The sequence below is a fragment of the Photinus pyralis genome, unplaced genomic scaffold (genome assembly GCF_008802855.1).
Source record: "Photinus pyralis isolate 1611_PpyrPB1 unplaced genomic scaffold, Ppyr1.3 Ppyr1.4_LG1, whole genome shotgun sequence".
Lineage (NCBI taxonomy): Eukaryota > Metazoa > Arthropoda > Insecta > Coleoptera > Lampyridae > Photinus > Photinus pyralis.
In genome coordinates, this window is record NW_022170249.1 from 27,188,064 (window position 1) to 27,290,169 (window position 102,106).

General features: G+C 36.4%; 7 protein-coding genes and 2 long non-coding RNA genes across 16 annotated transcripts; 4 read left to right on the top strand and 5 right to left on the bottom strand.

Annotated features, from left to right (window-relative positions):
* The first annotated feature begins 2,542 nt into the window (after positions 1-2,542).
* LOC116159356 lies at positions 2,543-58,714 on the top strand. Its single transcript, XM_031472320.1, has 3 exons — positions 2,543-3,059; positions 55,607-55,717; positions 55,765-58,714. Exons 1-3 carry the CDS (start codon positions 2,892-2,894, stop codon positions 58,624-58,626), a joined length of 3,141 nt encoding a protein of 1,046 aa, XP_031328180.1. The 5' UTR covers positions 2,543-2,891; the 3' UTR covers positions 58,627-58,714.
* Positions 23,262-24,130, top strand: LOC116159362. Its single transcript, XR_004142967.1, has 3 exons — positions 23,262-23,712; positions 23,771-23,984; positions 24,040-24,130. It is a non-coding gene; the product is annotated as an uncharacterized LOC116159362 (long non-coding RNA).
* LOC116159358 lies at positions 33,615-36,938 on the bottom strand. Of its 3 annotated transcripts, none has more exons than XR_004142965.1 (7): positions 36,838-36,930; positions 36,448-36,761; positions 36,278-36,389; positions 35,827-36,052; positions 34,420-35,776; positions 33,927-34,370; positions 33,615-33,872 (listed from the first exon to the last, which is right to left on the bottom strand). XR_004142965.1 is itself a non-coding variant. In XM_031472321.1 (7 exons), the coding sequence occupies exons 5-7, from the start codon at positions 34,928-34,930 to the stop codon at positions 33,622-33,624; spliced, it is 1,206 nt and encodes a 401-aa protein (XP_031328181.1). In that variant the 5' UTR covers positions 34,931-35,776; positions 35,827-36,052; positions 36,278-36,389; positions 36,448-36,761; positions 36,838-36,919; the 3' UTR covers positions 33,615-33,621. The 3 variants fall into 3 exon arrangements, 1 of the variants encoding a protein (XP_031328181.1); XM_031472321.1 differs by having other exon boundaries at positions 36,838-36,919; XR_004142966.1 differs by having other exon boundaries at positions 36,448-36,938.
* On the top strand, positions 37,967-39,572 carry LOC116159361. Its single transcript, XM_031472326.1, has 2 exons — positions 37,967-38,133; positions 38,255-39,572. Exons 1-2 carry the CDS (start codon positions 38,058-38,060, stop codon positions 39,097-39,099), a joined length of 921 nt encoding a protein of 306 aa, XP_031328186.1. The 5' UTR covers positions 37,967-38,057; the 3' UTR covers positions 39,100-39,572.
* On the bottom strand, positions 44,954-51,036 carry LOC116159359. 3 transcript variants are annotated; one of them, XM_031472322.1, is made up of 10 exons: positions 50,895-51,036; positions 50,747-50,833; positions 50,629-50,685; positions 46,332-46,563; positions 46,227-46,280; positions 45,967-46,104; positions 45,783-45,911; positions 45,491-45,723; positions 45,277-45,436; positions 44,954-45,216 (listed from the first exon to the last, which is right to left on the bottom strand). In XM_031472322.1, exons 4-10 carry the CDS (start codon positions 46,543-46,545, stop codon positions 45,110-45,112), a joined length of 1,035 nt encoding a protein of 344 aa, XP_031328182.1. In that variant the 5' UTR covers positions 46,546-46,563; positions 50,629-50,685; positions 50,747-50,833; positions 50,895-51,036; the 3' UTR covers positions 44,954-45,109. The 3 variants fall into 3 exon arrangements, with proteins under 3 accessions (XP_031328182.1, XP_031328185.1, XP_031328183.1); XM_031472325.1 differs by lacking the exon at positions 50,629-50,685 and having other exon boundaries at positions 50,777-50,833; XM_031472323.1 differs by lacking the exons at positions 50,629-50,685; positions 50,747-50,833; positions 50,895-51,036 and having other exon boundaries at positions 46,332-47,719.
* A 2,675-nt stretch (positions 58,715-61,389) lies between the features above and the next one.
* On the bottom strand, positions 61,390-62,545 carry LOC116159435. 2 transcript variants are annotated; one of them, XR_004142987.1, is made up of 4 exons: positions 62,412-62,545; positions 62,133-62,352; positions 61,924-62,083; positions 61,390-61,875 (listed from the first exon to the last, which is right to left on the bottom strand). It is a non-coding gene; the product is annotated as an uncharacterized LOC116159435 (long non-coding RNA). The 2 variants fall into 2 exon arrangements; XR_004142986.1 differs by having other exon boundaries at positions 61,391-61,860.
* A 546-nt stretch (positions 62,546-63,091) lies between these two features.
* On the bottom strand, positions 63,092-69,335 carry LOC116159213. The gene is made up of 7 exons (XM_031472165.1): positions 69,315-69,335; positions 65,095-65,317; positions 64,600-65,040; positions 64,345-64,547; positions 64,026-64,206; positions 63,432-63,534; positions 63,092-63,201 (listed from the first exon to the last, which is right to left on the bottom strand). Exons 1-7 carry the CDS (start codon positions 69,333-69,335, stop codon positions 63,147-63,149), a joined length of 1,227 nt encoding a protein of 408 aa, XP_031328025.1. The 3' UTR covers positions 63,092-63,146.
* A 4,111-nt stretch (positions 69,336-73,446) lies between these two features.
* On the bottom strand, positions 73,447-74,447 carry LOC116159402. Of its 2 annotated transcripts, XM_031472370.1 has the most exons (6): positions 74,304-74,447; positions 74,036-74,247; positions 73,838-73,978; positions 73,722-73,794; positions 73,601-73,665; positions 73,447-73,545 (listed from the first exon to the last, which is right to left on the bottom strand). In XM_031472370.1, the coding sequence occupies exons 2-6, from the start codon at positions 74,235-74,237 to the stop codon at positions 73,475-73,477; spliced, it is 552 nt and encodes a 183-aa protein (XP_031328230.1). In that variant the 5' UTR covers positions 74,238-74,247; positions 74,304-74,447; the 3' UTR covers positions 73,447-73,474. The 2 variants fall into 2 exon arrangements, 1 of the variants encoding a protein (XP_031328230.1); XR_004142978.1 differs by having other exon boundaries at positions 73,722-73,784; positions 74,036-74,447.
* A 6,538-nt stretch (positions 74,448-80,985) lies between these two features.
* Positions 80,986-85,576, top strand: LOC116181142. Of its 2 annotated transcripts, XM_031501429.1 has the most exons (12): positions 80,986-81,163; positions 81,337-81,419; positions 83,702-83,912; positions 83,960-84,208; positions 84,260-84,325; positions 84,372-84,455; positions 84,507-84,638; positions 84,692-84,742; positions 84,795-85,018; positions 85,070-85,229; positions 85,280-85,409; positions 85,459-85,576. In XM_031501429.1, exons 3-12 carry the CDS (start codon positions 83,843-83,845, stop codon positions 85,481-85,483), a joined length of 1,191 nt encoding a protein of 396 aa, XP_031357289.1. In that variant the 5' UTR covers positions 80,986-81,163; positions 81,337-81,419; positions 83,702-83,842; the 3' UTR covers positions 85,484-85,576. The 2 variants fall into 2 exon arrangements, with proteins under 2 accessions (XP_031357289.1, XP_031357282.1); XM_031501422.1 differs by lacking the exon at positions 81,337-81,419.
* Positions 85,577-102,106: the final 16,530 nt, after the last annotated feature.

Here is a 102,106-nt window from a genome sequence, read left to right on the forward strand (position 1 = left end):
TTTAATATAATCATTGATTACAAATCTAAATATACATGTGCGTTCCAGTAGTATAATTAAGGCCAGTTTACTATAACCACTACAACTTGACAACTCCCATTAAATTCACTGTGTTGATCAATAGCTACAATTGACTGGTTGGTCTCAGGTTCATTACAACGGCAGAGAGATTCAATAATAATTTATTGTTTATTGGTCTCAAAATGTATCCGCACTCGTAATAGCTATTAACATACCAAGGTATGTTATGCTTATGACTATCATAACAGCCGCAGATGTCAGGTTAAAATCCGAGCGTAGCGAGGATTTTAAGATATCTAAGGCTGTTATGATTGCCATAACATCAGCGGTTTGTTCAATAGTTTATCGGTTGCAGGCGCACAATTCCCTACTTTTAGACAATTTCGTAAATTTGATAACCAAACAATTTTATCGTAATCATCAAAGTTGCCGTACATGTCTGTTGCTATGTTAAAATTTGGTTGTTATGGTTGCGAGTGTTGCTAATCAACAGAACCTATTTTTACATTTGGTTAATTAGAAAATGAGTAGGTAGATATACAGGGTGTCCCTAAAAGGTCTGTACAACGCTCTACCAGGGTTTCTTGGTATCAAAATAGGACGATTTAACCCAACTTACCTCTATCCAAAAGTGCCTCGGTAAGGCGCTATCTACCGCCAAAGATTAAAAAAAAAATCGATATTTTTATTTTATCGGAAAATGGTTTTGCCGATTAAAATGAAATTCGGGATGTGAATGTCTAATGTAAAAAGGGTTTTTGTGATATCATCGTTTTGATCGTAGTTGCTATGTAGGTGGTAAAATACTGACCATACACATCTGAAGAGGTCTAAAACTTTTTAACTACTATTTTGACGGTTCTGAATTTTTAGACACTGATAGACAGTTTACTTGCAAGCATTTTTTGTCTCTAGATGAATATCGCTATCTGTGATGGTTTACGAAAAAAAAAATTTAGGCATGATGAATGGCATGCACCATACATGCTAATAGTCCCATAGCCCCCCCCCCCTAAATCCGGCACTGAATTCAATGATCCACCACAATCAACATCTTCATTGTCATTAATTATGACTCGTTTTCTCATCTGTGGTTCGTTGAAGGCGTATCGTAAATGATTACTGTTTCTTCTTACGATGTTGCCTCTATCATTTTGTACCAAATACGATCGTGGGGCTACATGTTTGTCGATAATCTTTCCTGGTTTCCATTGGGCGCGTTCGTAAGACTCAACGGTTACTGGTTCGCTGCTTTGTCGCCAACCGGGAACGGTTGTGGGTTTTATGACACGACCGCTACTTTGTATGGGATTAAACATGCGCTGTATTGATTCGTTATTTCGTGGTTACCATTTTGAAAATATAAACAAACGCTAAACAAGGCGTGTTGGCGGTGTGTTGCACATGTTTTCTGCGAGAGGACAATTATAGCTGTTTTTTAGCGAGCGATTGGTTTGAAACAGTAATTCGAACCGATTTCACTGTGACGTCATTGGTTTAAGTGATCGCTAAAATGGATGTTTTTAAACCATTTTAAATGTAAACATAACCTATATTTCCACACATAAGTGAAATGATCAAAATCAACTTTTACATTACATTACTGAATTCGAGACCGAATCAATGATGTTGCTATTAAGGGTAATACAACATTCAAACGATAATAATGACCATTCATTTATTTCTGCATTATTAATGCTACAAAATGAACAGCATTTGAGAATTAAAGGATTTTACGAGGGACTGGATGTGTATTTGGATTCGGATTTTTTTAATTTATTCCGTATGAGTAAAATCGCATTTAACAACCTTTTTGAAAAAGTAAATTGTATGGAGTTAAACAAGCCCTACACTGGAGGAGAACATCAAATTCCTGCTCGGAAACAGCTCTTGTTAACAATTTGGTGGTTAGGCAAGGGAGAGACCTTAATTTCTGTGGCAGACAGATTTGATGTCAGTTTGAGCACAGTATATCATTGCACAAATTTTTTACTTTCAAAGTTACTATCTTTACAATCAAGATATATTACATGGCCTGATCTTGCAGAAGTGTCGAGAGTTGAACTAGATTTTCGTGAGCGATGTGGATTTCCAGGTAAATTCCTTAGAAAATATGCTCTGTCATAATAAAATAATGTTACAGGAGTTGTTGGAGCGATAGATGTTTGCAATATATGTTTTAAACCGCCCGTGGAACACCAAGAAAGCTACATAGATCGCAAAATGCAGCACTCTATTAAACTTCAAGCGATTGTAACATCACAAAAAACATTTACTAATGTAAAAAGAATACACCTATAATTCACTCAACGGTAGTAGTATTTATTTATTACTCTTTGCTACGCATTTGTTTGTCTAAAATTGCAGTTTCAATATAGCGCCCTCTAGTAATAGCTAAATAAAACAAACAATCGAATTGCCACCTGTCATTTTTAGTACGGAAACAGAACACTATCGTAATAGTCTGTACTGTAGTGTACTTTATAGAACAGATACCTTAGTAAATTGTTGTATAAAATGTTAAGATGTCGCTGTGGTGTTTTGGTGAAGCGTCGGCTTTACCTCGTAATGTTTTTCCAATCACAATGCTAAATGCAGCTTTTAATTTTTAAAAAAATAGTTGTGTGTATATAGTGATATTTAAATGGTCATATTATTTAACAAGCTTCTTTTTTAACTGCATCGCGTGAATTTTTTAGTTTGATACAAAATTTAACCTTCAATTTTATTCGTATCATCAACCTCTGTGGGTACATTGGGACAAGGCGTGTATTAAATCTTACATTCATCACTTGGAAAGATAGAAGTGAACTTTTTTATACATTTATTTGGTGTAATTTATCTCCAGGTTTGTGTGTAAAACATAAACCATGAGTAACGCTATTTATGTTGCTAAAAGTGAAACAGTGCCCAGTATACCGAATGTATGCAGATTATGCAGTGCTGAAGACGAAGAGAATCTTATTGATCTTTTCAATCCGCAAACTCCAGTGCTTAATTTCTTCCGAAGCGTAATTCTGTACGGAACTGGTCTCGAGGTAAATATTTTTAGTTTGTAGCTTGTAATTAACTGCATATCCATAAGTATTTCAAAATTGTAGAGTCTGATGTGTAAATTGTGGATATCGGTGCATATGTTCACTTTCTTCCCATTATTTCATTTTACCAATACGTGAAGAGATTAATGAAATTGGATTGGTAAGATTGTCAGTGTTATAAACAAATGAAGAATCATTGCATTAATGTTGATCGAACTTTAGCCAACTGGTCGGTACTGACGTTATGCAGAGAAATGTTGCATAAAGAGTATAGCAACAATTTGAAGCATCTAGACAACTAACCATACACTAAGGTATTACACATGTACTTGGTGACACAAGGTGACGAATTTCAATCTGTTCAGTTTCGTTTCCTTTCTTTCCATCCGGTGTATTTGGCTAAAACATGGCGAATCTCCTAACTACCCATAGAAAATAACACCACCGTATGACCGCACTGTCTCTATAGAGTCGCTGTAGGTTCACTGATAACAGATGAATCAAATGTAATCAATGGGCATGTTGTGTTCACGACAACTTTGTTCACTTTGTCCCTCGCTTTGTCCCCATCACTGTTTCCGTTAATTAGCAGTATATCTCATGTGACATCAAATAAAAGCTTTTGAAAAATCGCATTTAATTTGTGTAAATAAATGACGTTTAGGTCGGTCTAGATGTACTGATATGAAGGCACAAGACAAAATTGTAATTATTAAGTCGGAAAATAACTAAAGTAAGAGACGATAAAAAAAATCGTGTGAAAATACATTTAAATTTTATGATATTATTATTTATATTTATTATATTAAGGTAAATGCACCAATAATGGGTCGCATAAGGACGTTAACTCATATTTCTCTTGAAGTAGGACAATGACAATGACGGCAAGCCGGATTCTACTACTATCAACTTTTGTCTACAATAATCAATGGATGTAACGTTAACATGCACCTTCTAAAGTACCATTAGATAATTCCAAACATTCTCGGGAGCATGTACCAATAATGAACACCCCTCATATGTGTAGATCTAATAATGGACCCCCCAAAATTGAGCCAACATTGGAATGACTTTATATACTGTTTAAACCTGGATTTAGACAAGAAATGTTACGAACTCATGAGAATATTAAATTAGTATTTTAATAAATGGTAGATTTTACAAAAAACACAGTCATGAAAAAAGTATTATAATACAAAAAAAATATAAAATATTACATTTCATTGACGGCAACTTTTTTTTTGAAAACATACGTCAACCTTCTATCAACCATTGCAACTTCGGGTTGGCTGACTACACCTAGGACTTGATTAATGGAAATGAAAGAAATGTCATTCTCAACTATAACAAATTTCATTTTTTCTGTATCTACTGATTTTAGTCCTTGTACTTTAATCCCTTCAGTACCTACCACGAGGGGTTGATCACTCCAAAAACATAGGTTCCACTTGTGCAATATTGCACACATTGCACGATTATTGCAGACATTGCACGATTATTGCACACATTGCGCGATTATTGCACACATTGCACGATTATTGCACACATTGCACGATTATTGCACAATTGCACCATTATTGCACACATTTCACAAACATTGCGCCCATTGCACAAATATTGCACACGTTGCACCACTATTGCGCGTATTACACAATTATAATTGACTGCTTAAGCGTAACTATGTATTGTGGTGCTATTACAATATTGCAGACATTTCACGTAATCCGGGTACCTACATTACGTGTTTTATCTTCCTTTAAGTTGCATGTCTTAGGACCATTTTCATAATTACGCTAAAGTCTCCTTTAGCTAAAGTCGACTTTAAGGCAAATTAATGTTCTTTCTGAAGATAAACATATTCATAACTATATTCAACTACTCCCTAACTAATGTCCCTGTGGACCTTAAAAATTAAAATATGGTTAAAGTTCTCGTTAAAAGCTATCAAGCAATGTTTTAAAGCACCATGGCATGGCCGCAAAAACGAAATTTAAACAAGAAAACCACCTTTTCGTAATATTTACGAATATACATATATACATTTATTTTGTCGATTTTAGCAAACACTATATTTTGACAAATCCTCAGAAAACGTGTGCCGCATTCGAGTGTCAATACACGGTTCACTTAATTTTAAAACAATGTCTTGGTTTGAAACATCCGCCACATCGTCAGTTGCAGGGAACGTAAAAAAATTTCCGTGTCTTCTAAAAAATTTCACTTCATATACTTCCTCATTACGATTATCGGAATCATTTAGTCGTTTACTTAACACTAAGCCAATGTAATGTTTGTGGCTTTTCTTTGTTGCAAACTGAACTAAAACATAGTTTCCAATTGGAAGTGTTTCCAATTGAAAGTGTAGGCTCGATTGTATCCGTCTCAGGCGATGTTATAAAAATCAAATTTTTCTAGACCTAATGCTTATATAAAATTTTGGAGGGAGTTGTAATGCCCCCCCCCCCTCTCATGAGTGCGTCCCTGATTTTTTTAAACATCTGATGTAATTATTTTCATTGTTTTGTTGCCTCGAATAGATTTTGTTTTGTTTTTTTTAAATCATCACAGCCTACTTAATTAAAATATAAAAACCGTTGATATAACTGGTATCTTATTTTCAATCTTATGTTATGATGGCTCGTTGAAAAGAGAATTAAAAAATCTATCAGTAATCTAAAAATCCCATATGGCGCCTATTTAACTTTAGGAAGTTGTTAAATGTTCCTCAAAAGTAGCCATCTTGAATTTTTTTTGACCTCAATTCTAAATTAAGCATATCAAAGACAGTCACTTTTATATAAAACTTTTTTTTATATCTCTTATACTTTCGATGATATAAGACATTCAAGGAAATGACCAATGTTAGTTTTTTTGAATTTACGTCGAACCCTCGGTCGAACCTATGCGACATTTTGAATTTCCAAAAGGAAATTTTAAATAAGCATCTAAAACTGCAAAACATTGCCCATTTAACCAATTCTCTATCCTTAATAATAACAAAGTTACCCATGCAATCCCACCCGATCTGGGACACACTGTATACCGCGATCTATAACACTTCGCACTCAACACCGCACAGCGCAGTTATAAATATTACTCACTCGAAAGACAAAAACCATCGTTGCATTTGTTTCATACTTCGTTTTATACCGGTTAGGTTCCTAATTGTGGGCGCCGAGGCGGCTGCATATTGCGCCTACTCCGAGAAGTAAAGCTCATATTGTATTTTACGAGGTATTATTATACGTATTGCACAAATATTGCACGCATTGCACAAATATTGCACGCATTGCACAAATATTGCACACATTGCACAAGTATTGCACGCATTGCATAAACATTGCACACATTGCACAAATATTGCACGCATTGCACACATTGCACAAACATTGCATTACTACCCGCCCACCTATTGCACACAGTGATTAACCCCTCGACCTACCATGTTCTTGAACTATACACAAATACGTGTATTTTGTAGACTTTCTGTTACCACCCATGAATTCTACCCAAACGTAGTTCCCTGTTTTAACTTCCTTCGTTTGTACGGCAGGTTCTGTCTTCACTTCCATCAGTTTCTACATCCCATGGTGAATCGGATGACTCCTGTAGTGGTGGTTCCAAATCACTAGCAGATGATTCTGATTCATCGTGTAATCCTTTTTTCTTTTTTTCTGCTGCAATCCTTTTTTTTTCTTCTGTGGTTCTTTTCTTTTCTTCTCGTTTCATTTTTCTTTCTTCTTTTTCTTCTTCTTTTTTTTGCTTTAATTCCTCTTTCTTCTTATAGTAAGTGAGCATACTTGGAGACGTACACACAACGGGAATTTTTTCCTTCGCTCTCTTTTTTGGGCCAGCTGTTTGAACCGGCCATAAAAACGCCCTTTTAAATGGTGACGGCGAGGGTGACGGAATCATAGGCAAGTCTGACCTAGATTCTGCTGCTCCCGAGGCTGCCACCGTATTTGACAACTCGCCCGTATCAACATCTGTTGGTGTTTTTGGGGCTGCATATGACGTTCCCGGTTGTTGTGTTACTGGTGTAACATCAAGAATAACATTTTGTGGAGTTGAGGCTAAAGATTCTGAAGGAGTGCTAACCGTTGGTTGTTTTGCGTCCACAAATGCCACCTTTTGATCATAAAAAATGCTAATAAAGTTAATACTATTTATTGAAGCACCTACCTGCACCTCCAAATCTAATTGGTTTGTAGTTTTTTTCCATATAGCATATAAATCACTATCTTCTACTGACCCTGTCCACTCACCCTGACATGTTTTAAACTTGTTCAATTTTACTTCACCTATTTCATGTTGAAACATTCTTAAAAAAATTTCCAAGTCTTTATTTTTAGTTGATCTGTCAGTTTTGCTCACATCAGGTTCGGTACTTCCCTTTTGAATCTTAACCTTTTTGGGATCCCATGGCATAAGACCACATGCTTTAAATCCATTGCTGATTGTCTTATCTGACAATTCATCTAGAACGGACTTCAGCACAGGAGCGAAATCATGCTTGAGAATTTGTTTCCCATCATTGGCCATTCTCCATTCCGATACTTTTTGCTTCCAAGTTGCTTTTAATGTATGGAATACGGCCACGTCCATTGGTTGTAAAAGGTGAGTTGCATTCGGAAAAAGTGCCACTAGTTCTATTTCATGCTTTAAACAAAAATTAGTCAATGGTAGAGACATGTGACGTGTGACCATCCATGAAAAAAACGACTGGTCTGGCTATATTGTTCAATGTTAACCACGGTTCGAATATATTCGCCATATATTCGTAAAACGTTTCTTGCGTCATCCAGCCATTTTCTGACCTTCCCATTGCCCATCCAGGTGGTACCGAATGAGCTATGTTGGCGGGAATTCTTGCGTACCTGTAAAGTTTCCACTATTGGCAAATGCAAGTGCTTAGAAGGACTGTGAATATGAATCAAAAAAGAATAATAAATAGGTACCGTAAGACGGGGCTACTTTGGACAGTTTTTGAGGTTTTTTCTTTTTTTTTACCTTATTTTATTTCGAATAGAACCAGGTTTTTTTTCGTAGGTTACTACACCGTTCCGCTATGACTTGCTGAAAAAAATAGTTTTTTTTTCACTGGTAGGTATATATATTTTTTTTAAATTTTGAAGTGTCCGAATTTACCTACATATGTGGGGTAATTTCGGACATATATTTAAAAATGCATAAAATTGAAGTTCTACGAGTTAAAAAGTAACTTCGGGCACAAATATAAGTTTTTTAAAAAAAAAGGTTGTTTTCACATAGAAACAAAAAATACAAAAATTCTTCAAATTATTTAACGTGCTTTATTTAAAAAAAAACATTACTATCAAAATATCAGTCAAAAACTTATTTATATAAATTTATATAACAAGTATGAAACTAAAAATCATTTTCTTACAATAAACAAAAATAAAAAACTCTTGATATATCACAAGTCATCACTCGTTTTTGGTTCAATAATAACGTCTTACTGTAGAACAATCTTTGGCGCGTTAGAAAATTTATATCGTTCCCTTCTTAAAGGCACTGGATTGAGGATCTCAAAAATATCATGACCCTCAATATAGCTCTGGTCAGGAACATCCGGAAAGTGAAAGTAGGTATCTTTCTCAGTCTTTTTTTTTTTTAAAAATCCGCCGTCCTGGATTTTTATCATGAGTCCCTTTAACTTTGTCACCAATTGTCGATTTTGGAATCCCATAAAATTCCGACGCCTCTCTTATGCTCTTTTTGTTAGATTTAACATCTGCTACTGCTGCTCTTAACACTTCTACCGAATAATTCTGGTAGGGGCGGCTCCCCAGTTGCCTTTTGTAACTTCGCACCATTGTCCGAAGTTACCCTTCAAAAGGTGATTTTTTTGGTTAGGACGATCTGAACAAAAACAATGGACTAATCAAAATCTACAAATTACACGAAACATTCCTAACATACAAGCTTTCCAAAAAGTGGAAAAACTACGACTCTATCATTAATAGGTTTCGGTGTACGCAAGTTACTTTTTCCACTTTTAAAAAAGTCAAAAAATTGCTTACTTACGGAAACCGACGTAAAAAATCGTTGGGTGCGAAAAAAACATCCATACTCACCAAACGTTCAAGGGCAACTGTTTCAAACAGTAAACACTCTCTTCTCATCAGGTGACCCCGTGAATAATTTCACTGCCCCCCCATAATTTTTACATGTTAAACGGTCCCGTTGTCCGAATTTACCCGACCTGTCCAAAGTAGCCCCGTCTTACGGTACCTATACTATACCCAATCATCGGTGGTGCAAGCTGACCTGCAGCATTTGCAGTAATCAAAACCAGGGGTCTTTCACTGCTTATTATTTGTACATTATTTCCGAAATACCCGTATTTCCAAATATATTTCCACTATTTCTTATATTTCCATTTATTTCCATTCTATTTCTACTATTTCCATCTATTTCGATTATTTCCGTTTATGACCGAAGTCGTATTTCTGTACCACGTTCTGAAATTTCAAGCGATATTTATGCATATTCAGGTTAATCGGACTGGGAAAACTAAGAACTGATATTGAAATAGTCAACTTGTAGATGGAATTTTACTCAAGAATTTCAAAAAAACCTCGAAAAAAACAATATTTAGATCTCGATTTGGATTAACATATTTTATTTTATAACAATAACAAAAAATTTCATTCTGAGACAAGTAAAAAAATAAAGTAAAATACATTCATTTAATTAATAACTATATATAAAAACTGGTATGTAATGACGAGGCTTTTACGGTTGTTTGCATTACATCCTTTTCTCAAATATATCAATATTATTTACGAATGATATATTTAAATTTCTCCCCGCCATCGTAAAAGTTGGGTCAGGTAATTTTCCAACTATGTTTTTACGTTCCACCACAGATATGTCATTGTCTATATATTTGAATGTTTTTGCATCTTCCTGACTTTGTAGACAATGAACCTCTACTTCGTCGCTATTAATTATTTGTGTTACTGCGGCAACATATTTATACTTCGTGCAAGTAGCTCGCCTGCCTGGTAATTTAGTTGCTGTAAACTCCACAAGCACAAAGTTCCCTGATTTTAGGTCATCAATTGAGTAGAGCTCCGTCATTTCCCCACTATCTCCTACATCGACATCATCCAGACTATCTCCACTTTCTATCCAGTCTTCGTTGGATGACGAGCTAGTTTTAGAATGATTGTCAGATACTTCATCTGGCTCACTATTCGTGTTTTGTTTTTTCCCATGAGCTTTAGTTCGCTTTTCAACAATTTTGGATCTGTTTTTTAAATTATTTTTTAAACAATTTCTTTTCAATTCAGTCTGACCCCGAACACGAAGAAGCCTGTCACCAGAGTTGGACTGGGTCAAGCATAGAGTGACCCAGTTAGTTTACTGACCCGGTGACCCAGCTTGACCCGGTGACCCAGCTTGATCCAGCCTGATCCGGTGACCCAACTTGACCCAGTTTGACCCAGTGACCCAGCTTGACCCGGTGACCCAGTTTGACCCGGTGACCCAGTGACCCATCTTGACCCAGCTTTACTCAGTGACCCGTCTTGACCCTGTGGCCCAGTAATTAAATTATTGTTAGGTATCATCCAAAACAATTTCAAGTAACTTTTAATTAAAAAAAAACTTCCTCAATAATATTCGGCAACAAGCACGTAGCCCAATTTCATTCAAGAGAACTAATACCTAAAAAAATCAAATGCATTTGTTTATAGTTTGCAGTCAAGTAGTCAATGAAAGTATTTAGAGAAAAGATTTATTTGGATTAAGCTAACTAGTAGAAAAAAATTAAATGTGAATGAACACCACTGTAAGCAAACGGGTAAGCCCTGAAGCAAAGAAATAACATTATTCTAATACAATTCGGGACATGGAAAGTTTTTTACGGCAGTATTAAAGCAAACATCACAGAAATGGCAGTTGTCAAGCAATCGAGTATTATTTTCAACAAACCAGCATTAAGCATTTATGTCATAATCTGTACACTTGAACCGAGGGCACTGACTTAACTGCGTTATTCGATCAAACTAGGTGATTGGGTCGAATTGGGTCCCCGGGTGAAATTGGGTCAAACTGGGTCACTGGGTCTAACTGAAAAGAGTATGACGTGACCCAGCGACTCAGTGACCCAGTTTAATTTAGTGACCCAGGTGACCCAGTTGACCCAGTGACCCAGTCCAACTCTGCCTGTCACTACTGAGCTGTCCATTTTTGTCAAAAAAATACCATATCAAAGATGATTTACGCACCTTCATAACTTTTCCATTTATGTTTAATGCAAGAAAGGACTGTGTATCATTTTTAGATTTTGAATAATCTTTTAAATCTAGGGTGTGCAATGATTTAAAAGACGTCAACCTGGAATTTAGTATAGTAGCATCTTTGATCATATTTTGATTATACTCGCTATCGGAAAGTGCATCATCTTCTATCACATTTTCGGTTTCTTTTTGTAGCCTTAGGACTTGAGAATAGACTTCTTTATTGGCATTTTTAATACTGCTAACTTCGAAAACCTTACAATAGTCGTTTATATGCTGGTCAGCAATTCCTAAATCAGCCCAACATTTCACGGCGTCTTTTTGCGCCGCGAACAGAATATGATTTATTACAAATTCTGTAGGCATTTCCTTGTTTTGATCGTAATAACCAGTTCCAAGCTTAATATGCTCCTCTCTTGGAAATCGAAATTGTGAACCTGCAATTGCTAATTTAATACAGAGAAATATTAGACATTAAATACCTAAATCTGTACTAATTTCGTTAATACACTGTATTCGATTAATTCTTCTAAGAATATCAAGCATCCCAAAGTTTACCATCGTTGAAAAGGTGGACGTCATGGAGCGAGTTTCACGAAATAGTTTCTCACTAGGTGGTGCACCAATTGTTTGAATTGTTTTACGTTTTTCACATTTCGAATGTCAAGAGGAAGTTTGTTGAACATTTTAATGCACGCGTAGTAGCACCCTTTTTCAGTCATTGACAATTTATGCCCTGGATAGTTATATAATGCCGCATTTTTACGAGTATCGTAATTGTGACTTATTTTGTTTAAATTGAAGATATTTTTATTTTTGAATATAAACAAGCAGATTTCGTAGATGTAGAGTCCGAATGAAGTTAGAATGGGGTCATCCCGCCTTCATTTTTTATTTCTGATCCACAAAGTACATTAAAAATAAAAAGACCCGTGTGTCCTCAATTTTTATTTGCGAGTAAAATAAACCCAAAATAAATTATTGAAAAGCTGTGTTTTTAGTCCGAATTTGAAACGCTTCAGTCTAAATACGTCATAAACCTACAACCAATCACGTAGAAGTGAGCTGGCAACCTTACGCGAGGGTCTGACGTTTGTCACATTTGACGTTTTGAGAGGGATGTTTAACTGCATCTAGCACGAAAGTGACAAGTGCCTGTGACAGATGACGCAAGTTATAAATGCCATTCTCCTGCAATATTGCCAAGTCGTTATGTCATCTGAATGGTTCTAGGAGCTGATTGGTCGGGCTTATTACGTCACAGAGCCCGCCATAATCATATCGTTTTGAATAAACCTTTAAAACCGCACATGTTCATTATTTTTTTGCTAATCAGCCTCTTTAAATAAACTTTTACTGTCCAAAAAAAGGTTTTATGGTTTCAGGTACACGCTTATTAAATTAGAACTGCGGAATTCAACTATACTGTAAACCCCCATGATTTCTGAACACTCCCCTATACGATTCACGATATTTCAACCTGTACATCGTTCTAATGACATTTTTTTGTATCTTAAAAACCTTATTATGATCAACGCCTTGTCCCCAAAACGTAATGCCAAATCTAAGTCTACTCTCAAAGTTAGCATGATACACAATTTTATGTTTAACTTCAGAAACAGTCATGTTGGGTATATCTTTTTTACCGCATTACAAAAAAAATTGAAAAAAATACTCTGTTTTCTGTCTGTCTTTATTGTAGTGCGTATTAGTAGAAGACCGACACTCCCCCCACCACTTTCTGTGACGTCACGGAGACCTTGGGTTTTTCCCAAGGTCGTGGCCTTGGGTTTTTCCCTGACCTTGGGTTTTTCCCAAGGTCGTGGCTTTGGGTTTTTCCCAAGGTCGTGTCTTTGGGTTTTTCCCAAGGTCGTGGCTTTGGGTTTTCCCAAGGTCGTGGCTTTGGGTTTTCCCAAGGTCGTGGCCTTGGGTTTTCCCAAGATCATGGTTTTGAGGTTTTTCCAAGATCGTGACTTTGGTACAGGATCATGGTCTTGGATCCTGGGGCAGGGTTGTGATTATGGATTCTGGATCAAGGTCGTGGTCTTGGATGCTGAGTTGAGATTGTGTGATTTGGATTCTGGGATTTGAGTTGGACTAAAATTGTGCTCTGGGATTTTCCTAGCGAATTTAAAAGAGAGAAGTGTAGAGAAAAATAAGAGATGCTGTATTACAAACCTAATCTAAGTACATACTCTTAGAAAATGGTAATCCATACATTTCAAATTTTACAAAGAAGAAGAAGAGGAAAAAGCAAAGCGAGAAGCAAGCAAAACAAGAAAATATTTGTGTACTTACTTTTTCTTAGTTTTTGTTTGAAAATCCTTGTTTTTCCAAGTTTATCCACACACACACACACCCCTAACACATAAGAAAGAGAGAGATGCACAGATTAGCACTGTATAATTACGTAAACTGCAGTAGATTATGCGAGTCTAATAAAACTTGTAACAATACGTTAGGTGATGTTAATGAGTCGGTAGTCAAATACTAACTGAAATTAGAGCGTACATTTCTTATTTGGGTATTTCCCGAGGCCATTGCAATGGGTTTCCTCAAGTCATGGCCTTGGACTATGAACTTGTCGTAGCATTGGGTTTTTCCCAAGGTCATGGTCTTGGACTTTGACCTCCCCAAGGTCATGGTCTTGGACTTTGACCTCGAGTTTTTCCAAGGTCGTGGTCTATTTTATTCAGTTTGTTTGCATACTTCGACGAATTTACAATGGAGAATAAGATTTATCACCCCTTTAGTGCAATCGTAAGTGGACCAAGCGGATCTGGAAAGAGTTATTTTGTTGTAAATTTTCTTAAAAATGTAGGAAACATCTGCAACGTAGTGTTTGAAAGAATAGTATGGCATTACGCTGAATGGCAGGAATTGTACGACGATTTAAAGGGTATTGAGTTTCATCAGGGACTATCTGACATGTCTAATTTCGATGGTTTAAAACCAACACTGGTGATCATAGATGATCTAATGCGTGAATCAAATGGGTCCATGGTAGACATTTTTACAAAAGGTTGTCATCACCGAAATCTTAGTGTATTTTTCTTAACCCAAAACATATTCCATCAAGGAAAAGGCCAGAGAGATATTTCTTTAAACACTCATTACATAATTCTATTTAAAAATCCTCGTGATCGTGCACAAATTAAGCATTTAACTCGACAAATTTTACCTGAAAATTCAAAGTTTTTAGAGGAAGCATATAATGATGCCACATCTAAACCACATGGGTATTTATTATTCGATTTAAAACAAAGTACACCGGATGTATTCCGATACAGAACGTCGATTTTCGAAGAAGACGGCGCGTGTGTAGTATATACCCCAAAAAAGGGTATTAAAGGTTTAAATCTTGATAAATTAGGCATTATTAATTTATAATGTCTGCAAAGCTGACTAAACACGCAGAGTTGCTGCGTGCTCTCGCAAAATTGGGGCCTAAGGAGCGTCAAGCCTTAATAAAATGTTTGGATGATGATCAAATTCATTGCATATGTGAATGCATTTACAATACTTTAAAAGGTAAAGCTGAACTGACTGATAATCAGAAACGAAGTCTCAGTCGTCATAAGACTATCTTGAGACGTATGGTAAAGCCTCACGAAACAATAAGAAAGAAAAAACAGATCTTGGTGCAAAGCGGAGGAGCGTTCCTGCCATTTATATTAGGACCATTACTTGGTGGTATACTCGGAAGTTTGTTTAAATAATAATAATTATGGAGCACGGAAAGAAAATGTTACTCGTGCCTCAAGAAGTTATACAGCGGCTTAAAGCAAATGAGAATAGGAAAGAAGATGTTTTATCACGGATAGATGATGAAATGATGCAAATCTTAAAGTCGAATTTGTCTGATCATGATAAGTGGCAGCAGTATAATCAAGTTCTACAGAAATATTTACATTTTGCTGACCAGATGCGGAAGCCAGTAAGCATCTCAATTGATTCAAGGCCAGAGGGTATATCGGAGGTTGACATATTAACCACAATACCGCAAACTTTTAAGAAGAAAGCCGAAGGATTTTTACGGATGCTCACGGCCTCAAGTAACATCGGCTGGGATAACAAAGGAATTGTCACAATAAAAGGTGAGGTTATTCCTTCGTCGAATATTATCGATCTGGTCCATGATACAATAAGACCGAGGAAGACATCAAACCCCGAAGGTTGGGAGAAGTTTGCGGCTTATGTTAAAGAAATCAATGTACCTCAAGAATTCGTGGGCAACGTGAGAAGACGGAATACCCCGCCTCACCGTACCAGCACGGTAAAACTTAATATAAATCGAGATAGAAGCTTTACCGATTACGATGCCGATTCCGAATTAATTTTACCACAACAACAACCACCCCAAAAACGCCGAAAAAGAACTAAACCTCTCAATATCTCTGAATCTCTGTGGGAAGCATTTGAACTTTAAGGATGGATATCATATATTACGATCCGGCCCATCCCGCAGGTTTCGCTGGAGCATCGTCCTTGCTAGCAGAAATAAAGAACAAATACCCCGCTGAAGATATCAAGACATGGCTGCAGAAACAAGAGGCTTACACTATGCACAAACCTGTTAAAAAGAAATTTGCCCGAAACAAGTACATTGTCAATAATATGTTTGAGCTCTTTCAAGCCGACCTATGTGATATGAGAACTTTAACTAAGTTTAATGACGGTTACAATTACATATTAACAGTCATAGACGTATTCAGTAAAAAAGCGTGGGCAAGACCCCTCAAGCAGAAAACAGCATCTTCCATAATTGAAGCATTTGCATCAATCTTTAACGAGTGTGGTAATACACCTGATAATATACAAACCGATAAAGGGAAAGAGTTTATTGCCGGTGATGTTCAAAAATTCTTTAGAAAGCATGAAATAAATTACTATGTAACTCATAATCCTGATGTAAAAGCGGCCGTCGTTGAGAGATGGAATCGGAGTTTAAAGTCCAGAATGTGGCGATGGTTTACATATAGTAATACGTATAGATATGTGGACGTTCTACAAGATCTTGTGTCTGCGTATAACAAGAGTTATCATTCTGCAATCAAGATGGCACCGATTGAGGTGACAGATGAAAACATTTTAATCGTTTGGCAGAATCTGTATGCGAAGGGATTTGGTAAAGAGGCTCAACCTAAATATAAGGTGGGACAACACGTGAGAATAGCCAGAAGCAAGCATCATTTTGAGAAGGGCTATGAGAGCAATTTCAGTCAAGAAGTGTTTAAAATCGTCAAAGTTATAAATCGTCGACCTCCAGTTTATAGAATAGTAGATTTGAATGGTGAAGATATAGAGGGAACTTTTTACGAAGAAGAGCTGCAAGTTGTTACACTTGATGAGAATACAGTGTTTAAAATTGATAAAATCTTAGAAGAGAAAGGTCGTGGGAAAAACAAAAAGAATTTGGTCAAGTGGAAAGGATATAGTGAAAAATTCAATTCTTGGATATCTGCATCAGAACTAAAAAAGATATGACGGAGGAATTTTATGCAACCTTATTGAGCAATAGTTCCATGGAATACTTCCCCAGCAATACGACGTCAAACTTTGTAACACAGCTACCAAAACGTACCTATAAGATTAAATGGGCGGTGGTGCGTTGGTGTTTCGGAAATTCAGTACCCGTGTTCGTTCGCGTCAATAAGTGAGATCGATAATTTAATATATTATAGAGTAACACCTCCGGAAGATTTATCTGCAAAAAGAGTGTTAAAAAACGCGGCGGACTTTTTTCGTGATGACTCCGAGCAAATAACGTATCACGCTAACGGCTGGCATGTAATTCGTTTTGCATCAGGGAACTACGATACTGTCGAGGATGTAGTTAGAGAAATGAATAAGCATGAGATTATAGGAAGATTGGTGACTTTAGAGTATTACACTCTTACTAAACGTGTATCAGTTCAAATTAAGACAGAAACACTCTCGATACTGGGTTTTTCAGAGCGTCTTGCTTTACAACTGGGATTTCGTCCCGAACAAAACATTGTTCAAGATCCAGTGCCACCCCATCCCGCCAGCATTTGGATCGGATTGCCCTCACAAATGTTCATCTATTGCGATATTGTAGAACCACAAATCGTGGGGAACGTTGTATCTCCACTAATGCGAATAGTTAATATAACTGCTGAAAATTACAATTACGGCTGTCATAAGGATGTTGTGTTCTCCCCAACGCACTATATACCTGTGATGATAAAAGAATTTGAAAATATTGAAATAAACATAAGGACTGATACTGGACAATCAATGCCATTCGAGTTTGGAACATTGAGCTTGAAGCTACATTTTAAGAAATGGGGTGTCCATACCAACAGTACTACGTAAATCAAGCCGGTACTGGCATTGGTACGATTTATAGGGGGTCACCGTATCAAAGAGGTCATGGGATAGGGAGCTGGTTAGGTGGAGTGTTTCGTAGTATTTTACCATTGTTTAAATCCGGAATGCGTGCAGTTGGGAAAGAAGCTTTACGAACCGGTACGAATGTACTAGGCGATATAATCGAGGATAAGCCTATCAAGGAAGCGTTTCAAGATCGAATTCACGAAGCAGGGAGAAATCTAAAACGCAAAGCCGATGAAAAAATTGATACATTGATGCAAGGATCTGGTTATAAAACACCTCACATACCCAAACTTGATCAGTTTAAAATTGCAAGTCGTAAGAAAACTACATCAAGAATTAAAAAACCTACAAAGCCCAAATTTAGTGACATATTTTCAAAGCAATAAACATGGCATTCCTTCACGCGCAGTCTTGTGAGTGCATAAAATCAGAGCTGGATTTGTTCGCACTGCCAGCTACTCAAACAAGTATTGAAAGTGGCGAATGGGTTTTTTACAAACCTTTATCCTCGTTAACCGATGATGCTCCGATAGAATTCGTAATCCCCGGAAGCGGGAATGATTATTTGGATTTAAGTCACACTATGCTCTATATCACGGCAAGAATTGTAAAACAAGATGATTCAATATTGGGTGTTGGAGATGTTGTAGGTCCAGCCAACAATTGGTTACACACGCTGTATAGCCAGGTGGAGATATGTTTAAATCAGAAATTGGTGTCGCCACCTAATAACACATATGCGTATCGTGCATATATTGAAACTTTGCTAAATTATGGTTTGGAAGCCAAAACATCACATCTGGGGTGTTCATTGTGGCACAACGATACACCAAAAAAAATGGACACATTAACAGCAGATAACGTAGGTTTCACTATACGTCAAGCCGCAGCAGCCGAGAGTAACATGATAGAGATGATTGGACATGTCCATGCCGATTTGTTTAACCAAGAAAAATTTCTCATAAACGGTGTTGAAATGAAAGTTAAATTTGTGAGATCCAGAGATTCGTTTAACTTAATGGCTGGTGCAGGTGCAACTTATAAAGTAAAAATTGTCGATGCCAATTTGCTGGTACGAAGAATGAAGATAAATCCTACAATTCTTCTCGCTCACACTAAAGCATTAGAAACGTCCGCCGCAAAATATCCTATTACTCGAACCGATGTAAAAGTGTTAACAATACCAACCGGAATACAGCGTAAATCTTTAGATAACGTCTTCCTTGGACAGTTGCCAAAACGTTGCATAATCGGTTTTGTATCCAATAAAGCGTTTAATGGCGATTACGCGTCTAACCCTTTCAATTTCCAAAACTACAAGATTAATTACATGTCCCTGTACATCGACGGACAGCAAATTCCTTCAAAGCCGTTGCAACCTGATTTCACACGGGCAGGATTATACGTACGGGCATATCATACTTTATTTTCGGGGACGGGTATTCATTTTTTGAATGAAGGAAATAACATATCGCGTTTAGATTACCCTCACGGCTACTGTTTAACTACCTTTGACCTGACACCTGATTTATCCGCTAACGCCACAACACATTGGAATTTAGTTAGGAATGGTTCATTGCGCATCGAAGTTGGATTTCAAGATGCGTTAACTGAAACAGTAAACTGCTTGGTATATGCGGAGTTCGACAATGTCATTGAAATCGATAAACACCGAAATGTTAACGCAGATTTCAACAGTTAAAAGAGAAATCTCAAAATTGCGTACATTGCATAGTCTTACGCACATCAATAAGTTCGAAAAGCAGAAAAATAAATTAAGCTGATATCCTACGTATGATTTCACTAATAATAATAAATAAAAGATCAGTTTATACGAGTCCTTAGCCAGTTTAAATGTTTTCTGCAATGGATGCATACGTCGATATGCAAGGTTTCCGAGGTGCTCTTAATGAGTTTATACCCAAAGAAATTTCGATTGTTTCCTCGGAGGGTCCGAAATGCACAACTCTGTTAATAAAACCCCCTCAAAATTATAGTATTACTGCAACTATGAAAAAAGAGATTCGATATTTAGAGGATTATTATCATGGCTTAAAGTGGACCTCCGGTCACATTCGATATGAAAATTTTGAAGAGGAACTACGTACCCTGCTACAGCCATTTAGCAAGATCTATGTTAAAGGACTAGAGAAGCAGTACATTCTAAATTTCCTAAACAAACCTATAATAAATGCAGAGGATTGCGGATGCCCTTCTTTAAAGAAGCTGAAGAAAGAATTTGGAGGCATTAGGTGCTTGAATCATAACAGTGAAACTTTAATGTGCTCGCAAGAAAACGCTTTAATGCTATACGAATGGACCCAAATTAGCTCCACCGATGAATTCCCTAGAACTTCAACGAGCCCTGAATCACATACAGGATTCTGTAAGGCCTGGTGTTTTTGCAGCTGATAAATTACCAAAATTTATTCGTCGTCCATATGGACTTATAGTCAATACAGATGTTTCCACCAGACCTGGTCAACATTGGAACGCTATCTACATCGATAAAGATGGAATTGGCGAATTCTTTGATTCCTTCGGAAGGTCTCCATGTGGCCTTCATTTAAAATTTTTGAAAGCCAACTCTAGACGTTTTACATGTAACTATAAAATGTTACAACATCCCCTTTCGACTTTTTGTGGCCAATATTGCTTGATGTACTTAGTTTTTAAAATGAATAATGTTGCCACTAGCGATTTTGTAAACATGTTTAATGATAACTTAAAGTCTAACGACGACATCATCCGTTTATTGTATACTGCTACGTTTTGTAATATAAATTTGTTTACATTTAAGGGTTGATACTAATAAAGACAAGTTAAAATCGTTTAAAGATCGGTTGATTTTTTATAAAAAAGCATCCCTTTTGAGTGAGGTTCATAAATATGGTTTAAAGCATAGCGGTCGACTACGTGACCACGACCCTGGAAAAACTCGATGTCAAAGTCCAAGACCACGACCTTGGAAAAACTCGAGGTCAAAGTCCAAGACCATGACCTTGGGGAGGTCAAAGTCCAAGACCATGACCTTGGGAAAAACCCAATGCTACGACAAGTTCATAGTCCAAGGCCATCACTTGAGGAAACCCATTGCAATGGCCTCGGGAAATACCCAAATAAGAAATGTACGCTCTAATTTCAGTTAGTATTTGACTACCGACTCGTTAACATCACCTAACGTATTGTTACAAGTTTTATTAGCCTCGCATAATCTACTGCAGTTTACGTAATTATACAGTGCTAATCTGTGCATCTCTCTCTTTCTTATGTGTTAGGGAGGGTGTGTGTGTGTGTGTGGATAAACTTGGAAAAAACAAGGATTTTCAAACAAAAACTAAGAAAAAAGTAAGTACACAAATATTTTCTTGTTTTGCTTGCTTCTCGCTTTGCTTTTTCCTCTTCTTCTTCTTTGTAAAATTTGAAATGTATGGATTACCATTTTCTAAGAGTATGTACTTAGATTAGGTTTGTAATACAACATCTCTTATTTTTCTCTACATCTCTCTCTTTTAAATTCGCTAGGAAAATCCCAGAGCACAATTTTAGTCCAACTCAAATCCCAGAATCCAAATCACACAATCTCAACTCAGCATCCAAGACCACGACCTTGATCCAGAATCCATAATCACAACCCTGCCCCAGGATCCAAGACCATGATCCTGTACCAAAGTCACGATCTTGGAAAAACCTCAAAACCATGATCTTGGGAAAAACCCCCAAGACCACGACCTTGGGAAAACCCAAAGCCACGACCTTGGGGAAAACCCAAGGCCACGACCTTGGGGAAAACCCAAAGCCACGACCTTGGGAAAAACCCAAAGCCACGACCTTGGGAAAAACCCTAAGCCACGACCTTGGGAAAACCCCAAGGCCACGACCTTGGGAAAACCCAAGGTCAGGGAAAAACCCAAGGCCACGACCTTGGGAAAAACCCAAGGTCTCCGTGACGTCACAGAAAGTGGTGGGGGGGAGTGTCGGTCTTCTACTCGTATTGTTTATCAGCTACATGGATCACGAGATGGATCATATAGTTATCAAACGAAAGCTTATATATTATAAGAGGTGAACCCAGTGAAATTCAGCCTAAATTCAATAAATGAAAACTCTAGATCTTGATTATTCTTTCGCAACAATCTTGCGACGAACTTCCCCCTTAGCTCGTGCACAAACGGTAGCTTAAATGATGAAAGCACAATTATTTCAAGTTCATTTAATGGATGACTAATAATATAATTGTACAATTCAATTTATCACACCGTAGACGGTCGGTCGGTCACTTGGGCGCCACCAAGACTTATCTGCACCCCTCGCTGCACCCCCTAAGTCTTGGGAAAGGGGCGGTCTTCTCGGACGGGGTGGAAAGCCTCCGGGTATCCTCTAGTGGCGAACGGAATATACCAGGGATCAGTCAGAGTTCACCACAAAATGGCGGCGGTCACTTCCGGATTATCTAAAACAAAATAAGGCCGACGGCCCTGGCGGTAAATTTCCTAAAGGGAATAAAGCAATAAAGCACAAAGCGGTGTCTAGGAGAAAGAAAAGCGGAAAATCAAGGAGAACAGAATATAATGAAGTTTAGCGGAACGGTGGCAAAAGGTTACGGTTGTGCAAACAAGGGAAACTCAAAACGGTAGTGAAAAGGAAAGGACAACGGCATGACTTACGGTCGCTAAAAAGGGAAAACGGTAATACAAAAGGGTTTCGGTGAATTCGGAATGATACGGTTTCGCAAATTAGAAAAATCAAAAGGCGTACTTACAACTCGAAAGTATGAAGCAGAAAAGATCCTTCCCAAATTAAGCATTTTCCTCTTAAAGGAAACCAATTTTGGTAGAAGTGGAACATGGAATTTCCAAAGCCCGCAGTGCTCGCACCGAGCGATGTAGAAAATAATTCGGTTTTTAATTAATTGCAGCTCCTGTGATTATCTTAAAAATCTGGGGCAACTTGCAAACAACTAGAAAAATTACAGCGCCTCTGTGGACACCTCTCTCGACGGTTTTTGACAAGGTTTACTACAACTGCCCATTAACATGGCATTAATTAACAGCGCTTACCTAATCAAGCGTAATCAAACCTAAGTACTTATCAATCCAATCTGCAACTAGCTCCCTTGGACTTCTTCTTCCCAAACGGCGCTATCGCTTTAACACTCTTATCGCAACATGCAGGCATACGGACGGGACTGCAAAACTTGTAAACAACTCGATTTGAACTCGTTCTATCCTTGATTTTACTTATTATGGGAATCTAAAACACCTTATAAATAATTAACGGCATTGAAATCAAAGAATATTAATTGCCCCTCATCTTCGCCAGGACAACATCCTTCGGTGGTTACAAAAATATCGCGGTCGTGGTCTTTGTAAACGGCAAACTAAATGGAGAAATTCCGGGTGCTTCGTTACAATCTTTCTAACAACTTATTCCTTTCTTCTTGAATGTCATTGCTTTTCTGCAAACTCTGTTTTAACTCTTTAATGTGTCATTAGCATAAGATTTCTGTAAGGCTACGATTTCGTCAATCCAAGGTGAATTATTACGCCTCCTTTTTTTGCATCTGGGATTGCTACTTCCTGTAGGTGTAGAGCATATTTGAGCGTTATCTTCAACAGGTGTGGTATCCATGTCGCTACGGACCGAAGCCGTTGAAAAGTTTCTTTTTTGTGTATTGGAGGATGTACCTGTTGAGCATCCTCCCATATCTCCCTTATGTATGGGGGTGGCACATGAAATAATGTTTAATGCGGAGATTGCATTTATTGACATATCGTTTTCAAATATTTCATCAAACTTGTCATAATTACTGCTTTCCTTTTGCCTGAAAGAGGAGCTCTAAGCTGTACCGCGCACGAAGCCTCGTGTTCCTTTTAAAAATTGCTTCGAGCTCGGACGCGCCCGAAATTGGATTTCCCTTGTCCCCTCATGCACCACCTATTTTCTAGGGGCGCGAAACACTTTTGAGGTTATATACCTACTTGTCCAAAATGAACAACTTCCAAAAAGAATTTGTTTTAAAGGTAGGTTTCTCTTATATGCTGGTATATACTTAACATATTAAAATAAATTTGAACACAGACGTTATTTGATAATGCAGCTCAAAAGCTGATGGATTTTGATACAAGCAGTAGTAGCAGTTCCGATTTTTCATTTGTTGAACAGGATAACTGCAAGAAGCGAAAGATTTGCCTGCGTGTTAAGAACTATGTGGAGAATATAGTACGTGAATATACAGAAGTTGAGTTTAAAGCAGATTTTCGCATGTCGAGGAGTACTGCGTATAAAATTATTAGTAAGTAGTAAGGTATATAAAATTAGAACATTTGTGTGATTGTCTCCTTTCATAGATATGTTCGAAGAAACAAGCGTTATACCACAACATACAGCTGGCAGGGAAAAAATTACTGCGGAGAAAGCTTTTCTCCTTAGTGTCTGGTATTTGAGCAACCAAGAATCATTTAGACAAGTTTCTAGTCGTTTTGATGTGACATACAGTTCAGCTCATAGGTGCCTCATTAGAACAGTTAATTTCCTATTGTCAATAAAATCAGATGTTATACGATGGCCGAGCCTAGAAGAAATGGAAACTATTAGCGCAAACTTTGAAAAAATAGGAGGTATAAAGAAAGTTATAGGATGCATAGATGGAACGCATATTGAAATAAATAAACCTAGACTAAATCAAGACTCTTACATTAATCGTAAAGGATACCACAGTTTATTAATGCAAGGTGTTGTTAATAATAAAAAAAAATTTATAGATGTATTTTGTGGCGAGCCTGGCTCAATGCACGATGCTAGACTTCTCCGAAAGTCTGGAATTTATAGAACAATACTGAACAATGCTAATGTTATGAAGAACTATATAATATTGGGAGATTCTGCATATCCAAATTTAGACTGGCTTGTTACACCATTTAAGGATAACGGGAAACTTTCAGTTCGACAAAAAGAATTCAATAAGAAAATTTCAGCAACCAGAGTTATAGTTGAAAATAGTTTCGGTCTTCTGAAATGTAGATTTCGACGCCTAAAAAAATGGAAAACATCAATGTAAAACTGTTCCAAGTTAATTATGGCTGCAGCTATCTTACATAACATATGCATAGACGAAGATGACTACATCGAGTTGAATCTCGCGGATAATACTGATCCTGAGGAAGTTCCATATCATTCTATCGCAGAACCGACCAATACTTCTCGGCAACAACAAATCTTTTGTGAAATGTATACAAATAACCCAATGTGATATGCAATAAAATAAAACTTTTATTTCTTACAAGGTACAAAATATGTAACCAAAAAAACATGTACAAATTAATAAAACCGATCACAAATAATGGCGGTTCATTCTCGTGGAAGTCAATTATCTCTTGTTGCATTTTTAATCTTTCTTCATGTCGTTGCTTCTTCGCCTTACATTCTTCCCTTTTTAATTTAATATATTCTACGAGAGATGTTTTAGCCGATGCTTTTGTTTTCTTCTCGCTTTCACTGGCAACGTGTTCATCAGTTTCAGCTACAATAGGCTGTTCAGTAGATTCACTATTTGTAAGGTCCGTAAGGGGAGCGTTATTAGAATTAATTGAATGTTGGCAATTGTTTGTGGGTTTATCTCCTAAAACATCATCCATCAAGTCGAAAAATAAAAAGCGAGCTGGAGCCTGTCCGGTACGATTGCGATTATCTTTAGCTTTTGAGTAACTACGGCACAGACTTTTCCATTTGTTTCTTGCCATTACTTCTGTAATATTATGGCCGGAACTTAACATATCGTTACAAATATGCTCATACACATGTTTACGCTTTAATGGATGATTGAGATCATCCTTATGTACATTCATTGCATGAATGAGATCTACTGTAGCTTGATATGACCACACATTTCCTCCTTTTGAAACATTTCCCTCATCGAATTGATTTTCTTCGGTTCTTTGTGTAGTTACATACTCACAGTTTGCATTTGTTTTGGCATGAAATAAAAGGCTGCCAAGAAACTTCTCATCTGTAATGCAAAATAGAACAAGAGGTCATGTAATCTGCAAAGCTTACCATTTTGTGCCCTTACGTAATCATCATGATTTACAATAACATTATAATGTTTATTTGTTTGTGGGTCTATTAACTCTAAGTTGTACTCATCCACAGATTGCAAATTCATCTTATATAAAAAATCAAAATACACATAACCTCAAAAAGGAAAACAAACCAAATTATTTCCCTGTTCCATTTGAATACGGTGGCAACTACAACTAGAGCTACTCCGAACGAACTGCACCAGAGCTTCACGCACTTAAATGGAAAGCGACTAATATATCCAATTTGTGCGACCCCTTCCAGTTTTTCCGTTATTATCCTTCAATTTAACATATTTGTTTCAGATTTCGAAATTGTTTGTGTAACTCAGTCGCATTAGCATTATAACTCATTTCGTTAAATTGCCCTCCAGAATGACTCTTTCTTTATGGTTCTATCACGTCATTTAGCTCTATTTTCATGAAGTAATAGTAACAACACAGCTTACTTACTATCCAGCTGCACAACTCTCTTGGCGGGAGCGGTTTGCGCCGATCTACGCGCGCAGCGCTTATGCCCCGCCTCTTGGGGTAAAAGACTGCATTGCCTGTTTGGCGTGCAATCAAGCCCAGTGTTGCCACGTTGGCCATTGTCCCGAATTCAATTCAATTAGGCAATAAAATGTATTAAACTCCTAACCCTAGTTTCATTGCAATATTACGTAATATTGTACAGCAAATTCTAAACGTTCACATTACAATACAGCTCAAAAATCACCTACTACGGTACTGTGAAACGACCGCGCGATGAAAATTCGTTTAATCCGGCTCCGACTTTTACCCCAAGCGCGAGAAAGAGGGCACCATTCCATCTCGCTTGGTTGTAGACCGCCAGATCAAAGGCGCCGCTCGAGAGTTGCGGAGCTGGATAGTAAGTAAGCTGTGGTAACAATATGGTATCATGATCGAAGGTCAATTTATTATGCAGCAATCGAGGCACCGATGCACATTGTGGGTTCTAAGGTAAATTGCTTTCAGTACTAGCAGTAGTTTCATCAGATTCAGTAAGCCATAGTAACTATCCATCTGAAATAAAAGCAAAGTAAGAGTTAAAATGTCACAATTAAATTACATTTAAGGCATCACCTATAAATAATTATTTTACAGGGCCCGGAAGTGAAATGTGACGTTTTTCGCTACACTGTAGTGATTAGAAATTTTGGTATAAAAAAAAGTAAATATCTGAAAAATAATACGCATTGAATGCAGTTTTTAAAAAATTACGTCTATGTAAGCTAGAAGGTATTTCTTTTTAATTAAATAAACAAAAAATCGTTAACACTGATTTAATAATTAAATTTACCCTATGTTCACTTTATTTTACTGAATTCATTTAATTACCGCGTACCTACCTACCTATCCATGTTTCGTGAATTAAAATACATTTCCAATATCACCTGACCAATTCAAACGTTTCAAACTCTCCCATTTACTTTCAATAACGAGCATCTGTGCCAACACATTTAACACCGAGATGTACTTTACACTGTAAGTAGAACACCGCTTATCCGCAATAAGTCACATTTTAACATACCAGTCTACGTCTACCCCGAATTTAAAATGGGTCCAGTGTGACTGTAAGGAATGAATAAATCTATTTATAATACACATTTTTTTAACATACAAGATCATCAAGGATTTAAAGTGTACCCATTGCGCTTTCCTCACCAAGCATAAATCCAGTCTTCAAAGCATCTAACATTTGTCAAGACATGGATCCTGCCAAGGATTTAAAATGTAACCGGTGTGATTTTGTCCCTTAAAACACATTCAATTTTAAAACACATTTGTTAATACACAAGACCAGTAATAATTTCAAATGCGCCTGATATTAAATACAACCCCTTAAATCCCGTTACTTTTTAAGGAAATACCTAATCACGCGCCAGTGAAATGCCGGGAATGTCAACTCAGTTCGCACATGATCGGTATTCTACACTTGCACCTCTGCTCTGTTGCACCGTGACTCCCTTCGGTGGCCACCGCACTGCAACCGAAAGCGCGCTAGAATTTGAATTTGCATTGAACTGTATTATAAGGGAAAGGGGTAAATCTACGAGTAAAAAAATATACTCGTGGACCCACTTAGATTGCACCGTTTCGTAATAGTTATTTATGCATCAAGGGCATTAAGGCGATATTTATGCCGAGGGCGACAGAGCCCGAGGGCCTCTGGCCCAAGAGATTGTAAGTCGCCCGAGGGTTAAATATTGAGTAATGCCTGAGGTGCATACAACATTTTATTTTTCATCGTTCCAAGGAATGCATTTCCAATATACAAATGTCATGATTATTGTTTGCCCAACATTAAAGTGCTTCATACGAATCAAGTTGCATCTTTTTTATGACATAATGTAACTCCGTCAATCAATTTGACGGGCCGTTTGAGGGCATAACGAGGGGCATAATGAGAGGACAATCCATTATGCCCTCCCATTATGGCCTTGGGCGTAATAGACTGCTTCATATATCACATATGACAGATATAATTGACATACAGGGTGATTCCTATAGTACCTGCCACCGTTTGGGAGCGTGTAGGTGGTGCGTAGGGGAGTATTTTGATATAGGATACTTGGGGTCGGAAATCTAAAATAAGGGTGCCAGAGCCAAATTTACCTTCTGGAATTTCGCGCCTGTAGGTAGGCAACCCAGTGAACTTATACTGGGACCACTGGTTCCAGCACGATGGGTGCCCTGCTCACTACGGGCGGCAGGTGAGGGAACACTTGGACCAAACCTATCCGGACAGATGGATCGGCCGTGGAGGTGCGGTGGAGTGACCTGCCCGCTCGCCCGACATCACCCCATTAGATTTTTACTTGTGGGGTGTGATGGAAGCGCACGTCTACGAGACTCCCGTCGAATCCGAAGAGGACTTAATTGCGCGCGTCGTCATGGCCGGAGAGGCTGTTCGCCAGGACGTAGGAGTCTTCACGCGAGTTCGAGGGGAGTGGTTGGCTAGATGTAGGAAGTGCATTGAGAACAACGGTGGCCACGTTGAACACTTTTAAACGTTATTGCTTTTGACTGTCGTTTTCCCTCCTTCCCTCCCATGTCGCTTCCTCGCGCTAACTCGCTCTGCATCGCTCCGCGCGAAACGTCGGTCGGTTGGGGTGCCTACATACAGGCGTGAAATTCCAGAAGATAAATTTGGTTCTGGCGCCCTTATTTTAGATTTCCGACCCCAAGTGTCCTATATGAAAAGACTTCCCCTAGGCACCCCCTATACGCTCCCAAACGGTGGCAGGTACTATAGGAATCACCCTGTATAATAGACAAATGAAAAATAAAATTTTTTTCGTGTAGTCAGCAGGAAACGTGGAAATAAACAAAACAAACGCTTGCACGTTGACGCGTTAAAGCAAATTCAAATTCAAGCGCTTGCGGTTGGGCGTTGTTGAGGGAGTAATTTTAAATCTAAGTGTATAGGATAAAAAATATTGTGTGCACCACGGCACGAAAGTGGCAAGGAAGTGGCCAGCCTCGGCTTCGCCTCGCCTGGTCATATCTTCCTTCGCCCCGGAAAACGACCACTTTCCCGCCTTGGTACACAAAGTACTATTTTAAAAATTATAGATTTTAAATGTCCACCATTAAACTATACATTTTTCATTTTCTCGGCCGTGGTTCATAACTTTGTCAGATTTTAAGTGAAGAAAATCATTATGAGAGACCTAGCACAGCATATGAGGCTACAGATCTCTACATACAATTAAGGAATGACATTTTTAAGTATGTTATAAACTTTATTTGTCGAAAATCCATTTCCTTAAAGTTTAGTACCCGCAACAGATACGTTAACGTATATCTGTATTATTACTTACCTACTTTCTTTTCATGATTAAAATTCAAAATATTTTGTGTATACCAATAAAATAAAGAATATAAGTTTGTGTTTTTAGAACAAAACTGCCTACTTGTTTACAAGACAAAATTACTTAATCAACTAGCAAACGTCCTGTGCAATTGCTAATATTTGTTCTTTAATTTCTTCTCCCCGAGGAACATCGAAATATTCTTTGGCCGTAAATAAGTTTGCAAGTGTGTCTCGTTCCTTTATGCTCATTTGAGTATAATTCTCAATGGCCTTTCGTAAAATCATGCTTTCATATGGATTAAGATACAAATAAAGATCTTGCAGTAAGATGTCACTGGTAACTTCAAGTTCAGGATCTGCTAACATGAAAAGAGTAGTTCTTGAAATTTTGGATGGTAATGATCCAGTACTTAAAAGCATATGTTGTAATGCTCTGCCTATATACACATAGTTTCCCTTCTCTTTTTTCTATTAAGGGGTACGAAAGGAACGATGCAGTTTTCACCGCGAAAATACAACCGGTCAATTTTTTCAAAGAATATGTTGAAAACTTCCTTCGTTAAACCGCCCCCATCGATTCCTTCTTCTTCGATAAACTTTACCGACAACTGCTTTTCTGATGCTGACTTATCCTTATAGAATTCAATCATTATCTGTACACACTCTGATCTCTTCACATTTAGACACACTACTGGTGCATCTGGTGGCAATGAGGGTATATTCAGAGCAATTGGAATATTTGTGATTGAGCCGGTCTCGTTTAAAGCAATGGGATCTATTGTACCGGTAAGGATAATCTCTGGGGTATCATTAAGGTCAGAGAAAACAGGGTCTGTCAGGAGGTCAGTTATGCACTGATACGGAGACCAAGTCAAAGGCGGATTTAAATTCAAATTATCGCAGTCAAAAGGCTGTATCCATTGCTGCTTGAGGCTTGCCTTGTCGTCTTAGGGCCTCCCGGATAAAAACCCCGCCACCAGGGTAAGCTTTTTCCATAATGGATGAGGGGTCCTATCAGGCGAAAGAAGTAATTTAGATGTAGGATGTAACATAATGGAATATTTACACAGTGACATATAGAGCGGAAACCAAACTTGAGTAGGCCAAAAGGGGACTACCACAATTCCCTCGGCATTATCATTCTTAATTTTTTGTAAAACTCTTAAGATAATAGAAAAAGGAGGAAAAGCGTAAAATTTTAAGGCGTTCCACGGGATCGTAAGCGCATCAACTTTCCAAGAGCTTGGGTCCCTAAACCATGAGCAATATTTATCACACTTAGCATTGAGCCTAGATGCAAATAAGTCGATATCAGGAGTTCCGAATTTTCTGGAGATTTCTAAAAATGAATCATTGCATAATTCGTACTCCGTTTCTCCATCAAACACGCGAGCCGCTCTATCAGCTTCGAAATTTTGCCTAGACGCGAACCCAAAAATTGACTGTTGAAGGCTTTAATTTGCTTTTCTTATAATTAATAAGGAAACCCAAACTTAAAAGAGTTTCTTCTGTAACTTTTATATTTTTAAGGCAGTTTTCATATGAATTTCCAAGAAGTAAAAAATCGTCTAAGTGCACTACAGAGACCAATCCCTGGCCTCTCAAAAACGCCACAGCAGGCTTCATTAATTTCGTAAAAATATATGGGGCTGTACAGAGGTTTTTTAAATTTAAAATAAGACATCTGGTTTAGGTACCAAGAAAATTGACGAGACATACTGTCCTTTAACAGAATTACATTTAGAAATTACCCCACTAGCCAAAAAATTTTGTAGTATGACAGAAATTCCCATTACTCCCCATAACTTTTCCTTAGGCAAACGTTGTTGATAAATTTTTGTAATAAAAGGAATCCTGTAACCTTTTAAAACGTTTAAAAGTGATGGGTCTTTTGTGAATAATTCCCATCTTGGCCTAAAATGTTTTAATCTTCCTCCAAATTTACTTACATTTAGTTTCGCCTGGTGGCGGAGGATTTCCAGCTCCAGCTGGAGCTCTTGGGTCTTTGTGTACTTTTTGCCCCTCGTTGGTTCTGATGGTGAGGGGTCTTGTGGTACTGGGACTTCTGTAAAGGGCGATACTGTTGACTTTTTGGTCTGCTCTGACGATAGTCCCTCGAATTTTGTCGAGGCAGACCTTTCCAGTTTAAAGGTTTACTACATGTAGAAGGTGGCTTAAGATCTGCACCCGACTTCTGAAGTGCTTTTTACAAAATAAATAATGTGACTAATATACTAACATTCTAATATAAATACCTGCCGACTCTTCATTTAATAAATTTTTAGAAAGCTCTAACGAGATATTTATTGGAGGTGGTGCAGGAAGTGTATTGAGTGACCCTTCTTCATCACTGCTTTCATAGCACAACCGTTTTGGAGGATGAATAGCCCTCTTACTTAAACACGAATCCTCATCGGCATCTGATTGAACATCAGACTGTAATTCGGCTCTCTTTAGTTTTGACCTTGCTTTCGAGTAATCATCTAAAAAAAATGCATTATGAATAACTAGAATTATAATAATGGACAAAAATACACACCGTTTCGAAGAAGCACCTAGAAACAGGATAAATTTTCCAGTTTGCTTCATTTGGTGTCTCTCCCGTTTTTAATGCTTTTTCGTACACAGATTGAGTTTTGTAGGGTGGCCAGAAGGCATTTTTTTTCTTGGCGTTAACCAGTTTCTGTTAATTATAGCTAAACCGCCCCCACAAGACGCAGAAAACTCCACACCTAAAAACTCCATCTTTTTTATTATGTATGTAACGGAGGACGCTAAGGCTACGTTTCCATGCATACGAAAACCTAATACGCATCCGTGCAATTCTCTGTACAATATCAATAGACCATTTTCATGTACACGTATTTCGTATGCGAAAACTCTACATTCTGACAGATTCTGTCAATTAACATAACCTAAAAAAGGTAAATCAAAACATTTCGTTCTTCACATCAAATTTTACACAACGCCGTGACTCGGGGCCATATATATATATCTCTTATATATATGCTCGGGGCACGTTGCCGGAATTTTTCGACAAACGGGGCACGTTAAATGCGCGCGTTCATACAAATAAAAACATTGAACAGCTGATCATTTTAAAATAAAACCTAACCTAACCATCAAGCTCCCTTTCGTTATCTGAATAAGTTCTCATTTCATATGGTGGGTTAACAACTAATTATCATTATTTAGTAATTACTAATTAGTCACTAACAATCAGAATTTTGCTTTGTTCTTAATATTTCTTTTCATAGTTAAATAAATGCACATGTGCATTATGATCGATTGCCTGATGCTCCTGTATCAATGAAAATGATGAATCCGAAAAGGAAATAAGGAAATGTGTACTTAGGTACTTCCGAAAATAGTTACTATTTCTATTTATACTGATTTTACGTTTTTTAACAATCAGTTCTTAGGGATAGTACGGATATCAAATGATAGGATTCATTGTCTTCTACAATATTGTATTCAAATTTTTTACATCAGATCTGCTAAAACAATATAAGGTAAATGTTTAGATTATAGGGCCATGAACGGATTGCTATAAAACATTTATCCACACTACTAGGTTGTATAAATAATAAAGTTATGAATACATTTATTGGCACATTATAACTTTTAGCACTGGATTCTAGTACTTGGAAAGTGTAGATATGTTTTAGTATTAAATTTCAATACTTCACTTTAGAACATTTTCCGTTAATGAACAGAACTACTACAACTACACTACTAGTACAAATATCTGAATTTTAGTAACTTTTATTAGTTATTTGCTCCAAGAAACGCTCGCATTTTGATAATCAACAATTAGCTACATAACTATGTACGTATTTAAACTTCGAAATCTACCTCAGCCTTACAGTACAGCCAGAGGTTTTCTTGTATTATTTTTTTGTTAAAATGTCATTGGCAATAGTTATTAATTAGATCTGCCTTGAAATTAAACTGTAGAAATTAATATCTTGCTTGGATATCACCTTGACTTCATTTGTTATAAACATTTCATAAAATACCATTAAAAAAAACGATCATAATTTATTGTAACAATATATACAAAACCAGGTTTTGATTCTTGGCAGTTTAGTTAGTGCAGAGCATTCCAAGTGAAACCAAAATAGACAGGATTCACAAACTATTGATGGACGATTTCCTAGTTGCATTGCACATGATCTGCATGTCCAATCTTCCTTGCTTTTCTTATCATTTAACATAAAAGAAAAGTACTCCCAAGCATCAGTGACAAAGTACCTCTTCAGCCGAGCCAAATTGACAGAATCATCTGCAAACATATGGTGTCAAAATAATTTGTATTGTATAGATGTACATCCATTACCTAACACACAATCTGGAATTTCATTCTTTAAATCTTCTACCACCACTTCAAATGACGGATTCAGTAATGTTTCCTCTGTAACTTCAATATCATCATTTATAACATGCCTAAGAATATAACAGTCCTGTGATTCACTTATTTTCAAAGCAAACTTTAATGGAACAATCTTATTCCTTTTTTTCTTCAGACCTATCACAGTTGTGTCATGACCCCGTGGTCTACCACGCTTCTTTATTTTTAAAGGCAGTTCAATATTTATATTTTCTGACAAATTTTCTTTTTCATTCTCCAAAGTAACTTTCCGCTCTTCATATGTGGTTTGCGGTTCAATAGTTATGTTTGGTAAATGACTCTCCCGAGCACTCTCATCTCCCTGTGAATTTACTTCAGTATCCACTGACATAACCAGTTTTTCATTTTCTTCTTCATCAATAAGCGTTTTTCCTGAAATAGTAGCTTTATAATTTGTTCTGTTTACTAGCTAATGGCTTACCTATTTGTGAATCTGAATTAGGAATATCTATGTTTATTTCCTTCCCCGATTTCCAAGCATCATCAATCCTCTTTAGAAAGTTTAACTTATGATTGAATTCGCTGCCACTAGCCATACTAAGCGTGTTTACTAGGGAATTCGCAACAAGAGTGGCAGACTTTCTCTTCTCCGTTATTGTCAATGTTTTCATTTTAGGTTCAGAACGATATACATGATGGTCACCAACTTGTATTGATTCTTGATTGGCAATCCTTTGTTTTGTTAAATAGAAGGAAGTTTTCCAGCGTTCATGAACTAACGATTCTGAATACAATGGCATGTTTTGCTTCACCCTTACTGCAAAAATATATCGGCAAGGTAACATCATAGATAAAAAATCTGAACAAGGACAATATTCATGAGTAACTGATAAGTTGCCTTTCGATGAAGCTATTGTGAATGTTCCTGTCGGTCCTTCAATTCCAACCTTTACATTATCAATGAAATTGATTTGCTCTTGTATAAATTTCATGCTGTAACGGGTAACAACATTTGAGTAACAAAGAATGTCTTTTGAATACCTACTTAGAAATTGCGAACAGTGGTTTCTTTAAAATATGAGTGGCTGCTTTAAAATCCCTTTCTTGTTGATTAGAATTTATAAAAATAAAGAAGTTCTTGACGAACTGCATCAGTGTCGAATTCTTATGCACCACTTGCTTAATTTTTTGATTTATAGATTCCATTCTGTTGTTTGTAGTGTTATTAAAATTACATTGCTTCATATTGAAAATAATCCATTCATTTCTTATCCTGTGCCAATTTTTTTCAAAATATGCTATCACAGATTGTGGAACACACTCTTTGAATTGAGAATATAATAAATCATATTCTGATTCATTTTTACTATATACAAGTTTTTGTACATAATTTAACGATAAATCACGCTCTTCTCTGGAAATATTCATTTTGTCACAAGTCACTTCTCTTCTAAACGTCTTTAGTGTATGGAAGATACAAAGATAAAATGGAGTGTTTGGGAAAAGATCTTTAACAACTTGACGTTCTACTAAATCTTTATCGCCCATGAAAGATTTCACCTTTGTAAAATCAAAATGTTTTTTAAATTGTTCAAATATCCAGTGGTAGGTCTTTTTATCTTCGGTAGAAATAAGTGAGACATTAGCAATTTCTGACTGTCCATTAGAATCTACTACCAGACATAAAAATACAGTGCAACCTATATCAATCAATTTATATGTTCCATCGATACTTATAAATTCTGGCCAAGCATTTAAAGCATTTCTCATATCTTGTGTTGTAAACTGCATTGCTTTGAATTTTTCATCCTCATCACAGAAAATATCAACCATACATCCTATAATCATATATTAAATTTATAAATATTTTTGCATAAAAAATAAATACCATAAGATTTTGTCAACAAAGAAACAACTTCATCTAGATCATTCTTCTCTATCTTTCTTCTATAATTGATATTTTGCAAGTCCTTTAATGTCGTTTTCTTCCCAGTGTCTGCCAGCACTTTACTCTGAATTTTCTTTTTATTTGCATCCAAAGATAAAAAAGTTTGCACAGATTTGAGCTCGTCTTCATTCAATGCGCGAGTCTGAGGTAGATGATCATACACCTTCTGAATAACAAAAATAAAAAATTTAAGCATATCTTCAAGAAATGTGTTCTTAATAATATAATTTGAAGGGCTCTAATATAGTTTTGTAAAATGAATGATTGTGGAATTCAAATTAGTGCTTTTATTTATGAGCCTAAAAGGTAGTTAAAGTGACCAACTAAGTAGTAAGTAGCCATATTTTGAAGGCTACATGAGACTAATAAAATAGGATAAGTAAGTACATACCTGTGACAGTTCATGTTTTGTATGCATCGTGTTAATGCTACATATTTGTAAAGAATGTCCCTCAGATGAAACACGAAGCTTAAAGTTTGCTTCACATCCTTGGCGCAAAGTGCTGTAAGAAAAAATATTTACATGAAAATTGTTATAAAATATGAAAAAGGATAACTCACCTAGTTTTTTTTATTCCATTACCTCTTTTTGCAAGTCTTTTTCCATGAATGCATGCATATTCAATCTCATAATAGACGAGAGATTGTTTAAGTTTTCTCTTAAGAGAATTAGATGCACTGGTGATTGTTCGGCTCCTTATTTTATAAAACTTTTGTTTATTGATAGTTTCATAACTCTTCACACACATTTCTAACTCCTCATAAGTATCAAATCGACGCCCTTTGTATAATGTGTCTTCCTCTGCAGACATGGCAAGTGGTTCGTCGATATAAGAATAATTTACTTATGTTGGGAATAGTTTCGGTTTTCAACTCTGTTTTCAAAAATATTTGTATTGTATTGTAACTACCCATGCACTATTAACAGTATTAACTATAATAGGTACTAACCCACACCACTATAGTTGAATCAGAGGAAACACCAAGATTTTATTTCTATAACCTCACTTGACAAATCTCAAGTAGAGAAATCAGCTGATTGCAAACGTCAAACGTGCCTCGTTCGTCAAAAAATTCCGGCACGTTAACGTGCCCCGAGTCACGGCGTTTACAGAATGGATTTTGTACAAAAAGAAAGAGCATTGCTTGTTGTAATGTGTAAATTAATTCGCATGAGAAATCCAAATGTGAATAAAATACGGAATCTGTATAAATTGTATGTATTATTTCGACAATATAATAACGCAAACACCTGTAAAAGAGTGCATAGATTTTGGACTAGGTCAATTTTTTCTGAGGTGCAACGTTTGTCACAGGGCGCTAGTAACAATTTGCTAAGAGAGTTAGAAGAATTACATCCTGACAAATATTTTAATTACTTAAGGATGTCCGTGGCTCAGTTTTATGAACTATTAAATCTTGTAATTCAAAAGCAACATTTAGTAAGACTTCCCATTCCACCGCACATCAGGTTACAAATTACACTTAGATATCTGGCTAGTGGGGATAGAATGGTGTCCCTTTCTTATTCATTTCGAGTGGGACTTACTACTGTCTCGGATATTATTGAGGAGACTTGCTCTGCAATATGGAAGTGCTTGAAGCCACTGTATTTACAAGTTCCTGATACCAATGCGTGGAAAACAATCGCCGAAAAGTTTAATACTGTATGCCATTTTCCGCATTGTATTGGTGCAATCGATGGCAAACATGTCATTATAGAAGTATGAAAACAAATACACTAAATTTTTGTTACTAATTCCTAATGTTTCAGGCACCAAAACAGAGTGGTTCAACTTACTATAATTGAAGCGTTAAGTGGATAAAGGTGTTATGTCACATTTTCACAAAAACTCATTTTTTTTAATGAAACGCTCTAATATATTGCAACTTAAATTTTGACCGAACTACAAAAGTTCTGTGCCCTTTATTTATTGAAATAAATGTGGATAAAAGTGTTATGTGCACACATTTTTTTAAACCAGTGAGTGGATAAAGGTGTTAAAGTAACATGACACCTTTATTCACTCAATGGTTTATTGTGATTCTTTCTTAACAGGAAACATGACACCTACTTGACTCAAATTTTAAGGTTAAGGTTAGTGAATGTTGATTGCTACAGAAAGCAGTTTGTGTTGAATGTGCGGTATTTGTTCCAATATTTGTACAAAATGGGATCCCGAGGAAAGTTGATGTTACAACTTTTAAAGGAAAGGGCGGAGAAAAGTCAAAGTTTTTCTAATGAAGGTAAGTAATGCTATATACTGAGTTTGGTTATACAATTTGCTTGAAAGTACACCAAGTTGCTATTATTATTAGTTAAATTAGCAATATTTGTTTGTTTTCATCATATTTTTCATTTGTTAAGGAGAACGCCAAGAAGAAGTATTGGATACTGAGATTGTAGATACTATCAATTCGATTGTTAGTATAGATGATAAAATCAGTGGAAAAGTCAGAGACACCAGCCCCCCTTCATTTGGTGTTGATACAGAAGCCATGCGTGATGATGACCCACCCTATAATGCCTTTTCTGAAAATGGATCCAGTGATGAATATATTCCAAACGAAGACGAACTTAGTGAAACAGATTGTAGTGGTGAAAGTGATTCTGACGTTAGTGTATCAAGGTCAGAGGAAGTAGCAGTACTTCATGTCACAGCTGAAAACTCACAGCAAAAGAGCCCTGTTGTAAACGCAGCACCTTCAGAGAAAATACAAAAGGCGAAGAGAAAAATATTTGAGTCCAGGGAAAAGATTTCTAGAAAGAGAACAAGAATACCAGAAAAATGGAAAAAAAATAAAGCGGCCATCGCTAGAGCAAAAGGCGAAAGTTATTTATCGCAAAATGGAAAGATAATGCCACAGAAACAAATAGAACAGGGTACATTGTGCAAAGAAAAGTGCAGACTAAATTGCAATGATAAATTTACTTTAGAAGCTCGATATGCTATTTTGAAGAAGTATTATAGCTTGGATATTAATGCAAAAAACGCCCTTTTATTTAAAAGTATTGTCATTGAAAATGTTCAACGACACAGAGCAAATACTACGAATCCGAAGAAATTTACTTTTAAATATTCAATAACATACGACCAAAAAGTGATTCCTGTTTGTCGAGACGCATTATGTGGTCTTTTTCAATTTAGCAGAAAGAAAATTGAAAATATTCAAAGGAAACTAAAGAATGGTGAGTGTGCTCCCACCCCCTGATAAAAGGGGTCATCATTCAAATAGGCCTCATAAACTTAAAGATGATGTTGTTGAGTGCATCATTAACCATATTAAAAAGTTTCCTGCCGAAGAATCGCATTATTCGAGAAATCACAATCCCCACAGAATGTATTTGGCGCCAGTTCTAAATATAACCATTATGCACAAACTCTATCTCGAACATTGTGTTGAAAATAAGTTACCAGATTATTTTAAGTGCACACGAAGTTCCTACAGTAAGATTTTTTCAACTAAATTTAATTTAGGGTTTGGCCATCCCAAAAGCGATACATGCTCCACGTGCGATTCTGGTGAGGGTACTAACGAACATAAACAAAAGTACAAATTAGCTTTTGACAAACAACGTGTAGATCGCCAGTTAGCAAGTACAAAACCTAATATTTGCTATATGACGATGGACTTGCAGCAAACGATGCCGCTCCCGAAATTATCGACATCTAAAGCTTTCTACCTACGCCAGATGTGGTTGTATAATTTTGGGATTCACACCATAACATCTGCAGGACATCAATCGTACTTTTTTACGTGGACGGAAGATCAAGCTAATAGAGGAAGCATAGAAATAGGTAGCTGCTTGATGAGATTCGCTGAACTGTTCAAAGATGCACATGGCGAGCAATTCACCCACCTTATCATTTGGTCGGACTCATGTGCCGGACAAAATAAAAATTTTAACATCATTACTTTGTACCAGTACTTAGTGATGAAAGGCATATTCCAAGTTATAGACCACAAGTTTCCAGAGGTGGGGCATTCGTATTTGGACTCTGATAGAGATTTTGGGCGCATTGAACGAAAAATGAGACTAGTGGAGAACATCTATGTTCCAGATCAATACCGCGAAATTATACTAAAGGCAAGTGCTAAAACCTCTATCTGTATTGATATGAAACCATACTTTTTGGATCTTGAAATACTGGTGCAACGTCTGCATTTAACTAACAAAAAGAAGAACACTTTAGAACAACAAGTTAAATTTAGAGATCAAGTTAAATGGATAAGAGTGAATGAATATGGATCATATTTTTATAAAGAGACTCTGGATGAAGAAGAACCTTTTCAAAAGGTTAACATTTTGAAAGCGGCCCACAAACTTGTTGAACCACAACATGTAAATTTAACAAGGGTTCAAGGAAATAGAGGAAGCCTTTCAAACGAAAAGATAGGGAACTTAAAAGAGCAAGTAAAGTTTGTTAAGGAAGAGTATCGCTGGTACTATGAAAAAATTTTTGACAAACACGAGAAATCCCATACCACGGAAAAATCTAAGAAAAAGGCCAGAAAGACAAACTAATCTATATATTTAATCTTAACTTTTATTGTTTTCTTTAAAAATTGGCAGAATAAAATTTTTCGTTTACACAATATATGTATTACTTTTCTCCATGTCTAAATAAGTGTGACTAATATTGGATAAAGGTGTCATGTACAAAATTACCCTTTAAAATAGAAATAAATAAAAAAAATTCATATTTGATTGAAGCCTAAAAGATATATTCCTGAATGCGACACGTATTGAGGTAAGCCGGATTTTGTCTTGCAATCATAAAAAAGTACCAAGTTAAAAACTTTAACTTTAATTTTCTCAACTTTATCTCAATGTTACATGACACCTTTATCCACTTAACGCTTCAATTATAAGGGTAGCCATAGTATTAATTTACTTGGAGTGGCCGATGCAGACCTATGTTTTATACTTGTGGACATAGGTTCTCCCGGAAGACAAAGTGACGGTGGAGTTTTTCGAAGTAGTGAAATTGGAAGAGCCCTTGACAACAGTTCTCTAAATATTCCATGTGCGGAACCTCTGCCATCAAATAGTAGTAACATTACCCCATATGTGTTTGTGGGCGATGAAGCATTTGCCTTGACGACTACAATGATGAGGCCTTTCCCACGCAAAAGTAGCTTAAATTTAAGGAAAAAAATCTTTAATTATCGTCCGAGTGTTGCAAGGAGAACTGTGGAGTGCGCATTTGGACTTTTGAGAGGGCGTTGGAGACTATTGGCCAGACCCATTAATACAAGTATACAAACAACGGTAAAAATTGTGCAAGCAGTAGTATGCTTACATAATTTTATTATTAAAAAAGAAATGACGTTGTCCTCTGCAGAACGTAGATACTCTGTACAGGATGGTTTAGAAAGTACATCAACAGGCCTAATCGACATGTAACGAACCGGTAGCAATATGCACAGTCGAAATGCTGGAAACATAGGGAAGTATTTGCAAATTATTTTGAGGGCGAAGGTGCCGTACCATGGCAATTGGAGAAAGCTGAACGAAATGAATTTTAATTTTCTACTGTGCTTAATACAATTCATGTTTGATTTTATGCAATAAAATAGTATGAACAATAATCATTTATTTATATTTGTTTCTTCTGTATGAAGGAGTTGCAGAATTTCCAGCTCTATCCGTGTGCGATTTACGTAAGGGAGACGGCGTAAGCGTTCCCCAACCATCAACAAAAAACCATCAACCCCATCTAAAGGTTGAGTCTTTTCATTTAAGGAATTCAACAAAGCTTGATTCAGCGGCTCATCTAATTGCCCTTTATGTTGACGTTCCTTGGTCCCTGCAAATATCATTGTAGGCCATGAAGATGTACCAATATACTTATCAACATACTAGCTCTCTTTGCAGATGGAGTGTGAAGTGGTTCAGTTTCAGACTGTGATAGTGTTGGTGATGGACGATGAGAAGCCATTTGTGTTGATGCTTCCGATGAACACTCTCTACATTTGATTGTGTCCTATAAGTACTTTAATGCTAGATAAAGCTAGCAATGTTACTACATACCTAGTCTCCTCTAACATTGTATCATCTAAAAAACGCATCAAGTCATAATACTTGAATGTTGTCTTGGGTGGTCGATCATCAGCAGCTGACCCACTAGCCACATATTGTTTTTGCTTACGTTTGCTACGGACAAACTCGTCTCGTAATTGACGCCACCTTTTCTTTAGAAGATCGACTGAATATTTTCCTTTAAATTAATATTGTACATTTTTTCTTCTATACATTCTTAAACCTACTTTTAAGTGCCACACAATCTTCTTCCCATAGACATTTGATCTTGTATGGACCACGTTCGGAAACTGGGCATTTAAAATCCCATAGGGGACGACGTATGCATACTTCACTAATTAAAAGTTCTTCAAAGACCTCCTCCCTTATGGCCTCAGCAGGTATCGTAGCATTTTGGGACTGCATACCCGTACTATTTACATCTAAAATGAAAATGAAATGATTGTGTGCAATACGTTGTCTGTGTACTTACTGTGAACAGTCATAACATTGTCTTTTATTATAAATTGTGCCTCTTCAATGTTATTGGACGTAATTTGGTTCAAAAAGCACTTGTGATTGATGTAATCATCACAGAATGCATCTATCAGCCACCCACAATATCCACATTTATAATGAATTTGATTGCGATCAGCACACATAGTCACTAAACAAATTGTCTACTACCGAGCACTTTAACCAACAAAATTCAAAATAAAAACAAACGAAACGGATGTCAACACTCAACAAAGTCACTACACATGCGCGGAGTACGACGGGATCCGTAAAAGTTGAAACTTGGGCAACTTCAAACAGCTGATCGAAGCTACGGATCCGTAGTTGACATAGCCTTCCCCTATTGGTCTAAACTATTTACGGATGCGGCTTTCGTATGCATGGAAACGTAGCCTGGTTCACGTTGCGCATGATAGCTGACAAAAAACGAACATAACCCGCAATTGTAACGTCAGGTACCGAAGATAAAAGGCGGTAAAAAAGAATATCGTAATTCCCATATTCAGTGATTGTGCACTGGGCGGCTTTATTAAACACACCTATACTATAAATTTTTTCTACAATCGATATCCAAAGTAGGCATTTGCGCTCGTATTTGACAACGCAAACGTCATCTTTTTCGAGGAATGTCACTTTGTCGCTTATAATAAGCGACAAAATAGAAAAAACGCTCGCTCTCCCAATTATTAACTATAAATCAAATATGCATTGCTCAGAGTATCCAATGACAACGAGTAAATGACATCTTTCATTTGGGCATAAGATTAAAATGATTTGAGTGAAAAATTTAAATTTTTGGAAATATGTGAACTGCTCGATTGTAGAAAAAACCTTGTGTGTAATTCGAGCGCAAATTGATTGTCGATTTCAAGAGATTGCCGCGCTCCTTCGTCGCGCGTCAACTGTCTCTTTCAATCGACAATATATCATTTTGCGCTCTTAATACACAAATAGCTATATTGATATATTAAATTAAGCATATCCAATAAAATAGTCATAATAATGACGTGTTTATCACGTCCCATTTTCGTATTTGTATGACGTCATTCATTAGGCATTTGTACCACGTACCATTCTTGTCACATCACGTCATGGTGGTAGACATCACTGGTTTTTGACGTGATTATCACGGCATCTTGTTTCCTGGGGAAGTCAAAATTCTTAATGAGCATGAAGCACATCAAGATATGGACAGTAGTAAGTTTGGCTAGTGCAGATCAACACCGGCGTGAAAAGAGCGGCCAAAATTTCCGAACATACCCGACCGAAATTAGACCTTGCCACAGAATTTTGTTGCTCTTATTCATTTTCTCTAAATACTGGAACAATTTTATTTACAATTAAATAGAAAACCCTCTCATCAAGCAGAATTACGAATCAATAAGGGTTGAACAAGCCACCCTCTTATCATATCCCAAAAACAGCACATACTGTCACGATCAAATTTTCGTGGATGGTTAATGATAGTTCGAGAATAAATAATCATCAAAAATACCCAGGTGCACTGCCGTCGAAGGGGTTAAAATAGCCACCCTCTTATCATATCTTTAAAACCGCACATACTATCAAGATCAAGTTTTCGTGGATGGTTAATGATAGATCGGGAATAGGTAAATAATCAACAAAAATACCCAGGTATTTAATATTGTAATTTTTTAATTACATTTCATTCAAAAAGAATATCACCACTTTGAACATCTGAATTTTAATTACAGAAACAAATAGAACCATAGGTTATATCAGAATGAAAAGTATTAAAATTTTTTTCACTAGAAAATAGGTTCCCGGATGTTCAATATTTATTTATTATCCCTCTCTGGTTCTGGGCCCTCAACAGGCTTGCGCCCAATTACAGAGTGACCCGCATAATGCTTTTTAGAGGTACCTCTGCAGAAGGTCTTAAGTTGGTCTATACTGCTCCTGTATTTACCTTCCCAGATAGCACAAGGACATACAGTGGACGTCCAAGAGACGTCTGTATTGATCACTTTTCCGTCCATAGCCTGTCCACAATTGGTCCAGTTATGAGATTTTTTTGGTCCAAAATTAGTCTTTTTGTCAACAAATTGGACGTCCACATTACATACATTTTGTACGTACATAATACATTATATTAGGTCATACCATGTACGTACAATGTATATTCAGTATGGACCGAAGCTGGAGGTCATGTTTGATTGCTGCTGCCGACTGATCTATGGTCAGTATACTAAAGCGGTTGCCTCAGTGAAAGCAGTTTGTAAATGCCTGGCGTAATTCCAAATGTAAAAAAATGAATCGCATAGTTATTAGCTGATTTGTGTGTTGTATGTCAAATTGATTAGCTAATATGATATGGGTTTAATTTTTTTTACATTCAGAGCTACGTCACATTTCTATAAACTTCTGCGAATGAGGCAACCGTTTTAGTAAACAGACCGTGTGCTGTCTGGCGTTTTCCCTCAAAACTGAAGAGTCGAATGCTGAAGCATTATGCTTCCCATTGTTTGTTGAATATAGAAATTATTGTTTTTAGTTAACTTGATATGGAACAAGAAATTAAGAAATTTTATTTTAACTGTTACATACAAATTCAAAATAAATCTTATATAGATGTAGTGTTGGGTGAAAACTAAAAACAATATATTTTAAATATGAATTAATTTATTTTAAAAGTTAGGTCGAAAGAAGATAAAAGTAGACTTATTCTTTTTCATTTTTTGCCCTCTCTGCAGCTCTTTTAAGCCATTTCGAGATCTCCACCTCTACATCCTTGACAGTAGCTTGTTTATGAAGATGCATAGCAGATTCTACAAGAAATGTTATATAGTATAATTAGGTATTTATACCTTATGCAGCACAAAATGTACCTATCAACAAATTATTCATCTTAAGAATTTTAAAAGATTCTTTCTGTCGCTTTCCCAAGTAGCTGAACTTTGATGCGAAGCTATTTGTAATTAATGTTCTCCCAGCCCTATAAATAAAGTCATACAAATGCTTCCCTCCTAATTGAGATACTTCATGAACCTACAATTAATAATGCAATGTATATAAATTTGCAGCAATTCAAGAACTACTCACTGCTTTTTTAAATGCTTTCTCATTTTCAATGAAGTAAGCTTCAAATTCTTTTAGCTTCTCGACACCATCAATGGGTAGGTTAAATTTAAGGGAAATGGATTCCGCATCTCCTGTTTCTACGTCAACCTGATGGTTTCTCAATAATACAGTCTCCATTTTAATTAAACTTTCCTTTATGTCCGTTACTACCAGCTGTAATAACTCTTGCTTTCTTGTGAGCCTTAACAATAGGTCTGCAATAGTAATCATAAACCAGTGGAGTACAAAAGAAAAAACTTATTTTAGCACTTACTATAAACATCTTTAACTCCAATTTCTTTTTGATTTGGTGTTTCTAGTGTATGGACAACGGTTTTGTCACAATTTTTGTCAAGCATAGGCTGTTGTACTTCGATATAAGTAGGTTGTTGATCATTGCGCACTTGAAAAGTGTTTGCATTTATTTTTTTAAATTATAGGATATATTATAGGAATACCTTTTTGAGTTTTTCTACAAATTGGAGATGGAGCCATAAATTTTGAGGAAGATCCGTTAGGATTTATATCTTGATACGAATCAGAATCAATTGCACCTTGAAGTGAAGACGAATCTTCTACATTGTTAATCAATTTCTCTGTAAAAGCAAATTGCAGTTAAAAATCCTGATAACAATAAAAAAGATTTCAAATTTTTATTGATTATAGTTTTATTACACAAATATATATACCTTGCAATCATAACATGAACATTACTTACGGATGAATGCTGGCTCAGGTGGTGGATCTGGGAGTGATACAGCTTCATAATCATCTAAAAAAGAATTTTCGTTTATTAGTAATACAAAATTATAACACAATATACCATAAATATTGTTACGAAAAGGTATAATGGTAAATTCTTGCCATGTTTCACTAGGCATTTCACTTTTCTCAATGGCCTCTATTAACTTTTTGCTGTTTGGTGGGTATGGAGGCCATTTACATTTATTACCCACTAACCATCTAGATGGTACTGCCTCAACCGCATCATTGTCCTCGGGAAATTTTATTACGGACCATGTTACTTTTGCAGACATGATCTCTATGATGAATTACTGTAAATAAATGCCAAAACAAGTATTTTTCCACAAATAACAAAGTGTACTTATAAGCGACAAAAACAAAAACAATGCTCACAGCTAATAAAACAATAACTAAAAAAAAATTTTTCAACAAAAGATTCAAACTTATAAAAAACTAATGTAAAAATGGAAACACAGCAATTTTATCATTTACAATAACCTTAACAAGTTTATTCGAAATGTTCTTAATATTCCATATATTAAGGGATCCTTCCCCACTTACAAAATATATTCCCAAGGATGAAGATTTGCAAGGTTTTAGATACACATCACTTCTTTCCATGTACTTGAACCCGATAATAAATAACTCGTCATCCTTTGAAACAAAGTTTTTAATACATATAACGTTACCATCATTCAGACAGCAACAATTATCACCCATTGAAAGCTTCAAGGTGTAATTTTGAAATTGAATTTGCTTATATTGTGTCAATACGCCGTTACCAATTAAAGGTCCATTATTGTGTTCCATACTGGGTATAGGATAGCCACAGCAGAAAGAATTTTCTACAATTACACAAGAGTCTTGCTCAAACTTTCTTTTAATAATTTGGGATAAGGGTTTGTCACCTTTTCTAATAATCCTTTTGAATGACTGGAGATAATTTTCTAAGGGAAAACTGCAAAAGTTTTGCAAAACTCCAAATTGTTTGCTATCTGCAAAAATGTGAAGTAAATTATGTATATTGTGTGATACATTTTGTTCGCCATAGATAAGTATAAATGTTTTTACAAAATATTTAAGTAATGAATCACTATAATCTCCGAAGTGCGATAACAGCTTTGTGTTGGATAAAATTAAAGTAGCTATATGCAGGCTTAAAAAATTTGTGTACATATCTAGCGATAATATTGAACGCAGAATAACTGGGCCTGTATATAATAAAAACTGCCGATATTCTGTTGCTTTAAATCGATTTACTTCAGATAAAGATCGCGGTTTACGAGCAAATTCACAAGGTGAAAATGGTCTTTGTTTAATTAATGCTTGTGATATATTTTGAACTTTTATGTGCTGCAATTTTGTCGGTGGTTTTCCAGTAACCCACATTAACAAAAGCTTTCTCATCACACCTAAACAAATGAGGTGCATATAATCCAATGGAAAAGCAGCTATCATATTAAGACCAGGAATTTCTCTACCTTGTTTCGGAATTCTTGGTTTGTTCGATGTTTAAGGTTTGCTATTTGGGGAAAACACACACGATTTTCTACAAAATTACCTACTGTGTAACATTTTGTACAGGAACTGTAACCAGCGTGACCTTTCGTCTTTTTTATAAACGCCTTTGCTGGAGCGTCACAAACAAATGCTGCTATTTCAAATGGAAATATTTTACCATTAAAAGTAAAGCCGTTGTTTGTTAAGAAAATTGCTTCTTGAACAAAATCATTTAAAAATATATTTGGTTCTTTAGGTTTGTCAAAACCTTGATAAACACCAATTAATTCGACATTGTTAACATTACCTTGTAAATTACACAAAATTAGCCAGAGCTGATTGCTGCTACTTTTTTCAATAGGCAGACCATCGATATTAACACATATCTTAATTCCACTGGCAGGTGTTAAATGGGCTAAATTATTCTTAGCCAACAATTTTGTAACTGCTTTAATAATTCCAATGTGGAAGTACTGACCTGGTTCAATTGTTTTGATATGCAACTGTCGAGGTGTGTCAAGTAATGTTCGTGCATTGCTTGGGAGTGTAGCATCAAAAAACATTTTTAGCAATAGAAGTAATGCATTTAATGCGACATGAGGTATATTAAATTTAATGGCCCAGCAAGCTAAATGAGACTGAAAATTTTCACTGGCATGATCATTAGTAGTGGTAGGGAAATTAAACGTGGATGACTCTGGAGACGAATCACGAACGTTATTATTAGATTCAGTATCGGAACTAAATAACGAAAATTCATCACTATGCACTTCCACGTCAATACTGTCATCAACTACAGAATGTAAGGGTTCTACATTGCTAATATCATCAATAATAGCTAACGAATTGGGTACATCAAGATCGGAATTGGGTATATTATCAGCCACTTGCGGGACATCATAAGAAATCATTTCGTCGGCCAGATCGGTTCGTGTTCTCGCAATTCGATACTGGCTCCGAGATGCACAAACAGAATTTCTCTTTCGGGTACGTTACGCTAACAAGCTCCCCAGGTATGATCATGAAATTGATAGAAATGGATAGAGGACACTTTAATAACACGTTTAGAATAAAAAAATTTGCGGAAGAGGGCCTAAATTTTCCACAATCTTAATTAAAAGTTCACCTCATTTTCTGGAAATCTGGTGTTATTTTACGTATATTTTGTAATTCTTAAGTTGGCGAAACTGAAAAATTTTATGTGACAACTCTTTTTCCACTAATAAACACAGGTGACAGTAAATTTGTGTAGGGGGTTATGTTAACTTCTTCGTCTACTAAAATGAAATGTGCTGGATTTAACGTGTATATTAATAGAATGTAATAAAAGTAGTACAACAGGTATAATATACAATACAATTTTAGGTTTTGTTCGACTTAAACACCAAATAAGCGACACTTCCATGTGACTGACATTTTAATAACACCACTTTTTGAAACTTATACAATCTAAACTTGAATGCATCAGGGAAGAAGGATGTCGTAGAGAAGGTTGCATGTGGCAAAAATCGATTTCTTGGTATCGCTCACCGAGAGGGGAAACCCGGGCACTTCCTGCATGTTTCATATGAATCGCTGCTTAGCATCCACCGCCTAATACGTTCGAGAGGGGAAGGAACATCTCTCGCATTTCCCATGGATCGCAGCTACGTTAGCGATCGCCGCTTAACTTGGAACGCCTTTTTCGTATCCATCGCCGCTTAACTTGGAACGCCTTTTTCGTATCGATCGCCGCTTAGCATCCACCGCCTAATACGGTCGAGAGGGGAAGGAACATCTCTCGCATTTTCCATGGATCGCAGCTATGTTAGCGATCGCCGCTTAACTTGGAACGCCTTTTTCGTATCGATCGCCGCTTAACTTGGAACGCCTTTTTCGTATCGATCGCCGCTTAGCATCCACCGCCTAATACGGTCGAGAGGGGAAGGAACATCTCTCGCATTTCCCATGGATCGCAGCTACGTTAGCGATCGCCGCTTAACTTGGAACGCCTTTTTCGTATCCATCGCCGCTTAACTTGGAACGCCTTTTTCGTATCGATCGCCGCTTAGCATCCACCGCCTAATACGGTCGAGAGGGGAAGGAACATCTCTCGCATTTTCCATGGATCGCAGCTATGTTAGCGATCGCCGCTTAACTTGGAACGCCTTTTTCGTATCGATCGCCGCTTAACTTGGAACGCCTTTTCCGTATCGATCGCCGCTTAACTTGGAACGCCTTTTTCGTATCGATCGCCGCTTAACTTGGAACGCCTTTTTCGTATCGATCCCCGCTTAACTTGGAACGCCTTTTTCGTATCGATCGCCGCTTAGCATCCACCGCCTAATACGGTCGAGAGGGGAAGGAACATCTCTCGCATTTCCCATGGATCGCAGCTACGTTAGCGATCGCCGCTTAACTTGGAACGCCTTTTTCGTATCCATCGCCGCTTAGCATCCATCGCCTAATACGGTCGAGAGGGGAAGGAACAAAACATGTAGGGAACTGCTTACTACTATTATGATATAATTAAAAACACATGTAGAATACTTGTACATCATTATTTAATGTTTATTATATCGTGAAAAAATAACATAACCTCTTAAGAAATTAAAGTTGGCACCGAGGAATTTTAAGAACACTATAACCAACTTAAAATCAACAATGTAATTTGAATAATATAACCTCACTTACGACGAAATGAAGTGAACTTTGAATGAAGATTGTGGAAAAAGTAAGGCTTCTTCCGCAAATTTTTTAACTGATAACGTGTAATTAAGGTGTCCTCTATCCATTTCTATCAATTTCATGATCATACCTGGGGAGCTTGTTAGCGCAACGTAACCTCTCTTTCTTTTAGAAGCCATTATAAAAAGAAATCGTACTTATGCACTTACCGCCAACAAATTTGAGGTTACGTACAAAATACACCGCAAAAATACTTCATACAGCGCCTGCAACAAATTATTTAAATTAATTCCTCATTTTAACTACTTGCAATTATTATTTATTTACCTGTACAAGTGTTGTAATCCTGAAAATTACCGCCAACAAATTTGAGGTTACGTACAAAATAAACCGCGAAAATACTTCATACAACGCCTACAACAAATTATTTAAATTCATTCCTCATTTTAACTACTTGCAATTATTATTTGTTTACCTGTAAAAGTGTAATCCATAAAATAACTACACTACAACAAAACAAAGCATTAAACAAATGGAACCTGTAAAACACGTAACGGGACGAGTGTCGAGTTCTACCAACTACGAAAAAATTAGCCGCCGCTACCAACAGTGTAAACTGTAAACGCGAATAGTAACACAAACCGAAGATATGGCCATTGAATTTATAACTATCAGAAGCGCAGGTTAAATGGCAGGATATGTGACTGTTTTCAATAGTTTAAATTACAAGACGTAGATGTCTCTACCATCGAGAAAGATGAATAATAATGTCAGTTTTTTTACCTTTGTTAATTATTATACAGGAATCTGTAATGAACCCACTATCTCGATTTGTAATTGTTGTATACAGAATTCTAGATACCCAAGAAACGTACCTACTTATAAGGCATTTATGTGGCACACAGGATGTTGAATGACGTAAGATAAACATTCTTCCTTTCATGAATCGTGACCTTACTTAACATTCCTTAAGGAAGATTGAATTACATTTGAACAGGAAAGCAAAAAATACGCAGGCATCCTTGATCACTGTAACAGAAATTAAATGTACCTACCTATCTATTCTTAATTTTTGTGTGTGTCGGTTAAACCGTTGCCACCGGTTAAACTACCTAGGACAGGGGTCGGCAACCTATTGAAACGGAAGAGCTAAAAATTACAATTTACAAAATTTCCCAATTCTTAAAGAGCCACAAATAATTTTTGATTCAATATTATAGTTTTTGGCTATATACAGGGTCCTGCAACAGTCCGTCGGTTTTTCCTACATAGCTGATAGATACCTGGTAAAAATATTGGTGGTTGCGGATATACAGAAATTATTTTTGAATGTACAGGGTGTTCCATTTTTACGATGTCAATTAATAACTGATCTTTTTAGATAGAACATCCTGAATATTTGGTTGTTTCAATGCCGTTTGTTCAAAGTGCTATAACTATTCTTTTTCAAATGGAACTACCACTATTTTATTTCGCTATTCGCTTTTGTCTTCTCTTAAATGTTTATAAGGGGTGCCCTGTGCTTAAACTCCGCAGTGTTTAGGTTATTCAATATTTTTCACAAGAGTACCTACTCATTAATTAATTACGTGTTTATACATCGGAGTAGGCTGGCTATAATAAAAAAAACAAAAGAATACCAGAAAGTAAACAAGTGTAAAAAATTAGATAATTATTTGCTGCAAGTATACTTTTGATACAAAATAAGATTAATTAAAAAGGCGAATTTCGAACAAATGAACTAATTTCTTTAGATAAATACGGAGAGCCGCAACTTTATAGGTATCAAAAGAGCCGCAGGTTGCCGACCCCTGATCTAGGATCACACGTCACACCTGGCAATTTTGATACAAAATAAAAAGGTCGTTAACCTCTTTTCTTTTAAATTCTGACGTTTGAAATTTGTTCTCAATGGTTAATCGATAACTTATAGATAATTATCGATTAATAGATAGTGAATCGATAAATTTAAAAAAAATGGTCGACCGGTCAACAAAAAAAGAATTTTTTGCGCATGGGATTTACACAATATATATTCTGACTATAATAAGCAAAAATAAATAAAAAGTGCGATTAAGACATCGAAAATATTTGCTTTTACAAAAGTTACAGCGATTTGATTGAAAGCTTTCAGGGGCGAAAATTAAAGCTGGAATCTTTGTTTTCCCTAAAAAAAAAAGAAAAATGGAGGGTGATATTTTTCCGCGGTTACTTAGCAAAGAGGAAAAAAAAATCCTGGAACAGTTTTAAGGCAATAGTCCATGGTTTCCCGTTCAGTGTTTCCTGGGAAACCATAGAGCTGAAAATTATGACGAGCTGACAGGATTTGGTTTTGTATCATGGGGTATAGAATGTCTCTAAAGAATAAAGATGCACAGGTTACATTCTCATTTAGATCAATTTAAGGATAATATGGGAGCTTATTTGGAATAAGGACAACACTTTCTCGAGACAATGGAACTTAGGCACCTTCCCAAGGCCAGGAAGTTGGAAGCATGATGGAAGATCAGATTCAGTTGAACATGACAAAAACAGCAAAACTGTTCCATTTTTAAACATTTAGACTCTAAGATAAACAAATTATAAATGTAGAAACGTTACCATTTAATAAATCATGCCTATGTAAGTAGGATTCTATAGGTATTTTTTTTTTTTGGTTTTTTGCATTTTTTTCACACAAAAACAAATACATAACCATTTTTTGTTCTAATTCTTATTTGTGGCTATAGAAGCAATAAAAATAAGGTATATATGTCCCATGCTCCCGATGCGATAAACCTATAATTACCGATAATCTATCGATTAATCTGTAGATGTAATTTATCGAAAATGTTAAAGGATTGGTCGATAAACCTATAATTTCCGATAATCTATCGATTAATCTCACAACTAAACTATTAAGATAGATAATTATCGAGAGAATTTTTAACGACATAAACTTTTCAATGTTTAGGTATACCAGTTTACTTCCAACAAAAGCGATGTAAGAGCATTATTGAGTTGCCATATGATCACAATTCACAACCTACTGCTGTACTCATTTTTGAGGATTATCGTCCACTTGATCACCTTTGATTTCAGACAACTTGAGCATCAAAAGATCCTGTTTTATTTAAATTATCTCTCGCAATATCAATACCAAAAAAACAAAAATGTTTGCGAGTGTACGCATGGATGATGTAATATATCGATTGAGAATATATATCGATGAGATTTATGAAAAAGTATCGATAGTTTTCTCTTGATAATTTCCGCTACTTATTTATTAATCGATAAATATCAGAGATAGACAATTTTCGTGGCAATAATAATCGATTATTATCAGCAGCTAACAATCATTATTAATTATTTTCAAAAGTTATCGATAATTATAAAAAGTTATCGATAATTATCAAACGTTATCGATCATTATCGAAAATTAGCCTTACGATTTATCGATAATTGTCGATTATTATCGAAAGTTAACGATAAGTGATTAAAGTTATCGATAATTATCGATAGTTATCAATTAATGATTAATCGATAATTATCAGACTGAACAGACTTATCGATAAATCGATAACAATTTCATTTATCGCTCAGCTCTAGTAGGTATACGAATTCACGTAAACTGGGACCGATTTATTTGTGCACAATGCTGCATGGTTATAAAAAAAGCTGATTCGAGAAATTTAGTTATCAAATGTGAATGTGGAAATGATGTAGCTGCCTGCTTGCAACGGACAATATTTTGCCTTCAAATTTTTTTTGATCGTTTTTTAATAACAAAATCTCCCGCTTTCAGTAAAAATGTGGAACCTGCCTATTTTACTGCCTGTGAATAGAATGTATGAAATTGCATTCCTTCAAGGACAAGGACTGCAAGCTTCGTTCGTCTAAATGTATTATTATTTACATTACAAATTTACGCAATGCTTCTTAAGGGATCTATTTTTAGAACATTCCAATCCTATTTATAAAACCATTCCAATGATAACACAAAAAACATCCGGAGTTCCTGACATCTGACGATTAAAAAGGAAAATATTCGAATGGTCAAAATAAATGGTTTGTAATGCTGCCATCTAATGTCAATGTAACGCTCCACTTTCGATCGCCCACGGACTTTCAAACGATCGAACTGCTCCTAGCGGCGGCCAGTTGGCACATGGTCACAAACTGTTATATGGGATCCGCGCTTCTGATAGTTATAAATTCAATGATATGGCGTACACTGAACGAACGGTGTTGTACCAACATATAGGACGTCTTAACACGTACGTACGATGGATGTACAAATTTGGTCATAAGTCTTACGCAACAACAATAACTCATAAATGGACGTACACGGTACATACGTGTACCTTACGTACATGGAACGTGTGCTGTTGTACGTATGATGGAAGTACATATTTAGTCCAAGGACGTATGTACTAATAACAGCTTAATAACGGACGTACATAAAACGAACTGTGCTATCTGGGTTACGAATTAGGAAAACCTAATTCGGAGTAGCCGGCAGAATGCTCGAAACTGGTCTAAGGTAATTTCCATCTCTACCACAGATGAAAAATTCACCTCAACCCAGGTTCGAACACCCGACCTCCGGATTTATAACTTAACGCTCTACCATTGAGCCATAATGCCGGCCCCACTCGAGAGATATCGATACGATTATACTCCTTCTGTATGAATTGTTTAATGTTTATATCAACGTTTGATACACCATCTATCAGGAGGTGGAACACCGTACTTTGTTTGAAATGCACACTGAACAACTGTCGTCAATAATAAATTATTAACTTTTTGAGAGTAAATACTTTTTTTTATTAAACCACAAGATTAATTTTTAAGGGTGGAAATATTCTGAAAGAATGTGCCTAAGCCTCTAACAATCATTACTCATCTCATCTGAACCAAACTTTACTCACTTTAAGCTTTAATATGTAGTTTTATGGGTTCTGGAAAAAAGGAATAGGTTTCACCCCTAAAAATGAAGAGCGCCCATCGGCATAATATAGATTTTGAAGTGGAGGGTAAGTTGAACGTAATTCCAAATTTCCATGCAAATCGATGGATTTTGAAAAAATTGCCAGGTTTTATACTTATTTTAAGCTTCGTTTCATGTACTAATTACAATACCTATTCTTAAATTCTGAGAGTCTATAAAGGAAACTAAATATATTTTTGTTTTTCATTCTTTTGCAGATTAAAGAAGATGACATTGTCTCGAAGATGGTTTGCCAAAGATGTTGCGAAATTGCAGTTAAACTGCATAGGTACCGTTCCAATGCTCTTAATAATGACAAATTGCTAAAGGTAATAACTTAATTTACAATGTTTAGATGTCACATGTTTTCTTGTAGGCACAATATGGAATACCACAACAGTCACCGACCGAGGCATCGACTGAAAGTCCTTTCAGTTTGTCTAATGGGCACACCAAAATGGAAGATGAAACTGATTCCTCCTTGCAGAGCATTATCAATGAGAAATGTGAAATGAAAGGCGTTCAGCAAGAACCCGCGAAAATATGCAAAGATGTAGCACCAGAACCAAAACCTCCACGTGTAATTTACAAGCATCCCTCGGTGCAGAAATTATATAAATCGTACCCTAATCTCATTGTTTCACAGAAAATCTTTTCTGACGACTTATCACCTGTGATATCATTAGATGAATCTGAAGTATCAGATTGGTACGAGAGCCAATTGGAAAAAATGAAAAAGAGATTGTCGCATATTACGATTAAGAAAGTTGCTAATGATGATGGCTCTATGGGAAAGTGCAATGGCTCTTCTCACGATATAGTCTCACCAATACCTGCTGTTATAAACAATAACAGTGTGTTAGATAGGCGACCTAGCACAACTTCTACATGTAGTAAAAATGACACATTGTCAAGTAATGATGGAATTAAGTCGGTACAATCCAAAGCATCGGATAATCTAAAATCTAAAAAACCGACTGCTAGAAAAAGTACTACAACAATCGAGGTGAATGTACCCCAAGAAAATCGGAAAAGGAGTTTATCTAGTTGTAGCGGTTGGTCCATGGATGACCACTTTGATGATGCTCTCAGTACTTCTAACCTGTCAATCCATTCGAAAGAGAGCGATAGTGATCAACCTAAGAAAAGGCCTTCCTTGTCATCATCACTTCCTGAAAAAAAAGATATGAGCAGGACATCTTTCGATTCTAAGTTTGATTTCCTTGATGATGTCTTTACAGATGTCAAACCGCATGAAAAACTTTTGTTAAAGACTGAACCTAATTCATCATCCCATTTTAAAATCGATTTAGCAAATGATTTGCCCACTTTTAAAATCAGTTCAGCAATGAATTTGCCTAATTTTTCATCCAATTCTAAAATTGGTTTACCAAATAATTTGCCCACAGAAAAAATCAATTTACTAGACAGGTGGAAGTCGCCTGACGAGAGTTCGTCATCCCAAAAACAGACCCCTGTCATTTTTCAAAGGGCTAGAAAAAGAACTGCTGCACGTGTAGGATCTTCAGCTACAAATAAAATCAGCAAAACTGATAAAGTTGTTAAAAAGAAAAATAAACGATATTTTAATAAGGACATGCTGACTGATTTTAAGGAGCTCGATTCAACGAATCGCAACCACATTGAAAGTAGTTTTGATAGCGATACCGTTTCAACAATCGGTGTGGTGGCTGGCAGATCAACATCGGATCAAGATAGTTTATTTGTATTAACATCCGGAAAGACTTTGGCCGTTTTTATTTGTGCTGTGTGTAGTTTGGTTTGTGATACTAAAAGGCAACTCGTCGACCATGAGAAAACACATCTTACATGCAAATTTTGCAAAGTGAGGATAAAGAATTTGCAACTGCTGATAGAACATCTTAACGACACTTGCATTATTAATGTAAAGAAACATGATGCGCGCATACAATTGCTGCGAGTGGATGATAATCCGGCAATGGTCGAGAAGTATAAAGAAGCTTTTCAGGCTGACACTGCCTTGTATGAAGATCGAGACGAAGATACTAAAGATGAAGGCATAAATCATGATGATACATTTAGTAATGATGATTTTGTTCCTGACCTAAAGGAAGAATGTGATATGAGTTTGATCAAACATGAAGAAGTAAAAATTGAAGATACTAATGAAAATGATATTAATGATATTATTTGCCTGTCTGACAACGAGGAAGAGGATGGTGTTGAATATTCAGTCATTCAAAGGCACACTATCGTACCCGAAGAAGAAGAGGAAATACACATCGACGACGAACTCAAAATAATAAATCGTACCGATGATAACGATATCTTTTTGTTTGATGCAATGCAAAGACATCATTCTAGCGAAACAGAAATGATTAAAACCCTATTCAAAAAATATTATCACGGATTAATCAAATTTGACAAACGTTGTCAGACATTCAGAAACACAAATAGATGTGTGAGACGTACATCGAATAATTTAATTCTTCTGGAACGCATGCTCTCCGAGTTAACCGTTTACATTGTAGCAGTCAGTGTGGAAAGCCGACCCAACATAACTGCGCGCTTCAATACTCCCCAGCCGCCGGCTACACGTCCGTTAGAGTACTGGGGACACAAAAAAACCACATGCATAGTCAAACCGATTAAAAGCAAACCCAGTCCCGTTAAATCCAGTGTTGCCGAATCTAAATTGCATGCAAAGCGACCACTTATTGAAACAAAACACATATTAGCAAATATGTCGATAGAAGAAAAAATTATTCCATCACAAATTTCTACTACACAAGCCAAGCCAATTTTGACTTCTAGCTCTAGCATACCCACTTCACTTCAAGTAGTCAATCCATTACCATCCAATTCTTCAACTTCAAGCCCTTTCCAACAAGTATTCATTACTTCTAGCAACATTTCATCAAATACAATAGTCAGTAGCGTTCCTATCTCATTAGTTCCAACTCCTACTGTACAATTACTTCCTAGTGCAAACGTAAATCTTATAAGCACAGTTACCAAAGCTTTAGTTCCGGTTTCTTCCACCATTTCAACGTCGATCGTCTCCAATTTGATTCAACCTTCAAACCCATCGACGTCGGGAATTGAAAATAACAGTGTAATAACTAATAATGTTACACAAAAGAATAAATTTGTGCCGATCGCACCGAAACCTGACAAAAACCACCTTAACTCATCTATATCTGATGCTACAAATACTGCCAACAAGGTGCAAAAAATTGAAGAAGTGAACCTCTAAAATAGGACAAAGTGTGTATTATTTATGTTTACAATTTTAGTACCTAGTATAGAATTATAATTTATGTTATTAAACTTATGCCATTCTGCGTAGATTTTAATTTTGTTAATCATTTATACCAAACACATACTTTCTCATCACATTTAATATACAGAAAGACACTCGCAAACAATATTTTATTTTACCATACACCATCTGACGTCAGAAATTTAGGTAGACCTATTATTAATAGTGTTAATTATAATTGGGAAATTTTAATTATTTTTTATATCTATAATTTACTGGTACAATTCCTCACATTAATATCGCGCCACGTGGACGTGTTCCTGGCCGGCAATCGATTGTTTCATGGGTAAACAATTTTAGGGAACTGGTGATGTGAAGAAAAAAAAAATTAAAATGAGTACGGAATGCACATTGCGTGGCTATGACTGAGCGACCATTAGAAAAGTATGCCTCGACGCCGAACGCGCGTTCCGCCTTCGTCCACTCCATGATGGTGACTACACCACGCGGCGGAAAAACTTTATATGCCCTTCTCTCAAATATACCTATTCCCACTTTCGTCAGAGCAACCGTCGCCTAAGGGCGCCGAATACAAATCGGGAAGTTCCTCTGCCCCACCCTGTATATGTTTCCTAATTAAGTTCATAAGTAATTTTTCGGTAAAACGATTATATAGGTAGGTAGAACAATTTCTTTGATGGTGCACAATTTTTTAATATAATTTTAAAGTGAAAAGAAGAAAATTAAGTAATCTATCAACTAAAAAGCTGAATGAAGCATGTTTATGGTGTGTACAGTGATACGAATCAATAGTTACCCAGCTTCTCTTAGTGCTAGTATTTTGATGGTAAACCTCTGTATCCTGTATCTAAACATGGTCCATTTCTTGAGACAACAGTAAGTACATTAACTTCTTTTTTAAAAGTAAATTTTATTGACAGATTTTTTGAATGTAGCCAAGCAACAAAGTACAGAGAACAAATTATGGTATCAAAGGTAGAAAAACATAAGGTAAGTTCATAGCTCTCCGTTCATACGTTTCCGTTTGTCCGTTAGCCAATCAGAAGACAGCAAATTTTTAAATCGTACGTCGTCCGTTTATGACGGAAAAGTTGGTTGAAGTTGAACATTTACGTTTCCGTTGGTCCGTTTTTAACAAGAGTGAGGTTATGTTTGGTACGTTAACAGTGTTCGCCTATTCGTTCTTCACGGTAATAATCAGATAGCAACGTGTTCTTACTTTCGTACCATTTTTACATACTGAAAATCACGGAGGGTACAGTACAAAATAAAATTTAGGTTATGGTTATACGTTGCAAATGTACAATGTGGACGGATTGCTATGAACCTTAACAAAATGTATTATCCGCTTGACGGACCAACGCAATGGATAGCTATGAACCCACCTTTACACGTAACAAATCCAAACTGTAGGAAAATCAAGTCAGATCTTTTAAATCAGTTTCAGGTCGGCTGAAAAGGGAGTATTGCCAAAGAATACTTAAAAATTACCCACTATTCTCCCATCTTCTTGTTTACAGAAGCTTTGTTAATTTAAACAAATTGTTAATCCTTCAAATCGTTTTGATTAAAACTTACCAAGTAATCTAAAGTACTAGCTCCAACAAACCTCGCTACATAACAGTTTTATAAATGCAATATAAATGTGTTACTTTATTAGTAACATGTTATATAACAAGCAGATAACATGTAAGTTGCTAGTAAATTGTAATTTCCCACTCAGCACAACATAACCAATATATAACAGATAAATCACATGTGATAAAACATCAACATTGTTGCAATGTAACGGGTTTATAACTGTTACTTTGTTGCAATGTAACAGGTTTATAACTGTTTGTACCAATACATTGCAACTGTATAACTTCTATGTAACAAGCACATAGCATTATACAGTCGCATTTGCTATACAGGGTAACCCATATTTTCCACTACTCAAATAATCTGTAAAAAATTGTATTAATAAAAACTTGCAGTAAACGGTATTTATTTCAAAATAAACAAACCAAAATCGAAAGATAAGTACAATTTGAATACATGTTTATATTATCTAATTAAAAAAATGTTCCTAAATTCTAAGTATAAGCTATACAGTATGGCCCATTAGTGCGTGGTTGGAGGATTGTGGGTTTCTTAAAGGACACATTTGAAATTCATTGTTGGAGCATGATGATGGACTTTTACGGCTACAAACTAAAAATATTTTCAACAAAATTGCAATTATTATACAGGGTGAGTTATATCAAAGTTGCAAATGTACTAACCAACGCCGAACGGTCGAAGTTAAACTTTTTTGTGTGTTAACAGGAATCGCTCAGCCAATTTTCAAAATTTGAGTCAAAGGTAACTTGGTTTTTTCAAACGGAACTACCAAGTTTGTTTTATTGCATAAGGTGTAGGATTTGAGTACCTTTCTAACAGTATGAGCATGTCGGTATTCAGCCTTTTACATATGTCTTGTAATTCATCAGTTTCTAATAATCCACAGTGCTTTTCCATTTGCAAAGCCTCTCGATAATTAATAGGCCGTTAAAAATTATAAACACCAATTCAAATTATAAAAACATTTACCCCAAACAAAACAAAATAAAAACTCAAAAACCAAAATAAAACGTCTAAATAAAAAAAAACATTATCTTGAAATGCACTTAATATTACAATAAAACATGTAAAAGATAAATACCAACATGCTTATATCGTTAGAAAAGTAATCAAATTCTACTCTTTATGCAATAAAAAAAAGGGTAGTTCTTTTTGAAAAAATCACGAATTGCGGTTAAACAACTGATTTTAGATATCCTGTGTGAAACATAAAGTCACACTAAAATTGACCAAGGAATTGAAATTTTGTAATAATAGGTATGGGTTCTATTTTAAAAAAATGCAATTGTGATATAAATCACCCTGTATACCTAACAGTTGCAATTTTGTTAAAAATATTTTTACGTTGTAGCCTTAAGAGTCCTTCAACATGCCCCGACAATGAAATATGTGCGTAAATAAACCCATAATCTTCCACCCACGTACTAATGGGCCACCCTGTATAATCATTAATCCACTATTTAAAAATAAAATTCTATAAAACGACCATATCTTAATTATTTCTCGCTGCTGCGCCTTTGGTTTCTCTGGTGAATCTTTGTTTGGCGAAACGAAGCCATTCTCCGCAAAACGTTTCAAACTCTTGTTCTTTCAGTTGCGGAAATGCTAATAGAACAACAGCTAATAACCAAATGCACAAGTTCGGTTCATAAGACAAATATAACTTACCATTTACAATGCTCATGATGGTTAATTTGGAAACTCCAAAATTATTCCGATGCCCCATCCACGAACACTTCATTGCGCATTCATTTGTGAATATTTTCCGTAATAGTCGCACAACATTGTCCTTTGGGCAATTCCCACCAGTGTTTGAAATATATTTCCTCTAAAACAACACAGTACAATATAGTATATATAACTACCATAAAAATTACATTTTCCGTACAAATAAAATTGCTGCTTCTCTGTTGGTCTTTACTAAATTTTCAAAAGAGTTGATTTCCTCAATTGTCCTTAATGGCAAATTGTCTTGAATAACCGTATCTTCTTCATTCAAGGCGGGAGCATTTTTTTCTAATTTTTCCAGTCTGGAGTTAATGTTTTTTAAATTTAAATTGATCGAACCAAACATTCTCTCAATTTTTTGGCAATGCTCTACAGTAAATTATAATATACCATTACAATTATTATATACCATATATTCAAAATATTACCTTTAATAATGCTTTCCAAGACTATTTTGTCAGCTCTCGTGTCGACAGTACTAGACAGTGTAGTGTTATCTGCTATTACGACTGGAGTGTTTTCTATATCAAATTGGCTACAAAAATTCTGATTAGTTCTGGGCCGATTGATACATATAAGCAAACTACCTTAATGGTACTATTTCCCAAGTAGCACAAAATTGTATTTAATATATATTAAATATGTGTGAAAAGATGTATAAAATAGATCTTTAAAATATTCCTAGTAAACTTTTTTCTCATATTAATATAATATTTTTCTTGTATTAAAAAGATATTTAATTCATTCAAAATATCTACAAAATACAAGTTTAAAAAGTATAAAATATATGTTTTTTGTGATTAAAGATATGTTTAATAGATATTAAATACCTCAGAATAATGTATAAAGTATATATTAAATACATTCCTAACATGTGCAAAACATGTATTGAAATAGTATAAAATATCTCTTTTCGTATGATTAAATAGATATTATATATGATATCGAATATATAAAGTACAAATTAAAAACATTTAAAATATGTATAAAACATTTATTAATAAAATATAAAATACCTACATTTTAAGGTATAATTTATATACCTACAGAAAAATATGCAAATAACAAAGAACTTAAAATCGAAATATATAATAAACATAAAAAATAAATGTAAAGGCAAAAAAATTCCAATAGCTAAAAAAAACAAAATATATATATACAATTTATGGATCTTGATCCTCTTGCATTTCTCCAGCACCCGAAGTCGACACACTCGATCTAAACAAATACATCCACATTTAATTCTACGATAATATAAACAAACATATCTAATTCAATTTTCACACACAGGGTCTTCTCTCCATATGCGTGATTAACTTCATTTAAAAAAAATATCCACAAAAATTTACTTGGAAACTTTTTCTCACAATCAAAATGCTCAATGACTTTTGAGGAAATAAAAGACCACATGTAGGAAAAAATCATTATTAAAATGGAATAAAAATTACCTTTTTAAATACAAAGAACCTTGTTGGGCAAGGAAAGATGCTAAGGTGGTTTCAATTTTTTTCCTTAGGTCAGTTTCGTTCTTCCAAACCATCTTCACACATTCTGAAATAACAAGAAACAATTAATATGTACTCTATATTTATTTAGTTATGTTATGTATTACTCAATACAGAGGATTTTTTAACATAGCAATTTATTATTATTATCAAAGATTAAGAAAATCGGATCTCAAAGCCTTCCCCATACATTTATTGTTGTACTATTAAAACACGACTATAGTTTCGGCGATAATCGCCATCATCAGGTGAAGTTAATTATTATTGATGGAAGAAATTGAAGACAGGTTGAAAATGAAAAGAATAGAAGGTGCTGAAGTTACATTTTTGAAAATGTTGGCATATTGGAGATTGCTAAGTGTTGAAACTTAATAGAATTTGAAAATAAATATACTATTGGAGTAGGTATTTACATTAAATTGAAGTGTTTCACTATTAAAAGTTCACATCAAACAATTTCCTACAAGAACAGTGATATGTCAGAATGTCTAGCAAAGACCCAATATAAAAAATATAAACTAGAAAAGAAAAACTTACTGTAAATTAATTCGCACGTGCGCAGCTTGGAGAAACATTCCTTCGGTTCAGCCTGATCCTTTCTCTGTTGGCCTTTCCAACTAAATTTTTGATATAGTGAATGATCCAACAATTGCTTTAAAGCACTTCTAGCACTTTTAGATATATTTGTTTTCTCAATCTTCTGTACCAAAACTTTTGCCTGAAATCAAAAAGACATTCTTAGAAATACTAAAATTACATATAACATTTATATGTATCAACTACTGTACGATAAATAAGAAAATATGGGAAAAGATTACAAATTCACTTATACACCAAAGTGTGATGAATTACTTACAATTGTTGTAGAAAATTCTTTTTCTTTCAACTTTTCCTCAAACGCCTGAAGCTCATCTATGGTTTTCAGCGGCAAACTAAATATCGGCTCCTCGATATCTTCTCCAGGATCCTCAACATTTAGAGCTGGGTCGTTTGCAGGCATTTTACTTGCGATCTCCATACGAATATCTTTTAATTTATTTTGAAAATTATGTACAGTCTCTGAAAATAAAATATATGATTGGTTGTGCATTCACTACAATGCAATGCTTACTTGATAAGTGGCAAAGGCCCAGTGCCAATGATTCCAATGTAATCTTTCCCGATGATACACAAAAGTGTGACTTTTTTGGTATGTCACACTTTTTTTCTGGCACCTGAACCTGTACCTCACGCTCTGGTACTACTAGTTTGGATGTTGAGGGCTCTGCCTGCCGCGGAACCTGATGTTCTGGTAACGCTACTGGTATAGATGGTAGAGTGTTATACAAATTTCTTTTAAATTCTTGGTTCCTTGGAGATTTCCGGGGCGATTTTTTACCCATTTTAGGAGGGGGCGGATATCCCCTATGGCCACCTTCTTCCGATGAAGATGACCGCTTCCGTGAGCGAGCTACCCGTCGACCGGCTCCTCTTTCTTCCGTTTCCGACGCACTAAGACACCGGGCACCTTTCTCTAAACGGATCACATCCATCATGCTACGCTCAAAGTTCTCTAAAATGTATAATAATTAATACAACAATTAGCATCATTTTTTAAATAACTCACCGTAATTTTCTTTATAAATCTCTATGCGAACATGCATCCAATCCTTTTGAGGAGTAGCACAATTTCTTGCCAATTTTGTTACGGTTGCTGCGCCTTTATCAGGGTACAGCGCTGAAGAAGGTGATATGATCCAATTACTCGGGATGGTGTCAAATTCTTCGTCATTATCCCCAATAATTTTTTTAATCACCGTCCACGATATCTGTAAATCCAATAACAAATTCTTAAATACACACCTCAATCAAATACTTAAATATGAAAACTTTTAGTTAAAAAATGTGCTCAACAGTCAACACACTATCGTTAATAAGTACTTTCAAAGTAGGAAGGATACACCCAACGATAACAATTTACTTACTAAATCAATCCATCTTCAATATCCACAAGCGACAAGAAAGGAAGAATAGTATATACAAGTGTAAATGGATTAAAGGTATATAGGTATGTCTAATTATGTTTTTTTTTAATGTTTAAACGCATGTTTATATTGCAAGGCAAAAATGAATAATTTATCGATAATTTATCAGTTGGTGTGAAGTAACGGAAAAACTACATATTCCTCCTCAAATGGTAATCGAACAAATTTAAAAACAATATCTGTCACTCTCCATATTTCTCGATGTGACAAATTATTTACTTTAAATATGTTGAGGTTGGAGCTGGGACATAGTGGTTCAGAGTACAAGTTGCTCTTTTCTAAGTACCTTCTGCCTATTATAACTTCAGATGATAATTCATCTGAAAAAGCAATATTTTCCACGACAATCACATCTCCATTCTGTACACAACAACAATCATCTGCACTGTCAATAGATATTTTAAAAGAATTGAAAATAATCGTTTTAAATTGGGCCTCACGACAAAATGGAAGTAAAGGGCCATTGTGATGTGGGGTTTTAAAACGAGGAAAAGAAATTGGTGGTGACTGTTGATACATATTCTTCAAATGGCTGGACGAAAATAATTCCATTATTCTGCGAGCAATCTGGTGCAAAGGTTTTGCTTTTCCCCTTACTAATTTTTTAAAAATTTGCAGAAAATTTTCAAAAGGGAAGCTCGAAATGTCATTAAGGCTAAAATTATGAATAAATTGACTAAAATGGTCAGCATCATCCACTAAATGTATTAGATTATGAAAATTGTGCGTTATCAATTTAGGGCTGTATAAATTTGATGTTAATTGAACGAAGTGAATTAACAATTCTCTAGCATACTGGCGCATAGTGTGAGATGAACAGAATGATGGACTTAATAACACAGTCATGGCGATATGAAGGCTTATAAAGTGTACATATTGATCTGTTGGCAAAAAAGATTGTTTTAAAACAACTGGAGCATAGTACAAAAGGAAAGAATGCAATTCGGTTGCTTTCCATCTAGGTAATACTTTCATCTCTCTTGGTTTTCGAACAAATTCTGAAGGTACATAATTTTTAAGACTTAACAGGACATCTGACATTTTAATTCTTATTTGGATAGCCAACAAAAATGGTCTGGGACCAAACGTCCACAATGACAAAAGTGTTCTTACAACTCCCAAACAAACGAGATGCATATAGTCTAGGACAAAAGATTTAACAAAATCTAATTGTGGAAGTGCAACAAGGGGTGTAGTACGATCCTCAGGTTGAAAATGTGTGTCAATTCTATCCCTAAAGCCTGCATCGGTTCGCAAAGGACAGTCTAACTGTGTAAATATTCGACGATTTTCAAACGTTTCGCCCTCCACGGTACAACGAGTGCAACTAAAAAATCCTGTATGTGTAATAGTACCTAGAATATAAGCCTTAGCTGGGGCATCGCAGCAAAATCCTAATAGGTTCACATTAATAGTATTGTTATGGAAATACACCCCATTATTCAAAACATCGATTAACTCTTCTAAGAATTGAGTTAGATACAAATTTAAATCATGCGGTTTTCCATCCCCAAAATAAATCCCAATTGGAAATACCTTCTTTTTTAACTCTGGTATCGACAGAACCTCCATCAAAATGGGCCACAGCTCACCTTTGCCACTTTTGAACAATGGCAAACCATCAACATTAAACAATATGTATAGATTGCTGATTGGTTGCGACAATACACTTAATGCAAGATTTAACTGAAATTTTAACCCAAGATGGAAATATTCACCAGGTGGACAAACGATTATGTTTAGGTCATTTCTAGGGGTTTTCAATATTGTCCTGGCATCTGTAGGTAAATTAGAAAAACATTGCGGATGAACTGTTTTTAAACCTTTGCACAATTTTGATAAAGATGAAAGAGATATATTCTCTTCCAAAGCCCAGTGTCTAAGAAACGTGATGGCTGCCGATGGTTTTGTTGGATTACCATCTTCGCTCTCGGATTCATCAGTTGATGTATTTACGTCATCAAATATAACATTAATTTGAGGGATTTCGTGTGCATCCTCAGTATCATCATTTGAATCACTATTGTACAAAACAGGTGAATTGAAATCAAAAATTTCATTTACTACTGTTTCATTACAGTCTCCAGTGGGGTCTGTATTTGAACTACTTTGTGTTTCTTGTGTTAGCGAAACAAAATCAGGATCAATAGGTGAAGATGAGCATAAGGTAGTTGGGTAACAAGATGTGCCTGAACGTGAAGATGGTCCCGGTTCATCACAAAATGACGACGCTTCTGTTGAATCTTCACTTTCATTTAATCGTTTCCATTTGCCAGTTTTGGACAGAAGGTGATATGATTTTCTATGCCGTTTTTTGTCCATAATGAGAAATCATATTAATATTCCTGAAAGTGAAAGTAAAGTCAATTTTGATTCGACCTTAATTTGGGTATAAGCCAACCCCACATCCACATGTAACATACATTTAATACTCGCTTTAAGAGACATTTTATGCAAAGGGTATAATTTATTTTCAACGTAGATGATTCTTATATGTTTATGTGCGAGTTGTGGTGGCATAGTGCAGAAGCAAGCAACTACTGATTTTCATTTGGGATGTGATTTATTACGGCTCGCAACCTCACAAGCTTTCTCATAATTTAGGTGTCGCCAGACAGGCGATGTAGCACTGTATCTAGTAATTCATTATAACCAACTTTATAGTTATTGAGGCAGCGGTTTAGCCAAATTACCTAAATTATAATTATATTCTCGATTTGATTTCTTTCTATGCTGCTCGTGTGGGTACTAAATAGAATCAATTCATTTCATTATGAAAAAATGAGCTCAAAATTCGTCCAATATTGCCACTAATTACATAAGTTCAATTAAACTTCAATATAGAGGAAGTTTCAAATATAAATAGGTATTTGAATATTTTGCCTGCTCTCTGAATATGGTAAATTTGTCAAATTTGTCAGGTAGCATAGCTTTGATCCAATTTCAACATTATCGCAGTGGCAATATGCAGAATTCAACGCATACCTTCGACTACCAACCATACCCACCACCAACTTAAAACTTCCATCAAAGTTCAACATTATCAAACAAGAGTTCAGTTGTAAATCCCCAAGATTTCTAGCGTTGCCCCCAGCATTTCCTTAAATTTCCCCAAATATACTTCCCTATACAAACTTTTTATTTCCATAAAATTTCCTCTTACATTCTTATACGAGGGACAAAAATTTCCCTCGTGATCAACCCATCTAAGTTCTCTACTACATTCTTTAGCAATGGATCAGTCCTAAATTATTTTACAGTCGATACTCTCGCTAACTCACGAGACTACGATTTTTCTGAGTTACGTATAATTCCACTTGGGCATAGTTCGAATTATAGCGGTCTTTCTACTTTCTAAATTAAATTCGACTTACACATGATGCAACAGTGAGATGCTGAACCGGATATGATTCACAGGCACCTTGCGGCCTGTACACTGAGGTTCGTTGAGAAAACTTCAAGATGTAAAGGTAAATACTTCGACTATTATTGAGGTAAAAGGCATATTGATTTCGAATTATCAACTGAACCACAGACCATCAAGGGCACTGAAGGTAGAGGTTATTTATGTTTCTTTTGACTATAGGTAAAATGATAACCATATTATTTCGAGTATGGTTATTTTTTCAACTTAAGACAGGTTTTTCCAAAGGGATTGAAAATAAATTGAGATATTGAGTGATCCATGTTCGAGTTAACGACAGTTGACTGTATTTGTTTAGTTTGAGGTTATGTGCTTAGCGCCTTAAAAATATGACCAAAGTTGCAGCATTTTCAATTAAAAATTATGAATGGTACTTACGTGCTTCAGCTCACCGTCCATCTTTGAAATCACTCAAGTCCTATGTACAAATCACTAAACGTAAAACACTAATTTACGAGCTAATTTATATACAACAATAAAGCAAATACAAGAAGCAAAGTGTAAACTAGTAACATGAAGCCGTGACAATTACAGGTGACACTGTCAAAACAGTATAATTAATAATTATAGCACGGAGTGCACCGCGTCGTTTTGAAGGCTTTCTATTGGCCAGTTTGGAATTTAGCTCCAATATGGCGACCGGAACCAACGACCAATCAAAAACGAGATACCCTGTTGTCGCCACTGTCTCTATAAAGTCACTGTAAACAATACAATAGGGGGTTTGTTGTCGAGTTCGGGAGTTGGGATGGAATGCAAGGTCGTGTTTTGCCAGAAATTCTTATGCAAATTTGTAGGTAATGACTTACGGACAACCCAAACCGCTTTCACTTAAATTACCTACAGCTACACAAAACACTAAACAGTACACAGTACAAAGGAAAGGAACTATAAATGAATCACATAACATCTAGCGTTGAAAATATTTTCCTGGTTTTCACTTATTATTATTATTAGGGAATTCAAAGGTTTAAAATAGGCACTTTAAATATATTAAATAGAACTTTTATTAAAGATTTATATGAAGTTTTATAACGTATTAAATATAACTTTTAAAGGTATTAAACACATTCACCAACTTCTATTAAACACATATCCAAAAATTTAAAAAAAACATGTATTTGTAGGTGATTGTAGAACACCCTGTACAGATTGATTGTGAAGTTAGCAATGTATGAAAAGGACGGAAAAATAGACGTTGTGAAAATAAGTAGTGAATTTATTTAAAATCGACGGCATCCTACAATTTCAGAAGTGGAATTCGTGTTATCCTCGTCCAGTTATTGCTTGGGATATTAACTTATGTTTTAGATATACGTTTTATGTTAGAACGTGGAAGCAGCGTGGAATTAAGGTTACGTTATTCACGTGCATCCAGCTTTATGTTATTACATCCCATACATTATGGCCAATACTGATAGTGAGACCGGCAGTCCAACGCAGGGGATTACTGGCGAAGGTGAACTGAGTAATCAAATGTCAACGATGACGATGGAAGAGGTGATTACGGCTACTGTCCGAACAATGCAATTATCCCCAACACGACAGCAACTTAAGTATTCCAATAAGGAGATAGCGGCTTTGTTACCAACCTTTTCTGGCAAGGACGGTGAAGATGTGGCTAATTGGTTAACCAGAGTCGAAGCGGTGCAGAGAGTATACGCGGTAGCGGATGAGATTATGCAAGTAATTATGGTGACAAAATTGCTTGGAGCAGCATTGGAATGGTATTATTCCAAGGTTGATTATGTTACGATGTCCTTAAGTAGTTTTAAAGTGGAATTACGTTCAATGTTCGCTAGCAGACCAAGTCGTATTGCATTGATGAAGTCCATGGAGGCACGTCGTTGGAGAAAAGATGAGAAGTTCTCCACTTATTTCAATGACAAGGTGGTGCTTGCAAATAAAGTAAACCTGGACCGAGCAGATGTGATCGAGTATGTTATTGATGGTTTCGACAACAGTGTGTTGCAAAGTCAGGCAAGGATGAAGGGGTTCAGTACACTTGCAGAGTTGCAGCAAACAATGAATAACATCACTGGTGCGGACAGAGGTTCAGCTAGGGTGAGCAGTGAAAAACCAGTTGTAGAAAGTAGTGGCTCCGTAACGAGAAGTTCCCAATCAAATTCGAGGACAGCGTTGAGATGCTTTAACTGTAATGGCTTAAATCACCGATCAAGTGAATGTTCGAAGCCGAGAAGGGAAAAGGGGTCATGCTACCAGCCGACATCAGCGACGAGAGTGTCCGAAGCTACGACGTCCAAATCCTGCTCCACAACCGGACTCTACAAACAATGCGCTTCTGGTTTCTGAGATGTCACCGATCGAAGAAGTGATAGAAAAACCGAAGATTATTCCGGCATACGTGGTGAATGTACATCTGGAGAAGGCTACAGATCCGTTAAAAGCAGTAGTAGATACTGGTAGTCCGATTTCACTAATCAATGTTAGCAAGATTTCTATGGCAGCGATCACGCAGTACGAGACGAAAAATCAAAACTACGCAGGTATTAATGGCTCGCCTTTAGTTATTTTAGGATTGTTTCACAATGTAGTTAAGGTTGAAGATTTTAATGTTACCATAAATTTCCATGTTGTGCCTGAAGGTACTATGCAGTATGATTGTGTTTTGGGCAGAGATTTTGTGTCTTGTCCCGATTTTAAAATTACTTTCAACGACAAAATTCATTTTGAGCCCACAAACTTGAAAAATCATGAACTTGAAAATGAATTGTTATTAATTAATGATATTACTGATAATGTTATACCACCATTAGATATCGAGTCTAGTTTAACAAATGCGGAGAAACTGCAGTTAGAAATTGTATATAATGATCATTATGTTAGTCCTGTTAGGAAAGCTAAACCAGCTTTAGATTATGAAATGAACATAGTCGTTAAGCCAAATAATTCATTATTTCACTTTAGACCGAGACGATTATCCTTTTATGAAAAAGGGGAAGTTGATAAAATTATAAATGATTTGTTGAAACGAGGAATAATTTCACCTAGCACATCCGAGTATTGTTCTCCAATTGTGCTTGTGAAGAAAAAGAATGGTAATACTAGAATGTGTGTGGACTTTCGAGAGCTAAATAAGATTGTGTTGCGTGCTAACTTTCCCATACCAATTATAGAAGATCAAATGGAAAGCTTGAAGGGGAAGAAATTCTTTTCTAGATTAGATCTTAAGGATGCTTTTTATCATGTTTTGGTTAACAAACAATGCAGGAAATATTTGTCTTTTGTTACTCATTCAGGACAATATGAGTTCAATAACATGCCATTTGGGTTTTGTAACTCACCAATTGAATTTTCTCGTTATCTTGCATATATTTTTAAAGCATTAGTAGACAGTGGAGAATTAATAATATATATAGATGATTTGTTGGTAGCTACTGAAACGATTGAAGAGAATATTTGCATTCTTAAAAAAGTGTTCAAATTGTTAGTAGACAATTTATTAGAGTTAAGAACTGAAAAATGTTCGTTTCTTAAGAAAGAAATCAGTTATTTAGGATATAGAGTAACCAGTGAAGGGATAAGTCCAAATCTTGAAAACATCCGAGCAGTTACACATTTTCCAATTCCTAAATGCCATAAAGATTTGCAGAGTTTTTTGGGACTAGTTTCCTATTTTCGAAAATTCGTTAAAGATTTTGGTATGATAGCCAGTCCTCTGTACACGTTGATGCGTAAGGATGTAGAATTTAAATTTGGAAGTCGAGAGCTTGAAAGTTTTGATCAATTAAAAAATGCTTTAGGGTCAAATCCAGTTCTTTGTTTATATTCACCGACTGCAGAAACGGAACTGCATTGTGACGCATGTCAGTTAGGGTATGGTGCAATTTTGTTGCAAAAGCAAGACAATGGAGTGTTTCATCCTGTCATGTATTTTAGCAAAAGGACGACCGATCAGGAAACCAGATATCACAGTTACGAACTTGAATGTTTAGCTATTATATATGTGATAAAACGTTTTCATGTTTATGTTTATGGTATTCGCTTTAGAATCGCTTTGAGATTGAGTACGAATCTGACTAATTGTATTATTTGTAGTTTTAGTTTAGAATTTAACCTAGAAATTTGTTGTGTTAAAGACAAGTAGTTTATTTTATACTTAAAACAGCATTTATGAGATAAGGAATTATTATAAGAAATTATGTTATGAATTTTGGATTTCAAATTTTAAGTTTTTTTTGTATGCACACACACGATCGAGGTCGATCGGTAAAGTCAGGATGGACGAGCTGTAGGTGATTGTAGAACACCCTGTACAGATTGATTGTGAAGTTAGCAATGTATGAAAAGGACGGAAAAATAGACGTTGTGAAAATAAGTAGTGAATTTATTTAAAATAGACGGTCATCCTACATATTAAATATGTATTTAAAATATGTTAAAAATGTATCTGCTAACTCATATTTTATATATATATATATAATACATTCTATATATATATTTTATACATATATTACGTAAGGTTATTCAAAATATATCTTTATAAGAGTTTTATATGTATTTTAAATATATTTGTGCTACTTGGGTTGGAGCATTTGATCTGGCACTCCGGGTAGATTTATGTTATCAGGTTTGTCTGCCGTCATTCCTATATAAATCATACACTAAGATTAGTAACCCATATATTAGACCACAGACCTTACCTGTAGGAATATTAACCTCAGCTACTGCAGTAAATACAGCTGAATTTGGGTCAGACAAAGATATACTGTAATTCAAAACAATTGTTACATATGCAATGTATTTATAAACTGTGTATTATACCTATTGCAAGAACTCTCTTGAAAATCCTTAGGGAAAGAAGGAGGCGGAGGTATCGCTGCATTTCTTTTTGCACCTTAAATTGTCTTAAATTAAGATTTTAATAATAAGTAACTAACCTTTAGAAATAACTTCGTTGTCCGAAGAACTACTTTCAAATTGCTTCGGAGTTATTTTCCTTTTACCTCTGCCAGTGTTGGCCTCTTCTGAGGATGTGTAATCTAGATCTTCTGCTTTTTTTCGAGCCGTCTCAAGTGATACTGCGTAAAAATTATTAAATAAATTTTCAAATTTTGTACTAACACAGATATACTTACGCCCAAGTGTTTCAACCACTACATCTTCTTTACTCCATACATCAGTTGGTTGGGCTCTTTTAGCAATTAAGGAGCTAATGTTTTTGCTCAGCGAAGGCCACCAACATTGTTTGTTGTCATTAAGCAGCCAATTAGTGGGGACTTCCGACGTGGATGTAACTCCCAATCCTTCGTTGGTGAATGTTACCACCGCATATGACATATTAAAAAACCTGAAAAGGCAAGATTTTTTGAAAAACTAACTTTTTTGACTGTCACAAAATCATACCTAATAGTATATTGTTATAATTAACTAAAAATGTATTAAAGTAGGTATTTCTCACTATATGTACAACATATATTTGGACGGGAATTATTCTTTGCAATGAATTTGTGGAATCACAATGTACTCATTTTTGTCAAAGTTTTTTTCAAATACATTATTTATAATAATACACTTCTTTATAATTGTGTTTGCCGATATTTTTACAGTTTGTGTCATTCTACTTTTATCGATTATAGATATTCCCACTTTTCTAGAATCACAAGGCGATTCATAGTGTGGCTTGAAATGTTTATATTGATTTACAGTTAATATAGCATCTCCATTTTCGTGACTAATATTTGTAATAATTGCAATAGATCCATCGTGAAGTAAACAACAATTATTCGCTTCCTTTGTTGAGATATTAAAATGTTTGAAATCTAAACTGTTAACACAATTATTTTTATCTTTATGAATAACTGGATAGTTTTTACATATATCTGTTTTAAGCGGCAGTTCTTGTTCTTCCTTTATTCTATTTCTTCATTGTTGTAAAGGTCGCCCACTTTGTTTTAATTTTTGTTTAATTTTAAACATAATTTTCATATTTAAAACTACTAAAATTATCTAATGGACCAAATATCTTAACATCATTACTTATATGCGAGAGATTGTGCACATTATAAGTTAAAAATTCCTGACCATACAGCGTTCCATAGTGCCTTACAAACCACACTAACAAAGAGTGAGCATAATCATTCAAGGTAATACATAAATCTTTATCTGCCAATATTCTTATAGCAACACTTAAACTAATAAAATGTTCATAATAAGTATGTGGCAATACATCTTTCAGTACAACTGGTCCAGTATACAAGAGAAATTGACGCAATTCTGTTGCCTTCCATCGATCAATTTCATGTAAGCCTCTAGGTTTTCTAGCAAATTCAGTTGTAATACAAGATTTCATTCCAATTAACTTATTCGAGGCATAGTCTAATGCATCACCTTTTAATCTGACATTCATTTTTCCTTTCACCCAAAATTGGAGCAAACGTTTCATAATACCTAAGCATACTAAATGCATATAATCAATTGGGATCTGAGAAACCATCCCTATTTGCAATTCCTCTAAGCAAGAAATCCCTTTATGATGTTCTGCTTGAATTTTAGCACTAAAAGATGCATCCGTTCGTAACGTACAGTTTAATTCAGGATACGTAACTCGATTGGCTATAAAATCACCTTCCTGAATGCATGTACTGCAACCAAAATATCCTGTATGATTTTTAATACAACTTATAAAAGATTTCGCTGGGGCATCACAAATTATCGCATATTATCGTAATAACTAATATTTTGAGATATAATCATTTTGAAGACGTTTTTAGTAACTATTATCTACTCAAAATAAAAATGTATATTATGTGTTTCATTAAACATTTTTTTTTCGCCAATTTTATTTTTTGCCCCTCCCTAGACCAAAAGCTGCGTACGCCCATGCTTGCAATGTAAGTAATTTATTTCGACTAAATTTTCAAATTATACCTAAACGATCTCGGGGATAGGATAGTTAATAAACGGCAAAAGTGTAAGATTATGGGATCTACGTGAAAATAGCTATTTATGTAACAAGTTGCTAATTGACTGTCTTTTGGCGCACTAGACGTGCGCGCCAAAGAAAAAATTTGCAACGTGTTGCGTACAAGGTTTTTTTTGTGCTGCTTAACTGGCAAATGACACTATTTAGTTTTAGTAACTATGCGGCAATGTACAGCGAAAAGATCTAGATCGGCAAAGTTCAATCTCTAAATCCAGCAAAGGTCGAAGCATGTTAATGATTTTCTATTATAAAGTATACGTAGTAGATGATACTATGCGATCAAAAATAAGTTGCTGTCGAGTCACCTTTGAAATTTTTGTTTACATAGTAAATCGTACTTAACTTGAATTTCCAAAGGCGACTCGAAAGCAACTCATTTTTGATCGCCCGTTATATGGATAAATAATAATACTATAGACCTAATAATAATGACAAAAAAATGCTTTTTTTCACTACTAGCGTCTGATGACATGATTATTAACCTTTTTTCCACTTGTAAAGTAGGTTTTCTCGGCATTTGTTCAAAGTGGTTAATAATAATACATTATTAACTAGTAGTCAATAATGGAGAACTGTCACGCTGTCACTTTTAGAAAACACAACCCGAAATTTCGCTCAATAAATGTTTAGACAAGTTCTCTAAAATGAATAATTGCCACCATCCGCCATTTCCAGAGAAATTACATCCCTAATATTATCACATTTTGAAAAAATTCGAACGAAATTACTCTTTGAAAATATCTCAATGACAGAACAAAATACGGCCTGTTTGACTTGTACTTCTACGTACTTGATTGACATGTTAAATTAAGAAACAAAAAATTCTGTCCAACCGTTCACTTTCTTATCAATATAATATGTTAATTAGAGGATTTCAAGTGCTAGTAGTACCGATTATGGGATGTATTTTTTATAGTGCTAGTATAACTTGTTCTGTATATTCCGTAATGCCGTTATATCTGTGCACCACTTCGTGAACTTCACATACTCTTCATTATAACGATTTGATGATTTTTTGGCAGTAGATTTGCCATTGCCTTATTTGCACAAACTTGTACGTGCTCTGGTATACTCATTTTGACGTAAATAAAAAAATTCAAATCAAAGAAATTTCAAATTCAAATATCAAAATGGCGAACTGCAGTGCTACCAACGTAATATTGCGTAGAAAAAAAAGCCAATATACCTTTTAAATGTTATTTATTTGTTATTTAAATATTTGAATAAGTAAAAGCAGCACAAAAAATGTTGTATGGTACGCGAGCTGATAACTATAGCGTAAACTCGCTTCCATGCCGGGTTCGGCCTGCGGCCTCACGCGTCATTAATGCTCATTACGCTATAACGTATTTTCAGCTCTTGTAACATGTAATTTCGTCAAGAAATTGATGTGAAATAGGTATTATAATGGAAAGAGAACTTTATTTTAAAATTGAATACTCATGTATTATCGCAATATACCTAACCTAATGCGTTGCTATGGATAAGCATTGCCTGTCATCCTGGTTTGAAGCATCCTCGTTTCGCGTCTTTTATGTTCAATCGCGTCCGTTGTTAGGGCCAGGATTAAAGATTGGTTGACCAGTCAATTCCAGGCTCAGTGGCAACAAGTAACCGGACTCCGACAGTCCAAGGCCTTTCTAACAGGGCCCGTTGGCAAATCGGGGTCTTCTAAGCTTCTAAAACTGAATAGAAGCCAGCTTAGGAAGATCACTGGTGTCCTTACGGGACACTGGATGGTCAACTATCACCTGCATAACATTGGGCTCGCGGAGGAGTCAACGTGCAGGTTTTGTGGCGAGGCAGATGAAACTACCGAGCATGTGGTCTGTCACTGTGACGCTTTGATCAGGGACAGATATCAACTCCTTGGAGACAGATACCTGGAACCGAAGAGGGTGAAGCAACTTAGGCTAAACAGGGTCCTATCCTTCATTGAGAGGAACGGGCTCTGAACTCAGTTGCGAAGAAAGGGGGTAGGCACAATGGGCCTCTGGTGTGCCTAAGTGCTGCCCGGTCGGGCTCCCCTGCGAATTGAATAGAATGTTCAATCGCGTGTGGGAACTTTTTGCTAGCAAAATGAACTATATTCCGATTAAAATGTGAGTATTTCATCCGGCGTTAAAGCGGCTACAGAAGAAACTAGTTCGTATTTACTTTCTCCGAATTCACGTTCAACCATAGTGTAAGAATAGTTACACTAAGGTTCAGCATAGTGTAGGACTAATGTACCAGTGCGCCAATTTAGATTTGGCGCACAGTGCGCCAATGTGTCAAAATGTGACACTTATGGCTAAATGACGGTTCTTTTAAAACCGAAAACGTCAACTAAATTTAAGTATTTCATAACGAAATTACAAAAAGGCCTTTTTTTCGCACGCATTTGAGTGTTTAAAACGAAGATTGTGATTCAAGTAAAATAAAATAGTACATTATTTTATGTGGAGGAGAAGTATTACTTTTCATGGCGCGCCTGTGTCAAGGCAAGCCATGAAAAGTAACTTTTCCTCCAAATAAAATATGCTATTTTTTCTTCAAACTTCCGCAAATTTATCCAAAACACAAGGTTTTTAAGGGATATTAATCGCTTTCGTTAAATTAAACGTCATTGTCAAGTAGGTAAGTTTGTTTTCCTTTACATGAATAGATAGGTGCTGTTTCCTTGGTTACGCAGTAAATAATCTTATTGGTGAAAAAATTACATGTCAGTTCGTAATTTTGAATAAGAAAGATTTTTCTATAAGAAAGAAGTAAGTTAATTAAATCACTAAAAAGATAGATTAGTTAGTTTTAGAATGCAATGCATGCCGGCGCCGCCTGAAATTACCGTTGAGGCGAATGAAGCAGTATCGTGCCTCGGACCTTCGAAATCCGGTGAAAAGTATTTAGCTGCATATCAACACTTCATTCAATGGTGTAATGGAAAGAATGTGATCATCTATTCAGAAAATGTACCTACTTCTTGCGTATTTTAATCAGATGCAAAAAGATAAAAAATGGAAATCTTCGACAATGTGGTCTCGTTATTCCATGATCAAATCCGAATTAATTATTAAGCATGGAATAAATATACCTAAGTCAATATTTAAAGCTACGATGTTTTTTGAAAAAGGCCAATGAAGGGTATTCTGCAAAAAAGTCCAGAATATTTACTAAAGAGCAGTTTGAAGGTTTTCTAATGGACGCCCCAGATGATGTATATTTAGGAATAAAGGTGAATTTAAATCAGTTTTAATTTTGAGCCCTCCCAATGTAATATTATGATTCAGATTGTTTTATTAATCGGAGTAACCGGGGCATGCAGATGCGACGAAATGATGAAATAGTATATTAAAGTATAAGTGGATATTAAGGTCTTTAAAACACGCGCGATTTTTCGAGCACGACGGCGTAGCCGGAGTGCTCGAAATAGAGCAAGTGTTTTAAAGACCAGTTATCCACGAATACTTTACGCTATTTTTTTTTATTACTACACTCATAGTGTAAAGAATTCTTTACACTAAGCTACACTTTAAAATCGGCATAATTCTATAAAAATGGAAATAAGAACTAATACAAAATATGGTTTAATTAGTGATATAAAATCAGTATAGGTACCTTCCGTTGCTATGAAAATGAGAAAAACAAGAAATATTTTGAAATCTGTGGTGACCAATGTTCATGACGAAGTGGGTGGATAGAAAATAACCCGCGGTACAACACAGCAAAAAGTTATATATTTATATATTCACATTACAAAATCTAACATGTCACTGAACTGGCATTATACGTACAAAAAAACTAACAGGAAGCGTCAGTTGGTAGGTACGCTTGTTTTTACCAGTGGAGACCTCTTAATATTCACTACAGTCTCCCCTGCTATATAATTCATCTGGTAATCGCTCAGGTAGGGTGGTGGTCTATGGTTTCGATTTGATCTTCGTGGTGGTTCTGGACGATCTGCTTCTGGAATCAGAATCTGCTCCATTTCTTGTCGATCTAAACTACGTGGTAAAATGGCAGGTTGGTATTCTTCTTCATATTCCAATGGTTTTTGGATTTGTGGCTCCTCTGGTAGGTTGAAGGTTACTTGTTTAGGTGCATTTCTTCTGAGCTGGTTTACGTGTCGTTTCACTATTCGGTCGTTTTCTAATCGGACAAGGTAATGTAATTTCCCTAGGCATTTTACTACCGTTCCTGGCTTCCAGGTCCGTTTGTTTTGTATGTAAAATTCGGCTACAATGTCCTCTCCCGCTTGATGTGAACGTGCACGACGTTTTTGCAGGTCTTGATTCGGTGTAGGAATATGAAGAAACATTGAGTCTAAACGGATTCTGAATTTTCTGTTTAAATATTGTTCTGCTGGTGTCTTTCCATTTAGTAACAGTGTCGCTCGATATCGGAATAATATTTTCATAATTTTTGTTTCCAATGGGATCCTTTCCGTTGACATTGATTTTAATTTGTTTTTGAGAGTTTGTACATTTCTCTCGGCCAGTCCGTTCGTGGCAGGATGTCCTGGTGCGATAAATTTTTGGAAAATAGCGTTATTCTTACAATACGTTCTGAACTCGTTACTCGTGAAAATTGTGGCATTGTCTGATACCATTTCTTTTGGATATCCATTTCGAGAGAAAATTCTGTTTAAAAGTTCCATGGTGTTTTCTGAATTAGGATGTTCTCGTAGGACTTCCATTTCGGCCCACCTTGACTTCGCATCTATGCATAAGAGGATGTAGACATGATCGATGGGTCCTGCGTAGTCGATATGTACCCTGTCCCAACCCACATAACACAAAATATCCATAGTATGTGGAAATAATGTACCCGACTTTCTACGTATATGCTTCACATGTCATTCAAATGCATAGAATATGCAAAGTTGGGAACCTTATAAAAGAATGTCACGCATATACTGAGAATATGCTTGGTAACTGCAAAAAGGAAAAAGCAATTTACCTTACATATATAGTGCCCTTGTTTACAGTGCGAAAAGATTTATTTTTATATAGTTCTACCCTAATTTTACATTTCATTTCTTCTTACTTCAAGTTCAAATTACGCGCCGAATTTATTTTAATCCTCCAGACAGTCAGCTGTTTGCCATCGCATTGAGCATGCGTCGCGTAGTTATTCTTATTTTCTAATGGCGTAGCGTGGTGTTTTTTTTAATTTGCACGTTTTGTGGTTGACAAAACGGATTGTTAGATTATTATTTGCGTTCGCGTTGATATTTACGTTCGTTGGCAGTTTGCAAATTAGTTACCTGTTTATATTCTTTATCGTCGTTTTCCTTTCTCAGGTAAGTTACCTACTTTTATAAATTAAAAGTTAATGAATGGTGTAATCAGGGGTGTAAAATACTGTAAATTGATATACTGAATAGAAATTTGTTTCATTGTTGTTCATTTTGAGATGTACATGCTAGTCTACATCACATTTCTAAGTACCTATATTTTTGTATGAATATTTCAGTATGTCGATGGATAAAAGTGACCGACAGCAAAGAAGGGACCGCAAGCGTAATCTAGATTTTGCTATGGCATATATAAATGCAGGTAACAAAATTTATACCAAACAAAAGAAAAACGATGAAGTCGATGGTCCAGTAATTCAATCGCATAAAAATGTTTTATTTACGGGTAGCGAGATAAATACATCGTGTCGTACTACTATAAATGAAAACAACCCTTCTTCGTCTAAGGGCACCTATTGTGAAATGGCCTCGCAAATCGATTTACAATATTCATATTCTGATGATTCACACCTTGAATCCGTTACAAGTGAAACCGATTCAGTTACTGTAGATCTAGATAGAGCAGGTGCTGATGTAGACACATCAACAATTGCAAAAAGGTTCAACTTGAAGTTATTGACAGAAAACTTATCGGAATGGATTGTCACGGAAAATATTACACACACTTCAGCATCCAAATTGTTAAAAATGTTAAAACATTGTGGATGTGAACACCTTCAAACTTTACCTTCTGATGCTCGAACGTTATTAAAAACACCTCGTGTAACTAGAGTTGATGTGATACAACCAGGAACGTTTTTCTATTTTGGCATAAAAGACACCATTAATGAATTTTTTTCTAAAAATAATTGTTTCGGACTGCTATCTGACACATCTGTTATTGAATTGGCAGTAAACGTAGATGGACTTCCATTAAGTAAAAGCAGCAATTCATCATTTTGGCCTATTTTAGGTGTTGTAAAGTCGTTGTCTACAGTAAAAGATAAGGTTCTTTTGTTTGGTCTTTATCACGGCTATCAAAAACCTGAAAATTCAAATGAATTTTTAAAGCAATTTGTTGAGGAAGCATCAGCATTAATCGATAATGGTATTGAAATCAATGGACACCACTTGGATTTTAAAGTGAAAATGCTTATTTGCGATTTGCCTGCTAGGTCTTATGTTTTACGTGTTAAAGGCCATTCTGGACATTTTTCATGTAATAGGTGCACACAAGAAGGAGATATGATTAATAATAGAATGTGTTTTCCGGAGTTGCATTTTACAAAACGCACCGACAACAGCTTTAGAAATCGAGCACAGCCCCAGCACCATCATAATGAACCCACTATATTGTTAAACCTGCCATCATTTGACATAATACAAGACGTGCCTTTGGACTACATGCACCTATTATGTTTAGGTGTAATGAAGCGTGTATTAGCAGACACAAAGTTTGGATTGGTTTTGGGAAAACCTGGATATAAATTACCAGCTAGAGATGTTTTAGCTATTTCAAATTTAGTTTTAAAATTAAAGAAATATGTCCCATGTGAGTTTTCCAGGAAAACTCGACCCTTACTTGAAGTGAAACGTTACAAAGCCACTGAATTTAGGTTTTTCTTATTGTATGCATTGCCAGTTGTCTTAAGGAATGTAATGAAAAAAAATAAGTTTTACAAAAATATTTTAAAATTGCATGTTGCATCCTCAATTTTAGTGAGTCCTAACCTTTGCTCTGATCAGAATTATCAGGAAACTGCGAAAGAATTGCTGTATAGTTTTGTCAAACAAAGCAAAAAGTTATATGGTGCTGATTTTATTTCACATAATGTACACTGTCTTTTGCATTTGGTGGATGACACGAATCGGTTTGGCCCACTTGATAACTTTAGTGCATTCCCCTTCGAAAATTACATGAAAACACTTAAGAGAATGGTTAGAAAAACTCACCAACCACTGCAACAAGTGGTAAGAAGATCGCAAGAGTCTTGGCATTCAAGAAATACTGCACCAGACACTGGTGAAGAACAAAATTCACGTAATGAAGAATGTTCTGTGAGAACTCTAGAATGGATAATCAAAACTAATAATGCAGATTGCTATTTTGAATTAGAGTCTGGTGAAATAGGCAAAGCAAAATGCATATTCTTCCAACAAAATAAAAAAATTGTTACTGCAAATTTTTTTAAAACTAAACAAAGTTTTTACACTGTTCCGTTGGATTCATCTGCGTTAGGAATCTTTCTATGTTCAGATTTGTCTATCGAAGATCAACTTATTGATTCACAATATATAAAGTGTAAAGTAATGCTGTTACCTTTTGATCAGAAATTTGTTTCATTTCGTATGTTACATACCATATAATTTAAAAAATTAAGAACAATAAAAAAATATAGTTAAAAAATAAGTTAAAAGAGATTAGTAATAGAATAAATATTAAAAAAAGATAGGAATTAAACAATTAAAATTATTAAAAATATATGTATTAACAAAAAATGATAAAGAATTAAAAAATAAGATAATACTGCTTATTTAATCAAAAATATACAAAAAAAAACGCAAACAAATAAAATAAAGCAATTGTTATATGCTTATTTTTAGGTTATGGATTCATATTTAGTAGTAAATTTCATCGACGAGAACCTTATAGAAGTGGTTCCGGCAAGTTGGAATAAAAAAAACACTAAAGTGTGTTATTTTCCATCAAAGGGGAACCATGTTACTCAAAACACTTTTTAAAAAATGGTACAACATTGTGAACCACCGAATACAGAATGGGATTTATTTGACATCGACATTTTGGGATCTTATGGTTAGTAAGTAATTTACACTATAGGTATAAAGTATTAATATTTTTAGATAACTTTGAAAAAGCAAACAAAAAAGCCACTAAAGCGCAACATACCAATAACTTAGCTTCGTCACAAAGTGAAAGTGAACAAAGCAAACGAAAGTCAAAAGCAAATCCCAAATATGCAAATGAGTACGCTTATAACTCTTCGTCAGATTCAAACAATTTAGATCGTGAAACATCTCCAGACAGCGATTCATCACTGCACGTACCTCAGCTACATACAGCTTCTCTTCCACCTAAAGTACAAAAAAAAGGTAAACATTCTGTAGCTATTGTACATTTATATTAAAGTTTTACATTCTTAGGATTACAGTTTAGAGAAACTGCAACATTGTCTCCGATATACACTCCACGCACCATCTCGAATGAAGGTAAGCTTTCATATACCCGTCCACAGAGGTAATTTAAAATTTGTAGGTAAAAGTTATAAACCAAGTTGTGTATCATTACAAAAATCAACAGATTATGATGGATGTGCTTTTGATGTGAACCAGAAAAAAGGTATTTTCTTAAGAAATATTGAAACATGCACTAATTATTATTGTATTTTAGGTCGCTCTGTGGTTGATCTTTCTTGTACTTCACTTGACCGAATGCAAGACAAAATTTCACTATCTCGTGACCGTGAATCATTGCAAGGATCACCAAGTAGTGGAAGACGTGCCACAAATAAAAAAAAAGAAGGTATTGTAAGGTGGATTGTGCAGGTATATAGGTATGACCACCCAATGTTTTAGATTCATCTATGGTAGATATTTCGCATGAAGGTTTCACAGGAAGTGACAAACGTAATTACTTAACTTTCAGTGAATTTTTTGTTTACTAAACAAGCATTGTTAGGTTTCCAGAAGTTGGTTATCAATGAATTATTTTCAATCAAAAATATGTTGTCATCATTAACTGAAAAAGTTGAACAGCTAACAATTGCAGGCGGCAACCAAACAAAATCCGTGGAGGAAGTTGATGCTTTGAGAAATATAATGGGACTTATTCCTATTTCCTTTGACAAGGATTTACAAACCATCGAAAAGGCTTTATCTTCGGAAGAAACTATGCAGTTATTTGTAAGTTGCTTGTATGTATAAATAAAGTAGTACATAATTAATATGTTACAGGCAACTGAATTGAGCTTAATAGGTGGTAACGAGGCCAAAACAATGACAAAAAAAATTATGTATCGGCTATTTTCCAACGAAATTGGCCAAAATTTTAGTTTCGAAGGGGCTAAAGGAAAAGAAGTGTTCAAAAATTTATTCATTTATAAAGCAATTGTTCGTAAGTATGAAAGTTGATCGTTGTGCAATATGATTCCTTATCCCTTTTAGGAGCTATTCGTTTAAATAAAAAAACAAGTAATTCCACCGAAGCAGAAATAATTCCCAAAATAAAAGACTGGTTGGCGAAGGCCAAAGAGAGACACACAAATCAAAAAAGAAGAATTCAATCTAAAAAATCGTAAGAATATTTTATTTACTAAGTTAAGTACTAAATATCCATTTTTAAGGGGTCCTGAAAATGATGAAGTTTGAAACAACTGATACAATAATGAAAATAGTCATATTATACAATAGTTTAAGGCATGTACAATTTAAGTAATGTGGTAATAAATTGCATTTGCTGTATGTACTATTCTTATTCTGGATATCTCCGCAAGCAAATGTGTAGCATGTTATTTTCATGTATTTAGGATGTGCTACACAGAAGTAAATCATATGCATATACACTGTGTAGCAAATTACTGATATATGCACTGGTTATACTCCACATATGTAATTCATTTTCAGTGTATATTCTTTTACACATGGAAAGAATATGTAAAGTACATCCATTTAGAGGACATTTGCTAATGCTATGGATATACATATATCATTCTTCATTAAAAAATGCATATGCTGTGCATATTTGTATATTCATAAATGTATATTCTTTTCATATGCAATACATGTACATGTGCTATGTGGGAATTCTCTTGAGGTAGTTCCCAGCGATGGACTTCAGCTTTGGGTGGTGAATGGAGCCTTTTCTTGCATTCTTCACATGCTCGAACGATGTTTTCAATTTCTTTGTCGATGTTTTGCCAATAACAATAGCGTCGTGCCAGCTGTTTCATTTTGGTGCTCCCTAGGTGTGTTGAGTGTAAGTCGTTTAAAATATCAGCTTGCATTGTCTTCGGTATGACAATCCTATGGCTCCTGTATAAGACTCCGTCGTTTAAAAGGAATTCAGATTCGATGCGTTGAGTCTTCATTTGTTCGATAATTTTGCACATTTCGGAATCCCTTCCAGTCTCGTACTTTATACGCTCATATCCTATTTGGTCTGTCGAGATATTGAATACCTGTTCGTGGTTAACTTGATCGAGTTCTTCGTCAAATGCTGTTTCAATTTTTCCTTTGTCATCATGTAGTGGTGCTCGTGATAAACAATCAGCGTTGGTGTTATCGATGCCTTTCTTAAACTGTACTTTATAATCAAACGTTGATAAAAATGAAGCGTAGCGAATGAGGCGTGACGATGTGGTTTTCGATGCTTTTGATTTCGAGTTAAAAATCCGCACTAAAGGTTGATTGTCGGTGCTCAGTGTAAAGCTTTTTCCAATTAAATACTGTTGAAAATGACTAACACCATAAACGATCGCCAATGCTTCTCGATCGAGCTGGGAATAATTCTGCTCGGCCCTGGTTAAGGATCGGGACGCAAATGCAATTGGACGTTCATCGTTGGCTGTAGAATGGGATAACACAGCTGCAATTCCATATGGACTGGCATCGGTGGTTAATAAAACTGGTTGCTCGGGGTCATACGGTACAACAACTCGGTCACTGGCAATTTCCATTTTCAAATTGCTGAATGCTTGGTTGCACTCTTGATTCCACAAGAACTGATTATCGTGTTGTAATAATTTTCGTAAAGGTGCAGTCATGCTCGATAGATTTGGGAGTAATCTTGCGTAATAAGTTATCATGCCGAGAAATCGCCGGACATCTGCAACACTTTTCGGATTAGGCATGTTCAATATGGCTTTTACCTTATCGGGTGACTTTGCAATGGTGTTTTTTCTTATGATGTATCCTAGATACTCGATTTCGTTCTGAAAAAAACTGCACTTTGCCTCGTTCAGGTGAAGATCGTTTTCTTGCAATTTGGTTAAGCATTTAATTAAATTGCTGTAGCATTCTTTGTAACAGTTACCATGCACAATTATGTCGTCAAAATATGAGGTTGTTTTTGGACAGTCCCGTAGAATCTGATCAATGACTCGGTTAAACTTAGCTGGAGCCGTTTTAATTCCGAAACTCAAACGATTTACATGATATGTCCCCTGGTGGGTAGACATAGTTTGTATTACACTGCTGTCTTTGTCTACACGTAAATGTAAATATGCCTTATAAAGGTCGAGTCTACTGGGTATCGATTCCCGAAGTTAGTCGATATGCTCCGTGATGTGCATGTGATGTGACCGGCTGCCATGACGTCATGATCGTATACGATAGGGATAAGTTCAAGTTTAGCTGCATTCCCGAATCGCGAACAAACTGTATGCGCTAACCAATCACAGACAAGAATTGAACTGTCATTTGTCAGTTTTGTATTTTGTTTCGTTTTTGCATTAAGGATACTGTTATTAATAACCAGAAAATCCTCGAACAATTCCATGTTTTATTTCACAGAAAATATGTGAATTTATAGGTTAGGGCACTGAATAACCTCTATAGCAAAACAGCTGCAAGATCCGTCCTGTAGCTGGAACTGCGCATGACTTTCACGCAACGAGTGGTCTAGACCAGTCGTTGCGTTCGATCAACTTTTCGCTCGATGTGGTAGGTTCGAGAATGCAGTGACATTCACGTTCACATCAAGGTCAGTCGATGTGAACAAAGCACATCTTCGGGAATCGACGCCCAGAAGTAGGACGAATCCCGCAACTGTTAAGGACTTCGTCTACGCGCTTAATGGGGTAGTTCACGTTCACTAAACTGTCATTTACGGCAACTTTATAATCGACACAAAGCCGCACACCTCCTTGTGGTTTTTGTACCACCACAAGTGGTGAACCCCAATCACTTACATCACATTTACTTATAATTCCGGCAGATTCTAACATTTCTAATTCGTGACTAACTTTATCGCGTAACGCATATGCAACACTCCGTTCTCGTGTGTACACAGGTTTGACATTATCGCGAAGCGCTAACTTAATCACTACATTCGGAACGCATCCCACTTTTTGTTCGAAGATATTGGGAAATTGTTCACGCACCGACTCAATTGAATTTATGTAATCACTATGGATTTGTGTTAATTTGTTACTGGTATGTTTATCGATTTCCTGTAATTGAATGTTTAGATGGCGAATCCATTCGCGACCTACTAATGGATCATACCCCTCAGGCACTACGTATAGATCCTCTAATGTGGGATTTTGATAATTGTGGTATTGAACCATTACTTGTACTTTCCCATGTGGTTGAAAGGTTTGACGTGTGTAAGTACGAAATGTTAGGTTAGACGGTTTCAGTTTTTGCTTGCAGTTAAGTTTATCGAAAAGGTCTTTTGGAAGTAACGTGAATCCCGCTCCGGAGTCGACCTCAAATTGAATTGCTTGTCCTTCGACATTGATGAATGTGTAGTATTTACGGGTATCGTCTCCTTCGGATGAATATACATCTTCAATACGATTCACACTGAAATTATCAATGTTGTAGGTAGTATTATGTGCACTACTATCACGTTTTGATTTGATTAACGTTGAAATGCAAACATTCGCAACATGTCCTTGTTTGCCACAACCGGTACACTTTAAGTTTGTTTGTTGTACACGACAGTCTTTTGACGTATGGTTGTCACGACCACAGAATAAGCACATATTGTCAATTCCTAACTCACGGTAGTTTACCCGGCCTTGTGAAGAATTACGATTTTGGTGTGACTGTTGTCGATAGTTGCGTGATGATGACCTATGACGATTATGATCCGGCTTTCGATTGTGCTGAGAATTTTGGCTCTGACGTCTCGTAAATTGTCCTTCTCTGCTCGGAATCACACTATTTATTGATGTATTTGTTGATGGAGTTGAAGTTTTCGCTAAATTTTGACTATCAGTTCGAGCTGCTTCTAAAGCTATTGCCTTTTTCACGATTTCGTTAAATTCTGTGAGGTTTGACTGGAGTAACTGCTCGGTGATCCAGGTATCTTTCAACCCTCGAATAAACTGCGCTCTTAAAAATTGTTCCGCTGTTGAAACCTCTTGAGTACATTGACACTTTGCCAGGAAGTTGCATGCCCCTAAATTTTTCTTCAGTTCAGTAACGTATTCACTGATGCTCTGTTTTCCAGACTGGTAAGTTGATAAAAAATAGTGTTGGGCCACGAGCATGTTCCGCTCAGGTGACAAATGTTTCTCTAAATGGGTAATCAGCTCATCGTATGATAGTTCGGATGGCTTTTGTGGCGCTACTAAGGCATTTATTGTCTGGTAGTGTGTCGCTCCAATAGACCCTAGAAGTAGGCAAGCGGACTTGGTCTTGTTATCAAACACTTCCTTCATGCGCAAGTAATTTTCGAATCGTTCCCTGTATAACTTGAAGTCTTCCTTCTTGGCGTCATACTGCTCGAATGGGGGGATGTTTGGATTTACTGACGGTGTTGTTAACGGCGTAGCTCTAGTCTGGTCAATTTGTAGAAATGCAGCAGCAACGGCGGCAGTAATTTGCGCTAGTTGTTCTGGTGAAATTGCGGCCATTTTGTTATAATTCTAACGGCAATGTGGACCTATTCAATTCGTCTGCTCTTTTTACTTCTCTCGTCGCCAATTTCACTGTGGTGACCAATGTTCATGACGAAGTGGGTGGATAGAAAATAACCCGCGGTACAACACAGCAAAAAGTTATATATTTATATATTCACATTACAAAATCTAAGATGTCACTGAACTGGCATTATACGTACAAAAAAACTAACAGGAAGCGTCAGTTGGTAGGTACGCTTGTTTTTACCAGTGGAGACCTCTTAATATTCACTACAAAATCTGTCACATCCTACTTTATTGTTGTCATCACAGTTATATGTACTTATAAATGCTTAAAAATGAATTCCAACATTGACTGCTTAAGTAGAAAAGCAGAATCGCGGTTGATACCGCAAAAATCAGAAGATGCATATAAACGAGAGTACGACAAGTTTGTGCAATGGATTGAAGAGCAGAAGGTAACACATATAAATGAACAAGTAGTGCTTGCTTATCTGCAGAAAATGTCGGAGCAGTATAAAGCATCGACTATGTGGGCTATCCATTCAAAATTACAGTGCATGTTAAGAATAAATAAGGGCGTTGATTTAAAATCATTTGTTAAAGTGCATGCATTCATGAAGGCAATCAGCAAAAATGATGTACCCAAGAAGGCATATGTATTCCAGGAAGAACACTTGCGAAAATTTTTTACAGAGGCACCGGACATTACATATTTATTTTTGAAGGTAGTAGCCATTTGCGGTATCTTTGGTTCTTGCAGAAGATGCGAATTGTGCGATTTACGCTTAACTGATATAAAGCAAGAAGGAAGCGTATTGCTTATTACTATTCGACCATCTAAGACGGTGAAGGCTCGACGTTTTACTGTTGCCGACAGTGGAGCAATTAGTTATGTGCGTTTGGTGAAGCAGTATTTATCATTACGCCCCCAAATTGTAAGCACAGACCGGGTTTTCTTACGCTATGATAAGGGACAGTGCACCAATCAAGTGGTTGGTATTAATACATTTGGCTCATGTCCCATGCAAATTGCACGTTATCTGAAATTGGACGATCCTGAGAAATACACGGGGCATGCGTTTCGACGCACGTCGGCTACTATTATGGCAAATAGTGGCATGACAATTGATCAAATCCAACGACAAGTAGGATGGAAATCGGCAGCTGTGGCGACTGGTTACGTTGAAGAAAGTCTCAGCAATAAGAAGAATGTTTCAAACATTATTGGTAGTATGCCATTAATGGAAGTGCAACCTCATTGACTCCCGAAAATGTTAGCACTATTCATATGAACAGCATTTCCTCAGATTTAGAAAATCGAAGTATTAATATTTCAAACAACACCAACTGTACTTTTCATATTCATTTGAACAATTAAGATTGTTAAGTATTTGATTAAAGCATTTGAAAACATCTGTTAGTAATATTTGATTTGAAGTTGCAAAGTATTCCTGTCAGATCAGTAATTAAAAAGTTGACATTTACTTCAATTTTCAGGTTGTCATGGTAACTTTAAAACACGCGCGTTTTTAAAAGTTTGATTTAAACACGCTGAGGCGTACTTTAAATAAGCAATATAAGGTACCAATAAAAAAAATGAATATAGGCGACTGTTACGATTAATTCAAGTAAAAAGAAAAAGGATTTATTTGCATAAGTACAACTTATAAGGTTCTAATCAAAACGTGAACTACTTTATAAAAAGAAAGCATGCGCAAACGCAATTGAACGTTTAAACTTTAAAACTTCGTCCAGGTCCGTACTCAGTACACGATTTTGTCTCTTCAACACTTCCTCTCAAAATCGGCTGCTCTGAATAGAAAAACAACTCCTAAATTTGCCCTATGCTTTTCAAATTTTTCGCGACTTAACGGTTTCGTTAGTACGTCTGCAACTTGATCGCTTCCAGGCACGTGCCGTATTTGAATGGCACCTTCGTTGTATTTTTCCCGGATGAAATGAAAACGCACGTCAATGTGTTTTGACCGTTTGTGAAACTCAGGATTTTTACACAATTTGATGGCACTCGCGTTGTCCACAAATAAAGTGGGAATATGATTTTCCTTGGTGGTTTCACCGATGAGTACGTTGACCCATATTGCCTCTTTAGTGGCCTCGCAGGCTGCTACGTATTCCGCTTCTGTTGTCGAGAGGACGACGCTGCGTTGCTTTTGGCTTTTCCATGTCACGGCGCCGTCACCATATAGATGCATACGATCCCGGTTCTCGACCTTCTGGTGGACTCATCGCCGGCATAATCAGCGTCGCTGTATATCCGAAGTAAATCGCCTTCTCCTTTGTTTTTATATAACAAACCCATCTCCATAGTTCCCTTCAGGTAACGCAGAATCCTCTTTACAGCCGTCCAGTGCCCCTCGCACGGATTTTCAACAGCTTCGGCTGCTGTACTTACCGCGTAAGCAATATCTGGCCTACTTCCTGTTGATAAATATAAAAGGGCCCCAATTGCTTCTCGATATGGACCGAGGCACGTGGCGCAGTGGATGCGCTCACCGATGCTATTCGGAAGGTTGTGGGTTCGAATCCCGCTGCCGACTGCTCTGTCTGGGGTTTTGTCAGGGGGTTTTCCTCAGACATACGTAGCTTCGCATAATGCTAGCATTATATGTTGAAATCTACGAGGCGAATGCTGGAGCAGTACTCCCCCCCTCAGCACCCTAACTCCGTTCCTTCCGTTCCCATCCCTAACTTTACCCATCCTTACAATCCCGTTCTCTGGCTGAAGAGGGTCAGGAAGCCCTGAGCAGCCCGCCTCCGTATCCCTGTAGTCAGGGGTGCCGGAGGAATGAAACACGTTGGCCTTTCCTTTCCTTTTCTCGATATGGAATGGATAACGCGCATTTATTACCGAGATCGCTCGTTCCCACAAGCTCCGCGGGTGTCTTTACCGGATTTGCATTTAGCATATTAAATCGTTCCAACACCTTTTTAATATAAGCGCACTGGTTTACAAAAATAGCACCGTCCTCTTTTCGTGTTATTTGCAAACCTAAAAAGCATCCCACATTCTCGTTCACGGTAATCCGAAACTCATTTTCTAATTTAGAAATAAATAAGCAAAGGTCAGTGTAATTCGTCCCTATTACCAAACCATCGTCAACATAAATTACCACGAACATATATTGATTATTTACTTCGCACCAAAACAAACACGGGTCCGCTGCACTTTGGTTAAACGAATGTTTGTTTAAAAAACTGACTAATCGTTTATTCCAACAACGCGGTGCTTGTTTTAGGCCATATAAACTACGATATAGTTTACACACACGTCCGGTTTCGTCATCGTAGCCCTCCGGCTGTTTCATGTAAACCTCTTCCTCTAAATGTCCGTATAGGAAGGCCGTTTTTACATCGAACTGCATCATATGCATACTTTTAAGCGCGGCCGTGCACAATAAAATTCTAACGGTATCGAAACGCGCCACCGGGCTAAATGTTTCTTCATAATCAACCCCGAATCTTTGTGAACACCCCTTTATAACCAAACGCGCTTTATATCGTTCGAGATCACCTTCCGAATTTGTCTTTACGCGAAACACCCAACGGTTATTTAGAATTTTCTTACCTTGAGGTGGTTCAACGAGTTTCCACGTCTCGTTTTCCTTTAGCGAAGCTATTTCTTCATTCATGGCATTGCGCCACTCTTCGGATTTTTCAGAAGCAATCGCTGCCTGCACCGTTGTTGGTATATCACACGCCGCAAAATAAACATAATCTTCCAAGTACTTGGGTGGCCTGATTATTCTTCTTTGCGACTTTTCAGTTTCTTGCGAAACATCGTCCGTGATGCCCTCGTTGTTATCCGAATCCGAATTTTCCTCAGATTCTTCGGAATTTTTCTGTGTCAAGGTCATTGTTATTTGAGTCTTCTCAGACACAATCTTCTCCTTCCCGAAAATGACATCGCGACTTCGGAGAACTTTGTTACTTTCCGGGATCCACACTCGAAAGCCATCTTTCTCGCCACAGTATCCGACGAAAATGCCTTCCGTACTCTTTTTGTCCCATTTTTTTCTTGTTTGTTTTGGTACGTGCACAAAACATTGTGTCCCAAAAATACGCAGATGTTCAAAATTATGTACACTCACAGTTTGACTGCCTTTCCACAATTCCATTGGTGACTTATCCTTCACTTGCGTCGGTCCGGTCCTGTTCAGTACATACACCGCTGTGTTGACGGCTTCCGCCCACAATTTAATCGGAAAATTTCCTGCATGGATCATCGTTCTCGCACTTTCTACCAAGGTCCTATTTTCACGTTCTGCTGACCCATTCTGTTCGGGTGTGTACGGCATTGTTATTCTGAGTGTGATACCTTTCGACTCTAAACATTTTCGCACTTCAAAATTGTCAAATTCCTTGCCACCATCACATAGAAATTGTTCAATTTTAACACCAATCGCGGTCGCCTCGTTTACGAATATTTTTAAACACTCGGGTACCTCACTTTTTGCTTTCATAAAGAACACTCGACGAAATTTCGAAAAATCGTCTTTGAAGCAAACAAAATATCTGGCCCCTCCTAACGATTCCTCCTGCATCGGTCCACAAACGTCCGCGTGTATTATTTTTCCTGGAACCGTAGGTCTGTTTTTTCGAGAATGGAAACTGGCGCGACTGTGTTTACCAAACACGCATCCTGCACAAAACTCTTCATGTGCCTCCACCTCGATGCCCTTTTCTTTAAGAAAATGTGTTACATGCGACTTACTTTGATGTGCGAAACGCTCATGCCATAATTGCAACGTTTCCTTTGTTGATGCAACATGCACTTCTGCTGCCGCTTCCGGTTTTCGAACTCGAATATTTAGGGCATACAACCCGTTCGACAATTTCTTGCCTGATAATCGAACACTACCGTCCTTCTTAAAGTAACATCCCCCGTAGTTAGCTTCAAAATGATATCCATTACTTATAGTTTGTCCTATTGAAAGTAAATTTCGTTCGATATCCGGAACTAACCACACGTTATTTAAATGATTCCTGCGCCACTCGCCATTAACAAACATTTCAACGTTTATTTGACCCTGACCATACGCGAAAATTTTCTCGCTGTTCCCGACTTGCACCGTTTTTGGAAGTGAGAACGGTTCAAAGTTTATAAAATAACTTTTATGCCTGGTCATGTGCGCACTAGCTCCTGAATCCGCTAACCACAATTCTGCATTCGCGTCCTTGTTAGATTTTTCCGCACCTACGAAAGCATCACCGTCGGCTCTTGAATCAAACCCGGATGACCTCCTGCCGCGTGATTCGGACGAATTTCCCGCGGAATTTCCGCTCCCTTTCTTGGGGCATTTTTTTGCAAAATGTCCTGCTTGATGACACCGATAACATTTCGGTTCCGACTTGGGATAGTTATTCGCCTGCTTTTTATCACCACCCTTGGCCACGAAAGCGCCCACGTTTTTAGATTTCGCCGGTAAACGCATTTCAATTAAGCGAAGTCTTTCGGTTAATTTATTTAAGGTGCGATCTTCCACTGGGACAGATTCCCACACGCTCTTGAATTCAAAATATTCAGAAGGTAGCGTCGACATGATCCTACTCATTAGCACTAGGTCCGGGAGTTCTGTTTTCACCAACCGCCTGAGTTCATCATTCATTTCTTGGAAATCTCTCTGCAGCTTTGCGATATGTGTAGCAATGTCTTCCTCTGGAGTCCTATCGTTGCTGAAAAACTGCTCCATCAGCCGATCTACGCGTTGCCCTGAACTTTGCTCATACACAGACAACAGCTTTTCCCACGTTTGATTAGCAGTTTCACAAGTAGCAACCAAATTTAAATTTGTCTTGTTCATGCTACTTACTAGAATCAGCTGTGCTAAAGCATCATCTTTGTTGAACGTTTTCAAATCCGCTTGATACTTTGAAATAACCGCTTGATCCGCATTCGCTGAAGGTCCCGCTGGTGATGCTCGCGTCCCGATGGCCAGATCCAAAACATCCTGATGTTTTAACAAAAGTTCAACCTGTTTTCGCCATTGACTCCAATTCGAAGCACCCTCCAACTTTTCTATGTGAGCCTTGAAGTTAAAGTCCGACATTTTGTGACGATACCGCGCGCGAAACAAACTACCAGATACTTAGCACTGTTTACAACTAAACCTTACAAAGTTACGACTTCTTATTTACTTTTCGCACCTTTTAGCGCATCTGGGCACATAACCTGTTACGATTAATTCAAGTAAAAAGAAAAAGGATTTATTTGCATAAGTACAACCATTGAATAAAAACACTATAAGAAGCCTAACCCCGTGGAAATAAAGCGCGACAGAGTTTGAACTGAGAATATAATGGGAACACTGTCAATAGAGTCGATTCTTGAACTGAGAAGAATGAGAATTTGCTTTCCTCCTATTTACCGCAAAGAGAGTTCGGAGGTCACAACCAATGCGGGTGCAAGGGGATTTGTGAGATTTGTCGCGCTTTCTTCCATAAGCGTTAGGCTTCTTATAGTGTTTTTATTCAATGGTACAACTTATAAGGTTCTAATCAAAACGTGAACTACTTTATAAAAAGAAAGCATGCGCAAACGCAATTGAACGTTTAAACTTTAAAACTTCGTCCAGGTCCGTACTCAGTACACGATTTTGTCTCTTCAACAGCGACATTGAAGATATGGAAAATTTAATCCTAATAAAAATTCCCGATAGCAAAACGAAAAAAGTGCGCTCGTTTACAATCATTGGAGAAATGTTCATGAATATTTACCACAAGTACGCTTCATTAAGACCGAGAGATATGCAAGAGAGAAGGTTTTTTTTTGAAATATCAGAATGGGAAGTGCAAAAAAATGTTATGGGGATCCATACGATCAGTGCTGTACCCAGAAAAGTCGCCGAATTTCTAAAATTAGGCAATGTCCAAGAATATACGGGTCACTGTTTAAGGTGTACTTCGGCTACATTACTCACCGATGGTGGAGGAAGTATGGAGTCGTTGAAGCGCCACGGGGGTTGGAGGTCGACTTCCGTAGCAGAAGGATACATAGAAGAGTCGATTCGCAACAAAAAAGAGAATGCTAGCCGAATATTAAATTTAAACGGAACTGCGGTAACTGAAACATTCGCATCAGGAAATCTAATAACATCGTCTTCGCCGAGGTCATCGTAGTAAATACTTTAACAGGGTCTAGTTCATCGTTGCACGGCTTCAATTTTCAGAATGCAACACTTACCAATTGTACATTTAATATTACATTAATGAATAAGTCTGAATATATATCATAATTTTTTGAATAAATAAATGAAATTGTTGTGTTTCCATAACAACACTTTTCCCTCCGGCGACAGGAAAAGGAAAAGTAAAAACTACTCTAACGATAATGTCAAACTTTGGCGCCTACTACTCAGTCGAACAATGGCCTAATATTTTGACGTTTGAAGAAAAAATAAATTTTTTAAATAAACATTAAGCTGCTGCAAAGCCACCTAGTTTTAAACATTTCGTTATTATGTGTATGTATTTATTTATTTATTGACGTATCGATAATTGTTATTCAACGATTAAATGATTGATTGATTGATTGATTGAACATTTCTTTGGCTTGTACATATCCTTTGGTTGAAGCCTTCACCAACGCGCGTAATTTAGGGTATGCTTCCAAATCTGTTCCACTTTTCAATCGCAGCATTGTTTGAAGTTTTGAATGAATGCACCAAAAGATAGAAGATTTAAATCCCTTTAACATTTCCTTCATATGTGTCAGCATTATCGATGCATTTAAGACTTTATTCGTAACTTCCTATTCATCCATCATGGAAACAACTTTTCATATTCTCTATAATAGGCTTTACTGGATTTGGATTTTACACCTACGTACCGACGTTTGTTTAGATTTTACAAGATCTCTCGAATAATGACGTGCGATGTTTGGGAGGGCGAAGGAAAAATTTCCTCCTTACGTTTAAATTATAAATATCCGTACGGTATGATAGGCGTTCTGAAAGATAAGGTGGGGTGTTAAATTTGATTACTTTAAAGTAAAGTAACAAGGCGTGATGATCTCTTCTGTTCGACATATTTAACCAGTTACATTGATGAAGTAAGTGTGAGACTTTATCGTATTTTTTAATTCCATATATTAATCGAAGGCAGTGATTTTGGATTTTTTGAATTCTCTTCTTGTCATAGTAATCTAAACATGGACCGTAAAGTACATCACAGAAATTAAAGTTAGACAGTACCAACGATTCACACAACATAACTTTTAGTCGTCGATTAAGTACATTGCGCTGAGAATAAAATTGCCTTAGAGCTAAAAAGGATTTACTTACAATCTTCGATACGTGCGACTTAAATCTTAGATCAGAATCCAATAACATGCCTAAATTCCTGGCACAAGTAACACACTCTAATGTTCTTCCTCCTAGTTTTATCTTTAGGTTGTCAGCGAGGTACTGACGATCTTTTTTCTTGCTAAAAAGCAGTAATTTGCACTTATTCAAATTAAGTGTTAGGCAGTGTGATTCAGCCTGCTTAATAATGAATTCTAAAGCATTGTTTATGACACTGGCCAATGTGGTCAATTCTGCCATACTAAACGAGTGATAAATTTGAGTATCGTCGGCATACATGTGAACCCTAACCTCCCTGATGTCCTTAAGGTATTGACTTGTGTAAACGCTGAATAGTAAAGGGCCCAAAATTGTTCCTTGCGGTACACCTCTAGATATTGTTATCTCCTCCGACGTGTTATCATTCAACTCCACAAGCTGACATCGGTTCGTTAGGTAAGAGTCAAAGAACTGTAACAAACTACAACTACAACCAACGTAGTGTAGGATCGCTATTAACGTGTCATGGTCTATCATATCGAAAGCCCTGGAGTAATCCAGCAGTATTAGAGCAGTGGCGTGACCCTTATCTAATGCGTTAAAAATATCATCAGTGACTGATAAGAGGGCAGTACAGCAGCCATACTCTGGTCTAAAGCCTGACTGCTGTCTTGGTAAGAGATTATAGCAGTTTAAATGCTCAAATAGTTGCTTATATATTATTCTCTCAATCACTTTCGATAATGTTGGCAAAATAGAGATGGGCCGGAGATCAGTCAAAGCTGTAGGATTAGAAACTTTGGGTAGTGGGATTACCTTTGCCTTCTTCCATAAGGTAGGAAATACATTAAATTCAAAGGAGTAGTTTATAATGTGCGTGATATATTTAATAATGTAGGATGTTTATTTGATCGACTCCACATGCTTGGGTTTTGAATGAATTTATAATTTCTAACACTTCGTGTTCTGTTGTTTTATGCAAATCTAGTAATTTTTTAACATGTGGATGACGACAACTCATATAGTTTCCAATTACGTCTAGATTTGGTGACGACTTACCTATAGAATTTACCATAAAATTATTGATTTCATTCGCTGTGCCAATTTGCAAAGGAAAGTCCATTTTTCGAGATTGCACAATATTTAAGTTACGCAGTCTTCGCCACAGCTGCCGACTATTACAAGACAATAATGAAGAACTGTTAAGATAGGCATGCTTTTCCCGCTGAATTGCGGATTGAACATAATTTTTTAATATTTATTATATATGTATATATTTAATATATATATTTAATATACGATACGGACTACTATGCCCACTAGATCGTATCAACACCATATCATACGAGTGCGTAACGGCTATAGTGACCGGAGTATCCGCGTGTCGTATCCGTACGGTTCCCGTTGGCTCGGTTGTATATTGTAAACAAACGCGGCAGGGAGAGGGTGCGAAATGAAAAGTCGAGGGAGAATACTGGGCATTAGTAGATGACGAAAAAAATGTCATATTTGTACTTCCGTATGTTCGTCATTTCTGCACCTGCAATTAAAAAAAAATGTGTAATGATCATTTTTATATAGTGCTAGGGTTGTGCTAAATTGTGCTGATTCAATTTTAATTTGTGCTGATCTGGAAAATCAATTTTTTTTAATTGAAACGCGGGGGCCAATTTAACGCCCAGCCCCCCGGTTTTTTTAACGTACAAATTCCATTACTACTTTAACGAGTTGTGCTCGATGCATATTGGATTGTGCCGGTCAAATATTCGAAAATAGTCTTCCGGTTCAGGGTAGTTCCTGCACTCAAATCTCGGGGGCCAACTTGACTCCCAGCCCCCACGTTTTTTTACAAATATGGAAATCTAAATAAGGTCAATCAATTGTGCTCACTGCATATTGGATTGTGCCGTTCAAATATTCGACAATAGTTTTACGGTACACGATAGTTCCTGCGTTTAAATCTCGGGGGCCAATTTGACTCTCAACCCCCCGGTTTTTTTAACGTGCAAATTCCAATACTACTTTAACGAGTTGTGCTCGATGCATATTGGATTGTGCCGGTCAAATATTTGAAAATAGTCTTCCGCTACATGGTAGTTCCTGCACTCAAATCTCGGGGGCCAACTTGACTCCTAGCCCCCACGTTTTTTACAGATATGGAGTAAGCAATAATGGTAATCATTTGTGCTCGATGCTTACTGAATTGTGCCGTTCAAACTTTTGAAAATAGTCTTACGGTACCCCACAGCTTCTGCACACAAATGTTGGTGGTCATCTTGACTCTCAGCCTCCCCGTTGTGTATTCACGAACTGTGCGCTCTAGAGGCACCCGTAGATACTCCTCTACGTCTACGGCCACGAACGAAATAAAATGAATGTATGTTTGATGATATCAAATTCTCGTGGCCCATTCTTGATTCTGGATTACGATAGGAAGGTAGACTAGGCAAGCTTCTTACTGTATTCCAATCAGAGTTGGTAACCCTTAGTGCAAGAAAAGTTCTTATGCACAAAACTATCAGAATCTCTTGTGCCACCAGGGCTGCCCTGCAGGCACTTGGTCGCTGTAAAATTACCTCTATGTTGGTTTCCGAATGTCACCATGCACTAGAGCAAGTAGCAAGCAGCTCGCATGGGTCAAAGGGCATGCTGGAGTGGAAGGGAATGAGCAAGCCAATGGGTGAGCTCGACTGACCTCAAAACAGGTGTTTTATGGTCCGGAGCCGGCTCTTCCACTTACAGCTGAAATTGTAAACAACTTAATAACTCAGGACACCTAAACCCAGCGCAGGGTTAGATGGAACATGATGTTAGATTGTCGCGATGCGAGAGAAGCCTTCAAAGGACCATCTCGTAACCTGGTGCGCTTTTGCACAGGGCTATCAAGAAAGAACTTGAGGTTACTCGTGGGAATACTTTCTGGGCACTGCAAACAAAACAAACACATGCACCGCATGGGTTCGCATGGGTTTGATAGAATCACTATCTTGTAGAGGAAGTTACACGGACGATGAAACGGCACACCACATACTTTGTTGAATGCCTCGCTCTAGTCCAACTCAGACGATCCATGTTAAGGGTGTCCTGACCGGACATGGCTACGATGATTAGAGCCGCCTCTCCTTCCAGCATCCTTAGGTTCATCTCACGTGTGGGATGGCTTGAGTGACGTTGAGGGATCAAACGACTCTAGTCAGATAGGTAGTACAAAGGGCTCGAATTTGAGGCGTAGGTACGCGTGGACCCTGTCTACCTTCCTATCGTAATCCAGAATCAAGAATGGGCCACGAGAATTTGATATCTTGTATTACTTGTAAGTATTGTAATTAAATATAATTTATTTCTGCAAGTCATTACATTATTATGACAACATCAAGACACAAGTAACTTGATACTTTTTACATAATAATAATCTATACTACTATACATCTTCCCTCACAAGTTTAGCCTTTCTGGTTGTTTTATAGTTCTGCCTGAACGAGTAGTTAATTTTGTATTTGTCTCTGATGGTACAAATGAGGGACTATGTTTACAAATTTCAGGCTTAGGTACAACACGGACATCACTATCAGAAGATTCAGTGCCTGAACAAGATTCAGGTTCAAATGATGTGTCAGTCACTTTAAATGCGTTTTGTGACGATCTTATATCTACGCGATTTCTTCGTATAGTGTTGCCCTTATAATCCTGTAACACATATGATCGTGGATTCTCATGCATTCTTTCAATTTTGGCGGGTTCCCAAATTTTGCGTTTGTGATTTAACACAGTCACATCACTACCTTCATTAAGTGGTTTTAACGTTTTAGCTGTTCTATTGAAATAGTTTTCATTGAGCTCTCGCTTCTTAAGCATTTTTTGAGTAACACTTTCGCACAACTTAGGCTGTCGTAAATCACAAGTGATTGGAACTTTAGTCTTACAATTCCTGCTATTTAAGAGCTGTGATGGAGAATATCCCATCCCTTTTAATGATGAATTGCGATAGTTCAACAAAGCGCAACTTAATTCGCCTTTGCCTTCCTCTAAAGATTTTTTAAGCAGATTCTTAGCAATCGATACTGCTTTTTCTGCTAATCCGTTTGAACGTGGATATTCTG

Excerpts from the sequence above, each read along its gene's own strand:
- LOC116181142 (XM_031501429.1), top strand. The coding sequence starts at position 83,843 with ATGGTACAACATTGTGAACCACCGAATACAGAATGGGATTTATTTGAC. Across the intron at positions 84,326-84,371 it reads ACGCACCATCTCGAATGAAG|GTAAAAGTTATAAACCAAGT; the intron begins GTAAGCTTTCAT and ends TAAAATTTGTAG. Across the intron at positions 84,743-84,794 it reads TTTCACAGGAAGTGACAAAC|GTTTCCAGAAGTTGGTTATC; the intron begins GTAATTACTTAA and ends AAGCATTGTTAG.
- LOC116159402 (XM_031472370.1), bottom strand. The coding sequence starts at position 74,237 with ATGTCATATGCGGTGGTAACATTCACCAACGAAGGATTGGGAGTTACA. Across the intron at positions 73,795-73,837 it reads CAACGAAGTTATTTCTAAAG|GTGCAAAAAGAAATGCAGCG; the intron begins GTTAGTTACTTA and ends AGACAATTTAAG. Across the intron at positions 73,546-73,600 it reads TGAGGTTAATATTCCTACAG|GAATGACGGCAGACAAACCT; the intron begins GTAAGGTCTGTG and ends TGATTTATATAG.
- LOC116159356 (XM_031472320.1), top strand. The coding sequence starts at position 2,892 with ATGAGTAACGCTATTTATGTTGCTAAAAGTGAAACAGTGCCCAGTATA. Across the intron at positions 3,060-55,606 it reads TGTACGGAACTGGTCTCGAG|ATTAAAGAAGATGACATTGT; the intron begins GTAAATATTTTT and ends ATTCTTTTGCAG. Across the intron at positions 55,718-55,764 it reads ATAATGACAAATTGCTAAAG|GCACAATATGGAATACCACA; the intron begins GTAATAACTTAA and ends GTTTTCTTGTAG.
- LOC116159213 (XM_031472165.1), bottom strand. The coding sequence starts at position 69,335 with ATGGACGGTGAGCTGAAGCAC. Across the intron at positions 65,041-65,094 it reads GATTTATAAAGAAAATTACG|AGAACTTTGAGCGTAGCATG; the intron begins GTGAGTTATTTA and ends TATACATTTTAG. Across the intron at positions 63,535-64,025 it reads CACGTGCGAATTAATTTACA|AATGTGTGAAGATGGTTTGG; the intron begins GTAAGTTTTTCT and ends TTGTTATTTCAG.
- LOC116159358 (XM_031472321.1), bottom strand. The coding sequence starts at position 34,930 with ATGAAATTTATACAAGAGCAAATCAATTTCATTGATAATGTAAAGGTT. Across the intron at positions 34,371-34,419 it reads TAATTCAGATTCACAAATAG|GAAAAACGCTTATTGATGAA; the intron begins GTAAGCCATTAG and ends CTACTATTTCAG. Across the intron at positions 33,873-33,926 it reads AATTCCAGATTGTGTGTTAG|ATGATTCTGTCAATTTGGCT; the intron begins GTAATGGATGTA and ends ATATGTTTGCAG.
- LOC116159359 (XM_031472325.1), bottom strand. The coding sequence starts at position 46,545 with ATGTCTGCAAAAGTAACATGGTCCGTAATAAAATTTCCCGAGGACAAT. Across the intron at positions 46,281-46,331 it reads TTTTCGTAACAATATTTATG|ATGATTATGAAGCTGTATCA; the intron begins GTATATTGTGTT and ends ATTCTTTTTTAG. Across the intron at positions 45,912-45,966 it reads TTGTAGAAAAACTCAAAAAG|TGCGCAATGATCAACAACCT; the intron begins GTATTCCTATAA and ends ACACTTTTCAAG.
- LOC116159361 (XM_031472326.1), top strand. The coding sequence starts at position 38,058 with ATGGGATCCCGAGGAAAGTTGATGTTACAACTTTTAAAGGAAAGGGCG. Across the intron at positions 38,134-38,254 it reads TCAAAGTTTTTCTAATGAAG|GAGAACGCCAAGAAGAAGTA; the intron begins GTAAGTAATGCT and ends TCATTTGTTAAG.